This window comes from Hibiscus syriacus, unplaced genomic scaffold (assembly GCF_006381635.1).
Source record: "Hibiscus syriacus cultivar Baekdansim isolate YM2019G1 unplaced genomic scaffold, ASM638163v2 tig00110505_pilon, whole genome shotgun sequence".
NCBI lineage: Eukaryota > Viridiplantae > Streptophyta > Magnoliopsida > Malvales > Malvaceae > Hibiscus > Hibiscus syriacus.
This window is the reverse complement of record NW_024062765.1, coordinates 2787992-2932170: the sequence shown is the minus strand read 5'-3', so window position 1 is coordinate 2932170 and position 144179 is coordinate 2787992. Positions and strand designations below refer to the sequence as shown.

At 35.3% G+C, this 144179-nt stretch overlaps 2 protein-coding genes and 2 pseudogenes across 4 annotated transcripts; 1 reads left to right on the top strand and 3 right to left on the bottom strand.

Moving 5' to 3' along the window:
• Window positions 1–40942: 40942 nt before the first annotated feature.
• Window positions 40943–58764, bottom strand: LOC120129857 (tRNA nucleotidyltransferase cca2-like). 3 transcript variants are annotated; one of them, XM_039147260.1, is made up of 15 exons: window positions 58420–58714; window positions 57906–58036; window positions 56868–56985; window positions 53896–53948; window positions 53658–53707; window positions 53464–53562; window positions 52901–53010; window positions 46012–46139; window positions 43698–43764; window positions 43460–43534; window positions 43202–43264; window positions 42937–43081; window positions 41815–41982; window positions 41305–41402; window positions 40943–41218 (listed from the first exon to the last, which is right to left on the bottom strand). In XM_039147260.1, exons 1-15 carry the CDS (start codon window positions 58564–58566, stop codon window positions 41114–41116), a joined length of 1557 nt encoding a protein of 518 aa, XP_039003191.1. In that variant the 5' UTR covers window positions 58567–58714; the 3' UTR covers window positions 40943–41113. The 3 variants fall into 3 exon arrangements, with proteins under 3 accessions (XP_039003191.1, XP_039003190.1, XP_039003193.1); XM_039147259.1 differs by having other exon boundaries at window positions 40944–41218; window positions 43460–43543; window positions 58420–58764; XM_039147262.1 differs by lacking the exon at window positions 53464–53562 and having other exon boundaries at window positions 40947–41218; window positions 43460–43543.
• An 18787-nt stretch (window positions 58765–77551) lies between these two features.
• Window positions 77552–111732, top strand: LOC120129942 (SCY1-like protein 2). The gene is made up of 14 exons (XM_039147327.1): window positions 77552–78173; window positions 80459–80563; window positions 83823–83933; window positions 84621–84803; window positions 87165–87291; window positions 87584–87645; window positions 87769–87855; window positions 88152–88238; window positions 98019–98132; window positions 98917–99045; window positions 99884–99946; window positions 100711–100872; window positions 100981–101099; window positions 110753–111732. The coding sequence occupies exons 1-14, from the start codon at window positions 77682–77684 to the stop codon at window positions 111690–111692; spliced, it is 2781 nt and encodes a 926-aa protein (XP_039003258.1). The 5' UTR covers window positions 77552–77681; the 3' UTR covers window positions 111693–111732.
• On the bottom strand, window positions 94543–95483 carry LOC120129943 (annotated as a pseudogene).
• Window positions 111733–112822: 1090 nt separating the features above from the next.
• LOC120129877 lies at window positions 112823–115829 on the bottom strand (annotated as a pseudogene).
• Window positions 115830–144179: the final 28350 nt, after the last annotated feature.

Sequence of the window (144179 nt, the reverse complement as noted above, 5' to 3'; positions counted from 1 at the left end):
AAGTTGAATTTAGCTAGCCAAACAATGGCCAATTAAATTGAATTTACTAAATAAGGAGTTTCGGTGAATAAGGAATAAGGGAGTTAAAGAACACCTGTTATAGTCAATTTCACATGAGCACTCAGGAATTTCATTTTTAGACCGATATTTCTACACTGCCTTTGTTAGAGGAGTCTATGAAGCTTGAACAAATGGAAGATTTCATAGAACTAAATTAGAAGTGTTCAAAAAAGATTTAGCAATTGATTATGCTAGTTGCGACATTTTGTTTGCACCCAATTAAATGTCAAGCCAGAAATAAGGGGCATTTATAACGTTCCAAATACTAGAGACAATAAGAAGGACTTGATGGCTGAAACCTTAGAAAATAGGAAGCCAGCCTGAAACCAATCCATAATCTTGACACTTGTCAAAGAGCTATAAGTTTGAAGGATTAAGATAGTAATTAATTCTTTGATATCCAATGAACTTTTATTTTATGATTTGTCTCAATTGTGAAACCTAGAAATTGGCAAATATTTTTCAAAATTTTTTATTAAACATTTTTCAAAATTCTTATAATTGATCTTTTTCTTTGAAATAAAAGGAGAAGAAAACATTTCAAACATGACAAACTCTCTGGAATAGATCTTGGTAGTTGACATGTGTCTCTCAAACACAGAGCTCATGCTTAGAGTAAGTGCTGGAGTAAGAAATGATAAACATTGAGGCATTTTTAAGGCTCGTATCATCCAGGAATAGAAAATCTTTGAATCGAACAAACATTTATTTTCAATAAGACATAAAGGCATGAAGACTGAAAATGTTGAAGCAGAGACAGTAGAGCTTACTATATATGACTATTTTTTCAACCATCACAACATAAAGTTGTATCATGTTGATGATTTGTCGTGCAGTAATGTTGAAGCCACAAAAAAATTATGAATGCTTTTTGTACCAGTAGTCTCGAAATTGAGCCAATGTTAAGTTCATAAGGGGTTTCTAAATCCAATTGTGATATCTACACCAAGATGAAAAGCGGATAACAGGGAAGTTCTCTTTCCGCTAAATGGGTGACATAATTTTGAAAAATCAATGCAAAGCTTGAAGAGTTGAATTCAATGTTAGTAATAAGCAAACATCTTCAATTTTGATTTCGATTGCCTCTATGGCTCCAACTACCATCCTGGGTATGGATGTATCGTAGAGCTTGCAGGGATGTGGATGTCCCATCGATTATTGCAGTAGCTAAATGTAACACCCCTAACCCGTACCCGACCCAGATACGAATCCGAGGTGTCATATTGACTATTCAAAACTCTTAAAGCTTATAAAAATCATGAAAATTCAAGTTTTCATTAACATAAAGTTAATAGTTTACATAAGTACGACCAAAATATTACAAACTGATCAGAGCATATGTAAATTACACTTTTCTACATGCCAACCTTTTAATACAACAAAATACATACTGTGAATTTACTTCTAATCTGTATTCGAGTTGATGTATGTTGTTCTACTGATCCTAAGCTTGATCGTCTTGCTTTTCAATACCTACGTGTAAAACAATTACACGCTAAGTCTTAGACTTAGTGAGGCATAAAACTATAACAATGCATTTCCTATAAATATGAACATGTAATTATATTTATCATCTCATGATCCAATAATGTCATATATGATTCAATGTAAACAATAATAACATGTTAACATATACTCATGTAAATATTCTTTATATCTCATATAAACCCACGTACATTTCTGAGAACTTAAGGTATATGAGTACTTTGAGGTTGTGCACACATATGCTATCACCACAGCTCGTATAATAATCCAATGAGTGGCATATGAAATCTATGTCCCGAAGGACGTCATCTATGTCCCGAAAGACCTATCCATAGATCCCAAAGGACCTAGGTAACCCTCGACTCTTGACATGCCAACTATACCTATAGCTCTCATATCACATAACATGGGCACTATCCTTATGCTTCATATATTCAAGTATTCATATTATTTCTCTTATGATCACATATTTCTTCTCTTCTGTCACATATTACATGTATGTGTAACCATCAATCTCATGTCGTATAACATATGATATTTAAGTATATTCACATGAATCGAATAGCATGTATCAAATCATATAAACATATATAACTCACGCATGTATATATAGTGATCATAACATATGCATGTCCATAAATATTGTACCATGAAAACTAATATAGGAAATAGACTTATCACAAGTCTTATTTCCATTGAACTACACCTATAGTATGCACTCACCTTGGCCTCACTTGATATCAATTACTTCTGTGACTTGATTTCTCTTCTTGATCGATTCTAACTTTTCGGTCAATCCGAAACTTGTTTATGCTCGATGTCTACACAATCATACATATTATATACATATCAGTATTCCCATTATCATGATTCGATCCTTAATTTCTTAAGCTAGAAAAAAGGTTTAATTTCATTTTCCATTTGAAGTAGTATCGGTACCCCTGTAGGGTATCGATACTTCCCTAGTTGTGGTATCGATACCAAGCCTGGGTATCGATACTCAATTTGCATTATAGAATCCTTGTTTCAAGAGTGGTATCGATACTATCCTCATGGTATCAGTACCCATGGTATCGATACTACCTTCCAAATATCGATACCCCATGACAAATTCAGGCTTATGGTATCAATATTGTTTAATTAGTATCGATACCCCTATACAAAAACTCACTATTTTACTCTTGAAGTATCGGTACTGGATGAAGCAGTACCGATACTCAAAGCCCAAATTTCACTTTTAAACTCAAAAATTCACTCTTATCAGCTCAAACATTTCATGTCTTAATCCCTTTCATACTCTTAACTCAAGTACACATACTTAAACCAATTTATATTTATTTAACATATCCTTATCCTCAAAATCCCATCATCTATATGGAAATCAAGAATCATACCAAATTTTTAACATGTTCTAATTTCAATTCTATCACTTCATATCTCTCAATTCAACTATTGACAAGTCAAATTTAATTTCAAATTCCACTTATCAACTATTTTCTAAGATTTCATTTAAAGACTCTTTATTTTTAATCTCTCCTAACTCCTTCATCTTTTGATTTGAAGTTAACTTAAGCTTTCCTTAAGCTTAAATATCACCTAAGGATCATAAACCAAACTTAAATTCAATGAATAATCAGCTAACAAGAAAACTCACCTTTCCAATGGCTTTCACGTATGAAGAAGGAAGAAGAAAAAAACTTTCTAGATATTTCTTTCTCATTTTCTACGAATCTCCACGTGTATATATCTCTACCATATCCCATATTTAATTCTTTAATTCATAAAGTGACTATTTTGCCCTTCCATTCATCATTCTTTGTTATTTAGTCCTACACAAAATTTTCATATAAGTCCTTAAAAGTTTTAATTTATCTACTTTAGGGAGGTTACACTAACTCTAGACATCGGCTATTGATTTTTCGTCATAAAGTAGCAGCACATACACAGTCTCCAAAGCTTAGAATGATGGATTCTATTTTCAAACCAATGATGAAATCTTTATTGGATTTATACACAAGTTCAGACAGGGGAAGCCAAATTTGTCAGGGCCAAAAATTTGCTGGGGCAAGAAGAAATTGACACGAGTCAAGAATTGTAAGGATGCACGTTGGTGCAGACAGAAGAGTGAAGAAAACCAAATCAGGGATAGAAAGAAGAATGTTCATGCAACCATTCCCATCACAGATCAAGAAAACATGCATCAACATAAACTTATACGTCACAGGAATTTGCACCTTTGCATCATACATTCATCATCGCATGCAATAAAAAAGGCTTTTCCCCTCTCATAAAGATGTCTTTATAATTGCTTATGAGAAACTAATTTCATATTTCTCAAGATTGTTCATCTAAGAACATCAATCTAGCTTTTCTTAAGAATGTTTTTCCCTGAAATCCTTACTTCATTTTTAAAGGTCATTTTTCTCCTCTCACAAGGAAAAATTCAAAAAGTTGTTTTTATTAAAATAAAAATCAAATAAAATTACATGAAATAGACTTCATCTTGACATCCATAAAAACATCCAAGATAGTCATTCATAAATGCATTATTTTTACCTTTTAGGAAAGAAAGAATTGGTGACAAATAGATCTCCTCAACATGAGGGAGCAATGTCCCAGTCAAATTTAACATTGAACAAATCAGCCAGAGCGACCCCATCTCTTTATCACATAGGAGCAATATCGTTTCCAAAACCAAATTATCTTTAAACAATCAGACTTCCTCAACACGAAGGAATAATGTTATCTCTAAATACGGTTGGACGTCCTCAACACGAAGGAACAATGTCGTCCACCGACCATATCTCCTCAAAGTGAAGGAGCAGTGTCATCCTCAGACAATTAGACTTCCTCAACGTGAAGGAACCGTGTTGTCTCCAAATTATCCAAATATATCTTGACATCCTCAATACGAAGGAACAATGTTGTTCACTGACCAAATCTCCTCAATACGAAGGAGTAGTGTCATCCTCAGACAATCAGAGTTCCTCAACGCGAAGGAATCGTGTTATCATTAAATTATCCAGAATGATCTGACTTCCTCAACGGAAAGGAACAACGTCATCTTCAGAAAATAATTTACCTGAAAGCGACCAAAATTCATCAACATGGATGAGCAGTGTCGTCTTCAACACCAAATTATCTCAAAATTGACCCGACTTCCTCAATGAGACGAAACAACGTCATCTTCAGCAAACAATTTACCTGAAAGTATAAGAACTTTTCAACATGGATGAGCAGTGTTATCTTCAACACCAAATTATCTCCAAATTGACTCGACTTACTCAACGAGAAGAAACAATGTAATCTCAACAAACAATTTACCTGAAAGTAGCAAGAACTCTTCAACATGGATGAGCAGTGTCATCTTCAACATTAAATTATCTACAGACAATCAGATTTCCTCAACAAGAAGAAACAATGTTGTTTTTAGATGCAATTACTCAAATACGACTTAGTGTTCTTCAGAGGAATGAGTAAGACATCCCACAGCTCAACGTCTTTCAGAGGAAAGAGTGAGATCATCATTAGATTCAGCATCTTTTAGAAGAATGAGAGCAACATGGTCTTCAAATTTGACTTTAACAATTAGAGAAACATCCACTCAAATGGGCTAGCCATACTCATCACGAAGGAAAAATGCCATCAACAAACAACAATTATATCATTTAAGAATGTTTCTCTTGAAACAAAATGTTGATAATATCTCCCTTGAGATAAGAATCATTGTCAGTCTCTCTCGAGACAATATCGAATTTCAAAATGAAAGATAACATCGAATGAAAACGTGTTTTCTTTTTGGCTTTGCCCTATTCTTGTTAACACAAAGAATGGACAAAAAGGGGTAGTTGTTGACACCTATTTTCGTCCGAATTATTTTTATTTATTATTATTATTTATTTTTTTATTTTTATTTTTATTTTATTTTATTGTACATTTTTGTAGGCCCAAAATACAAACATCCCAAGCCCAATACATGTTATCCAACAAGCCTAAGGATGAAAGCCAAAACAAATTTAGGGTTTATCATATTTTGATGTAGCCTTTTAATCTTCAATGTCAGATCAAGGGGGAGATCAATAGCGCAGATTCACTAAAAGTAGGGTTTCACCCTAATACATCCTAACAGTCGCCGCTGCCACTAGCAAAGAATCGACCGTCCGACTTGTGCATGTGATGCATACGTATGACTCTTCAATTCCCCAATCGCGTGAGCCATCACGATGACTCCCAAGCCATCATCGTTAGCAATTCCAGTCAAATAGTGAAAAAATTAACCAAATCAAATCAGTCAAAAGCCAAGGAAATCAAAAACTCATTAAAAAAAGGGTTAAATCCTAAATATTCCAGATTTTATCTACCCAAGCTTAGGGAAATTATTCCCCTACATTAGAACTCATGATTCGCACTAAAGATGACCATAAATCGAGCCTGCAACATCCAAATTGGGGGGATTTTTTTTGGAAATAAAAAAATAGAGGCCATTTGAACAAGAAAAAAAATAAGTTTTCGAACAAAAAAACCATTCGAAAAAAGAAGAACAACAGAGGAAGGAGACTTCCCTTTTCTTGGCTGAAGTCGTGAGTTCCATTGAGCCAAAACCTTCAATTTTCTAAGGTAACCACCAAGAATATTTTTAGATTTAGGACAAAGGGTTATGTTGTAGGGGATTAGGGTTTGGTTTTTGAATATGGGGCTAAGAAAGGGTTCATTTGGGATAGATTTTCCCCTCGTTCAACATCAACCAGGGTGGTCGGAGATGTTTTTCACGGTGAGCTTGGAGAAAAAGCTCTCCCCTTTGGTTTTGTAAGAAACGACTAGGGGAAATAAAAATGAGAAAATGGGTTTTCAAAACTCTTAAGGTGGTTTATAACCATCCAGTGAAATGTCATCGTTTTTGGCGCTAAGGTTCCCTGCGATCGCGATTAAGTCGTCAAAGTCTCGCCATTTCTAACCTTTCGACACGTCGAATTTTCCTCGATTTCGGTCGATCTAGACATCGCCTCATCGCCGCGCCGTCAGCCTCGTAGTCATTGGGTGCACAAAACCCACCCAGTGCGACGTACCATTGTCATCTCCATCACCGTTCATCATCGGGGTAAGTTCCCAATTTAATTTCAGAAACTTTGGCATATTATTGCTGTGAATTGGGATTATTTTTTGGCTAAATTGAGTATGTGGGTGATCAGGGAAGAATCAGCCGACCACCCCGACCTCTGTCGCTGACAATACGAGTGGGGCTCGTCCCCAACTCTAGTTTCTTATATAATCGATCCAGCCGGTCTGAACCGGCCCGAACCAGCCAACCAATCGAACTGGGTCTGTTTGACCCGACCGAGTCAACTCGATTCAAGTCAATTCGTTTGAGTTAACTCGTCTGAGTCAACTCGTACGTGTAACATTCTCAATACCGGGTTAGTGACTAAATTGTAAAACTTTAGAATTAGGTGACTATAGTAGAATAATTGAATAATTTAAGGACTTATATGAGAAATGTGGTGCATGATTGAATTTTAAAGAAGAATGAAGGGAAGGACAAAATGGTCTTTTGATAAAGAAATAATTAAATGTGGTTGTGGTAGTATTAAAACCCACGTGGAAATGAAGAAGTGGAAAATTTCAGTTTCCAAAGTTCTCTTATTCTTCTTCTTTTTCCTTCTTCGTGCGTGTAAGCCCAAAGCAAAAGTGAGATTTCTTATTAGCTAATTATTAGTTGAAAATTAAGTTTGGTTTTGATCATTAGATGACACTTAAGCTTAAGGAAAGCTTAATTTGTTTTAAAATAACAAGATGGAGGATATATGAAGGATTAAATATGAGGGTTCTTAAATGAAATCTTGATATGAAATTATTAATTAGATTTCAAGGATAAATTTGACTTGTGATTAGTGGAATTAAGGAGTATGAAGTGTTAGAATTGGATTTAGAACATATTAAAAATTGAGTATGACTCTTGAATTCCATGTAAATGATAGGATTTTGAAGTTATAGATGTGATAAATGAGTATAAATGGGTTTAAGTATGGGTATGCGAGTTAAGTATGTGAAAGGGGATGAAATATGAAGCAATTGAGATAAAATGAAGTAATTTTTGGGCTTAAAAAGTGAATTCTGGGCAAGGGGTATCGGAACCCATTCATCAGGTACCAATACCTCAAAGAGTAAAATAACGAAGGCATTCAAAAGGTATCGATACGTGGGGAGGTATTATCGATACCATATGTACTGATACCATTAGGAGGTATCGATACCAGGGGAATTTCGAATGTAATTTCAGTATCGATACCCGTTGGGTATCAATACCTCAGTTGAGGGATGTATTGATACCCTCTATTGGGTATTGATACCTACTTTAGATAGAAAGTGAATTTCGATTTTCCTTTAGTCAAGAAATGAAAGATTAGAGTATGCCATTTAGAATATTGATATGTATCAATGTATAATTATGTAAATATTGAACGTAATTCTGTTCTGGATTAATCAAAGAATTAGAAAACGTTGAGAGAAAGATAAAGTGCTAGAATTGATTCAAATCAAGCAAGGCTAATGTGAATGTGATAACTCCGTAAAAAGGTCATATTTGGGACCTTTTCACTTAATTTATTGATTGTCTAATAGCCAATTTAGGATCATATAGATGCATTTAGGAGCATATAGTTGCATGTGGTGAAATTTTGTTTGTCGCGGCATTTAATTTTGTAATCAGTGTTGCATTATGGGGAAGGTGTTTTGTTTAATGATGTGCAGGATTTGGGATCAAGGAAAAGCAAAACGGAAATGCCATGACATAAGGAGACTACTGAGCAAAATAAGATTGTCGCGACATCTCGGACGACATTTCTGGCCAGAAAAAGTCAAAGAATATATTTTTAGTAAGAGCCATCTGTCATGGCATAAAAAGTGCTTTCTGTAATCAGCATTAAAGGAGGGGCCGGTTACCATCTTTGCACCAACTCTTGCATAAAATGAATAAACTTTAGGGTGCAAGGGTATTTTTAACACAAAACCCTAGGTTCATTCTCCCCTATAAATAGAAGAAGAAGCCTGACTTTTTGGGAGACTTGGAGAGATTTTTAAATAGCCACCAAGAGCCTAAAAATACGGAGAAAAAGTTCTCTCTTTTTTTCGTCAATCGTTTTTGCCGCGGCATTCGTCCGTTGACAGGTTATAGGGAGTGGCGAACTAGGCGTCCGAGAGGAGCTAGATCGCTAGGACTGTTCGTGGTGACCGAGGGAAGCTCCGGCAGTGCACGTCGAAGGCTTTTCCTCCTTCCCTTTGCTCTTTGCTTTCGTTATTTATTATTTGGGTTGTAAGGAACGGATTAACTTGCTTTATGCTTGCTTATTTTGAACCCCACCATGAACTAATCCTATTTGGTGGGAGTTTATTTTGGATATTTAAGTTTTGCTTTAATGAATGATTGTTTTCCTATGTTATAATCTGTTTTGCTTATGAATTTTAATGCCTTAAGGTTGTAGGAGCTATGAGAGTAGCCATTCCTTAGGTGATTACTTAGTGTTCGAGAGAATTCCTAAGTAGCATATCCTTAGTATTCGAGAGAAACTAGGGAGGAACCACATAAGCAAGGGATTCTAGATAGTAACTAGGCCTAATCCACCTTAGAGATAAGGCTAGGATTTCATTCGACTAAAAGGAGTTGTGCATGAGCGATAGGTTAGATGTTAATGTTGTCGCAAAAAGGTATTGCTGAGACATATCCTGTTATCTAGACCAATAGGATCCCTGCAGTAGCTAACGCCAATCGGTTTTGCCAAGGCATCTTCAATCTGTCGAGTCCCTTAACTAGATATAGCATAGGGCACCCTTAGTAAACTCTGTCGAGCAGTTAAGGCATAGAAGTAAAACCATTCTGAGAAGTGGACTTAGATTTTCCTAGGTAACTCCCATCACTCATTCCCATAGTAGCTTGTCGTATGAGGAGTCTAAAGTTCTTATAAGCAAATCTAGTATTTACAGTTTATTTTGCCTTTACATTTTTATTTGATTGCACTCACACAATCCATTTTCCACAACATATTCATCTGCTACCACATTGACATCGTTCCATTTCCATATCATCCATTCATTTTGCCACAGCATCATCATTTGTATATATACCATCTCTAACTTTACTTAGGTGACAGAGTAAAGTGCCGTGACAAACTTATTTGATTTCCCCCAATCCCTGTGGAGAACGATACTTACTCGTCACTTTATTACTTGTTCGATTGTGTATACTTGCACACATATCCGCACCATTTATAGTACTCACAAACAGCGGACAAGTATTTGGCGCCGTTGCCGGGGATTGGCAACTATAAGTAAATTATTTGTCAACATTACTATTTACTTGTTTATTAATTTATTTAATTTTTTAAATAGTTTTACTTTTTATTTTCCTTATATTTTTCAAGTTTTTTACGGTGTATGACCAGAAAACATTCAGACGAGCCATTAGAACCGGTTGAACCTGAGATCGAGAGGCTCTTTAGGAGGAGAAGACGTGATCAACGTGCAAATACATATCAAATCGAAAATCAAGGCATTGGTCATGAGGATGATCAGAATGTCGGGGCAATTCCAAATGCTGGGAATGCAGCCAGACCTCGTGCCATTCGTGATCACTTAAACCCGATCTTAGATTATTTAAATCCTGGAATTGTGGCACCAGAAATTCAGGCAGCCCACTTCGAGCTTAAACCTGTCATGTTCAATATGTTGAACTCCATAGGGCAATTTGGGGGAATGCCAAATGAAAATGCCAGGCAGCACATTCGTAACTTCTTGGAGGATTGTAATTCCTTTTGCCAACAAGGAGTGCACAAAGATGTCTTGAAATTAAAGCTATTTCTGTATTCTCTGCGTGACCGAGCAAGGTCTTGGTTGAGTGGCATTCCAGTGGGTTCAATGGAGTCTTGGAATTATCTGTGCAAAAAAAAATTGTTGCGGTATAATCCTCCGAACATGAACACCCAACTGAGGAACGACATTGCTTCTTTTCATCAGGCTGATGACGAATCAATGTATGAGTGCTGGGACAGATATAAAAGCTTGCTTCGTAAGTGTTCGAATCATGGTTTTCAAGATTGGACGCAAGTGGAGATGTTCTACAATGGAGTTAATGCACCCACGAGGATGATGCTAGATGCCTCGGGAAATGGAACGTTGCTTGACAAATCACCAGTAGAGGCATTTGACATTTTGGATCAGATTGCCTCCAACGATTATCAATTTCCAACCACAAGGCTTGGACTTGGGCGAAAATCACATGGAGCTTTTGAGCTAGATTCCAAATATATGGTGTCTGGCCAACTTGCTGCTATCACGAACATGTTGAAGAACTTGCAAAGGCCAAGTGAGGTGAGAGAAGTGAAGGCAGCCTATTCAGCATGTTTATTATGCCACGGCAATCACAATGAGAGTGACTGCCCGACCAATCAAGAATCCATCAACTTTGTGGGAAAATTCAACCGAGGCAACAACAACCCCTATTTCAACACATATAATCCTGGATGGCGTCAACATCCAAACTTTTCGTGGGGAAATCAATGAACCAACATTGCTCATCAACCAGCTCGGCAGTAGAATTTCAATGACTCCCAGGGATTTCAATCGAATATGCCATGGCATAATTCTCACAAACGAGGGCCATCTTCATCAAACACCAGTTCTTTGGAGGCCACAATGCAAGAGTTTATTGCAACAACGAAGAAAATGCTGCAAGATCATACGACCTCCATCAAAAATCAAGGAGCCCTGCTTCAGAGCCATAGTTCGCCATTAAGGGCGCTGGAGAGTCAGGTTGGTCAAATTGTCGCGGTATTACAAGAACGCAGACCAGGACATCTACCGAGTGACACTGAAGTCATAAAACCTCATGGAAAAGAACAGTGCAGTGTGCTAACTCTCCGAAGTGGTACACAAATTAATGTCGAAGATAAGTTTAAGGGAAGACCGAAGGATGATTCACCCCATGTAATCATTCAAGTTGAGCAAGAAGTGCTGGAAGAAGCACCAGAGGAAGAGGACAAGGCTGAGGATTTGTTAAGTAAAGAAACTGAGGGGGCAAATAAAAATGCCAAGGCAACTTCTGTTCGTACCCCGTCAGTACAGGAAGCCCGACCCCTACCTCTTTTTCCACAAAGACTGAAGAATCATAACGAAGATATCCAGTTTAAGAAGTTCGTTGACATTCTGAGTCAACTTCAAATCAATGTTCCTTTTTTGGAAGCCATGGAACAAATGCCCACTTATGCTAAATTTCTTAAGGAGATTGTTACTAAGAAAAGAAATGCTGAGCAGTACGAGACAATTGCCATGGAAAAAGAATTTTGCTCTTCCTTAAGCAAGCTGCCACCGAAGAGACATGATCCGGGCAGTTTTATCATCTCATGTTTGATAGGAGACAAATTTGTTGGGAATGCACTATGTGACCTTGGCTCGAGTGTAAACTTGATGCCTAAATCAATTTTCCTAAAGCTTGGGATAGGAAATGCGAGACCCACATCTGTCATTTTACAATTAGCGGATCGTTCACATGTGCGTCCTGAAGGGCGAATTGAAGATGTCATCGTGTGGGTTGACAAATTCATTTTTCCTGTCGATTTTCTAATTCTGGATTGTGAGGTTGACGCCACAGCACCCATCATCTTGGGGAGACACTTCCTAGCTACCGGTCGTATTCTCATCGATTGTGAGAGGGGCGAGCTGACCATATAAGTGGCCGATCAATATGTCACTGTGAATGTCTTCTGATCTATCAAGTACATGGATGATTCTGAAGAATGCCAGAGCATTTTAGAAGTAGATACAGTAATCACGAAAGAAGCAGATCAATTTTGCCAGGACAATTTCATTCAGCTGGAACCTGATGAGGGGCTAATCGAAGACTTAAAGGTTGGAGAACCTAATGATTTTTTATCCGAGGAACATAAGGCTAGCTTCCTCAAGGCTAACCTAGGTACGCGCTTTGAACCTCTTAATTTTAAAGAGTTTGTTCCTCCTAAGCCCTCATTACAGCATACTCCTACACTAGAACTTAAGAATTTTCCACGGCATCTTAAATATGCTTATCTGGGTACTAATGAAACTTTACCTGTGATTATTTCCTCTGCTCTTACTCCTAACCAATAATCTAGTTTGGTAAGTGTTTTGTCACAGCATAAGCGAGCGTTAAGATGGACGATGGCAGATCTGAAGGGAATAAGTCCAACAATCTGTATGCACAAAATCCTGCTGGAAGAATGTCACGGCAAATCCATAGAGCCACAAATCCAATCATGAAGCAAGTTGTGATGTAGGAGATTCTCAAATGGCTTAACGTTGGCGTAATATACCCTATTTTTGATAGTTCTTGGGTGAGTCCCGTTCAATGTGTGCCAAAGAAGGGAGGCATGACTGTGGTGACGAGTGAAGACAACGAGTTGATACCTACTCGTATGGTCACCGGGTGGCGGGTTTGTATGGACTACCATAAGCTCAACAAGGCCACCAAGAATGATCACTTCCCTTTGCCGTTCATCGATCAAATGCTGGATCGACTTGCTGGCAAGGCATTTTATTGTTTCTTGAACGGATACTCAGGGTATAATCAGATTACCATTGCACCGGAGGACCAAGAGAATACAACATTCACGTGTCCTTATGGCACGTATGTTTTTCTAAGAATGCCTTTTGGACTCTGTAATGCCCCGACAACTTTTCAGCGCTGCATGCAAGCCATATTTTCAGACATGGTTGAGGACTTTCTGGAAATTTTTATGGATGATTTTTCAATTTTTGGAGATGATTTTCAAAAATGCCTTGGCAATTTGACGAAGGTACTGAAGCGATGCGAGGAGGCCGATCTTGTGCTGAACTGGGAAAAATGGCACTTCATAGTGACCGAGGGCATTGTTCTTGGCCATAAAATTTCTGCAAATGGCATTGAGGTAGACAAAGAAAGATCGAGGTGATCGAGAAGTTACCCCCGCCAAATTCTATCAAGGGCATTCGGAGTTTCCTTGGACATGTTGGATTTTATCGGAGATTCATCAAGGACTTCTCCACAATATCCAAGCCCTTGTGCACCCTGCTGTAACAGCACCAGCCGTTTGTGTTCGATCAAAAATGCCATGGCGCATTCAAAGAGCTAAAGCAAATACTTACCTCTGCACCGATCGTGGTTCCCCCAGATTGGATGGCACCATTCGAATTGATGTGTGATGCAAGTGATTTTACCGTGGGAGCTGTACTTGGGCAACGTAGAGGTAAACTTTTTCATGTTATATATTATGCTAGCCGTATCTTGAATGAGGCACAATTGAACTATACTACCACTGAGAAAGAATTACTTGCCGTGGTATTTGTATTTGACAAGTTTAGGCCATATTTGATAGGGACCAAAGTCATTGTTCACAATGATCACTCAGCTATAAAATATTTAGTGAACGAGAAAGATGCCAAGCCTAGACATATTAGGTGGATATTACTATTGCAGGAATTTGACTTAGAGTTAATAGATGGGAAAGGTACTGAGAACCAGGTTGCAGATAATTTATCTAGGCTAGAGAACATTTCATAATGCCATGACATTTTCGATATTAAAGAAGAATTCCCTGATGAGAAAATTTTATATGCCACGACAATTCCGTGGTACGCTGACCTTGTCAATTTTCTTGTTAGTGGTGTTTTTCCTTATGAACTAAACAGCCAGAGCAAGAAGAAGTTTCTGCATGATGCCAAGTTCTATTTTTGGGACGAGCCATACCTGTTCAAGCAATGTGCTGATCAAATGATTCGAAGGTGTGTCCCCGAAGAGGAGCAATGCGATATCTTATATCATTGCCACATCGCAACCTGTGGAGGGCATTTTGGAGGTGCAATGACTGCTGCAAAGGTCCTCCAATTAGGCTTATATTGGCCATCACTATTTAAGGATGCCCACGCATTTTATAAAGCGTACAACAGATGCCAGCGCACTGGAAACATTTCCAGACGAAACAAAATGCCACTGCAAAATATTTTGGAGATAAAACTCTTTGATGTTTGGGGCATTGATTTCATGGGATCGTTCCCATCTTCTTTTGGAGACTTATACATTTAGCTTGTTGTGGATTACGTCTCAAAGTGGGTTGAAACGATTACCACACCGAGGAATGACTCTAAGACGGTGCTCAAGTTCCTTCACAAGAACATCTTTACTCGATTTGGAGTACCGAGAGCCATCATTAGTGACGAGGGCACCCACTTTGATAACAAGCTAATTGGCAAGGCATTACAGAAATACGGAGTGTGACATAAAATTGTTACGGCATATCACCCACAAACAAATGGGCAAGCTGAAGTATCCAACCGTGAAGTCACAAGGCATACCGGACGGCATTTAAAACACCTTTGGGAATGTCGCCCTTCAAGATGGTATATGGAAAAGCCTGTCACCTGCCAGTTGAGCTAGAACACAAGGCATATGGGCAATCAAGAAGCTAAACTTCGACACGCAACTTGCTGGGGGAAAACGACTGCTCGATCTGAATGAAATGGTGGAGTTTCGAGCACAAGCATATGAAAATGCCAAGCTCTACAAGGAAAAAACCAAGAAGTGGCATGACAAAATGCTTTTGCCTCGACATTTTTATGTGGGAAGGAAAGTGTTGTTGTTTAACTCTAGGCTCAAACTCTTCCCGGGAAAATTAATGTCACGTTGGTCGGGACCATTCGAAGTCCCCCATGTTTACCCGTACGGCGCTGTTGATATCAAGAACATGGACGATGGGTCTATCTTTAAAGTCAATGGACAGCGCCTAAAGGCTTACCAAGGCATCCCACCATTGCGTTACAAGACTGCACTTCTCTTGCATGAAGTTGATACTAGCCCAAAATCTTAAGGATGCCGTGACATTTTAGTTTTACTCCTGTGCATAAATAAATGGTTATTTTGTTACTGGTTTTATTCAATTTCCTTTTAATTTACTATTTTATTTTTCTTTGCAAGGTTAGGGTCCATCCAAATTTCAACCGTACCAGCATCAAATCATGAACAGTCCAGCTCCACACAATTTCAAAAGCTCACACGTCGTACGACCACGGCACCACCACAAGCGTAAAGTCAAGGTACCTTGCATTGCATTGCATGTCATAACATGTAGTTTAATTTTTAATAGTTTTTTTAAGCATTGAGGACAATGCTTCTCTCAAGTTTGGGGGAGGTAGAGTTCTTAAATCATTGCATGATAGTATTAGTAGAATGAATATGCCATGACATTAGTAAGTGATTGAATGGGTTTTCTGGAATAAATTAATGATGCCTGATGATGATGAACTCTTGATGGATAGGATTGAATGTACATGACTGTTGAGGATGATAGAACCAACTCTAGGACTTGCTTCTTTGAATACACGATTGTATATTTTTCATGCTTAAGGAACTTGAATTTTTTTTTATAAGAGAACTCTTGCATGTCTTGGCATAAACGATGAAAACCTCACTTTGTAAAAAAAAAAAAAAAAAAAGAAAAAATGAAGTTGTGAATAAATGCTTCGACATATCTGTAGAGGAACACTCCGCTATGCCATGGCATTTCCTGGAAACTACAAATAAATAAATGGCAGCTACGGTATATGAGTAAATGAAAGTAGTCACGGGATGACTCTACCTGACTAGCTCGGGGGTGGAAGGTATGCTCCTTTTCACTTAGAGTGTGGGATAGTAGGTGTGATGGGCTGACTCATCTCGTAGCAGTGTTAAAAAAAAGCAAAAATGAAAAGAAAACAATGTAGGAGTAAAAATTGTAAATGTCGTGGCAAAACAACAAAACTTGCGTAGAAAATTTTTAGGTTTGTTAAGCATGGACTGGATACAAATACGCATACACCCACACAAAAAATCTTGCCCTAGGGGATAGTACTTGATTTCTCAAACTAGTCTAACATGTTGAAGCCAAATGTTCTGATGGCTGAAATTCTATACCATATAACTATTCTGCTTCTGAACTTGACAGGGTATTTTTATTTTGCTTAATACTATCCATTGCTTTAGGCAAGCAAAAGCTTAAGTTTAGGGGTATGATAACTCCGTAAAAAGGTCATATTTGGGACCTTTTCACTTAAGTTATTGATTGTCTAAAAGCCCATTTAGGATCATATAGATGTATTTAGGATATAGTTGCATGTGGTGAAATTTTATTTGTCGCGACATTTTATTTTGTAATCAGTGTTGCATTATGGGGAAGGTGTTTTGTTTAATGATGTGCAGGATTTGGGAGCAAGGAAAAGCAAAAGTGAAATGCCATGAATAAGGAGACTACTGAGCAAAATGCGATTGTCGCGACATCTCGGACGACATTTCTGGGCAGAAAAAGTCAAAGAATATATTTTTAGTAAGAGCCCTTTGTCATGGCATAAAAAGTGCATTTTGCAATCAGCATTAAAGGAGGGGCCAGTTACCATCTTTGCACCAACTCTCGAATAAAAGAATGAACTTTAGGGTGCTAGGGTAATTTTAACACAAAACCCTAGGTTCATTCTCTCCTATAAATAGAAGAAGAAGCATGACTTTTTGGGAGACTTGGAGAGATTTTTAGACAGCCGCCAAGAGCCTAAAAATTTGGAGAAAAAGTTCTCTCTTTTTTCTGTCAATCGTTTTTGCCGTTGCATTCCTCCGTTGACAGGCTATAGGGAGTGGCGAACTAGGCATCCTAGAGGAGCTAGATCGCTAGGACTGTTCGTGGTGGCCGAGGGAAGCTCTGACAGTGCACGTCGAAGGCTTTTCTTTATTCCCTTTGCTCTTTGCTTTCGTTATTTATTATTTGGGTTGTAAGGAACGGATTAACTTGCTTTGTGCTTGCTTATTTCGAACCCCACCATGAACTAATCCTATTTGGTGGGAGTTTATTTTTGATATTTAAGATTTGCTTTAATGAATGATTGTTTTTCTATGTTATAATCTGTTTTGCTTATAAATTTTAATGCCTTAAGGTTGTAGGAGCTATGAGAGTAACAATTCCTTAGGTGATTACTTAGTGTTCGAGAGAATGCCTAAGTAGCATATCCTTAGTATTCGAGAGAAACTATGGAGGAACCACATAAACAAGGGGTTCTAGATAGTAACTAGGCCTAATCCACCTTAGAGATAAGGCTAGGATTTTATTCGACTAAAAGGAGTTGTGCATGAGCGATAGGTTAGATGTTAATGCTGCCGCAAAAAGGTATTGCCGAGACATATCCTGTTATCTGGACCAATAGGATCCCTGCAGTAGCTAACGCCAATCTGTTTTGCCAAGGCATCTTCAATCTGTCGAGTCCCTTAACTAGAGATAGCATAGGGCACCCTTAGTAAACTCTGTCGGGCAGTTAAGTCATAGAAGTAAAACCATTCTGAGAAGTGGACTTAGATTTTCCTAGGTAACTCCCATCACTCATTCCCATAGTAGCTTGTCGTGTAAGGAGTCTAAAGTTCTTATAAGCAAATCCAGTATTTACAGTTTATTTTGCCTTTACATTTTTATTTGATTGCACTACACACAATCCATTTTGCCACAACATATTCATCTGCTACCACATTGACATCGTTCCATTTCCTTATCATCCATTCATTTTGCCACAGCATCATCATTTGTATATATACCATCTCTAACTTTACTTAGGTGACAGAGGAAAGTGTCGTGACAAACTTATTTGATTTCTCCCAAACCCTATAGAGAACGATACTCACTCATCACTTTATTACTTGTTCGATTGTGTATACTTGCACATATATCCGCACCATTTATAGTACTCACAAACATCGGACAAGGTTTTGGCGCCGTTGTCAGGGATTGGCAACTGGAAGTTAAATTATTTTGTCATAGCATTATTATTTTACTTGTTTATTTATTTATTTATTTTTAAATAGTTTTACTTTTTATTTTCCTTATCTTTTTCAGGTTTTTTGTTGTGTATGACCAGAAGACATTTTGACGAGCCATTAGAACCGGTTGAACCTGAGATCGAGAGGCTCTTTAGGAGAAGAAGACGTGATCAACGTGCAAATATGTATCAAATCGGAAATCAAGGCATTGGTCATGAGGATGATCAGAATATCGGGCCAATTCCAAATCCTGGGAATGCAACCAGACCTCGTGCCATTCGTGATCACTTAAACCCGATCTTAGATTATTTAAATCTTGGAATTATAGATCCAGAAATTCAGGCAACCCACTTCGATCTTAAACCTGTCATGTTCAATATGTTGAACTCCATAGGGCAATTTGGGGGCATGCCAAATGAAGATGCCAGGCAGCACATTCGTAACTTCTTGGAGGTTTGTGATTCCTTTCCCCAATAAGGAGTGCACGAAGATGTCTTGAAATTAAAGCTATTTTCGTATTCTCTGCGTGACCGACCAAGGTCTTGGTTAAGTAGAGTTCCAGCGGGTTCAATGGAGTCTTGGACTGATCTATGAAAAAAAATATTTACTGTGGTATAATCCTCCGAACATGAACACCCAACTGAGGAACGACATTTCTTCTTTTCGTCAGGCTGATGACGAATCAATGTATGAGTGCTGGGACAGATATAAAATCTTGCTTCGTAAGTGTTCAATCATGGTTTTCAAGATTGGACGCAGGTGGTGATGTTCTATAATGGAGTTAATGCACCCACAAGGATGATCCTAGATGCCTCGGTAAATGGGACGTTACTTGACAAATCACCAGCAGAGGCATTTGACTTTCTGGATCGGATTGCCACTAACGATTATCAATTTCCATCCACAAGGCTTGGACTTGGGCGAAAAATACATGGAGCTTTCGAGCTAGATCCAAAGATACGGTGTCCGCCCAACTTGCTGCTATCACGAATATGTTAAAGAATTTACAAAGGCCAATTGAGGTGAGAGAAGTGAAGGCAGCCCATTCAGCATGTTTATTATGCCACGGCAATCACAAAGAGAGTAACTGCCCGACCAATAAAGAATCTATCAACTTTTTGGGCAACTTCAACCGAGGTAACAACAACCCCTATTTCAACACATATAATCCTGGATGGCGTCAACATCCAAACTTTTCGTGGGGAAATCAAGGAACCAGCACTGCTCATCAACTAGCTCGGTAGCAGAATTTCAATGACTCCCAGGGATTTCAATCGAATATGCCATGGCATAATTCTCACAAATGAGGGCCATCTTCATCAAACACCAGTTATTTTGAGGCCACAATGCAATAGTTTATTGCAACAACGAAGACAATGCTGCAAGATCATACGACCTCTATCAAAAATCAAGGAGCCCTGCTTCAGAGCCATAGTTCACCATTAAGGGCGCTGGAGAGTCAGGTTTGTCAAATTACCACGGCATTACAAGAACGCAGACCAGGACATCTACCGAGTGACACTGAAGTCACAAAACCTCATGGCAAAGAACAGTACAGTGTGCTAACTCTCCGAAGTGATACACAAATTAATGTCGAAGATAAGTTTAGGGGAAGACCAAAAGATGATTTACCCCTGTAATCGTGCAAGTTGAGCAAGAAGTGCTGGAAGAAGCACCAGAGGAAGAGGACAAGGCTGAGGATTTTTTAAGTAAAGAAACTGAGGGGGCAAATAAAAATGCCAAGGCAACTTCTGTTCGCACCCCGTCAGTACAGGAAGCCCGACCCCTACCTCCTTTTCAGCAAAGACTGAAGAATCATAACGAAGATATCCAGTTTAATAAGTTCATTGACATTCTGAGTCAACTTCAAATCAATATTCCTTTTTTGGAAGCCATGGAACAAATGCCCACTTATGCTAAATTTCTTAATGAGATTGTTACTAAGAAAATAAAGGCTGAGCATTACGAGACAATTGCCATGGAAAAAGAATTTTGCTCTTCCTTAAGCAAGTTGCCACCAAAGAGACATGATCCTGGGCAGTTTTATCATCCCATGTTCGATAGGAGACAAATTTATTGGGAAGGCACTATGTGACCTTGGCTCGAGTGTAAACTTGATGCCTAAATCAATTTTCGTAAAGCTTGGGATAGGAAATGCGAGACCTACATCTATCATTTTGTAATTAGCTGATCGTTCACATATGCGTCCTGAAGGGAGAATTGAAGATGTCATCGTGCAGGTTGACAAATTCATTTTTCCTTTTGATTTTCTAATTCTGGACTATGAGGTTGACGCCACAGCACCCATCATCTTGGGGAGACCCTTCCTAGCTACCGGTCGTATTCTCATCGACTGTGAGAGGGGCGAGCTGACCATACGAGTGGCCGATCAACATGTCACTGTGAATATCTTTCGATCTCTCAAGTACATGGATGATTCTGAAGAATGCCAGAGCATTTTAGAAGTAGATACAGTAATCACGAAAGAAGCAGATCAATTTTGCCAGGACAAATTCATTCAGCGGGAACCTGATGAGAGTTTAATCGAAGACTTAAAGGTTGGAGAACCTAATGATTTTTTATCCGAGGAACATAAGGCTAGCTTCCTCAAAGCTAACCCAGGTACGCGCTTTGAACCTCTTAATTTTGAAGAATTTGTTTCTCCCAAGCCCTCATTACAACATGCTCCTACCCTAGAACTTAAGAATTTGCCACGACATCTTAAATATGATTATCTAGGTAGTAATGAAACTTTACCTGTGATTATTTCCTCTGCCCTTACTCCTAACCAATAATCTAGTTTGGTAAGTGTTTTGTCACAACATAAGCGAGCGTTAGGATGGACGATGGCATATCTGAAGGGAATAAGTCCAACAATCTGTATGCACAAAATCCTACTGGAAGAATGTCACGGCAAATCCATAGAGCCACAGCGCAGACTAAATCCAATCATGAAGCAAGTTGTGATGAATGAGATTCTCAAATGGCTTAACATTGGCGTAATAACCTATTTCTGATAGTTCTTGGGTGAGTCCCGTTCAATGTGTGCCAAAGAAGGGAGGCATGACCGTGGTGACGAGTGAAGACAACGAGTTGATACCTACTCGCACGGTCACCGGGTGGCGGATTTGCATGGACTACTGCAAGTTCAACAAGGCCACCAAGAAGGATCACTTTCCTTTGCCGTTCATCGATCAAATGTTGGATCGACTTGCTGGCAAGGCATTTCATTATTTCTTGGATGGATACTCAGGGTATAATCAGATTGCCATTGCACCGGAGGACCAAGAGAAGATAATATTCACGTGTCCTTATGGAACGTATGCTTTTCGAAGAATGCCTTTTGGACTCTGTAATGCCCCGACAACTTTTCAGCGCTACATGCAAGCCATATTTTCAGACATGGTTGAGGACTTTCTGGAAATTTTTATGGATGATTTTTCAGTTTCTGGAGATGATTTTCAAAAATGCCTTGGCAATTTGACGAAGGTACTGAAGCAATATGAGGAGGCCGATCTCGTGCTGAACTGGGAAAAATGCCACTTCATGGTGACGAGGGCATTGTACTTGGCCATAAAATTTCTGCAAAGGGCATTGAGGTGGACAAAGCAAAGATCGAGGTGATCGAGAAGTTACCCCCACCAAATTCTGTCAAGGGCATTCGAAGTTTCGTTGGACATGTTGGACATGTTGGATTTTATCGGAGATTCATCAAGGATTTCTCCACAATATCCAAGCCCTTGTGCACCCTGCTGCAACAGAACCAGCCATTCGTGTTCGATCAGAAATGCCATGGCGCATTCAAAGAGCTGAAGCAAATACTTACCTCTGCACCGATCGTGGTTCCCCCAGATTGGATGGCACCATTCAAATTGATGTGTGATGCAAGTGATTTTACCGTGGGAGCTGTACTTGGGAACCGTAGAGGTAAACTTTTTCATGTTATATATTATGCTAGGCGTACCTTGAATAAGACACAATTGAACTATACTATCACTGAGAAAGAATTATTTGCTGTGGTATTTGCATTTGACAAGTTTAGGCCATATTTGATAGGGACCAAAGTCATTGTTCACACTGATCACTCAGCTATAAAATATTTAGTGAACAAGAAAGATGCCAATCCTAGACTTATTAGGTGGATATTACTATTTCAGGAATTTGACTTAGAGGTAATAGATAGGAAAGGTACTGAGAACCAGGTTGCAGATCATTTATCTAGGCTAGAGAACATTTCATAATGCCATGACATTTTCGATATTAAAGAAGAATTCCCTGATGAGAAAATTTTATATGCCATGGCAATTCCGTTGTACGCTGACCTTGTCAATTTTCTTGTTAGTGGTGTTTTTCCTTATGAACTAAACACCCAGGGCAAGAAGAAGTTTCTGCATGATGCCAAGTTCTATTTTTGGGACGAGCCGTACCTGTTCAAGCAATGTGCCAATCAAATGATTCGACGGTGTGTCCCCGAAGAGAAGCAATACAATATCTTATATCATTGCAACACCGCAACCTGTGGAGGGCATTTTGGAGGTGCAAGGACTGCTGCAAAGGTCCTCCAATCAGGCTTCTATTGCCCATCACTATTTAAAGATGCCCACGTATTTTATAAACGTGCGACAGATGCCAGCGCACTGGAAATATTTCCAAACAAAACGAAATGCCGCTGCAAAATATTTTAGAGATAAAACTCTTTGATGTTTGGGGCATTGATTTCATGGGACCGTTCCCATCTTCTTTTGGAGACTTATACATTTTGCTTACTGTGGATTACGTCTCAAAGTGGGTTGAAGCGATTGCCACAACGAGGAATGCTCTAAGACGGTGCTCAAGTTCCTTCACAAGAACATCTTTACTCGATCTGGAGTACCGAGAGCCATCATCAGTGACGAGGGCACCCACTTTGATTACAAGATAATTGCCAAGGCATTACAGAAATACGGAGTGTGACATAAAATTGCCATGGCATATCACCCACAAACAAATGGGCAAGCTGAAGTATCCAATCGTGAAGTCAAGCAGATTCTCGAGAAGGTGGTGAACCCTCGAAGGAAAGACTGGTCCCCAAAACTTGATGAAGCACTCTGGGCATACCGGAAGGCATTTAAAACACCTTTGGGAATGTCGCCCTTCAAGATGGTATATGTAAAATCCTATCACCTGCCAATTGAGCTAGAACACAAGGCTTACTGGGCAATCAAGAAGCTAAACTTCGACACGCAACTTGCTGGGGAAAAACGATTGCTCGATCTGAATGAAATAGAGGAGTTTCGAGCACAAGCATATGAAAATGCCAATCTCTACAAGGAAAAAAGCAAGAAGTGGCATGACAAAATGCTTTTGCCTCGACATTTTCATGTGGGCCAGAAAGTGTTGTTGTTTAACTCTAGGCTCAAACTCTTCCCGGGCAAATTAAAGTCACGTTGGTCGGGACTATTCGAAGTCCACCATGTTTACCTGTACGGCGCTATTGATATCAAGAACATGGACGATGGGTCTATCTTTAAAGTTAATGGACAGCGCCTGAAGGCTTACCAAGGCGTCCCACAATTGCGTTACAAGACTGCACTTCTCTTGCATGAAGTTGATACTGGCCCAACATCTTAAGGATGCCGTGACATTTTAGTTTTACTTCTGTGCATAAATAAATGGTTATTTTGTTACTTATTTTTATTTAGTTTCCTTTTAATTTACTATCTTATTTTTCTTTGCAAGGTTAGGGTCCATCCAAATTTCAACCGTACTAGCATCAAATCATGAACAGTCCAGCTCCACACAATTTCAAAAGCGCACACGTCGTATGACCGCGGCACCACCACAAGTGTAAAGTCAAGGTACCTTGCATTTTATTGCATGTCATAACATGTAGTTTAATTTTCAATAGTTTTTTTAAGTATTGAGGACAATGCTTCTCTCAAGTTTGGGGGAGGTAGGGTTCTTAAATCATTGCATGATAGTATTAGTAGAATGAATATGCCATGACATTAGTAAGTGGTTGAATGGGTTTTCTGGAATAAATTAATGATGCCCGATGATGATGAACTCTTGATGGATAGGATTGAATGTACATGATTGTTGAGGATGATAGAACCAACTCTAGGACTTGCTTCTTTGAAACCTTTGAATACACGATTGTATATTTTTCATGCTTAAGGAACTTGAATTTTTTTTATAAAAGAACTCTTGCATGTCTTGGCATAAACGATGAAAACCCCACTTTGTAAAAAAAAAAAAAAAAAGAAAAAATGAATTTGTGAATAAATGCTTCGACATATCTGTAGAGGGACACTCCGCTATGCCATGGCATTTCCTGGAAACTACAAATAAATAAATGGCAGCTATGGTATATGAGTGAATGAAAGTAGTCACGGGATGACTCTACCTAACTAGCTCAGGGGTGGAAGGTATGCTCCCTTTCACTTAGAGTGTGGGATGGTAGGTGTGATGGGCTGACTCCTCTCGTAGCAGTGTTAAAAAATGCAAAAAGGAAAAGAAAACAATATGGGAGTAAAAATTGTAAATGTCGTGGCAAAACAACAAAACTTGCGTAGAAAATTTTTAGGTTTGTTAAGCATGGACTGGATACAAACACGCACACACCCACACAAAGAATCTTGCCCTAGGGGACAGTACTTGATTTCTCAAACTAGTCTAACATGTTGAAGCCAAATGTTCTGAGGGATGAAATTCTATACCATATAACTATTCTGCTTCTGAACTTGCCAGGGTATTTTTATTTTGCTTAATAGTATCCATTGCTTGAGGACAAGCAATAGCTTAAGTTTGGGGGTGTGATAACTCCGTAAAAAGGTCATATTTGGGACCTTTTCACTTAAGTTATTGATTGTCTAAAAGCCCATTTAGGATCATATAGATACATTTAGGAGCATATAGTTGTATGTGGTGAAATTTTGTTTGTCGTGGCATTTTATTTTGTAATCAGTGTTGCATTATGGGGAAGGTGTTTTGTTTAATGATGTGCAGGATTTAGGAGAAAGGAAAAGCAAAAGGGAAATGTCATAACATAAGGAGACTACTGAGCAAAATGCGATTGCCGTGACATCTCGGACGGCATTTCTGGGCAGAAAAAGTCAAAGAATATATTTTTAGTAAGAGCCATCTGTCATGGCATAAAAAGTGCTTTATGCAATCAGCATTAAAGGAGTGGTCAGTTACCATCTTTGAACGAACTCTCGCATAAAAGGAATGAACTTTAGGGTGCAAGGGTAATTTTAACACAAAACCCAAGGTTCATTCTCCCCTATAAATAGAAGGAGAATCCTGACTTTTTGGGAGACTTAGAGAGATTTTTTAGACAGTTGCCAAGAGCCTAAAAATTCGGAGAAAAAGTTCTCTTTTTTTCGTCAATCGTTTTTCCCATGGCATTCCTCCGTTGACAGGCTATAGGGAGTGGCGAACTAGGCGTCCAAGAGGAGCTAGATCGCTAAGACTGTTCGTGGTGGCCGAGGGAAGCTCTGGCAGTGCACATCGAAGGCTTTTCCTCCTTCCCTTTTCTCTTTGCTTTCGTTATTTATTATTTGGGTTGTACGGAACGGATTAACTTGCTTTTTGCTTGCTTATTTCGAACCCCACCATGAACTAATCCTATTTGGTGGGAGTTTATTTTGGATATTTAAGATTTTCTTTAATGAATGATTGTTTTTCTATGTTATAATCTGTTTTGCTTATGAATTTTAATACCTTAAGGTTGTAGGAGCTATGAGAGTAGCCATTCTTTAGGTGATTACTTAGAGTTCGAGAGAATGCCTAAGTAGCATATCCTTAGTATTCAAGAGAAACTATGGAGGAACCACATAAGCAAGGGGTTCTAGATAGTAACTAGGCCTAATCCACCTTAGAGATAAGGCTAGGATTTCATTCGACTAAAAGAAGTTGTGCATGAGCGATAGGTTAGATGTTAATGTTGCCGCAAAAAGGTATTGCCGAGACATATCCTATTATCTGGACCAATAGGATTCCTGCAGTAGCTAACGCCAATTGGTTTTGCCAAGGCATCTTCAATCTGTCGGGTCCCTTAACTAGAGATAGCATTGGGCACCCTTAGTAAACTCTGTCGGGCAGTTAAGGATAGAAGTAAAACCATTCTGAGAGTGGATTAGATTTTCCTAGGTAACTCCCATCACTCATTCCCATAGTAGCTTGTCGTGTGAGGAGTCTAAAGTTCTTATAAGCAAATCCAGTATTTACAGTTTATTTTGCCTTTACATTTTTATTTGATTGCACTATACACAATCCATTTTGCCACAAAATATTCATCTGCTACCACATTGCCATCGTTCCATTTCCATATCATCCATTCATTTTGCCACACATCATTTGTATATACTCTCTAACTTTACTTAGGTGACAGAGTAAAGTGTCGTGACAAACTTATTAGATTTACCCCAATCCCTGTAGAGAACGATACTCACTCATCACTTTATTACTTGTTCGATTGTGTATACTTGCACACATATCTGCAACATTTATAGTACTCAGAAACAGCGGACATAATGCATACTAGATATAGTTTAATGGAAATAAAACTTGTGATAAGTCTATTTCCTATATTTGATTTCATGTTTTCATTTTTTATATACATGCATATGTTATGGTTATAATAAGTACTTGCATAATTCTTAAATGCTTTAACATGATATTATATGAGTGTATGCAATTATAAGAGAATCAATCCAGGTATGTAAAATAAGAAAACTGATTATATGTGTGTATATGAAGTGAATTATGTGTTTATATGAGAAGTTATAAAAGAGATATGAAAATGGAAAATGTACTCATATTTAAGCCCATGTTATATAATATGAGAGCTGTAGGTATAATTGGCATGTCAAGAGTCGAGGGATTATCAATGGTCCTTCGGGATTATCAATGGTCCTTCGGGACAAATTTTCAGTGCCCCTAGTGGGAATTTATTCGAGCTCTGGTGACAACATTTGTTCACAATCTCAGTGTACTCACGTACCTCCTGTTCTCAATAATGTACATGGGCATCCAAAGATAAATTTAATGAAAACTCTTATAAAAAGTTAAGTTTTATATGTGCATATCATAATTCTATATCTGACAGTTTAGTATACACATGTAAATTGTAATGTCATGATTGATTGATAGTAGTGCATGTTTCATATATTCATGGTTACATATTCTTTTATGCCTCACTAAGTCTGTGACTTAGCGTGTAAGTGGTTTACATGTAGGTACCAAGAATCAGGGAGATCAGAATTAGGAGTTACAAGGACAACATACCCTATTAGAAGATCATATCAGAAGTAATTGGCAAAGTATGTATTTTGTTGTATATAGTGTGTTGGAATGTAAACAATTGTGAATTACGAATGCTCTGATCGATTTTGTAATATTTTGGTCCAACTTGTGTAAATTAACAACTTTTCTTTTAATGAAAGTTTAAAATTTTCATGATTTTCTTTAAGAGTCAGTTTGAAAAGTTAATGTGACACCTCAGATTCGTATCCGGGTCAGGTACGGGTTAGGGGTGTTACAGTCTGAGTCAACCCATTGACTTTGACCTTTGACTTTGACTTTGACCATTAACCCAAAAAGTTAAAATTTTCGAAAAGACATATTTTATGTTTTTCGACGTCCTGAGTCCGACTCTGAAGTCTGTTTTGCCAAATTCGCACCCGATAAGTTGTTTTTCAGTGTTTTATCTTCGGATTCAAGTTGGTCTTTCGATTAAGTTCAGTTTCTGACGTAAATTCAGTTGCTATGTGTCCGAGCAATTATGAACGTTGAATTCAAGTTTGAGAGTGATTGAATGGAGTTTAAATGTTCGATCGGTGGGGCACAGAGATCATAGTAATACATTCCTCCCTTTGCATGCTTTATGGAACATGTTGGAATTGGTAAATACATGGCTGAATATGATTGGTCTTATATGTATAGTAAATTATTTCTAAACTCGATCCATATACGATAAAAAGTTGGTAACCAAATATGACTTGTATACTTGTATAAGAAATTGGAGGACTAATAGGAATTTAATTACAAGTTATGTGATTAAGTGGTAAAGCAATCAACCCCAGAATTTGTAAATTCTGATTTATCTCATTAAATGTTAAATGCCAAAGGTACTTGGATGAGAAATTATGAAAATGCTTCGGTTGGGTAAAATTAAAAAAATACCCTTGAGTTGTAAAAATGGTATGTATTGATCCTGATAGTGGAATTACCCTGAGAATATGTTTTCCGACCCGATAAAATTTATGACACACTTGTTAACTCCTAATTTATCTGGAAAATATATTTTAATCAATTTTAAACCTCAGAGAAAACACAAGGCCTATAAACATCGATTCTTGATTAAACCCTTGAAGCCTAAGTTATCAGAAGTAATACCACTGACATAATTGAATGAAATGACGATAATACCCTTAAAGTGTAAAAAAGAACTATAGATGACTATGATAAGGGAGACGACCTGAGAACTTATATTATGATCCACTTGAATCTTGAAATCACCGATTAAATTCATGATTTATTTGGAATGCCCCTGAAGTGTAATATGATTCGAAGCACATCCAAGCTCTGGAATAACTAAATACCCTCATGTCTGAAATGAATAAATCAACCTCAAATACAAAAAGACTATATTATATGACCAAGTTGAAATGAATGTAAGTACTGTATATATTCAAATTGCGAAAATGACCGAATTACTCTGAAAACTCCAAAGTGACTGCATAGACTTGACTACTAAATGACCTAAGTACCCCCAATGGCATAGGATTAAGTGAGTGACTTGGATAAGTCTGAAAACGCTGATGAACTTACATGATGTACCGTCCCTAAGGGTTATAAACCACAAATCAAGTACATCGACATTTCTTGATATCGTTGCAATACATAAGAGAAATAAATAGCATTGAAATTATATGTTTGTCTCCCTAAGATCCATTCAGCAAAGATTTTGAAGATGATCAGTTCGACAAAATTTGTCAGTATTAAAGTGCGAATACCCTTGAAGTGCAACAATTTGACCAGTTGACAGGTATCACAGTACTGAGAGTTGTTTAGTTCGAGTTAACTCGATATCCTGATAAATTGACATGAATCTTAAATACCATGAATCATCGTTATTTCCTTATTGGATTAAATTACTAATAATTCTCCAAGAACCAAATGTCTAAAATACCCCTGATTTACTTGAATAATGGGAATACTAATGTTATGTCTAAATCCTTCATAATTCTTATGTAAATGATTATGAATGTCTTCCTAATACTCAATTACCTACGAAAATTTTTTGAATATTGTATGATCTTGATAAATCACTTCCCAATTGAATGATGAATCAGTTAGCTATCAAACTTCCCCTATATATAGGGGTCTTGATTATAAAATCCTATTAAATTACAAAAGTTTCGTGGTTCTCTACCTGATAATTACCAAGTATGTTTGAATAGTAAATTTACCTTCTAGTATGTTCCATGTGTACTACAAGACTGTTTCATCTGCTTTGAAATAAGTTTCACTGAAAATTATAATTTACTGATTTACTGGTTAAAGGTTTATGGACTATGTTGGAATGTTATATGCTATTTGAATATTTGTTTTCACTAGAAATATGATTATGCCAAATATTGATGATGAAAATTACTATTTATTATGTGAACTGTTTTATTGAAACATTTTTCGGTAGACTGGAGAATGGAGGTTCAGCTCTGATCAAGCTGGTAAATCCTTATAGACCTAAGGTGACCCTTGGGTAGGCTTCGAGGCCCCAAGAACTTTCTTGGGTAGGCTCTATGATACGATTCAAACTAGCTCCAACTTTCTCCATGACTTGATCACACCATGAATGTTATTCAAAGTTGATTTTAAGGGAGTTCTTCCATACTTTATCATTTATTATCTTCTATATGCATCACTTAATGTTATAGCATGCCTATGCTCCTTAAACTATGCTTGAATAATCATATGCTATCATTCACTTGCATATTATATGATTTTCATGCATAACATAAATTTTCACATCTTTACTTAGCTTTATATTATGTTTTACATATGTTTAGATTCATTTATTATGTTTGCATATCATTTACATATCATGGTAGCATCTATTCATTCATTCAATCATTAACTCATGTCATGTTATTCTAGCTCATGTTAAGTTTACATTAGCTTACATATGTTATATCATTATGTACTTAGCTCATGATATGCATTCATAGCTCACAAGATCATATTCATGCACGACATCAAGGTAAATGGATCATACAAGCTCAATGCCTTTGATTTACCTTGTTTTCTTTGCACATGTAGGTACATCAATGGGAAACACATATTATGGTAGTTTGGTGGATTATTTGGCATCAATATGCAGCTCCCAATTAGCTCACAAAGGTTATATCATTTCATGGAGACTTATGGAAAGCTCAACTCAGCTGGAGGATCTAGCATGTAGTTGAACCTAGCTGGATGAGCCATTTAAAGTCAAGTTGCTATAAGTGATTCCAAGTGTAGCCGAACATAGCTAAAGGAGATGTTATGAAGCTTATGAATTCACAACTAACAAGCTTGCAACACATCAGCCCTTACTTGACTAGCTAACTCATTGTAAGCTTGCATAAAGTTAAGTCATGCCTAGTTGCTGCCTATTTTCATTCCATGGATGAAACAACACCACAAGCTTCCTATGACCCCATGTAAGTGCCTCATGACCAGCCACCCCATGTGCCATATGTGTGGATCAATTAGGCGCCATTGTGAATGGTTGCTTAATCATTCGGCCAAATCAATTTAACTCTTCAAAATGGCGCCAAGATGAACCATCAAGAATAAAATTCGGCCAAGGGGCATATTCATTCATTTTGGCTGAATAATTAAGTTCATTCATCTACATTTGCTTAATTAAATTATGTCTTTTAATTAAAATGAATGTACCTAGCCGAATAGCCACTTATCTCTTTGTTATTTCCTTTTCATTTCCTATAAATAGGCTAGGCTATATCCATTGTAAGAACACACCTTTCATTTAATATAAGTGAGATTATTCTATTTTCTCAAGTCCTTGTGACTTTTATCGACTTATCATGTAACACCCCCAACCCGTATCCGACCTGGATACTAATATGAGGTGTCACATTGACTTTTCAAAACGTTTACTTTTACAAAATCTCATAAAATTTAAAACTTTTATTGAAACAACAGTGCGATAGTTTACATAAGTACCATCAAAATGATTACAAAATTGATCGGAGCATATATGATTTAAACTATAATTACATGCCAACATAATTGTTACAACAAAATGACATATTATTTTAAATCACTTCTGACCTGATCGTCTAAACTTTAAAATATTGCCTTTGTAAACTTTAACTCTGGTCTTCCTGCTTCTTGGTACCTACGTGTGAAACACTCACACGCTAAGTCACAGACTTAGTGAGGCATAATATAACATCTAACAATGAATTCATGAAACATGCACTCCTATAACTCCATCATGACATTATAATTTGCATATATTTATTAAACTATAACATATATAATCATGAAATGCACAAATGAAACATATCTTCTTTGAGGTGTTTAATTCATTTTATATTTTGGATGTCCATGCACATTACTGAGAACATAAGGTACGTGAATACACTGAGGTTGTGCACATATGTTGTCACCACAGCTCGTATAAATTCCCACTAGGGGCACTTAAAACTTATCCCGAAGGACTACACATATATGTCCCTAAGGACCACATAAATGTCTCGAAAGACCACTCATTAAGGATCACATATATATTCCAAATGACTAAATATGTGTCCCGAAGAACCGCATATATGTTCCAAATGATTACATATATATTCCGAAGGACTACATAGAACCATCGACTCTTGGCATACCAATTATACCTACAACTCTCATATCACATAACATGGGCTTTAATGTTGATATGTTTCATATTTTCATATCTCTTGTATCATTTCTCATATAACCATCATTCATATTTCACATGTACACATATGATCACTTATCTTATCACATATGACTTGGATTTGTTCTCTTATGTTTGTATACATCACATATCATATCATATTTAAGAATGTATAAGTTATGTATGTACTCATTATAATCATAACATATACATGTACATGAATATGAAATTATGAAATCAAATATAGGAAATAGACTTATGACAATTCTTATTTCCATCAACAACATCTATACTAACTATAATATGCGCTCACCTTAGCCTCACTTGATTCGAATCGATCCTAGAACTTTATCTCTCTCTTGACCTTTTCTAATTCTTCGATTATTCCGGAACTTCCTTATGCACAATATCTACATAATCATAAATTTATATTTACATATCAGTATTCCAAATATCATGATTTGATCCTTAATTTTTAGACTAAAAGAAATGCATAATTTCGTTTTCTATTTGGAGTAGTATCAGTACCCCCTGTAGGGTATCGATACTTCCCTAGCTGTGGTATTGATACCAAGCCTGGGTATCGATACCCATTTTGCATTCTGTAATCTTTATTTCAAAAATGGTACCGATACTGATCTTATGGTATCGGTACCTTGGTATCGATACTACTTTCCTATGTATGGATACCCCATGAATGACTTTGTCAAATTCAAGCTTATGGTATCGATATTGTTCAATCAATATCGATACCCCTATACCAAATATCACTCTTTTACTCTTGAAGTATCGGTACTGGATGAAGCAGTACCGATACTCATAGTTGAGATTTCACTTTTTAAGCTCGAAAATTAACCCATATCAACTTAAATCCTTCATGTCTTATTCCCTTTTATACACTTAACTTAAGTACATATACTCAAACCAATTTATACTCATCTAGCACATCTTTATCTTCAAAATCTCCTCCTATATCTTGAATTTAAGAATCTTACCCAAATTTCCAACATGTTCTAATTTTAATTCTAACACTTCATACTTCTTAATTAAGTTGATGACAAGTCAATTATAGTCTCAAACTTAATTTACTAACTCTCTTCTAAGATTTCACTTATCCCCCTCTTATCTTTAATCCTTCCTAACTTCCTCATCTTTTGATTTTAAGATAACTTAAGCTTTCCTTAAGCTTAAGTATCATCTAAGGAATATAAACCAAGCTTAAATTCAAGGAGTAACCATTAAGCAAGAAACTCACCTTAGTAAAATTTGAGGTTCACGAATAAAGAAGAAGAAGAAGAAAACTCTGGATATTCTTTCCATTTTCTCAACTCTCCACGTGCATATATATTCACCACAAACCATTTTTAATTTATTTATTGGTCACATGACCCTTTTTCTCTTCCAATCATCCTTTTTTGTTATTTACTCCTACACAAAATTTTCTATATAAGTCCCTCAACTATTAAATTTATCTACTTTAGTCACTAAATTCTAAAGTTTTATAATTTGGTCACTAACATGGTGTTTAGGATGCTGCATATCAAGTAATTTAATTAATTGTGGCGACAACCCCTATTCCTTGATATACTTTTGGTTCCTATCTCCTTATAGATAATGGGTCCAAGTCATTTGTTACTACCCCTTAGAAAGATTTGTAAGGCTGGGCCTTTGCTTATTGTAGCACTGGTTCTTCCTTGGTTTTTCTAAGATATTATCCTCACCAAAAACATCATTTCTTTCATAAACCATACCATAGCCAAATCATCTTACTTCTGCTACCATCTTCATAACATAAATAACCCTCCATTTTACCATTACATCAACCACCAAGCCATCTATTTGAGTCATTCACTTATGCAGGTTGTTTTGCTTCCTTCCTAGATCCACAATCAATTTAAGATAGAAATATCTTACATCAAGTGGTATCAGAGCTTTGGTGGAAGAAGCAAAGTGCAACAACAACAAAATACAAAAGATAAGTGCAAGTGAAAGAATAAAAAAATCAGCAAAAAAATTGCAAGCACTCAAAGAAGAAAACAAAAAGAAGAAAAGAAAATAAATTCGCAAAGAAAAGTTGAAAGCACACAACAACAAGTCTCATCACCAAGCCTTTCAAGTAAGCATCTAAAATTGATTGTGGTGATAGAAGGGTTGTGAAGTAACTTTGTGTAAGTAACCCATTTATTCTTTTTTTTCTTATTTCTAAGCCACCCTTTACATTATATTTTGTTTTTCCATACCTACTAACCATTTGCAACCGACGCATAACAAGTAAGCATTACTTGGTATAGTTTTGAGTAAAGTTACTTAGAACTCGAGACAAAGAGATTGAAAGGAAAAAGGCTTGAGCGTGGGAGACTAGAAGAGGACTAGTAAAAGCCTTGAAGTCCTAGAGTACAAACACGAGGGAATTGAGTGACATTCAAGTTTTTCCTTGGAGTGAACTCGTGAAGCTTTGTGAGAGCATTATTTGGTAAGGTCCTATACACATTTTCTTTTCTTATTTTTCTAACATGTCTCTTTCATCCAACATATTTGTAGTTAAAAGGACTTTGAACATTCAAATTCAAAAAGATGAACAAAGAGAGAATATCTTCCATACAAAATGTCATGTGGGAGATAAAATCTATGTAATGATCATCAATGGAGGAAGTTGCACAAATGTAACAATCACTCAAATGATGGAAAAATTGGGCCTAAAGACTTCCAAACATCCTCATCCTTACAAACTACAGTGGCTCAATGATGTGGGGAAGCAAAGGTAACCAAACAAGTCATTGTTCCTTTCTCCATTGGAAGATACAAGGATGAAGTTATTTTTGATGTGGTGCCCATGAGTGCAAGCCACATTATATTAGGACGGCCTTGGCAATTTGACAAGAAGGCTACTCATGATGGATTTTCCAATGAGTATTCCTTCCAACATAAGGGAAGGAAAATCATATTGGCGCCTATGCTTCCAAATCAAGTCAACTTACTCTTAAGTCACGTATATAGGAATGGGAGAAAAATAAAGCCATAAAGAAAGTTGAAAGAGAAGTCTTGCAAGAGCAACAAGTATAACAAGTGGAAAATCATATTGATATGAGAAACATTGGAGTTGATGAGTGTAGAAAAGAAAGGGAGAATGGAGAGCATGATTTACCTAACAACTCTTTTCCTCCAATTATTTCTTTTTCTTTTTTTTTTTTTTGCATGAAAATCCAAGAGATATATCACTTGAAATTTAAGATTCAAGAAATATGTCTTTTGAAGAATCAATAGGCGTGACTTTTGGTGATCCACAAGACATGTCCTTTGAGGTTCCCACAATTATATCTCTAGAAGTTCAAAAAGACGTGTCAATTGAAGTACCAAGAGTTGAAATCATTGAGGCTCCAAGTACATTGCAACTTTGAAAAGAATTCGGCAACCAATGAAGATTTCCATCATTAAGAAACCAACGCCCATTAAACATCCACCCTGGTTTGCTAATTCTATTCATTTTGTTATTAGTTTTTCATTTTATAACTTTGATTTATTTTGTAGCATTTTGGTTAGTATAAGTGGTGTTTTCCAATCAATCTATGATGGTAAGATCATTTTTCATTTTGAGTTTAATTGGTGCATCAAATTCAACCACTACGATGGTGTGAAGCAAGCATTGTCCACCTTTTTAAAGGCCATCATCTGGAAGAGCACAAAGCTTAAAGTTATTAACTTTATCCACTTGCTTGAAAGAGATCAAAAGTCAAATTTCTTCACCAACCATCAAGATGATTCAAGGAGTAAGAGTGAAAAGATACAATGTTTTGAAAGGATACAACCTTTGGAGTACAAGACACAATTTTTGAATCAAAGGACATGTGATGGTTTCCAAACATTATGTCCTCCCACTAAAGGACGTAAAGTTACCAGATTTGAAACCAAGAGTTTGAACGTTTCGTATGAATCATCTATTGGAGGAAAGCATAAGGATTCAATCCTTTCTACATCAAGAAGGTCTTCAATGAGAAACTACCTCGATTTGAGGACAGATCGCCTAAAAAAAGGGGAGAATAATGCAATCCAAACTAGCTCAAACTTTCTCCATGACTTGATCACACCATGGATGTTATTCAAAGCTGATTCTAAGGGAGTTATTCCTTACTTTATCCTTTATTATCTTCTATATGCATCACTTAATGTTATAATCATGCTTTCGCTCCTTAAACTATGCTTGAATAATCATGTGTTATCATTCACTTGCATACTATATGATTTTCATGCATAAAAAATATTTCCACATCTTTACTTAGCTTTATATTATGTTTTACATATGTTTTTGATTCATTTATTATGTTTTCATATCATTTACATATCATGGTAGCATGTATTCATTCATTCATTAACTCAAGTCATGTTATTCTAGCTCATGTTATGTTTACTTTAGCTCACTAGCTTTAAATCCATGTTTTATTAGCTTATTTGCATTCATTTCAACACCTAAGTCTTATACATTAGCTTACATATTTTATATCATTATGTACTTAGCTCATGACATGCATTCATAGCTCATAAGATCATATTCATACACGACATCAAGGTAATTGGATCATACAAGCTCAATGCCTTTGATTCACCTTGTTTTCTTTGCACATGTAGGTACATCAATGGGTAACACATATTATGGTAGTTTGGTGGATTATTTGGAATCAATATGTAGCTCCCAATTAGCTCACAAAGGTTATATCAGCTCATGGAGACTTGTGGAAAGCTCAACTCAGCTAGAGGAGCTAGCATGTAGTTGAACCTAGCTGGATGAGCCATTTGAAGTCAAGTTAATATAAGTGATGCCAAGTGCAGCTGAACATAGCTAAAGGAGATGCTAGGAAGCTTATGAAGTCACGGCTAACAAGCTTGCAATATATCAGCCCTTACTTACCTAGCTAACTCATTGTAAGCTTGCATGAAGCTATGTCACGCCTAGTTGCTGCCTATTTTCATTCCATGGATGAGACAACACCACAAGCTTCCTATGACCCCATGTAAGTGCCTCATGACCAGCCACCCCATGTGCCATATGTGTGGATCAATTAGGCGCCATTGTGAATGGTTGCTTAATCATTCGGCCAAAGCAATTTAACTCTTCAAAATGGCGCCAAGATGAACCATCAAGAATAAAATTCGGCCAAGGGGCATATTCATTCATTTTGGCTGAATAATTAAGTTCATTCATCTACATTTGCTTAATTAAATTATGTCTTTTAATTAAAATGAATGTACCTAGCCGAATAGCCACTTATCTCTTGGCTAATTCCTTTTCATTTCCTATAAATATGCTAGGCTATATCCATTGTAAGAACACACCTTTCATTTAATATAAGTGAGATTATTCTCTTTTCTCAAATCCTTATGACTTTTATCGACTTATAAAGTAATTTAATTACTTGTGGCGTCAACCCCTATTCCTTGATACATGTGGTTCCTATCTCCTTATAGATAGTGGGTCCAAGTCCTTTATTACCACCCCTTAGAAAGATTTGTAAGTCTGGGTCTTTGCTCATTGTAGCATTGGTTCTTCCTTGGTTTTCTACGATACTATCCTCACCAAAAACATCATTTCTTTCATAAACCATACCATAGCCAAATCATCCTACTTCCGCTACCATCTTCATAACATAAATAACCCTCCATTTCACCATTACATCAGCTACCAAGCCATCTATTTGAGCAATTCACTTATGCAGGTTATTTTGCTTCCTTCCTAGATCCACAATCAATTTAAGGTAGAAATACCTTACATCACTCTAAGGCACCAAGATGCTCCCTTAGGTTGACTCCTTATATCCAATGGGTATAAGGTAAGCCCTATGGATTCAATTTTGGGGAACTGTATATGGTGTACGGGTGGAGGGCAGTTATATGGTTTATTTAATTGTCACATTCACGAGATTTTACTGGATCACGATCTAGTTATTACGGTTTACTGTTAAATCTGATTTCTACTGGATACTGTATGGGTAGGATTTTGGAATATGGAGGTTCAGCTCTGATCAAGTTGGTAAATCCTTACGGACGTAAGGTGACCCTTGGTTAGGCTCCGAGGCCCCGGGAAACTTTCTTGGGTAGACTCTCGAGCCCCAAGGCATTCCCTTAGGGTGGCTCCCTCAGCTGTGTGCTTAGGGTAAGTCCTTATGGATGCAGTTATGGGGAACTGCATTAAGGTGTTCGGTTGGAGGGTTTTATTATGGTTTTAAAAATATGTTTTAAACTGTTACTGTTTTAAAAAAGATTTGTACATTTCCACTGGTTTTATGGGAACACACTAGACATCATATTCTGATCTCTTGAACCTAGTTCTCTGAACGTTTCCTTTGAACTGTAAGCTTCATGTCGTTTACTACCTAAAATATCAGTGGAACCTCAGCTCATTACAAAAATCTGCAGACGGCTGAGTCAAAAAGGAAAATTTAAGATGTTCTTTTTTTATCTGCATGTCCTTTAGCATCACTTGGTAGTTCTATATTACTGAGCTTTCCAAAGCTCACTCAGTACTCACTATTTCAAGTTAAAATGATTGAACCAATGCAACTATCGACATCAGTAAACGAGTTCCACCGGCGTTACTTGCGGAGTACGGTGCATATGTTTAAGGGGCATGTAGGTGGTATTTTGTTTTTATATCCGAGTCTGAAACGTGTATGATTTTAACTCTGTCTGTAATATATGAATAGTTTTTCGAACTGGTATTTTAATTATAAATTGTTTTATGATTTTACACGTTTTAAAAGATTTTAAAATTTTTTGGATTTTTACTATGGGTCGCTCCAGTGACCCTAATGTGACAACCTGGATCGTATCAGATCACTTAAATCGGTCTGAGGGGGTTACAAATTTTCCCTAATAATTAATTCGGAATAAATTACTCAATGTTCAATAAAATGATCATACTTTAAATATTGATTCAAATTTACGATGTCCACCATTTACGACAATGTGTAAGCGACTAAATACCAATTTTTTGGGCGTTGTTGGGTGTTTATCATTCATCACGCGTAATCGATTCCAGAATCATTAAAAATAAAATCTTTGGTAACGCGGACAAATTTTTGTCTTTAAAATTATTTTTTAAATTATTTTAAAAGGCGTTTTTAAATTATTTTCGACCTATCACACAATTTATCCAAAAGGGCATCCCTTCTCGACTTATTCCTTATCTGAACCTCCAACACAATTTATTCACAATTTATATTGAAAAGCATTGGAAGGGAGGAAAGGGGAGTTGGCGGATGGTGAAGTGGAGAGAGATGATGATTTGGAGGTTCAGATTGGGAATAAGTCGAGAAGGGATGCCTTTTTGGATAAATTGTGTGATAGGAAAAGTGGGTTTTCAATTATAATTATTATATTTTAGGATAAATTGTGCAAAATTTAAAAAATTCATGACTACAACACCCCCAGTGACCGCGATGACATCTGTTATGTTTGTAACTGCGATAAACGTGATACAACCGAAAACATGATCATAAACGCTATTTAAACACCTGATTTCAATATGCATAACAGCAACTGCAAGCCGCTCAAATTGGTTAGCCAACTCATCTTTCCAAACAAACTTGGACTCGCTAAAATACGAAGTTTGTCGACTTATGGGTGATGATGAAGAGCCGACTGCAGACAATCACCAACCGCCGATTACTATGGCACTGCCACTGGCACTGGCAGGCTTAGTGTTTATTGGGTATTAATTTTATTTCCTTCAATCCTTCTTCTCCCACTGGGGGTTATAGCTACAAGTCTAAAACTAGAATCGGTGAATTTAGAAGTTAGAACTCTAAAACAATATGTATAATGTGATATTAGTAAAATTATTACTGTTATTTTGTAAAAGCATTAAAAATTAAAAGAAATCCGAAGGAAGTTGGTGAAGTCAATAAGGGAAAGTTGGGCAAGTCAACGAACAAAGAAGACAATCAACTACACGATGCCTACAACATTCATCAAACCACCTCCATTTTCGTATAATAGTTCTATGAACTGGGCATGACCATATTTTTTTAAATAGTCTAGAGTAATTATAAGATACTATTCGTTTAAAATAATTCTTAATCATTGACAAAACACGTACTCGTTCAAAGTATTTCTTCATTATTGATAATGCAAATACTGGTTCAAAATATTTAAACTCACAACTTCTAGGGAGAACAACGTTTTTTTTTTAAATAATCTAGAATAATTACAAGATAATATTTGTTCATCTTATAGACGCATTACTCGAATCCGAGACCTCTAAAGAGAACAATACTCTCCTTAACCATCGAGATAGCTAGATAGTTTTAGACATAGCCATACTTGAAACGCCATCTTACGATGTGAATTATTACATATTTGTTTCTCTATATACTTGTTTGCACCAATATATATATTACTAAAAAGGCCGGTTGAACTTGTTTGCACCAATATTAAATGTACAAAGACACCAACAACGATATGACCTGTTGATAAAGTGCCTTATTTCCAGAGAGCAAGGCTCAAGCTCTGATTCTCCCCCCCCCCCCCCCCCCTCCCCTTTAGAAAAGGCTCAAATTCTGAGAACATTAAAATAAATTACTTGGTTCTAATATAGAACTAACACTGGTAATTTAGGAAACAAAGATGAATTCGAATAACCTGGCTTAAAACTCCTAGAAACCTTGACAGAAGTATCATTTTAGAGTAAACTTTTCATATCGAACTATTCCTTTTTCTTTGTGGTATGTTGATTTATGTCCGGAAGACATACAAAACTTGAAGACAGATTCGATCGGACGGTAATTAAGGTCCCGAAATATCCAGAACAGTGCATGTAGCAAATGATCGGTCTGTTACTCCATCTTTATTCGCTTCGAATATGTTTCCTTCATCCAATCAAGGCATTCCTCTGCAGTCCCAGAAGGGTGTGCCAGCTGCCATGAGAGAGCCTTTTGTTGCTGCCAATGACAAGAACAGATTAGCATTTCAAGTTCTACATTATGTATGTATGTGTAATATATATAGGGTGCCGATTATGCAATACCCATTCCCTAACAAGTGGCCCTCCAACTTTAAGCTGCAAAACATTCATGATGTCCTTCCCATTAACCAATGGTTTTAAATCCCAGACTTTCTCAAGACCTGCATTCATGCAAAAGCTGAAAATCAGATGCTCGCAATCCAGCTTGAACATATTAATTGATCATTAGACATCAGAAAGCATAGAGGGAATGCTTGGACAATGAAATGAACTTATAAATGAAAAGAACATAAAACTCTCGTCTGGCTGTCCAGATGACGATGCAAAAATACTTTACAGTTTGAATTTGTAACCAAAATCTTAGTCAGCAACCAGACATTAGGTTCTGTAATAATTTAATGTCAAACAAAATCAGGGAAGTAAGAACTACGTGAGAGAAGGAAGAATAGAAGAAGCACCATTAATTTGTTCTGCTAGGGAATAATACGATACCTCTTAATTAACGAGATCAGGTATAAGAGTTGCTGCGAGGATTGAACAAAAAAACAAATAGGAAAGAGAGAATCTTGGTACCTAATTTAACAATGGCATTCTCGACTGACACAAAGATCCCTTTTCTCTTGTCCAGTTGAAAGTGATCGCCTATAATATCCTGACTGCAATCAATATCGGAGTGATACAGCAATGTAGACACCAACAAAGCAACCCGCCAAAAATCTTTAATTTCTCTGAGCAGAAACCCTGTATGTATAAGAATAATAAATTAACAAAATAAAACACTCTAATTGTTGAACTGTTTTACAGTGAAAAGAAAATCAAGTTGATAGACTAACACCCTGAAAGATGAGCGAAGTGTTCAATAGAAATAACTAATTATGAGAAAGCATAAATATCCTAAACAGCTAGAATCAAAGATGAATAATTATGCATTCAAACTGCTCACGATTCCAATTCTAAAATGCATGTCCGGAAGCATCTTTTTCAAGGAACACTCCAGCCTCCAGGCATGCTTTGGTCAGTTTCAAAAGAAAAGCCGTTATATTTTACACACAAGTAAGCCTGTTACGAATTGTGAAAAATAACAGCAAGCAATTGATTGCAAATCAGAAGGAAAAAGAAAATGAACACACAAATTTACGTGGAAAACCCTTGACAGGAAATACCATGGGCAAAGGAGAAAAACATTCACTATGATCGACAGCAATATTACGAGAGGATTTCAAAAAGCACACCCATTAACACTAGAAAACCCTATACATATATATAAGTATACAGACATTAAACCCTAAACAGTAAACATGCACCGTACTACAGGCCAACGGGATCAATGGTGGGCTACATGCTCGGGCATGTCGGCCTGAGAGCCCTCCGCATCCCAACACAAATCCCTATTTTTTTTCCTCTCAATTTTAATTCATCACCATGTGGATAGCACTGCTAACTTTTTTGTTAGTTTTGATATTTCATATTCTGAAAATTCTTCTACTATTTAAAAAAATATAATTATAGTAGAACATATAATATAATATATCAATTCTCACTAAACAGTTAAATAATGAAAAGTCAGCTTTCCGAAGAACTAACTTAAAATGAAATATTCTGGAAAATCTATCTTAGAAGAGAAACAATTGAAATATTCTGGCAAATCTGTCTTTGAAGAGAACGATTACACATGGAAAATCTTAAAATAGATACCTGTCAAAACCCGCAATTTTGAAGTAACAGGGACATCAACAAATTCCTTTCCCCAATCAACCTCAGTGATTTGGACATCCCCATTTGATAAAAGAGAAGGAATCAAAGATAAGAATTTCTCCAGTGATTTGTGGATGTTTATGACCTACAAAGCAAAGAAAATTATACTGTATGCTACAAGAAGGCTGCCAATTCAGCTTATAATGAATCAATCCTAACAAAAACAAAGAACATGAAAGGAAATCAGGAGAAAATGTAGACTCACTGTGTCAGCATCACTGGCTTTTCGCTTGAGAGAATCCCTGAAAATGTAATTGACTTCAGGAATCTGGGATTATCATAAACAAAAATATTTTAATAATATAACTAAGCAGGATGAAGAACATCTTATTCAACAAATACTTTTCAGCAAGTGCAGATGTCCAACATGTAGAAAATGTGATACCAAAAGGAATAAATAAATAACATTAAAAATGTCAATGCCTTCACACATAGAAGCTTATCAAAGGAACAGGATTGGTACCATTTTATCTTTACGATCCTTGTATGAGGTACCACGCAATGGAAGAAATAAAGCAGAGTACAAACAGAGCCTTCTCTGTTCAGCCTACAATTCACAATCCATAACACAGAAAATAACAACATAACACATAAACAGAAGAAAATAGAGAAAAAAAAAAATGAAGCTGCAGCCAAACGAGGATAATAGAAGCTACTTGAGAGAATGAAAGAAAAAAAACTTTTACACTTCAATTACTCACATCAAAGTTAGAGCATCCAATAAGTTGAATAAGTTGCCATGAAGCATCCAAATAAGCAGCAGAAAGCCTGTACAGTTGTGAAAGAAACAATACTTGAGTAGGAAACTCAGTATACTTTGGCATTCTTCTGAACCACTAAAAACAATATCTACAAACGCCAGCTTCCACCCCACCCCTTACCAACTACAGATAAAGCAAGCACCAGCCAAAGACCAAACTCATTGCCTGGACAAGGCACGTTCATGAAACAGTCTGTCACAACTCACATCACTTTTTTTCTCCAGATTTAGAGAAACACAACTTAATTTATTAAGTCTATCGGAGTTACCTTGAATCGTTTAGCTTGTTCCCCAACCACAAATATTTAGAGAAGTGCAACTTAATATCTTTTTTTTATATAGAAATGGGAGACCTCATTAAAAACCCCCTTCATAACCTATGAAATATAACTATTTCACAGGACATTGGAAGGAGAAAAAGTGTCAATTTTATTAAATATCAAAACCATAATACATTAGAGTTTACAACATCCACCTTACGACTACCACTAACAAACATACAAAGAAAACCCCACATAATCAAACTCTCGTTCCTACACCCTAAACCCCACTCAACCAATTCCCTCTTTAGCAAGTTTATCCGCCTCCCAATTAGACCCTCTTCTAATATGCCTAATAATCACATCCCTATCCCTAACTAAAGATACAATCTCCTGCAAAACAAGGCTCAACGAAGCAGGACAGCAACCCTGGTTTTTAATCCAATTAACCACTGAGATACAATCACATTCTAATATTAACCTCCCTTTATTGCACCAGTAGGAATCTATAAAAAACATCAACCCCCTTTTAACTGCCAACAAGTCAACTACTGCAGGAGGACCCTGACCAACAGCCTCAGAGAAGGACCCCAACAGTAAACCCCCTGAATCTTTAAGAACCCCGCCAATACCCCCTTTTAGCCAATCACCACTAACTGCACCATTAACATTCATTTTAAAGAATCCCATAGGAGGCGGAACCCAAATAGACCGAGGAGGCTGAACCCAAATAGACCGAGATAAACCAAATCTCTTATGGCTCCCACAATGGTCAGCAACATATGGATCTCCAACCAAACAATCAAAGGAAGAGGAAAAATGAGGGTGCTTAGCAGAGAACCAAGTCACCAATCTACACCGCGCAAGGAAGAAAAGACTAAGCTGATCCATAGACACCCTTAAAAAACTATCCGATTCCTATACTTCCATATAGACCACAACACGGTTCCCGAAATAAACTTCCATATTTCAGACTCCGGAACCAGCCCCCACCAAGCCTGGAAAAAAAACTGGAGGATCAAAAGGAAGAGGAAATTGAACATTCCAAAAACGCAGAAACCTGCACCATAAACCCCAGGACACACAACAGTTCAAAAACAAGTGAGAAACCGACTCTGGAAACAACCCGCATAAAGGACAACTAATGTCACTAATACCAGGAACCTTCCTCTTCAACAATTCACTGCCAATTTCTGATGCACAACCTGCTAAAGGAAGGATTCCACCCTAGGAGGGACAAGTCCATACCATACCATACTAACCCAAGCCGGACCAAGCCCCAACACATCGGACCAACACTTTAGGCAAGGCCTCACCGAATATGCACCATCACCACTCCCTTTCCACAGCAAACAATCAACTCTCCTTTGATCAATAATCACACTCTCCAATAACTTCATCAAATCAAGCCACACATCCAATTCCCAACCGGCTAGATTCCTCCTCAATTTGATCTCCCAAACCCAAGATGACGAGCAGAACGAACCAAAATCTGAAATTTTACTACATTTATTAACAAATAGGGCAAAAAGTCTAGGGAACCTATTCTTTAACGACAGCCCACCAATCCACACATCAAGCCAAAATAAAAGAGACTTCCCATCCCCAATTTTCAATTGCATCAACTTTCGGGCGCACTCACCCAAAGCATCCTCTTTCAGCTAGCTTTGAACTACATTTTTTCACAACCAGGATGCATGGCTTGGAAACTCCTTCAAGAGAATATCACTACTTTCCAAATTGTATTTACAACATACCATTCTTTTCCATCAGGAGTTCTTTTCACAAGAGAATTTCCACGCCAATTTGCCCAAAAGATAACTGGTATTATTCTCCAATTGATTATTAAAAGATAACTGGTAATATTCTATTTGACCATTAAACATGGACTTGTGAAGTTAAGATAGACTTGTGTCAATATAAAATAAATATAACATTAAGATAAAACTAAGCCTAGAATGAAGAATAAATAACATTACTAAACTGCAAACAAACCTATAGCATTCTTCTGCTACAGCAGGCTCAACCTTTGGAGGGAGACTGAAGACAACCCAAAATAATGTCAAATCACAAATATAGTCAATTGCTTTAACAGGTTGGTTTCCAGAGATCATGAGATCAATCTGCACAGAAGACAAGCAACATGGAAAAAGAAGTAGTAAGTTTAACATGGTACACAGAATAGTACAGAATATTGTAGGAATTATAGAAATGAGTTGTCAATCCCTTAAGTTAAGAGATTCTGTAATTATTTTTTGTTTTTCAATCTCTTATTTCAAGGGATTACATCTCCTAGGATTAGTTTCCTTTCTTAGAGTTTCCTAGTTTAAAGGCATAATTTGTATATAAATATGTAATATGTTCTACTGAATGTACACAAGAATAAAAATAACAGACTTGTCTGTTTTCTACAGTCCGTTTTCTACACAGTCTGTTTTCTACATGGTATCAGGTTAGAGCGATCAATCCGATTTCCGCTTCTCTTTAAATCAATTCCTATTCAACTCTATTTTTTTTCATGGCTAATCCGGATCCCTCATCATCCGAAATCACTTCCCAGTCCAGCTCCTCTCACTCTGATTTTCAGATTTCAAATTTCAAATTTTCAAAGCAACAGAGGAAAAATCGCTTTTGGTGTGAACATTGTAAGAAGTCAGGCCATATGATAGATCAATGTTGGAAGCTGCACAAAAAACCAGCCGATTGGCAGCCCATACGGTCCAGGTTTCAAAAGGAGCCTCATATTGCCTCTCAAGATGATTCCTCAAGCAATTTTAGCAAGAAACAGATAGAGGAACTGCAACAGATTTTGCACAGTATGACAGCCAAGCCTACAAATGTGACTTATACTACTACTGATGGAAATAATCCATATGCTTCCTCGGTACAATGGATAATAGACTCGGGTGCATCAGATCATATGACAGGAAATATTGATCTCTTGGAGGAATATAGTGAAAGCAGCTTACCAGCTTCTATCAAAATAGTAGATGGCTCTCACTACAGTCAAAGGGAGTGGTTCTGTTACATTAAACAAAAATCTACTACTTCATAATGTCCTCTATGTTCCTAGACTTGCATGCAATCTGTTGTCAGTCAGCAAATTAATTAAAGATTTTGGTTGTAATGTTGTGTTTGGTACTGGTGGTTGCATTTTTCAGGCACAGGGCTCGAAGAGGGTGATTGGCAATGCTAGGCTGGGCAAAGGATTGTACACCCTTGGAGGTAAAACATCTCATAATCATGCCTTATCCAGTGCTCTTAGGAAACCAATTTTATCTTCTGATCTCAATACCAATAAAATTATGTTATGGCACTCTAGATTAAGTTATCCTAATTTTTTCTATCTTTCCAAAATGTTACCGAACTTATTCATTAATAAAGATCCATCTTTGTTTTGCTGTGAAATTTGTCAAATGGCCAAACACACCAGAAAACCATATATTCCAGCCAAATTTGAACCAACAACAACTTTTTCCATCATCCATAGTGACATTTGGGGCCCTTCTCCTGTCAAAAGTATTTCTGGGTATAAGTGATTTGTGTCTTTTATAGATGATTACTCTAGGACAACATGGGTTTTCTTAATGAGAGAAAAATCTGAGGTTGAGTCTCTCTTTAAAGGTTTTTATCAAAAAGTTGAAACCCAATTTGACACAAAAATCAAAATTCTAAGGAGTGACAATGGGAGTGAGTATTTGAATAAAACCCTTGGGTATTTCTTTAAGGAAAAAGGCATTGTTCACCTTACTTCTTGTGTCAACACACCTCAACAAAACGGGGTAGCAGAAAGGAAAAATAGACATCTTCTAAAGGTTACTAGGTCTCTTATGTTTGCTGCTAATGCTCCTAAGTATCTTTGGGGGGAAGCTCTTCTTACAGCCACTTACCTCATCAATAGAATGCCAAGTAAGACCTTAGATTTCAAAATTCCTACTAAGGTTTTGTTTCAGCTGTATCCCCATTTTAAACATTTAAACTCAAGTCTTTCTCCTCGGGTGTTTGGGTGTACAGCCTTTGTTCATATCCACAACAGAGGGAAATTAGATCCTAGGTATATAAAATGTGTGTTCTTGGGCTATTCTTCGAGTCAGAAGGGTTACAAGTGTTACTCACCTTCCACAAAAAAGACCTATGTCTCCTTTGATGTTACATTTTTTGAAAACCAACCTTATTTTTCAGGAACAGAAATTCAGGGGGAGAGTTACAAGGAATTTCAGCCTGTTCAAACCGATATTTCTTTACAGCCTATTAGTTAGAAGGAATTTCAACTTGTTCAAACCGATATTTCTTTACAGCCTATCCTTTCCTTACCTATTACTGTCTCTCCAAAGCCGGCTAGCACTGTCCCAGTTCCTAGGGAGGGTGATGGGAATAACCTAAATAACTCTGATGAATTACCTTCCTTTTTTTTTTTGATAAGATTTGAAGGCTCATTAAAAACCTCCTTCTTGATTAATGGAGCTTGTATAGAAGCTTCTTAATCATCGGAAGGAGGAAAAGAGTGCCTTATAATTTCATTATAGGAAATAGAATTACAACCTTGGAACAACTATTCCAAAAAACCCTTACAAACAATACAAGAGCCAGAAAACCAAACTAAAGAAGCCAACAACATAAAAATCAACCTATACCAGCCTTTGCTAAACCATCAGCATCCATATTCGCTGTCCTTGCAACCCATCTAACAACCCCCCCGAAAGTTCTAAGACTATCAACAATATCTCTAACAATAAAACCATATACAGTTGGACATGAGTCAACATTATTTATCCAGTCTACTGCAACCCTGCAATCACTCTCAACGATCAGCCTATCTTTAACCCTCCCTTGAAAAGAGGCAAAGAAAGAAATACCCCTTTGAATAGCTTTAAGTTCCTTCAATGTTGGAGGTCCTGAACCAGCAGGCTCCTGAAAAGAACCTAGGATTGCACCAGATTGATCCCTCATAAGACCTCCAAGACTTGATTCCTTCCAATCACTGCTAGTGGCTGCATCCACATTTACCTTGACGAAACCCATAGGGGGAGGTAACCAAGGGATTATAGAAGACTTCAAGAAATTGTAGGACGAATAGGAATCTCCTATAGAAGGATTAGAAATTAAAGAGTCCTTAGTAATAGAAACATCCTTATTCTTTGCTAGAAACCAAGAGGCCAGCCTAACTCTTGTTAAGAAAAATAATTCAGACTGATCAAGCTTTCCCCTTTCAAAAACAATAAAATTTTTGATTTTCCAGATTGACCAAATAACAGCCCCAGGAATGAAAGTCCATATTGCAGAATTGGATTTCAACTCATCCCAAGCTAGAAGAAAACTTTTTGCTTCTGCAGGAAACACAGAACTAAACCTCCAAAAATTTAGAAATTTGTTCCACAAAGACCACGCAACCGAACAAGAAAAGAATAGATGCGATGAAGTTTCTTCAACCATTCTACAAAGAGGGCATAACTCATCCTCAATACCTTGAACACCTCTTTTAACCAATTCGGTTTTAACAGCAATTTTGTGAAGCACAATTTGCCACACTAATGTTTCAACTCTAGGGGGAACCAATCCACTCCAAACAATTTTATTCCAGAAATGAACATCTTCTGAACCTGATCCACACCTCTCAACACAAGAACCGACTGTATAAACACCGTCCCCACTACCTTTCCAAATCAAACCATCACTAGAATCAAGAGATAGAGAAAAAGAAGAAATGATGCTCACCAAATTACACCATTGTTCAAGCTCCCAATCATTTAAATTTCTTCGAACTTGAACATCCCAAATCCAGCCCGAAGAAAGAAATTCCCCAAACTCACAAAGTTTACCGTATTTATTAGTAGAAAGCGAAAAGAGTCTAGGAAACATAATCTAAAACGGAAAATCAGCAGCCCAGCTGTCTTGCCAAAATCGAACATGCTTACCATTTCCAACGTGAAAATTGCACAAACTACGAAACTTAGAACCAAAGGAGTCTTGTTTGTAATGGTTATTAACCACTGATCTCCATAACCAGGAAGATTGAGTAGAAATCTTGCTATCAAACAGTAATCTAGAAGAATCAATGTTGTATTTGCTACAAATAAAATTCCTCCAAACAGAACTTCTTCATTTGCAAACCTCCAAGACCATTTCCCTAGCAGTGCTATGTTCATACAAATCAGATTCCGAACTCCCAAACCTCCCTCATTCTTTGATCTGCAAACATCATCCCATTTAACCCAGTGTATCTTCTTATTACCATTTCCCCCTCCCCATAAAAAATTAGACATAATTGAATTTAGAGACTTAAGGATAGAAGCTGGAATATTGAACAAAGATAAAAAATACGTAGGCAGTGAGGAAAGAACCGATTTGATCAAAACCAATCTCCCTACTAATGATAGAGTAGCAGCCTTCCAACCTGCTAATTTAGAGTGAAAATTTTGCACCACTGGTTCCCAAATAACAGAGGAATTCTTAGTAGCACCTAGAGGGAGGCCTAGATAATTAGAGGGGAAGTTTCCCACTGTACAACCAATAGAATCTGCCCAAGTCTTAACCTCCTGTTGGGGAATATTAATCCCGAACAATCTGCTTTTCTTAAGGTTCAGTTGCAGCCCTGACATAACCTCAAATACTCTAAACACCCTCTTCACATTCATAATTTGAGTCTTCGAAGCTCCACAAAAAATAATTAAGTCATCCGCAAACTACAACCCTGAAACCATAACTCCCCAACCGAAACAACTCAGTGTTTACTCAAGAAGGAAAGATGTTGCTGAAGAAATCAGTCAGCCTAGCATTTGCCAAGAACCAGATTCGGATCCTGTTGCAGCTGAAACAGAAGGTAATGATGGTTACCAAGAGGCTACTACTGTTGATCTTAATGACTTTCCTATTGCTATTAGGAAGGGGGTAAGAAAATGCACTACTCATCCCATAAATAAGTATGTTGCATATGGGAAATTACAGTATAATTTCAGGGCCTTCACTGCCAGCATTAACACTGAAAATCCCAAGAAATGTGACAGAAGCATTTCAATCTCCTGAGTGGAAAAAGGCTGTGGAAGAAGAGATAAAAGCGTTGCAAAAGAATAAGACATGGAGTTTGACAGATTTGCCAAAAGGGAAGAGAGTTGTTGGATGCAGGTAGATATTCACAGTCAAATATCATTCGGATGGGAGTGTGGAAAGATACAAGGCAAGGCTGGTTGCTAAAGGTTTTTCTCAGTCCTATGGCATTGACTACCAGGAGATTTTTGCACCGGTTGCAAAATTGAATACCATCAGAATATTGTTATCAGCAGCTGTTAACATGGACTGGAAATTGCATCAACTGGACATAAAGAATGCTTTTCTGAATGGGAACCTTGAAGAAGAGGTATACATGGAGGTCCCCCGGATTAGAAGGAAAGGTCACTAAGAAAACTGTGTGCAAGTTCAATAAATCCTTATACGACTTAAAACAGTCTCCCAGGACTTGGTTTGATCGATTTGCTAAGGCTATGACACAGAATGGTTTCAAACAAAGCCAAGTGGATCACACATTATTAAGAAAAATTACACCTAGTAAGATAACCCTCCTAATTGTCTATGTAGATGATATGATTATAACTGGCAGTGATATAGAAGAAATAGAAAAGCTAAAGATGAATCTTGCAAAGGAGTTTGAAACCAAGGATTTAGGGAGTATGAGGTATTTCCTGGGTATGGAAGTTGCAAGGTCCGAGGAAGGGCTGGTCATAAACCAGCGTAAGTATGTTTTGGATCTTCTTGCAGAAACTGGGATGCTCGACTGCAAACCAGTTGAAACTCCAATGGAGCCAAGCTTGAAATTTTGCAAGGAAGGGATTGGAAATCCAGTAAACAAGGAAACCTACCAAAGGTTGTTGGGAAGTTAATATACCTTTCACTGACCAGGTCTGATATTGCATACTCAGTGAGCATTGTCAGCCAACATATGAGTGATCCTCGAGAAGAACATTTGGAAGTTGTTAACAGAATTTTAAGGTTCTTGAAATTTACCCCAGGAGCTGGACTTATATTTAGAAAAAATCAAGACAGAACAGTGAAGGTTTATCAGATGCAAGCTGGGGAGGTGAATTAACTGATAGAAGGTCAGTTAGTGGCTACTGCACCTACGTTTGGGGTAATTTGGTGACTTGGAGAAGTAAGAAACAAGCTATTGTCTCTCGAAGTAGTGCTGAGTCAAAGTTTAAAGCAATAGCTCTCGAAATATGTGAAGGAATATGGATTAAAAGACTGCTCACAGAACTGGACTTAGATGACAAGAAGAATTTTGAGATTTTTAGTGACAGTCAATCAGCTATGAGTATAGCAAAAAACCAGTGCAGCATGATAGAACGAAACACATTGAGATAGACAGACATTTTATTTACGAGAAGGTCAACAATGGAGTTGCAAAACTGCAGTACATTCCGACGAAGAAACAGCTGGCAGATATCTTCACTAAAGCCCTTCCACGAGTGACTTTTGATGAGATGTCATTCAAACTGGGTATATACAACATATATACACCAGTTTGAGGGGGAGTGTAGGAATTATAGAAATGAGTTGTCAATCCCTTAAGTTAAGAGATTCTGTAATTATTTTTTGTTTTTCAATCCCTTATTTCAAGGGATTACATCTCCTAGGATTAGTTTCCTTTCTTAGAGTTTCCTAGTTTATAGGCATAATTTGTATATAAATATATAATATGTTCTACTGAATGTACACAAGAATAAAAATAACAGACTTGTCTGTTTCTGTTTTCTACAGTTTGTTTCTGTTTTCTACAGTCTGTTTTCTACACAGTCTGTTTTCTACAAATATCCTGAATAAGTTACTATGAATATTCAAAAAATATAATTTTATGCGTAGAAGCAGCAATGCAAGACATGGAATAACATACTTCAGTTCCAATGCGCTCTCTGCTAATTTTTGCTGCAAGAGCTGCTTTGACATCATCACAAGCAGCAGCTTTCTTTAATTCTTCATCAAGTGTGAAATCGAACCTTGCACCTAATCAACAAAAAAAGTCATAATGCATCTCCTTTTGTGTTCATATATTCAGAGGTCAATCAACAAGAAAAGGGTAACCATGCAGAGATGATTGAACAAAGAAGTTGCTAGAAGCATAAGAAAGCTAGCCTGCTTTGCAAAAGAGAATGCAGTGTAGATTATGGATAAGATTTGTGTTACTGTTTGTAAATAGTTAGTTAGTTAGCTTTAATTTAAATTTTAAATAGACTTTTACTTAGGTTAGACTTCTTGTACAAGAGGTCCTTTAAAAGGATAGAACTCTCTTTTTGTAACTGAGTTAAGAAATAGAAAACAAACAATTCTATTTCTCTAAAACTTACACAATGCTAATAAACTTCATTAAAGGGGGGAAAGAACTGAAGATTGGAGGATATTCCCTCGCTGATAAACTATCAAAGAGTGAAGGATACTAGAGGAAAATTAAACAAGTACCAAAACGAATAGCTCGAAGAACACGTAAGGGATCATCCAAAAATGTAGCCATCGGAGGTAATGGAGTCACTATCCTTCCAAATATTAGATCCTCGAGTCCTGTATTTGTTTATATAAGAACAAAAATAAAACATAACAGCAACCTACAAATATGTCGAATCATCAAAAAAGTAAAATCAGTAAGAAGGCATTACCTCTTTTAGTGAAGTCTTCAACTAAGTTGGTGTTAATATTGTAGAACAAGCTGGTAAATGAAAAGAGAACTCCGTCAATTTTGTGTGCTTAACAAATAATATCAAGAAAAAGGCAAAAATGATATATTCACAGAAACATTATTATTTGTATTACTCATTTTCCAAAAGCTAATGATACCTATAGAAGTATAATGATCATTTCCTAGCTATAACACGTGATTAAAGAAAATAAACTTACCTATTAATGGTCAAATCCCTTCTAAAAGCGTCTTCCTCGGCAGTACCAAATTTCTAATTCAAGATTGAGTGAACAATAGAAAAAACTTATAAATATAACAGTTAGGTAACATAATATTCAATGGAGAGCATATCATGAACTAATTAAGAAACAGAAAAAAGTTTTGTTAGCAATGAAACCATCTTTTAACATTGAAAGCGTTGTGTTTATTTTTCAAACCTAGTGAGAGAAGCTCCCGCTTCTCTCTTGGTTCAAGGCGTCTTTTATTTTTCATCCATCATTTCATCTCATCTTTTTCCATCGCCGCTCGCCCACGTCTTTCATCATTGTCCACCGGCCGCCGTCTGCCGTCCGACATCCGCCGTCCGCCGCCACTTTCCGTCATCCGTTCGCCGCCATTTTTCATCAGGAAGATCGTCTCCTCACTCTGTTTTCTTTTTTGAGTTTGGATTTTCGAGAAAGTCTTTCTTTCGGCGCATATCTGATCGCCGTTATTTATCGTTTTTGCCGTCGACCGTCGTCAGTTCATCGTATGACCTTCGGGCTCATCTTTCACTTGCGATCTTTTCCTTTTCTGTCCTGGCGTTCAGTCTTGCTGCCATTCCCCGTGAGTCTGCCTTTGACCAGTTCGACTTATCAGAACAAGCCAAGGTTCTGCTAAGCGATTCCCCCGATCTAATCCACGTCTGAGAGTTTTGTTGAAGGCAGTATCTGATTTTCACGATCCCGTTTAAGTCTGAGGGTTTGGTAGAAGGAAGTTTACGTTGTTCCTCCTTTTCGAAGGCTCAGGACCTTCCTGTCCGACTCTCTTTATCCCTACCATCCTTCTCTTCTTCGCCGGCCAGTCAAACATTCTCCTTCGCCGGGCGCGCGACAGGGATTTTACGTTAAGTCACTGAGTTTTCCTCTAATGTCGGGTGAAGGAATCCTCCCGTGTAACCAGAAGAGACCTCCGGTCATAGCTCCTCCGTCCTCTGCAGCCTCGCCTTCTTCGCCTAATCATCATTCTCATCATGACAAGGTTCGTACCATCTTCATTTCGGGTCTGCCTACAGATGTCAAAGAGAGAGAGCTGCAAAACTTGCTGAGATGGCTTCCAGGTTTTGAAGCCTCGCAAGTGAGCTTCAAGGGAAAAGAGCCCAAGGGTTTCGCTCTATTCTCTACTACAAAATTTGCTGTTGCTGCCAAAGATACCCTTCAGGAGATGGTTTTTGATGCCAAGTTGAAGTCTCTTTTGCACATTGAGATGGAAAAGAAAAATCTGGTTGTTAAAAAAGGAATGGGTACTGATTCTGTTGCAGTGGACATTTATAGTTGTCATCATGTTCCTCCGGTTTTGCCTGTGCCAAATTCAGCTCCTGGAGCGTCTCCAAGTATTCATGTGCATGATAAATCTGGGTGTTATGTTGAAAAGTCTACCGCAGTTGCTGTCCAAGATGGATCCGGGGAGTCCACCACAAAGGATTGCATCAATGACAAGTCTGGATGCTTCACGTTATTTATTGATAATTTACCAGAGAAGATCCATTGGAAGAGGTTTGGATCTTTATTTTGCTCTCATGGCCGGGTACTTGATGCTTTTATTCCAAATAAAAGGAATTCAAAAGGAGTTCGTTTTGGTTTTATTCGCGTTCGCATCATTCGAAGAAGGAGAACGATCTCTAAAATGAATGGCTCTCGTATCGACGACAGCAAAATTGGTGTTTCTTTCGCTAAATTCAAACCTCGTCATTCATATTGGAGAAAGTCATCGACAAGTATTCTTCGCAAGTCTGGGATGGAAGATGTTTCGAGTAAGAATCATTATAAAGTTGAAGGTGTTATAGATGAAGAAAAACTCCAGGTGTTGAGCAATTGTCTAGTGGGGTGGTGCAAGGACTTTGTTAAAATTGGTCATCTCGCTAGACAAATGCAATCGAAGGGTCTCACTGGCTTCACATTAATGAGAGCTGCTGGTAATGCGATTTTAATGATTTTCGAAGACAATGCTTCATTGAGAAGTGTAAAGAACGACAAATAAAAGATTCTCGCAGAGTGGTTCTCCATAGTCGAAGCTTGGTCAGAGAGTTTGGTAATGGAGTGTCGTCGAGTATGGCTAGTTTGCGAGGGTGTTCCTTTTCACGCATGGAATTGGAATACTTTCAAGAACATTGCTGATAAGTGGGGTCTTTTATTGGCTATCGACAAAAGTTGTCAATCTCCATCATCCTTTGATCGGGCTAAAATTCAAGTCCTAACAAAGGCTGATGCGAGAATTGATTCGATGGTTGAATTGAAGGTTGGTGACAATTTCTTCAAGGTCATGGTGCATGAGATAGAACCTTCATTCAAACCAAACTCTTGGGCTCCTGAAGAATACAAGTCTCATTAGATCTCGTCTCTTCATTTGTGGTTTTATTTTAGTCTATATGGTTGTAGGTGTTGCTTTCATTTTGTATTATGTTTTGTCGCGTTGTTTTATTACTACTGTTGGTGGTGTAATTAGTAGTAAGGTGATTTGACTGTGGCTTTGGATGAGGTTAAGGTTTTTGTTGTAATGGTGTACATCACCATGAGAGGATATTCCGTGGTGTCGTTTGTATCGGGTATTATATTAATAAAATCTGAGGTACTCTTTTCTTCCTTCCTATGTTCGTTAACATACTTTTAGTATGTGAACGAATACGAAGGGAGTTTTTAATGAGACCTCCAACTTCTATCAAAAAAAACCATCTTTTAACATGTTCGTTGCCAGGACAAGTAAATAATACATTTCTCTACAAAAACAAATCATTTAATAAACTGAAAAGTTCCAGTATACTTCATTCTCAACACCCACAACTAAGGGCTAAGGCCATCTATCCTCCAAGTCGGAAACGGAATATATGTAGTATAATAACCTAAGGTCTATATAGGTGATATTTTTCCCTCCAAGTTGAAAAAAAAGGGGAAAAGAAGTTATAAAGAAATTAAATATCAAAATATTTGTTTACCATCGTAGGGATGCGGCTGTTCTCACTATAGTCTTCACACCTTAAGTTCACAAAATCAATCCATAAATCAAAAAGGCGCATCCTTGCGGTTTCTAAGTGCTTAGATTGCTCAGGATTACTGCAAAATGAAATTAAACTGTATAATGGCCAGACATAATACAAAAAATAAAAAAGAACAAACAAAATACTAGGAGCCAATATATAATCATATCAAGAAAAGCTAACAACTACAATGTATATCATATAGGCCATACACTATCTAGATGAAGTTTATAATATCCTAAAAATCGCAAATTGCTTCAAATTTAAATTTTATCTATCTAAAGTATCCACAGAAGCGAATTCAACTTTGATTTCTTTCCATATATAAGCAGAAGCTAGTTCAGGACTACATTTGCTACCCATGAGTAGGCCTGTAGGCTGTAAATAAACCGAACATTCAACAAACTGTTTGTGAATCGTTCAAGAGGAAGTTCATTTATGTTCATTTATTTATCAAATGAACGAACATGAACAAGAATTTCTCTTCATTTAATTAAATGAACAAACAAGAACAAAGGGCTCGTTCGTTCATTTATGTTCGTGAACGTTGGTAATCCGTTCGTTTATATTCATTAGTTTATGTTCGTTTGTTTAAATTTATTCACATATATCTTTCCTACTCAACAGCTCACTATCCCTTTCATTTCACGATAGATTGAAAAAAACTAAATCGTTTAAATTTATGTTCGTTTATGTTTGTTTATGTTCGTTTATCATTTTAACGAATGAACGCGAACAAGCTACATTCCTTAACGAAAGAACACGAACAAGAAATTTTGTTCGTTTAGTTGTTCATGTTCATGTTCATTTACAGGCCTGCCCATGAGGATAATTGCATTACCCTCGCAAAATTAAATTTTCAAACACTATCCAAATGAAGTTTGGAAACAAAAAGAAGCAATTTAAAAAAGTAAAAAAAAATAGCAAAATGATGTCTATCGGCTCAGCTAGTTAAAGGCAGCAAAAGATGACATTTTTATCGTACAATGAATGTACCTTGGAATGACAGCAAGACCCTGTGCCACTTCCCCTGTAGATGACAAGTATTCCTGAACCTTATCAACAAATTCACTACCCAACATGTTATCAAGTGCGATATCAATGTCATAACATTCTTTGCCGAGAAGCTGCAATGGAAATTAAACCGAACATGAGTCAAATTTATAGGAACGTCAGAAGCCATGTATGAAGCACTTATACAGACAGATGATACAACTTATGAGTTATGTGGTACAATAAGGATCCACTGAAACAGAATTCCCGAAAGACTATAATACAGAAAAATGGTACACAAGTTAGAATCTACCGCATTTTATATAGAAACATGAAATATAATTAATTGGCACCTAAACCATCCACCTCTCTTTCATTTGTTGGGATTTCGAACCATAAAATTCCATTCTCTCTCTTTCACTTGTTAAATTTTCTTTTGAGCACTGGATGATGCTCATATAATCCATAAGAAAGGAAACCGTAATTTATAAATTGTTCGAAATGCGAGTAGAATAACCTTATCACGGACCCAACCGCCAGCAACTCGAAGCTGAGTTTGGAGATTGAAGTAGCAGAGAGTGTTCAAAAGCCTATAAAAAATCTTCTTCTCCGTCTCTGTCAACTCAATTTGCTCCTTGACTTCGACGCAGGCGGCAGTTGCCATGGCTGCTCGACAGCGAAGGAACGGAGAAGGAAGAAAGGAAACAGTATTGGGTCTCCCAGTTAGGGATGGGGGAGCATTTGAGGAAGTTAAAACGCTGCGAAACGCGAGAGTAGTTTTGGCTATGGGTAGAGATGAGGAATGCAGCAGAGGGGGCGCCTTCGCCTTGAACTTTATGGCGTTGCTCAAAGAGAGCCGCATCGTATGCATAGCGTTTCCTTTTTTTTCCCCATTTATTTATTTAAAAATATTTTTGGATATTAGCCCAAACGATATTAAAATAGTATTTTTAAATTTATTAAATATAATGAAGAATTCACTTAATATCATCTAAAATTTACTTTTTATCAAATGAAAATGTCAGATTTCAGATCAATTTGATACTTTGACAATTTTTTAAGGGTAAAGTATAGTAATGGTCACTGAACATTTCTGAAGCTTATATTTAGGTCCCCTAACTTTTAAAACATGCAATACAGTCCCCAACATTTATTCCGTTTGCAATATGATCCCCAACTTAAATCACCGTTAGAAAATTAGGGTAAATTATATAACCGGTCATTGAACTTTTTAGGCACTTGAATTTAGGTCCCCAACTTTTAAAACTTGCAAAATAGTCCCCCAATAATTTTATTTTCTTATTAAATATAGATGTATAGAAAATATAAATGATTCAATTTATATTTAAATGTATTAATCATTTATATTTTTGATATATTTTATTTTTCTTGTATAAACTAGTATTTAAAATATGTTTATATTTTAATCAAAATATTTCAATATACGAATAAAAATATATTTATATAAATGTATATTTATATTTAGATGTATAAATAAAAAAATATATTCATATATTAATGTATGAATCATTTATATTTTTTGAATATTTTATTTTTAATAAGAAATTAAAATTATTAATTATATTAGAAATACTCAACTTAAGATTATATATATAATCATGAATTATAAATATGAAAAATATAATTATTAAATTTAGTTTAAAAATATATAAATCTTAAATTTATTCTTTTAAAATATTGTATCAACTAATATTTAAAAAATATATTAAATCTATCAAACAATTTATCAAATATAATATTTTTTATTGTAAAAAATATAATATTTTTCCATCATTTATTGCTTTCAAATTTTTTGCCGAAGTTCAAATCTCATTATTTCCATTTTCCATTATATTCTTTTTTTTCTGGCATTGGCCATACTATTAGTATATGTATTATTGTATATCTCTTAACACAAATGATGATGTTAGCTTAGTGGCTCCACCCTGTATCTTTCATTTGCGTGACTCAGGTTTGAGTTTGCCCAAGACCCAAATTTTACTTCTTTGTAACTTAATTTTCTTCTAATTAGGTGGTGACATGTGTCACCAATAACATATATCATGATCATGTGTTAACACATGTCAGATCCTGGTTAAATGATTAATTTATTAAATTTTATTTAATTTAGGACCAAGGTTGATAGCATATATAAATAATTAGGTGGTGACATATGTCACCAATGACACGTGTCATGATCATGTGCTAACACATGTCAGATCCTAATTAAATGATTAATTTATTAAATTCTATTTAATTTAGGACCAAATTGATTATATAAATAATAAAGACTGAATGTATAATAATGTCAATTCCTTTTAACTACCACTTCATCATTTGTATTAATTGGTAACGACTAGTGGCTTAGTTGAAATAGTTAAATAATTATGTTGTATGATTGATAAATTTAAAAGATCGATGACAAAAGTAAAAAGGGCTAGATAGTTAAGTTGTCAACCTAGTAGTTTACACTTTTATTTATACGTCAAAATAACATTTTATAAATTTAAAATTCGAATTATTTTCAACCTCTTCTATATCCTAACTACTTTTTTTAATTAAAACATTTCTTAAACAGATAAGAATTATACTATTATATTTATATAAAAAATACGTATCACATGAAATAAGATGAAATTAAATAATAATAAATCTGACATAATTGAATTTAATTGAATTATTTTGGAATTTAGGGTTTAGAATGAAATTGAATTACTTTAGAAATTGGGGTTTAGAATGAAATTGAGGACTACTTTGTAAGTTTTAAAAGTTGAGGGACCTAAATTCAAGTGTCTGAAAAGTTCAATAACCTTTTATATAATTTTACCCTAATTTCTAACGGTGGTTTAAGTTGAGGGACCATATTGCAAACGGAATAAATGTTGGGGGACTGTATTGCAAGTTTTAAAAGTTGGGGGACCTAAATGCAAGCTTCAGAAATGTTCAGTGACCATTACTATACTTTACCCTTTTTTTAAAAATATAGTGGAAAATATATTTTTAAAATTTTATTTTAAAATTTGAATATTGAGTTGCTATCAAAAACATATTTTTTTAAATAATTAAATGTACATTTTAGATATTATTTTGAAATTGTAAAATATTTAATGATATAAATGAGAAAAATATTTAAAAGTATATTTAGAAAATTAAAAATTTAGTATTTGAAAAAATAATTTAAATTAAAATTTACTTTTGAACCTGAAAAATTAATTGTTCTATATCATTTTTAATCCTGGAATATTTTAAATTTTAAAAATACAATTTAAAAAACGACGATTAAGAAGAATATGCATGCTCCTACACGTATTGGATTATTTGAGTTATTTTTAAAATTTTAATTATTAAATTATGAGATTTTTATATTGTTATGATTTGGGATCTCGTTGAAGTGAGATTATTGTTCATTCTATTCATAAAGTTCATTGTCTGCTAACGTGCAACTCCAATTTTTATTTTGAAGAACACGTAGCATGGACATGGAGACTTAAGAGAGGACTAAAAACTATGAACAATAAAAGTAATTTCGTTCCTATGCAAATCCAAATAAATTGACTTTATCACCATCAAATCCTAAATTCCCATAAATACCAACATGGATTGTCAACAGAAACTCTCAGAAATACAAAAAACACAAGCCCTGCAAATGCAAATTTTTAATATCATCAAATAACTTCAGTCCGGAAGCTGATATTACAAAGGAATCATACCAACTCCCAAGTTGTTTTTTATTGCAAGCAGCCATGCCATGAAGGCAAGGCAAGTCAAGCATCAAAAGCTCAGCCAGATGCAGTCTTTTTCTGCTGGAAAATGACAGCATAGACGGGAACAAACACACCGATGCTGAAGGCTGTCAAAACTCCAAGAGACATTTTCAGCTTCTGATGTTTCATCCTATCCAAGTTGTACATATGCTTAGCATGAAGGTAATACGGTTCATCATGCCCGTGACCTCCCCCCATCCTCTTTACTCCAGTTGAATGAAACCCTCTATTAGCAGCTGCCACAAACACAACCAAAAAAAATAGCTCTCTTGATTTTGAGTCTTACACATATTATTACCAATAAAATATAGATAACAGCACAAAGGCTGCAGTTCCTCTTCCTAAAAAATTTCAACATTTGAGGCTTATGGAAAGTGCCCAGAAGCAGATGAACCAAAACAAACACAACTTATACCCACAACCAATTTGCAATATTGTCAGCTAAACATAGGATTCATTCAAACTCAAATTACACTCCAGAATCAGGGGAATCGTTTTCCACTCTCAAGTGGAAGACATTCCACCCAGAAGTATTTGGCAGTTTATTTTGCATCACTGTCAAAGACAAAGAACTCGGGAGAGGTCAAACCACAACTAAGTTAGCAAATCTCAATTAGAAAAAACAATTAGCACTGAACAAAAATAGTAGATCCTACGGTTTTGAAGAATACAATTGTCAAGAGAAAATTCCTTATTCTCCTTTCAATTAGAAACAAGTAAGACAAAAGAAAGCCTAAAGGCCCTAAATTATTAGTGAAGAACAAGGCTAATCTGGTCATCCACTCGATCTTTTGTTCACTTCCTCATTTTTAACTTATATATATTCCATCAAAACTTGCATATACTTGTACAAATGTTCGTAAATATATATAGCATGCCTAAATTCTAATCAAGTAAATAAAGAGGATAAAAGAAAATAATTATAAACTAAAAGAGAATTATACTTCAAGACATGTATTAACAGATACATAAAATTATTTCAAAAGTTACCCCGAATAAAGGTACAAGGACATCCATAAAATTTCTTCTGATAAGCCTATACTGAAGGCTATAATACTATTGAGTATGAAAATAATATATGTATATATATTACTGTCTAAATATGAAACACTTTAACAAATTGAAAAGGGGAAAACATCAAAATGTCAGAGTCAAAGCAAACAACATGAAAGAGAGTGTTCTGCACTCATTTGCTGAGGAAGAAACATTGAGCGTCAAATTTTTTTTTGATAGGAATAGGAGGTCCCATTAAAAGCCTCCCTCATAGTTGATTCTTGATAAGTGGCAACTAATTGAGGGAGGAAAAGAGTACATCAATTTATTAATAGACCAGAATTACATAAGATACACATTACCTTCTAACCCTGAATAACATAAGATAGACATAACACTCTAACCCTCGATAATAAAACAGAACATTAATACAAATAGCGTTGGGAAACAATGACCCATCAGCCTAACCCATCCTCAGCTAGTTCATCTGACTCAACAGAAAGCCTGCAACACTCAACCGATCCCCTGCTTAGCTAACCTGTCGACCTCCATATTGCAACTCCTAGGAACCCATCTAAGAACGACGCCCTTAGCAGTAACAAGAACTCCAATTTCCTCCACCAAATTACTGAAAAAAGTAGGAGCAGGTTGCAGCTTTAAAATCCAATCCACTGCACATTTGCTATCACTTTCCAAAATAAGTCTACCTTTGTTAGCCCAATCGGACGAAAAGAAAAAGACCAATCCATTCTTAATAGCTTTCAGTTCAATCAATATAGGGAGACCAGGCCCTACTGCAGAAGAAAAATTAGCTAAAGAGCAACTGAAGGAGTCTCTCAAAACACCACCAATACCACCCTGCATCCCATCTCCAGTCACTGCCCCATCAACATTGAGTTTGAACATATCCGATGGTGGAGGAGTCCAGCCAATAACCTTCTTAGTACTCGTACTAGAGAGAAGTTTATCAGCCCGCGTAGGATCCCCTACTAGAAGGTCAGTCTGAATCCGAACCCCAGGGTATTTAGCTAAGAACCATTTCGCCAATCTAAATCTAGTGATAAAGAACATAATAGTAGAGTCACACTTGCCGTTTTAAAAAACAACCAGATTTCTTGCCTTCCAAATAGACCAGAAGATGACAGCTGAAATAAACCTCCAAATAAGAGAATTATGCCTTAGGTTCACCACGAGCACAAAATAGAAGAAGGGTCTTGAGGCAACACCGAAGAGATATTCCATAACCTTAGAAATTTGCTCCACAAATCCGAGGCAACAGTGCACGATAGGAACAGGTGTGCAATAGATTCATCATGAGAAAGACATAATGGACACAGAACATCGAAATTTGAATCCCTCTTCTCTTCAATTCCACTCTAACTGCTAATTTCTGATGACAGATCTGCCATAAAAAAGTTTGTACTCTAGGAGGAGCCAATCCATCCCAAACCTACTTCTTCCACTCAAAACTCCCTTCAGACCTACCATGTAACGACAATCTACAAGATTTGACCGATAACATGCCATCCCCCTTTCCTGACCATCCCATGAAATCATCCACAGATCGTGACAGCGAAATCTTGTCAATCAATGACATTAAAGCGATCCACTGGTCCAATTCCCAATCACACAAATTTCTTCTAAGTTGAATGTTGCAAACCCAGACATCATCTTCATACTCACCAAACTCAAAAACCATCCCCCATTTGTTCGTCGACAAAGCAAATATTTTGGGGAAATGGTTTTTAAATTGAGCGTCAAATTTAATTAGAGAGTGTTGAATAACAGCCAGTGGTCACCATAATCAGAACAAAGAGTTTGCCAGAATTTAAAAAAAATGTTGAACTTTCAAAGGTATAGTACGCATATACACAAGAGATGAAGGTTGGATAAATGCAAAATAAGAAAGCATCGCATACACTTGAAAGTTGAAAACAGAAAATGATGTTTTCTATCATATAAACAAAATTCCAGCATGTAAAAGTCACATAAACTACCACAAAGCCATTGAATAGCAAAAGTATCCATTTCAAATGTAAATACAGATTATGGCACTAAGGTAGCGGCTATGATTTAAACAGTAACATCAAACAAACAACACCAGGCACCTAAGCAACCCACAAAATTAGTTAGAAAAATAATCATGAATGCGTCAAGTCAACAATACTATTCATCACAATGTCATTCCCCATAAAAAAATACTCTCATTGTAATTAATACAAAAACAATATAGCAGTCGTAGAGGTTTTTCGAAACTAAACGTATAAGCAAAAGCAGATTAAGGCCTACTAGAAATCAACATCCTATGACCACATCGCAATTCAAAATGAATATCTAAACCTATTTAATAAATCCCTTAGGTTTTTCTGTTTAGAAATAAATGCTTATACAAAATTATGAGCAATTTACTAGAACTTTTACCCTCATAACATAACGTTCATTTAGTCGTTGAAATAGATAATGGGTATTCAAAAGTTAATCAATCTAACCAATACCCAATCCCTTAAAAGCATGTGTAGAACTTAATTGTCATGCGATTTTTAAATCCAATCAAGAACCCCGCAAACATAAATCGGCAACAAACGAATAAAAAAGGGGGGGATACAAATACCAATTAAACAGATATGTATTAACAGTTATGAACCCTCGATTTCAGCTAAAAAAGAATTCTCAACAGTTACATGATCATCTTACACTACTTTCCTGTATTTTCTCAGCTACCAAACAAAAGTTAAATACAAGAACAGAAAAATCCACCAGCGAGTCACTAACCAGACTTGTGGAGAAGTAATTGAGAGGACGAATTCAGAAGCTTAGAAGCCGATCTAATTCCACCGTTCAACGCCATGGCTTTTCTCTTTCCACCAAAAAAATAAAATAAAACCCAATCGACTGCTGTTTCCTGAAATCGCTGGCCTTTCACCCTATTCTACCATCAGAGCTGCTGACTGTTATAATCTATACTTCAAACGTGTGGGATTACACACGTGTGATTGGGGTTGAGTGGACTGGTCTTTAACTCGTGAAAGTAATTGCTATTGGTTTTTTTTTCCTCTGACAAACAAAGTATAATAATCTGAACTTTTAATAACGTAGAAATATAAGATTGTTGCAATCGTAAACATATAAATTTATTTGAGTAATTTTAAGAAAAATATCACTTAAATTAGTTAAACAATAAGAAGATAACAAATGAAAATGATGGAATATCATAATTTTATGCTTAATAAAAATTCTATTAATTAATTCTTATTTTAATTTTCTATTCCTACTTTCATTTCCCTTCCTTGTTAAAAATTCCAGTTATTACTAATTTATTTCATTTCTATTAATTTTAAATTAATTTATAACACCTTCTTTGAAGTTGGTATCCAAAAAGCTTTTATTTCTAAATTGATACTCAAACTTTAATTATCTATTCTGTTGTTTTTGTTAATAATTTTAACTTTTGAATAACACAGAAATAAGATTGTTTGATGATAAATACATAAATTTATTTGAATAATTTTAAGAAAAATCCCACTCAAATTAATTTAAAAAAAAAGAACAAATGAAAATGATGAAATACCATAATTTTATTCTTAATAAAAAAATTTATCATAAAATGAATGTCATAGTGAAGTTTTAAATAAAACCTAACAAATTAGTAAATCTATATGAGTCAAATAGAGAATTAGTAAGGTTATTTAGGAACAAAAATTATTTAGGTATCAATTTAGGATAATGTTTTTAGTTCAAGTACAAACTAGGGGAAAGTGCCTAGTTGAGATATCAAGTTGGGAATGTAACACCCCAACCCGTATCCGACCCGGATACGAATCCGAGGTGTCACATTGACCTTTTAAAACATGTACTTGTATAAAATAGTGAGTAATTTAAAACTTTTATAACATATAAATGACTAATTTACATAAAAGACATTTTCATTATTACAAAACCAATCAGAGCATGTATATTTCACTTATTTATTTACATATAACTATTTGAAACATTTATAAAATTGTTCATAGCTTAAACAATATATTCTTTTGAAAACATGCCAACTAGAACTTTATATACTAAAATACATATTATTCACCTCTTTTCTGATCTGACCTTTAGTAAGGAGAACTGACCTGTCTTGCTCCATATTGCTCTTTACTCTTCTCGAAACCTACGTGTAAATCACTTACACGCTAAGTCAAAGACTTAGTGAGGCATATAAACATATAAGGTAAACAGTAACTAATAATCATACATAAACAATTGCTACTATCATTTCATACCACTCATACTTTTACATGTAACAAATATATGCATACATATATGTCATTATCATTCATATCTCTTATCTCATATTCCTATGATCTCTTATGTCCATATCATATAACATATACCATAACCAATTGCACATATACATATCATGTCATGTAAACCATATATATATATAATATCATAAAACACGTACACCCAAGCAACTATATTATCATATTCATTTCTTTCTTATTTTATCACTATTTTTGATTCCTTTCATCATATGGTCTTATAAGTTACCATTTGTACAATCAATATCACACAAGAAATTCCACAAGGAAACAAACATATTATCATATCACTTTATTAATATTATCTATTTAATAGCCCATGATACACATGCGAGAACTAAAAATATACGAGTACATAGAGGTTGTGCACTAATGTTGTCACCACAGCTCATATAATTGCACCGAAGTGCCACATATAATTGCACCGGAGTGCCGCGTAGAATTGCACCGTAGTGCCATATAATAATGTCCATAAGGACCACATATCATTCCTTAAGAATCATATACATATGCCAAGGATGAAGTATGTGTCTCACCAGACTTCACACGTGTTCCAAAGAATACATATATGTCCCGAAGGACCACATAGACCCTTGAATCTTGGCATGCCAACTATACCCCTAGCTCTCATGACACATAACATGGGCATTATCTTTTATATCCTTTTACATATTCATGTAACCATATCATATATTCATATAAGCTCATGGTTTCATTCACATATACATGTAATCACGTAGTTCATGTCAATTCTCATATGAGTTCATATTCATATAAACATAGGATTCACCCTCATGTATCACATATACTTTCTCTTTCATATGGCTCATAACATTTCTCATGTGTTCATATGGCATGTAAATCATTGTCATCTTATAATGTTATCACATAAACATATCATCTTACAATACATACAAAAACACATCAATACCTATATTCACATATACCTATCATTTCATTATCCTTATTATTATTCTTATCATCACCATTAATCCCTTTTACTTACCATATTCATATCAATAACACATATACTCATGCACACATATAAATCATAACCAATACATACTTCTATGAATTCATGTTTTCACTATTGAAAATAGACTTATCGCAAGTCTTATTTTCCATTGAACCTCATATACTAAATAATGTGCACTCACCTGAGCCTTGTTTGCTTTGAATCAATCTTAATCCATAGATTGTTTCGGAACAAGCTTCATTCTATATCTACATCATAATAATACAGTGATACATATCAGTATACTAATTGATATCTTCTAAATTGTCACTTTTTAGGCTAAAAGAAAAGCCCATTTCATCTTTTAATGAAGGTATGAATCGATGCACTGCACAGTGCATCGATGCATTCCCTATCGGTGCAACGATGCACTACCTGTGCATCGGTGCATAAAATACATTTGATGTTTGTTTATTAATGGGATGCATTCGATGCATGCCTTATGCATCGATGCACTAATTGCATTAGATGTTTTTAGATTAAAAGAGTGCATCGATGCACTACCTGTGCATCGATACACCTTCAAACAATTTCTGGGTTTTAACCTTGATGCATCGGTGCACTATGAATATGCATCGATGCACTCTGCCCAGAATCCTATTTTTGAACCCGAAAATTCATTCTTTTTGGATTAAATCCTTCATATTTCAACCCCTTTCATATTCCTAACTTACATATACATAATTAAACTCATTAATATTCATTTATCTCATCTTTAACCTTAATATCCTCTCATCTTTAGGAATTTCAAGAATCATACCCTATTTTCCACATGTTTCAAATCCAATTCTAACACTTAATACTTCTTAATTAAGCTGATGACAAGTCAAATTTAGCTTCAAGTTCAACTTATCAACTCCATTTGGAAATTCACTCAAGAACTCCAAATCTTTAATCTTCCCTAACTCATTTATCTTTTGATTTTAAGATAACTTAAGCTTTCCTTAAGCTTAAGTATCACCTAAGAATCATAACCCAACTTTTAATTCAACAAATAACCAACTAATTAAGAAACTCACCTTTGAGCTGGAGCTTCACGCACAAAGAAGAAAGGAGGAGAAGAAAACTCTGGAAACTCATTTCCCTCATTTCCCACGTTTTTATATCCCCTAAAAGAGAAATAAAAATCTTCTCTTAGAAAAGACCATAATACCCTTATTACTTTCAAACTTTACTATTAAATCCAACCTCAAAATTCCCCAATTAAAATTCTAAACTTTTAACTTATTTCGAAATTGAACACAATGCTTTCAAAATTCACCTTTAGGTCACTAGCCTGATATTGAGGATGTTACAAATCTCCCTTCCTTTTTAAAAATTCGTCCTCGAATTTTCACTGCACATCCTGATTACCAATCTTTATTATTTCTTTATAACTTTACTAATTAACTTCACTTATACAGAACCTCATTCTTATCGTATCTTGCTTGTATTTTCTTCCATCAAAATTTTCTTTAAAACACATAAATATTTCTCTCCTTGCCTATATCATATCTATATGATCAAAATACACAACCACATCCAGATTCGTATCTCATTTGATTAACTTACTTTATGTTTCCTTCAAATCTGATAACTCTAACATCCATGTCATTACAGCTAATTAATAACAACTTTTCAATCTAGGGCGTAAGTCCTGATCAAATTAATCATAAACATCATTTCAGTTAAAATCAACCCAGTGTAATTCACTTATTGAACCCATACTCTCATTCATATACATTATTATGCATTGTCTCCTTTATTACCTTTCATTTCAATGATTAAAATACATAACCATATCTCAATCCACACCATACATAATTAGCTTACCCTGAAATCATCTTCTAATCCTTTAACTTTAATACACTACTATCTTATAACTCTGTTAGTCAACATCGGTTCTTCCAATCTAAAACGTAAACCTTCATCGAACCATTCATATACATTCTTTGCAGTCGTAATTATTTCAACAATAGTTTACTCAACTAATCAAATAAACATTCAATCTCATACACCATGTCACTTCCATTATTCAAGCTTAACATTCTAACTTCCTTTATTTATAAACTGATCATTGATGTACCCATACTTAAACTCTTCTTATCAATCCTTAGTTTTACTCAAACATTTGAATCCTCACTTCCTTAACTCTATCACATTTGTCGAAACGATTTTTTTCTAAAAGGTGAAAATGTGAGATTTTGAAAACCACATTAATTTATCTTGTTCAATCGATTTTTAAAAAAAAAACAAAAAACAAAACGATTTTTAAAAACTCTCGTTTCGAAAATTCTGGATTTTCTTTACGATCGAAAAAATACGGTTCAAAGAGTCGCCACCAATCTTTAATTAGGGTGTGATTGGGCACCCAAAAATATTTGTTATTTTAAATAAAAATTATTTTTATTAAAACAACAAGTTAAGTTCTGCGTTACCAAAATCCGAGTTCGGGAGTCGGTTACGTGCAGGGAAGGATTAGCACCCCCACAACGCCCTAAAACGATACCTAGTCGATTAATTAATGTCTTTGCATTGAACTTTACAAATTCGAACTTAATTTGATTTTTGATCCCATAAAACAACGATGTAAATTTAAAAACATTCAAAAGCACTCAAACAAATTAAATTAACATTACCGAGTCGTTTTAGAAAGATAAAGAGTGTTCGATTATTTACAAATGTCGAGACCAGATCTTAAAAGCTATAACAACCTTTTCTCGATAAATTTAAATAAACGAACATTTCCTTTTCTTTCGTTCCCAAATTTTAGGTGACGAATTAATTTTTTTATTTCACTTTTGGGATACATTTTTATTTAAAATGGTCAAAACGACCCTCTAATCAGTTAAGACAGACCACTCAAGACAATTTTAAATTAAAAGGGAATTACCCTTTAGTCCGATTATGTAATATGTCGAGTTATGCACATGAGGGTATCATACAAATTTACTAAAAAACATACTCGAACAAATGTTTGGACCTAAAAAATAATATATTTAGAAGAATACATGCACATGTGAATATATATATATATATATATATATATATACATATCTATTTTTTAAACATGCTAAGCGATTCTCAACATTTTAAAAATGACTAAACTTATGTACATTACAGGCATTATAATACGTAATAAATATCTACAATGCTTTTTCAAATAATAATTTAAAGAAAAAATGTTTATCACATTATGCGTAGTATATGCATGAAATATTGGTACAAAAGATTAAGTCCTATTTAATATTTAAATACATGCAGACATACGACTACACATATATCATATAATATCCTAGATAAAATAAACATTTCGAATATATGAATTACTATCCATGAATGAAACAAAAAACGTCACCAGTGGTTCATATCATACCCACACTTGCCTATAAATATTTTATATTATAAATGACGAAAACATGAAATAACTAAGGCATGCAACCAAATGCAAGATACTAAATAAATGAAATGAGTTTACTGTAGGACTAAAATTGAATTTTACCCTAAAATGTTAGTGACTAAAAACTAATTTACCCAAAACTATTAATATAAAACCTAGCTAAATAACTAAACCTAGACTAATCTGACTTCACACAAAACACACCCAGCCATTTCACGCTTCCCTCTTCACTCTTCCACGCACGGTGTTGCCTTGCCCAAACATCCATCGCCGCTATTCAAGCCTCTCCTCCCTCCTATGTCTTCGACTAGAACCCAAGAAATAGAACCTAGAACCTCTTATTTGTTTTCACTACACTCCCTCTCAAACTCATCTCTTCTCCTTCCCTACGATTGCATATCACATAAAACAGAACCTCCATGGCTGCCATCCACTGCGCAACTCTCTCCAAAACAAAAAAAACCATGACCGACGTTTGGCCATCACTCACCGACATAGTATCCTAAACCGACCACCTACGTTCTATGACATCCTAAACAAAACCTAACCGAAGCAAAACGGCCATCACAACCCTCCATCGCTCAAAGCCCCAACAACGGAAGGAAGTATATCGATGAAGAAGTAAGGTAAAAATTTCATTATAGCTTTCATTTCAATGAACAAATTTTGTTTCTAACATTTTCATAATACATATTTTTTAGATAATTCTTTCAAACAAATCTCCTAAATCGCCTCAAAGATGCTAAGTTAACAAGCTTCTGCCCTAAGGATGTAACCATGGCACTGGAAATGGCCCCAATTTCTAAGGTAAACATACTGCTATTCCTTTACGCTTTTGATTTGGGTTCGATTCGAAACACATACACACACAAGAACATTATGAAAGCAATGGAAAATGAAAATAAAATAAATACCCTTGTTGATTCCGTGTGTTGTCTGGGTTCGACGAAATGAGGGAACTCCTCTGTTTCCTTTGATTTTCAAATTCTTTTTGTACAACCGTTTGATCTTTGAATACAAGGGAAAAGAATGTTGTTTACACTCACTGTTTTTATTTGTTGTTTGTATGTAACACAAAACAACCAAAAATCCATACAATCTTTCGTGCCTTTCTCTAAAAAAAATTGTCTCTCTCGGCTCCAATCCCCCCCTGTTGTGTCCTCTCTGTGTTTTCTGATCGTTCCCCCCTCTGGTGGTTAATTCCCATTAAAACAAAACCCCATTTACAGTTTCTTTTTGCTCATGATCATGACCCCATGTTTTTGTAACTCCTAATAACTTCTTATTAACTCCACATAACCGGTTCTAGTTTCCAGGAAATCTTCATGTGATAGAAGCTGTTCTGCTGGATTTGGGCTTCTAAATGGTTTGGTTTTTTTCCGACTTAGCCCCGGATAAATAGAGCATCTACAACATTACTATAATCACAACATACAACTGTATCCAGATTCACTTCATATTTGGTTATCATAACCTACCATATCTTGAAATCTTGAAATTTCAATACATTCCGTCCCATAATCTTGTTAGCCAACGCTAACTCTTTCCATCTTAAATAAAAAAAACAGTATCTACCTCACTTGATACATTTAAAATACTTCTTATCCTTCACCTTATTTAATCTATAGCAAAGCACTTAATCCATTCCTCCACTTGTTTCAAAAATCACCAGATTTCAATACTCATCTAATCCATTTAAAATACTTTTTCTGCTTCGATTTACATAACTTCTGAAAGAGCTTTTAACCCAATTCACAAGGGTTGTCTTTAACCCTGACTTATCCTCAATTAACTCTTTATTTAATCTTTCAAGATCAAACCTACTGTTGGAGTTGTCGAACTCTCATCTGATTTGATTCTCTGACGGAGAATACAACTAATTCATGTCTGGTTTAAAGTTGAACCAGAATCTCTACCTTTCTTTGATGGTGCTAAAATTCTATGAAGCACTAATTCTCTTAATCATCTGAGATTTTTTTCCCAATCCTTTTATTCTTAGCTCTCTCTAGAGCTTTAACACGATCAACCATTTCTTGAAATGAGAACAATTTCAAAACCAGTAAAACTCTTTTAATTTAGGGCACAAGTCTTAAACAATCAATCACATGTATCCTTTTTATCCTTCTTAATCAGAATCAATTCAACAATAAATCTGCTTAACTTATCAAACTTACTTTCATACACATGTATGGGTAATTCCCTTGCTTCAAGCTCATATGTTCGAGCTTCATTTATCCGCCATACTCTAACTTGTCAAAGTAGTAACGAAACTACTCAATTTAATTTCTCCTCTTTGGAGAAATAAAAACCTTTTATCATATCATCTAACCATAGGTCTGTAACAACAGAACCTTCCTCAAATCCATCCTTGAACTCAGGTGCTCTTAACTTTTCAACTAATTCGATACATTCATTCTATGAGTTAAAAAAATATAAATTGAAAATTCATCAGAATATTCTTCAACATGGTGAAGACATTCCCTAAATTTATACAGGCACTTCCTGAGGTTTTTCGCTCTTCTCCCTACCTGGCCCGGGCAGGTGAATGCTATTACCTCTAGTCTATTACCTTGTGCTTCACTTTGGAAGCTCTCATGATCATACATCTAATATAACATAACATTTTAATTCTATTAGCAAGACAATACACTCCTTACACTATCAGATCAAAAATTATTCACTCTATGTTGGCATGTATACTTTTTAAAACACTTTTTACTTCGATTTATGCCTAGAATCGGCTAAACCGTAGCTCTGATACCATTAAATGTAACACCCCAACCCGTATCCGACCCGGATACGAATCCGAGGTGTCACATTGACCTTTTAAAACATGTACTTGTATAAAATAGTGAGTAATTTAAAACTTTTATAACATATAAATGACTAATTTACATAAAAAACATTTTCATTATTACAAAACCAATCAGAGAGTGTATATTTCACTTATTTATTTACATATAACTATTCGAAACATTTATAAAATTGTTCATAGCTTAAACAATATATTCTTTTGAAAACATGCCAACTAGAACTTTATATACTAAAATACATATTATTCACCTCTTTTCTGATCTGACCTTTAGTAAGGAGAAATGACCTGTCTTGCTCCACATTGCTCTTTACTCTTCTCAAAACCTACGTGTAAATCACTTACACGCTAAGTCAAAGACTTAGTGAGGCATATAAACATATAAGGTAAACAGTAACTAATAATCATACCTAAACAATTGCTATTATCATTTCATACCACTCATACTTTTACATGTAACAAATATATGCATACATATATGTCATTATCATTCATATATCTTATCTCATGTTCCTATGATCTCTTATGTCCATATATCATATAACATATACCATAACCAATTGCACATATACATATCATGTCATGTAAACCATATATATATACTATCATAAAACACGTACACCGAAGCAACTATATTATCATCTTCATTTCTTTCTTATTTTATCACTATCATTGATTCCTTTCATCATATGGTCTTATAAGTTACCATTTGTACAATCAATATCACACATGAAATTCCACAAGGAAACAAATATATTATCATATCACTTTATTAATATTATCTATTTAATAGCCCATGATACACATGTGAGAACTAAAGATATGCGAGTACATAGAGGTTGTGCACTAATGCTGTCACCATAGCTCATATAATTGCACCGAAGTACCACATATAATTACACCAGAGTGCCGCGTAGAATTGCACCGTAGTGCCATATAATAATGTCCATAAGGACCACATATCATTCCTTAAGAATCATATACATATGCCAAGGATGAAGTATGTGTCTCACCAGACTTCACACATGTTCCAAAGAATACATATATGTCCCGAATGACCACATAGACCCTCGACTCTTGGCATGCCAACTATACCCCTAGCTCTCATGACACATAACATGGCATTATCTTTTATATCTTTTTACATATTCATGTAACCATATCATATATTCATATAAGCTAATGGTTTCATTCACATATACATGTAATCACGTAGTTCATGTCAATTCTCATATGAGTTCATATTCATATAAACATAGGATTCACCCTCATGTATCACATATACTTTCTCTTTCATATGGCTCATAACATTTCTCATGTGTTCATATGACATGTAAATCATTGTCATCTTATCATGTTATCACATAAACATATCATCTTACAATACGTACAAAAACACATCAATACCTATATTCACATATACCTATCATTTCGTTATCCTTATTATTATTCTTATCATCACCATTAATCCCTTTTACTTACTATATTCATATCAATAACACATATACTCATGCACACATATAGATCATAACCAATACATACTTCTATGAATTCATGTTTTTCACTATTGTAAATAGACTTATCGCAAGTCTTATTTTCCATTGAACCTCATATACTAAATAATGTGCACTCACCTGAGCCTTGTTTACTTTGAATCAATCTTAATCCTTAGATTATTCCGGAACAAGCTTCATTCTATATCTACATCATAATAATACATTGATACATATCAATATACTAATTGATATCTTCTAATTGTCACTTTTTAGGCTAAAAGAAAAGCCCATTTCATCTTTTAATGAATGTATTAATCGATGCACTGCAAAGTGTATCGATGCATTCCCTATCGGTACATCGATGCACTACCTGTGCATCGGTGCACTACCTGTGCATCGGTGCATAAAATACATTCGATATTTGTTTATTACTAGGATGCATCGATGCATGCCTTATGCATCGATGCACTAATTGTATTTGATGTTTTTAGATTAAAAGAGTGTATCGATGCACTACCTGTGCATCGATACACCTTCAAACAATTTCTGGGTTTTAACCTTGATGCATCGGTGCACTATGATATGCATCGATGCACTCTGCCCAGAATCCTCTTTTTGAACCCGGAAATTCATTCTTTTTGGATTAAATCCTTCATATTTCAACCCCTTTCATATTCCTAACTTACATATACATACTTAAACTCGTTAATATTCATTTATCTCATCTTTAACCTTAATATCCTCTCCTCTTTAGGAATTTCAAGAATCATACCCTATTTTCCATATGTTTCAAATCCAATTCTAACACTTAATACTTCTTAATTAAGCTGATGACAAGTCAAATTTAGCTTCAAGTTTAACTTATCAACTCCATTCTGGAAATTCACTCAAGAACTCCAAATCTTTAATCTTCCCTAACTCATTTATCTTTTGATTTTAAGATAACTTAAGCTTTCCTTATGCTTAAGTATCACCTAAGAATCATAACCCAACTTTTAATTCAACAAATAACCAACTAATTAAGAAACTCACCTTTAAGCTGGAGCTTCACGCACAAAGAAGAAAGGAGGAGAAGAAAACTCTGGAAACTCATTTCCCTCATTTCCCACGTTTTTATATCCCCTAAAAGGAAATAAAAATCTTCTCTTAGAAAAGACCATAATACCCTTATTACTTTCAAACTTTACTATTAAATCCAACCTCAAAATTCTCCAATTAAAATTCTGAACTTTTAACTTATTTCGAAATTGAACACAATGCTTTCAAAATTTCACTAGCCTGATATTGAGGATGTTACAGGGAAAATGTATAAAGTTCAGATACCTAATTTATTTAAGTCATGTATTTTGTTTATCGGACTTAGAAATTAAATAGATAAAACTAATAATCATTCGTAATCATCAAAGATGGATCACAATTGAGTTGTGATGATGTTAATTTGTTGATGAGTTATTATTGATATATGTGTCCTTATATTAGTATTGGTGGCGTTATCCTTCACCGTTGGTAATGATGTTTACTTGTTCAAATTATTTTAGTTGATTTTTTAACCAATTTCTTATATGATTTTCTTTTCTTAGGTGGTTAATTTGTGCACATCATCACCGACACGACAAACAACTGCTATGTTTTCATCTTGTTAAGTCATTAATATTGTAAAAATTAGTAAAATTAAAAGTTTAGTGGTATTAATGAGTCAACATTCAAAATGTGATGGTATATGGAGTAGTTTTCCCAAACTTAATATTGATTAATTATTAATATTATTATTTGATTAACTATTATTGAATTGATTAAAATTGAATTTTCAGCAAATTCACGAGAGATGTATGGATTTATAAATATATCTCGTTAATTTATCTGTTTATTCTGGTAAGTACAACAAAATGGTGTCTCTAATCCAAAGAAAGAAAAAGACCCCCAGCCTTCTTCCTTCTCCTCCTTTATTATTTTGTACTTTATTAACGATTTCATTCATTCATATTCATTCTGCTCTAACTAACACAATCAAACATAATGTCGATCAACATGAAAACTCTAACCCAAGCTTTCGCGAAAACCGCTGCGGTCATCGAGAAAACCGTTCAAACTACCGTCCAGGAGGTTTCCGGACCCAAAGCTCTCCTGGACTACGAGCTCCTTCACCAGATTGGTTCCGCCGGCCCAGGCCTTGCCTGGAAGTTGTACTCAGCCAAGGCACGTGATGATGCGCGTTCCCACCAGTATCCCACCGTTTGCGTCTGGGTTCTTGACAAGAAGGTGATGGCGGAGGCGCGCACGCGCGCGGGGCTTTCCAAGATCGTCGAGGATTCATTCTTCGATCTGATACGTGCTGATGCGGCAAGGCTTGTGAGACTACGGCATCCGGGGGTGGTCCACGTGGTGCAGGCTTTGGACGAGAATAAGAATGCCATGGCGATGGTTACGGAGCCATTATCTGCGTCGGTGGCTAATGCGATTGGGAAGGTCGAGAATGTTTCCAAGGTTCCTAATGATCTCAAAGGGATAGTAAGTGCTCTACTGTCCTTTTCTTAATTGAATTTGAATTTGGTTCAGTTTCTTTTTGAATTACTCCAATGCTTTGTATCAATGTTGAATCTTAAAAGGTTATAGTTGAACCATTCCAAACATTTTAATGTGTATATGCAAACCACTTTGTGATCTACTAGATGATACTGTGAATATATATTCAGTGATGTAGTTCTCTAGGATCAATTTTCTGCGTGATGGTGGAACTTGGCGGGTTTATCCAATTTAGTAAATGTAAATGTTGAATTGAAATTTCCGTACAACCGACTAAATAGGTATTTTGCACTTTAGTCATGCCCAATATTGATTTGGGTTAGATAGTTTAGTTGTATGTTTCTTTTGTTTTATGTCAGCAGAGTTGTGGAAGTATTTGAGCTTTACGAAGAATAGTTACTAACATAAAGGAATAAGCATTTTGGACCAGGAATGGCAAGCATGGTCAGTTGCGAGTGCTGAGAGTAGGTTTGCTTGTTGGTCTAATAGTGTTTGATCTAAATGTATTACTTTGTTTATAGACAAAAGGTGGGCAGCAAGGAAACAGGTTACTGAAATTTTATGCCTTGTAAAATATCGTAGTTTAATTGAAATTGGGGGGGGGGGGTTCTGTCATCAAGAATTGGTTAGAAGATGTGTGCAGCGTTTGGTGGGCTGTAGGATATAAGAAGTAGATTGCATATAAATTTCAAATGAGGGGAAACCATGCTGAGAGATGCATTTACTGCCCTTACGTATAGGAGGTTTTCAAAAACAAAAATTTAAGTTGTCCAACAACTAAATCTACAAATTTTAAGAAAATTGTTAAATCGTAGTACTGACATTCCATGATCAGGTCTGTTTAGAAAAAAGAAAAAGAAAAAAAAATTCAAATACTTGTGGCTACTATAATCTTCGTTGAAGTATTAAATTAATGATAAGAGCAACTATCAATAAGAATTTTTTCCTTGGACCCTAACATCTTTATGTATGCAGAACCCATAAAATTTTGCCCCTTGTCCTTTAAGTAAAAAAGTAACGAAAAAGCTAATTATCTCATTTGGCTTAAAAAGATGAAACTCTTATTTAAACATGTTGTCGGCTTACTGCCACTATTTTTTTAATTATGATTTTGAAGTATTATAGAAACCGTTTCTGTAAAGCAGAAGGGGAAGAAAATGAATAATCAACTTGTCATATCCATAAACTATAAACTATGAAATAGTGAAATGTAGGTTTGGAAAAATTAGGAACAAAAGACTAAACAATAGCTTTTAGCAGTTTTTACCTAGATAAATATCATTTTGCAAGCTTCCTGCAATAATGATTAATTGCTTAGTCCTTGATAGAATTTATGTAAAGGAAGTTACTGATCGTATTCACAGATACACCTAGAGGGACAATGCCTTCTGTAACTAAGATGGAATATGCACTTGCAAAGTATAGACACAATGGTTCAAACTTGCATAAAGGTATATACGGGTCTAAAACTTAGAGCTTAGTCCATATGAAGATATTTGTTCATCACTTCAATTTTTTAATATCTTAATGGCTACATAATCTCCCCCCCCCAACATTGAATAGAAGGGGGGGATACAGTTTGAATTTCAGCTTGGTTTTAAACAATATTTAATTGGAGTTTGGCATCCAGATAGTTGACACATTTAACACTATGTTGGAAAGTTTGAGGTGGAAGAGAGTAGAGTGAATGGATGGAAAGATTACTAGAGCAGAGCAGAGCAGAGATGAGTAGTAAAAATGTTCATTTATATTTTCTCAGTGGACAAAGAAAAGGTTAAAATTGTAAGTTTATAATGCTTTAATCTGTTTTGGGGTTATTGTTGACTGACACTATCAAGGGTTTAAAGGAAACAGCAACCTGAAATGATTGATGTGAAATACTTTTGAATTCAAACGGCTTTGAGGAACTTAAGTGACATTTTCAAGTGTTAGTTTCACTGTAAACAATATCCTCTCCCTTTTAAGAAAAAGTTCCCAACTAGGGTAAGGGAAAAAATTGTACTTATTTCACTATGCCTCCTCCACTTCTTATCTACATGAACAAATTGCAATCACCTGGAGGTATTGCTAGTTTTAGAAAGCTGGTCCGTTTGTTTCTTTTAAACTATGGATATGCATGCTTCTTTTATTTGACTTGTCTTTATATAAGACTAAAAAGTTGTTTTCAAATATTTCAGTGGGAAGGCTGGATGTTTGAATCATCACCTTGTGATGTATTGACATCACATCTTTATGATTACAACAAACTTATAAGTGTTTTTTCTTCACAGGAAATGAGTTTGTTGGAGGTGAAGCATGGTTTGCTTCAAATCGCGGAATCCTTGGACTTTCTCCATAATAATGCACGTCTTATTCATCGAGCTATTTCACCTGAGGTTGCTTCTTTATCTTTTTTTCCCCAATTTGTACTAAATATAATCATCATAATGCTTTGAAATCTCCACTTTTCTGCATTAGTTTATTCCACATGCGAGAAAGAACCAGTGACAATTTATGGGTTGTCTTCTCTAGAGTGTTTTATCATTTTGATTTTTCAAAATTTTCGATTCAGTTATCAGTTTTATAAGGTTTGGGCCTACAATTTTTTGTTAATTTTCCCCCTTCTTTCTTGATTGCTTGATTATTCAAAACAAAATACTATGTTGCCGAAGGAGTGTTCATTTTAACAAGAACACTTTTTGAACTGAGTTTGAAAATCTCTAGAATCCAGGAGATCTTAAAAAGTCCATTCTCTGAAAACCTCATCCACACTCCCCAGCGTCACTCCCTTCACAACCCAACGGTCGGCCACCGCTTTGCTGCCGCTCCAGTCACCGTCAATCAGCTCCGACAGCCGCTCAATGGCATCGGAAAAGGAAGAAAAAGCCACCATTCGAAGCCTCTCTTCACCCCGGACATTGATCTGACGCTAGTTTTTTCAAAAACGAACTAGATCGGCGTAGATATAGAAGAACTTCGAATCTTCCGATTTCCGACGAACCTCTCCCCAACGAACCAACGAAGAAGAGAACGAACGACTACAAGACGGAGCCGATGAGCTCCCATCGGCGATCGTACAACTCATGAATGCAACATTGAAGAGGTACCAGATGAGGAAGAGTCTTCCCCCAAAAGTTCGAAGGATAGAAATACCAACCGGCCCAGATAAGCAACCTAGTCTTGTGTTCAAGATAACTAACAAGGTTCCTCATAAGAATCAGGTGCAAGGTGTCAGTATTTCGTCCGTCCCCCCTTCGGCGCTCCTCAACGTCTTCCGCCGTTCGTTGTCGTTTTCCTCCAGCATTTCTCTCCGCCGTCCGCAGCCACTGTCCGATCACCGTTCGAACCCAAAATTCACAGGGAGGTTCGTCTGTTCTCTGTGTTTCCGATTCTAGTCCTGTCTTTGTGAGAAAAACTTCATATATGTTCGTCCCCCTTTCGGCACTCCTCAACGTCTTCTGCCGTTCACCATCCTTATCACCCGACATTTCTCTCCACCGTCCGCCGCCACTATCTGACCAACGTTTGAACCCTAAATTCACAGGGAGCCTGCTGGTGGCATCCTTTTGGTCTTATCTAACGTGGGTGTGCTTCAATGGAGGTTGGTTGTTGCAATGATAAGTCTGGTGCAGTAGAAAAAGGTGGGAGAATCAGTTATAATAATTGGTGGAAGGAAGGCCTCCCAAAAATCAGTAATGGGTTCAGAATTGGATGCTATACGTTATACATTGAAAACTTACCAGAAAAGATCCATTGGAAGAGGTTTGGATCTTTATTTTGCAACCACGGTCAGGTCATTGATGCCTTCATTCCAACCAAAAGAAAGACAAAGGGGGTTCGTTTCGGGTTCATTCGCTTTGCAACAATTGAAGAAGCAAGGAAAGCGATCTCAAAGATGAATGGTTCTCACATTGACGATAACAAATTGGTGTATCTTTGGCTAAATACAACCCTCAACGGTCTTATTAGAGAAAGTCCTCGCCAGTTGTCTACCGAAAGTTTGGGATGGAAGTTGTTACGAGGAATAATCTCTATGCAGTAGAAGGTGTTGTTGACGAAGCTAAACTTCAAGTATTGGGAAATTGTCTAATGGGGTGGTGCAAGAACTTTATCAAAATCAGCAATCTTGCTAGCCAAATGCAAGATAGAGGCCTCGATGGTTTCTCGTTAATGAGGTTGGGAATGTAGTTCTAATGATATTTGAAGACTCTGCTACGTTGAGAAATGTGAAGAATGAAAAATCAGAGACTCTTGCAGAGTGGCTTTCCAAAGTTGCTGCTTGGTCGGAGAGTATGGTGTTGGAGTGCCATCTAGTGTGGTTAGTTTGCGAAGGGATTCCTTTTCACGCTTGGAATTGGGGTACTTTCAAGAACATTGCAGCTAGGTGGGGCAATTTATTAGCAATAGACGAAAACTCTCAATTTCCTTCGTCTTTTGATCGGAAAAAAAATCAAATCCTCACAAAGGCTCAAGTGAGAATTGATGAGTCGTTGGATTTAAAGGTCGGTGCTAATTTCTTTAAAATCCTTATGCATGAAATTGAGCCTTCCTTCAAACCAAAGTCTTGGGTCCCTGAGGAAGGCGATGATTCATTAGATCTTGTTTGTTCTCTTGGGGTTTCATCGGACAATTCTCAGTCAGGGACATTGGTGTTCTCCTCAGGTTTAAAATGCTCCGACGAAAATGTTGCAATTGAAGCTGCCAGTCACTCCGGAAGAGTGCCAAAGGTGTTGAGAATTCGAGTAACAAATTTGTTGAGGATGATCTAATTAAAAGCCGGTCTGTCGGTGTTGGGTTTGGATTGTCTCCATCCCCTTGTTCAGATTCAGAGTTTCATTCAACAGAGGCTTTAGATCATTCAAACTTAAATATCGTGGAGCATCTTGGTGATAAATTAGTTGACCCTTCTGATGGAGTCAGCCCCCGGGCCTTGAAAGATGTTTTTATGATGGGTCTTTTTCCTTCTAATGGTCTATCCGGTGACGCAATACAATTACAGGAAGATTCCTCAGCAGTGCCACCTTTCCCTGGGAAATTAAGAAGAAATCGTATGGTGAAGTAATGCAAGCAAAAGAAAGGAGTTTTGAATTAAGTTGCAAGGACAGTTTGATTGGTAGGAAGTGTGGTTTTGTTCCATTGATGATTTCTTTAGGAGCTGAATTTTTTTTAGTGGCTTTGGTTCGTAATGGTGCTTTCAGTGGAGTTCTCTTCAAGGCGGTTGATTTGCTTTTATGGTTGCAAGTGTTGTTTTTCTGTTCTATTATGTCCTTAGGTGTTGGGTTGGTTTTTCTTTTGTTGGAGGTGTAACCTAGGAATAGGGTGATTGTCTCTGGGGCTTTTATGGTTGCAAGTGTTGTTTTTTCTGTTCTATTATGTCCTTATGTGGTTCTGGTTTTTTGTTCTATCCCCGTATGAGGGTATTCCGTGTTTTCATATGTACTGGGTGTTTTATTTAATGAAATATGAGGTACTCTTTTCTTCCTTCCAATGTTCGTTAACATACTTGTTAGTATGTGGACGAATACGAAGGGAGTTTTTGATGAGACCTCCAACTTTTATCAAAAAAAAAAAAATACTATGTTGCCTTTTGAGATTACATGGTAGATAATAGTGGGTGTTACAGGTATGCTTGACGAATGAGTTTGTACTTTGCAGAATGTCTTAATTACTTCAAGTGGAGCTTGGAAGCTTGGTGGGTTTGGTTTTGCTATCTCAACAGATCGGGCCTCTAGTGATTCGGTTACTGTGAATGTCTTCCATTATTTTGTAAGTTGAACTTTTGATGTCTTAACAATTTAGCTAAAAATTGTAAGGGTAGTAGAGTTTGAGATGAATGCTAGGTTTGAGCCATTCTTTTTATTGCACTCAAAGAAAATATTAATTTGATTCATTGACCAACTAAAATCAACACCTTTGCTCTAGCCATGTTGCTGTGACTTCATTTTTCGTGAAACAACTATGTTCAACACATTTTCAACTGATGTGGGCACGGTGGTCGGACTGTTCACCTATAGGGAAAAGCATGAAAAATTGGAATGTCAGTCAAATATGCATATATGATACATTGAGTATAAGTAACATGTTAGTTCACTAATGTACTTATTGTCATGCCATCTTTCATTAGGTTGGCCTCTTAGCAACGTAGATATGTATGATTTGTATATTTTGTGTTATAATATGATACATGATAGCTGCAGTATGTTGTTGTACATGAGAATCTTATTTATTATTGTTGAGGATTTTGGGATTTCATTTTAACTCCCATTTTTAATGCTCATTGGCTTTGCTTTCTTTTGACTTGTTGGTTATGCGGTGTTTGGTCTTTGTAAATACAAGTGTTCCCTTATGATATTTTGTCACTTCATTCATCATGATGGATGGATTTACATGTGCATATGTGCAATTATGATCTAAATTTAGCTTTCATATTCTAATTTGATATGGCCTGTGCAGGAATATGATACTGAAGATTCTGTCATGCCTCTTCAGCCATCATTGAATTATATTGCGCCTGAACTGGTTCGAAGTAAATCATCTTCAATTGGATGGTCCTCTGACATTTTCAGTTTTGGATGCCTGGCCTACCGTTTAGTTGCTCGAAAGCCTTTGTTTGACTGTAACAACAATGTCAAGATGGTACTTATCAAAATTTTATCCTTTTTTGATTGCCTATTTTGTTCTGTGAAGTCTGAACAAGAAAAACTACTTTCATATAATGTTTATATCATGGCTTGAGGGTTTGCTCTCATTTTTTGCTGCCAGTTTATAAAATAGAAAACAAAATTCATTTACATCAACTTAAATCAGGATTACAATTTACAAAAGGAAGTAAGGAAAGATATGTACTAGAACCTCCATTCCCCTTTATCTCACTTTAGTCAAAATATAAGCAAAGAGATTAGCACTTCTCCTAACATGGTAGAGAGAACTCATAACTACTAAATTCCTAACATAAAACCTAAAATGTCTAAAATTACATCACCCCGTTTCCAAAGTTTATATCTGTCTGGAAATTTCCTTTGCAGACGGCAATGTATCACTTTCAAAACATAAATATATAAATCCATATTTTCTCGTAATATATTTTAGTAAACAACACAAAACCACAGAAGACCCTCTGAATCTCATGTGACTGCTACCACTTTGCATTTCTGTCTTCAGAGAACTATAAGCTGCATTAACATTGACTTTGATTGAACCTAAATGAGGAGGCAACCGTTGATACTTTTTTGTACCATTCCCTTTGTTTCTTGCACTCCCTGCATTGCTTGGAACTCCTCCAATCTGTTGCTAATCCAACGGTCACTGGTAACTGGCATAATGAAAACTACAATTTCAATTAAGCCACACTTGCCAACTTATAATCGTAGACAGCTCTAGCTCAACTAAGCTGCTTGCATGAGACAAGAAAAGTTCCAAAAATCTGTAAATGACAACAGTGAATCATCAAATGATTCTGCCCACCAAGACACCCCTCTCTATACTTTCTAAATACATATTAAAAAAAAAGGTTGCAGAGGTTCACATGGATTGCCACAAAGACTCCAACATAATCTAAGTAACATACTATGGAGAGCCTTAGTTGTAGGTAAATTTTTTTGGAGCAAGTGCATTGTATTTTTTTTTAAACTTTAGGCATTACCTGTGCTAGTTAAATAACTCCCATTTAGGCATTGCATGTGCTACTTGTTACATTTTAATGTTGATTCTGATAGTTCGAGTATCTGGTTATCATCTTCTCTATCTTCAATAATCTTGATTATGTAAATAGGAACCGATATGATATGTAAGTTGCACTATGAGGTAATCTGAGGTTGTGTTTGGAAACTTAAATTTCAAAAGTAGTATGCATTATATAATGAAACACGTCTAACTGCAATATTCATTATTATTTTTCAATATCATTATCACGGATTTGTTAGGTGTTTGTTTAGTAGAGGTGAACTTGGAAATTGGAATACATATAGATATTGTGAGTTTGAAGTTCATGTTTTTATACCTTTCAAATATATAGTTATTTTGAATTTTAACTAATTTACACATAATATATGCATTTTGTTCTTACAATTTTATAAATAACGAAATCAAAATCCAAAATTTCAAACTCATATTACTAAACATAGTGTCAACGTTCTATTATTTTAGTGGACATCAATATTTACATTTCAGGATTGAGTTATTAGTCCGGACCGACTGGTTAAGCAGTTATGTTTTTTTTTACCTTTCCTCTGGATCCTTTGATTTTTGAAATTTGCTGGACTGAGAAACTTAGCACAAAACCTGTTCAAAGTTCAAATTGGCTTAAGGTTTCAATTACATGAAATCTCTTTTAATTCAGAAAGGATGTGTTGAGAACCCTGAACCCAGTGCTTTATAAATTAGCCGTGCAGAGATGCTAACCACATGGATATTGATTATATGACATTAATTCTTTGAAGTGGTACCTTTCGTCTTGTTTGTGCTAAAAGTATTTTGAAGTCCTCTTATCGAGCCTATGGACTTAATCAAGGTTTTCCCTCCATTCCTGCATTTATATGTTCTATTTAGCAACCTTCAGATTTATAACTATATGAATCCAGAAGACAAGAGATTGTTCTTCGACTCTTGGCCAAGTTAATTGTTTAGGCTTGGCATTTTCTCTCTCCATTTTCTACACTAATTGAGTGTATTTATGATACTTTCTCCGATATTATCGAAATTATTTTGGCAACTAGCAAGGCAACATGTATGGCTTTGTGGTGATGTTGGCAATGTTTCAGATATGCATATGGCAAAATGAAAAAGCCTTTTTCTGAAAATTTCCTACTGGTATCCATTTGTTGTTCCCTCGTGCAAATTAGAGAATTATGTGTCAAAGACTGTTTTAAAGACTTAGGAAGTCACCAGGTTCAAATAGACATGTTGAAGGTATAACGTATTGTATAGTATACTTTTGTTATGCTTTATTTGCTCTCATTTCTCTTTCTAATGGTTGATTGTGGTGTTTCTTTCCTGCAGTATATGAACACTTTGACATACTTATCCAGTGAAGCTTTCTCTTCTATACCACCAGAACTAATCCATGACTTACAAAGGATGCTCTCTGCAAATGAGTCTACTAGGCCATCAGCAGTGGATTTTACTCGTAATACACCTTTTCATTTTTCTTTTCTGTCTTCAAAAGTAGAAAGAAGAAAAATATTTTAGAATAGTAGAGTCTGTTTCCCATATGCAAGTTTATTTAGAATTAAACAATATTAAGGGGATGTTAAAGTTGCAATCATATCTCTACTATGAGTTGTACCTCATATTCAGAGATCACGCTGTTGCAGTGAAAAGCAATTAATCATGCATTAAGTCTCTGTTTATTGCAAAATTTGAACCTCCTGTCTAAAATCAACTAATTTATTAATTTTGAATTTTGTGTTATGTCTTAGGCTCTCCATTTTTTCGGAATGATACTAAGTTGCGTGCTCTTCGCTTCCTTGATCACATGCTTGTATGTATTTGAATTTGCTTGTCTATGACATGCTCATTAACTACAGTTATCTAGAAGTAACTTGCTTGAAATAAAGTGCTTTAGAAATGCTAAAAATTCCTGGGTGACAATTTTATTTTGCAGGGAAGAGATAACATGCAGAAGTCTGAATTTCTAAAAGCTTTATCTGATATGTGGAAAGATTTTGATTCCCGTGTGTTGCAATATAAGGTTTGAGATTTTATTTTGCCTCTCATAGTGTCGCTTCCCTAATTTTGCCTAGTATTTAGTATGAGTTTGAATTTTAAGTATGTCAGTTTAGTTAGTTAGGACATTTCTTTAAGGATATCTAGGAAGATGAAGATATAAACAGACTTGTTTTGGATTTCTTGAAGTGATTATCACTTGTGCATTCCTCCTCCCAGCCCACAGGGTGAGCTCAATGAGGAAATATTAGTAGTTCATGATGTTATCAATTCCATTTGTCTGAAAAAAGCAAGTCAAGTGAATAAGGTTTCTAAATGCAGGTACTTCCACCTCTTTGTGCAGAACTCAGGAATCTGGTTATGCAGCCAATGATTGTGCCCATGGTTCTCAAGATTGCAGAGTCTCAGGTACTTGTTTTGCTCATAATAAGAATTTGGAGTATTAACAGAATGCAATTTTCTTATTTGTAATTGGAAATAAAAAAATCATTGGTGCTTGTGTTGGCTTTGAAGTCTCTCCATGCTAACCTTTCTGGATTAGCTGTTAACAAGGGATGCCTTTTGATATTTTCTCTGTTAATAGTTCTTTGATAGCTTTTTACTTTCCTCATTGTTTGTGCCTCCTACTAAATACTATCATGAGAAACAAAATACTGTTACTAAATAAGATAAATATTTTATGAACTGTCTAATCATTGACATTAATAACAATGAATTAAAATATCAAATAATAACTATGATATATGCATAAATGCGACTCACCTCTCGACTTGCATAAAAAAAAGATGAGTGAGAGTCAAAAACGTAGAGAGAGAAAGAGAGGAATGTCAGTCTTCCTCCGACGAGAGTTGGACTGTTTTCGTAGACAATCTTAGCAAGAGAGTCTCTAGAAGATCGTTAAGGGATCTTTTTCTATTCCAGGGCCATGTGGTGAGAGTTTTCATTCCAAATGAGACGAAAAAAGCAAAGTATAAATCTTCCACATTCGCTTTCGTGCAGTTTGGTAATGAAGCAGGTATGAGAAAGGCAATCGAGAATATAAACGGGTCGTGGATAGATGGGAGGAAAGTATTTGTTGGAGTTGCAAAATATCAGAAAGATCGATCAAGGATAGTAGGAACATCTCGGTCACTAACTGATGCTTTAAAGCTGATTACAGAAGAAAAAGCTAAACCAAAGGAGAGAGCTGAGCTTCCAAGAAGTATAAGGGATGATAGATTATATAAGGATGCCTTGTTGACGAGCATTAAGCAAAGGAGGGATTTGGATAATAGAGAGAATATAAATGATAGTTCAGAAAGGGGGGAGGGAAGAAGAATATTTGGGAGATGCATATTCCCACTGTTAGCACAAGCTGGGTGAAACGGTTACTAACGGGTATAGTCAAACAATCATTCGAATTGGAGTTGGTTCAAAGTGCTTTGGCTAATGAAAGTTTTGAAGTCAAGATTGCTAGTTGGGGATACGTTTGGAACTCTTGTGTTGTCACGTTCAAATCAGATGAGGAGATGAAGGAGGCTTGGACGAATAGGAGTGAGGTGTTATGGTTCTGGTTTGACCGGTTGGCACCTCTGCTGAATGAAGTTGGAGTGCCAATGGCTTTCTGTTTGGTGGAGTTTTATGGTGTTCATTTGTTATGTTGGCAAGAGGCTTTTCTGGAAAAGTTAGCTCGGAGGCGGGGGACAGTAAAAGGCATTCAAGAATCGACAAAAAACAAGGAAGATCTCATGACGGTGAAAATTTTGATCAGGGTGGCAAGCCCGTTTGACATCCCAGAAGTGATCACCTTAGGGTCGTATGGAAGATCTTTCAAGGTGAGAATTAAACTAGGTTCGACATCTAGTTTTTCGATTTTTTTCCAAGCATATCGTCGGAGAAAGATTCTGATGGAAGAGACACTACCATAGAGTCGTCGGAGGAGGAAACTGACAGTCTAAACTCAACTGACAAGGTAGGTTCTGTTTGGTTGGTCGAGGATGCACATAAAAAAGTTGACACGTGGATTGATCAGGGAGTTTCTTCCGGTTTTGTTGAAGTTGGTAGAGGAAATCAGTTTCCAAGAAGAAGCAGGGATGTGAAAGGCATTAAAGAATGGGTGTCAGATTTGCACAGTTTTGGTAGTAGCAAAATGAGAGACTATGCTGGGCTAGGCATTAGAAATTTGGATAGTTCAAATTTTAGCATACAGGTCCAATCAGTGGGGAGTAGTGAGCTCGTTTCTCCTATAAAGAAGATAATTCCTGTAGGTCCAGCAGTAAAATAAATGGGCTCGGGTTTGAAAGTTAAAAACAGTGTTTGACTTCTTCTAGCAGTTTAGGGGAAGCAGGTAAAGGGGGAAAAACCACTGTGAATTAACAGTAGAGGTTGGTTCAGAGAATCCAGCATTTAATGCAACAAATGTGGGGTCTGTTGAAGGTTTTAATGTGACAAGCATAAGTGGTGGTTTGCAAAAATTGTCATCAAGTTCATTTTCTATGAAGAGCGCTTCAGATGGAAGGAGGATGATCGAAAGTTATAAGAGAGTTTATAGAAGGTCAAGGGAGAGGAATATATGGCTTCTAAACGTGCAGGGTTTTAGTACTGTAACAGAGGGGGATTTAAGCAAACAGAAGGAAAAAACTATAATTTCAAGATCAACTCAATCTGACATTCCAGAGGTTGTTAATTTTACAAAAGGGGACAGTGATGGATCGAGGAATAGTAGATTCAGCATGAGATTTAAAAGGTCTATGATCATGGATGCTTTAGATCAGTTTCTACTATATCCTCCTCAACTTTTCCATTATTGTTGGAGGAAGCTCTCACTACTTGGGAAATAAGCAAGATGTTGGGTATATCATTCAAGGAAGGAAAGAAAGCTTTTCTGGATAAATTTATGAATTTGAAGAAGGCTTGATTAGGGATAGGTGAGTAGGCGGATAATTTGGGGGAGAGTTTGGTATTAGTTAATTTTTATGATGCAAAAGTTAGTAATATTGTCCTGGAATGTCAGGGGTTTGGGAAAAAAAGAAAGGCATCGAGCTGTTCAAAAAATAGTTTCTGAGAATAAACCATCTTTTCTTTTTCTGCAAGAAACAAAAGTGGAGATAATTCCAAGTTCTTTATTGAGAAGAAGTGGTTTGAATAATCTTAAAGGGTTTGTTGAATCGCCAGCAGAAGGTTCCTCATGTGGTATTTTAAGTTGTTGGGATGATAGTGTTTTTGAGTTAGAAGATCAGCATATACATAGGAGATTTATTGCCATTTGTGGGAAACTCAAAACGAATCAATTTAGGTGTGGTTTTATTAATGTATATGGTTCTTCTGTAGAGGAATAGAAAGCTGGTTTTTCTGAGGATATGAGTTTGTTTCTAAATGGGTTCAGTATACCTTTATGTTTATGAGGGAACTTTAATGCTTATTTGACAGATGATGAGAAGGAAGTTAGAGCACAAAACATAAATTCTATGGAGATTTTTAGGCATTTCATTCAACAAACTGGCCTGATTGATATACCATTAATCGGGGGAAGTTTTAATTAGGGCAATAGTCCGGAAGATCCTACTGTTGTCAGATTGGACAGGTTTTTGGTAAACATTAATTTTTCATCTGCCTTTTCGGATATCACTCAATCTTTAGTGAAGAAGTATATTTCTGATCATAATGCAATTATACTTGAGAGTGGGGGAGTTAATTGGGGTAAGAAACCTTTCAGGCTGTTCAATTATTTAATGAATGAGGATGTGTTTGATGAGCAGGTTGTAGAGTCTATCAAAGAGTGTAAGAAAGTTCACAAAAGAGTTGGAATTCTGAGTATTATTAGAAGCACAAAATCTGCTATTAAAAAATGGTCTGGTAGGAGAGATCAGTTTTCAGGTGCATGAATTATTGCCTTAGAAGAGAAGATTCATCAATTATAAAAGGATTTTCAGCAACAACAATTTTCGAGGGGTAGAGACAGTGTAGCAGAATTGCGTTATTTGAGAAATGAACTGTGGAGATTATACAGGATTGAGGAGCAAACATGGTTTCAAAATTCAAGAGAGAAATGGGTAAAAGATGGAGATCGAAATCCTAAATTTTTTCATACTTGTGCTACCATTAGGAGGAGGATGAATTCTTTGAACGCTCTAAATGTTAAGGGTGAAATAATTTATGATCCGTTTCTTTTCAAGGCAAGTGTCCGAGATCATTTTTTTGAAGCTTTTAATTATCGTTCAACTTTGGAAGTGGATGATATTAAGCTGAATTTTTCAAGAATCTCTTTAGTGAAGAGCCTTATTATAGAAAATGAGTTTACGGAAGAAGAAATTTGGGAGGTTTTAAATTCGTGTGATAGCAATAAAGCTCCAAGGTCTGATGGGTTGAATATTGGGTTCTTTAAAAGGTTTTGGCTTTCTTTGAAGGATGATATTCTAAAATTTTTTCATAATTTTTTCTTGGGAAAAGATTGGGAGCATGGTATTATTCACTCTTTCATAACTCTCATCTCGAAGAGTTCTAACATTGGTGGTTTAGATGACTTCAGACCTATCAGTTTAGTAGGAGGGATGTATAAGATCCTTTCGAAGTGTCTTTCGAGAAGGTTGAGAAGTTGCATCAATGATGTTATCAGTGCTTCGCAATTTGCTTTCATTCCTGGTCGACAAATCTTGGATTGCTCTTTTATTACTAAAGAAGGAATTGACTTTTAGAGGAAGAAAGGATTAAAGGCTTGCGTGTTCAAGGTGAATTTCAGGAAGACTTATGATACGGTGGATTGGGATATTCTCTTTAAAGTGATGGTAAAAATGGGTTTCAGAATTAAATGGTGCAGTTGGATTAGAAAATGTGTTACATCCGCCTCAGTGTCAGTTTTGGTTAATTGTGTGCCAACTGAGGAATTTCCAATGGCTAGAGGCCTTAGAAAGGGTTGCTTCCTTTCTCCACTATTGTTTAACCTTATAGGAGAGCTTCTTAACCTATTGCTTCTTAAGGCGATTTCTTCGGGTGTGTTCTGTGGTATGGTTTTAGGTAAAGATGAGGGTTCCTTTATTTTATTTCATTTGCAATTTGCAGATCTCATTATCTTTTGTAATGCATCGAAGACTCAAATTTTAAATGTAAAGAGAGTTTTACGAGTTTTTGAAGTTATGTCTGGTCTTCAATTGAACCTCAGCAAAAGCAAACTATTTGGTGTTAACATTAGTGAGGAAGAGGTTAAGGAGTGAGCGGGTAACATTGGTTGTTTCCCTTCGGATTATCTTGGGTTGCCGCTTGGTGCTAACAGGAATTCTTTAGCTTTGTGGGATCCGATTGTTCATAAATTTTTCAAAAAGCTGGCTGGTTGGAAGGCAAAAACCCTTTCTTTCGCAGGGAGATTGGTTTTATTGAAGTCAGTTTTGTGCTCGTTACCTACATATTTTTTGTCTTTATTTAAGATGCCTTCTTCGGTGGATTTAAAACTCAATTCAATAATGGCCAATTATGGGGAGGAGGGGTAGAGTTGAAAAAGATTCATTGAGTTAACTGGTCGATAGTGTGTAAAGCAAAAAGTTTAGGTGTTCTGGGTGTGTTGAACCTTAATTTCATGAATAGAGCTTTACTAGGGAAATGGTCTTGGACGTTTGCTAATAATAGGGAGTCCTTGTGGAAGAAGGTGATTTGTAGAAAATATAAGGGTAAACTACGCCAATGGTCACTGATGTTTGGCTAAGTTTTCGTTTTCACCACTAATGTTTCAAAAGTTACAAATAGGACACTAACGTTATCGTTTGTGACAAATTGGTCACTCGCCGTTAATAGCCATTAAGAGACGTAACGAAAATCACACGTGGACCGTTAGCTGCTTACATGGATGTTTGACCGCCACTTTGACCGGTGTTTTACCAAATATTTAATGAAAATTTAATTAATAAAATTAAATGGAAACCCAAAACCACCATTAGCTCTCCTCCATTATATTCAGTTAACCCAAAGTAGAGGGGAGGGGAAATGGCTTCAGGATTCTTCGGTGGTGGTTGGGATTTTTACGGTGGATTAACCGGCAGATCTGTGGGTAGCATTGGCTACATGAACAACAACAAAGCGACTACATCGTACCGGATACAGGTCCCCGGAATGTTCATGGATCCGACATCTTAGATCGTTTCAAACGTAAAAACTCCTTAACAATAATCCTGCCCACCTTTATCTCCGTTCAGCTAAGCCCAAAACTTATCAGTATACTTCTCCAATTTCTCTCGTCTCCCATCGATTTGGCAACCAACTTGTCGTCGCCGGATGTCTTAGGTAATTTCTCGTCTCATTCTTTCATATTGCAGTGATACGGGTTGTTGCTTTTACAACAACTGAGGCCGTAGCAAATTCCGCTCGGTATCAACTACGACGACTCCATAATTCAGGCCCTTAATCCCAGTTTACCAGGCAACCCGTATATGAATCTGATTTCGATGTGGGTCGCACAACCGCGAAACCTAAAGAAGAAAATGATGAACCAACCAACTTGAGGAGCTAGAGAAACAACTGTTAGTCGATGAAAACGATGAAGGAGACGCTATTTCGGTTATTACCAATACCAACAGCGAGTGGTCTGAAACTATACAGAACTTGATTGGTTCCGAAAACCAAATCAATCTAATTTCCCCGTCGCCTACTTTTTCAACCACTTCATCGTCTTCCTCCACGTCATCGATTGCTTATCCAGCTTCGACTAGTTTAAAGCAGACAATAATCTAGTTTTTTCATCAGGTACCTAAATAACATTCCATAATGAAACAGATAAAGATGCAACCATTAACAAAACACCATCGAGAATCCAACGATCTGGTGCTGAGTAGAACACAAAGAGTTTGGGTACATGGTTAACCCAATAATGGTTGTCGTAGAAGAAAAAGGATTTTCGTATAAATGGGCCTTTATACAGTTTTACTACGTTGGCTCCAATGATTGAAACCAAGGTGCCAATCACTTTGGCTTGGCTATCGCTGCTACTCTAATCGGGCTTTGTCATCTTATATGATAATCATGCATGTGTTGTTATTATCACAAGTTTTTCCTTCTTTTTTCTGAACTGAAATAGATTACAAGAAGAAGAGTATGGCTTTGGGAAGATGAAGAACTTGAGAAGGATGGAACGCAAGAAGGAAATAGACGGGATTAGGAGACCAGTTGCACATACAACGATGGGTGAGTTTAGCTTAATCCAACCAATGCAAGGTTCTCTGATATAGCTATCCTACACAAATCAAACACCAGACAAAAAGAAGAAATAAGTCGATCGTTTTTTATTTCAAGGAAGTTGAAACAAGGTGAAGAGAGAAGAGAAATGACCTTGTTAAACCCAGTAAAAAATATACGCACGAGGAGTGGGAAGGTGAAGATCGTCTGGTCTGGTCTGCAGTAACAAACAAACAAAAGATAAAGAAATTGAAGAGAGAGTGGTACACAAAGAATGGGAAAAGATAAGAGGAAGTTGCAGCCTTGCAAGCACCTTTCCTTGTGAAGAAGAAAGGAAAAAGGAGTAGCAAGAGAAAGCCAACATTATTGGTGTAAACTACAAAGACAAAAGGGCTCATTCCTCCTGTTATGGTTGTTTTGGCCAGAATAGTGAGTGCTATGGTGCAAGCTTCCATTATCCCTATTACCGTAAAAGGTGCCATTTCACCGACTATTTCTCTCATCATTACGACCATCTTCCCCGTCGTTTGGCCGATGAATGGAAAAGAAGAGCAACGACAAGAAAGACTTCGACGCCACAGACCTTTCTTTGGCAGCGTGTAAATGTGGGGGTTTTATAAAAGATAGAGAGAGAGTTTTGTTTTGTGGGTAAGGAGAATATCCTTTCAAAGAGGGTGAATCAACTGTAGAGCAACCAAGCTGTAATAAATTTCAGTCGGTCAACCATCCAGGTAAGCAGCTAACGGTTCACGTGTGATTTCCGTGACGTCTCTTAACGGCTATTAAAGACGAGTGACCAATTTGTCACAAACGATAACGTTAGTGACCGATTTGTAACTTTTGAAACATTAGTGTTGAAAACGAAAACTTACCCAAACATCAGTGACCATTGGCGTAGTTTACCCAAAATATAATCTAGACTCTAGTTTGTTATGTTTCAAGAGTAAACTTCCTGCAAATGCTTCATGGCTTTGGAAATCGGTGGTCAACAATCATTTTAAAGAAGATCAGTTTGGTGCTAAGTTTCGAAGCTTGTTTAAAGCTCAAGTGGGTAATGGAGAGAATATTCGTTTTTGTTTGATAGCTGGGCATTAGAGTCTCCTTTTAAAGTTGTTTTCTCGAGATTATTTGCTCTTTCTTTGAATCAGAATGGGAAGTAAATTGAATTTGGTGAATTTCGAACAACAGGGTGGTCTTGGCATGTTCAGTTGAGAAGAAATTTGTGTGATTGAGAACTGGATCAATTTGCAGACTTATTGGCTTTCATTCATAATATTAGTCTGTCCCAAGTGTCGAGAGATGGTCTGATCTGGAAAGGAAATGGGAAAGGTATTTATTCTGTCAACTCTTGTGTCAAGTTATGCTACTATGTTTCGGAAGTTGAGACTTTTTGGATGAAAAACATTTGGAGGGGATTGGTGCCTCCAAGAGTGGAGACTTTTATGTGGTAGGTTGTGCATCAAAGATTGGCAGTAAAGTCTGAATTACAAAAGTGAGGGGATTCGGGGATTGTAGACTATGCTTGTCCTTTTTGTAAAAGGGAGATCGAATCTCCCTCTCATTTATTCTTCACCTGCTCTGTGGTGTGGTCCCTACGGAATAAGTTCCCGAATTTTTGGGAAGTTAGTTCGGTTCTTCATGATAATGCTCAAAGTTTTATATTAGCTTGGGATGATTTGGTGTCTTATTCTTCTATTTGGTCCTTTATTCCGCGAGTGGTTCTTTGGACTATTTGGAAATTCAGAAATGCCATTGTGTTTGAAGGGGGATTGTTAGATCAGATTGATCTATTTTTTATGACAAGATTTAGGCTAGCTTCTTGGTTCTTAGCTAAGTTCAGAGATGTATCTATTTCTAAGGACTCTTTCATTAGTGATCCCTCTATTGCGGATTTTTCTCTTTTTCAAGGAATTCGATTCTAAATATTGTGTCTTGGTTTCCTTCTCCAAAGGGCTTTCTAAAACTGAATGTGGATGCAGCTGTGTGTGGTGATTGGAGAAAAAGTGGTATAGGTGGTTTATTAAGAGATGAGGATGGTACTGTGATCGGTTTTTTCCAAGAGGCTACTGGACCAAGTCCTCCTTTTGATGGAGCTTAAAGCCATTAAGAAGGGTTTAATTTTCTTTAACTCTCTATGTCATCGGTTCAAGAATCCTTTGATCGTTGAGACTGATAGTAAACTAGCAATGGAATGGGTTAAGAATCTAGATAGATGTCCTTTTGTTTACGTTGATTTTGTGAAGGACATTACTGCTACGTAAAGAGATATGGAGGGTGTTATTAGATGGGTTGTTAGAACAACTAATATAGAGGCTGATGGTTTAGCTAAGGCTGGTATTGGTTAGTTTCATTGTTTTGTGTAGGGTGTTTGTTTGAGTGTTTCGGGTTGTTCTTTGTAAGGGGGTTTGGTTGTTTTTTAATCATTATGTATCTGAATGTTTTTAATGAATCTTGAGGCACTATTTTCCTCCTTCTGCTGATTAAGGAGCACCTCTTGGTGATCCTTTAATCATGAAGGGGGTTTTTAACTAGGCTTCCACTTCTTATCAAAACATTCATAATAAGCATATTGAGTTTTTGGTTTATGATCTATGTTGTAATAGAAAAAACATGTTGTGCTCAGTTTTGGACCATATCCCCGGTGGGGTAAAAAGAAGATCTCTAAGAATAGTTTCTTACTGTGAAAAACTAACAGATACAAATGGTTAACAAGTGCAAGCTATTTGGACACCATATCTCTCTACCAAACAAACAGACCAAAATTCTGTATAATAACATATGGCTACGGCTTGCATATGGCTTTAGTTGGATTCTAAATGAAATGATAAAAGGGCAATTTCTTTTTATTGTAGCAAAAAAAAAATTGAAATAGACTTCTACAGTTATTTGGATTATACTTTGAGCTGCTTGTAAGAAATTCAACACTCCATTTATTGCATACCAAATGTAATCTTACGCCAATATATAATGTTTAAAACCATGCCAACTTTTCGCTTTGAAAGTTGTTGCATTTGTTTGGCCAATGAACTGATGGCTTGAATTGTATTGTAGGATAAAACCGATTTCGAGTTAGTTACATTCCCGGCTCTTGTCCCTGTCCTGAACACTGCTGCAGGAGAGACCTTGTTGTTGCTGGTGAAGCATTCAGATCTTATTATTAACAAGGTAAGTAAAGTAGTTTGCTTCTTTAAAGAAGGCTCCCTCAAGAGTTCCATTTTTTTTCTGTATCTTTTATTATAATCAGAAAAGGAGCTGTCTAGGTTTGTTTGTGAATATGAACAAGTTGCTATCTAGTAAAATGTTACATGATATGGATGGAAGTGATGAAGTAAATCTATGTAGTTTGGAGCAATATTAATATTCTATTTTTATGATCATTTTCTGGTTTACATTTCTTTTTTTTTTGATAGGAATTAGGCCCCATTAAAAACCTCCTTAGTTATTGTGTTTAGAAACACAATAATCATTGGAAGGGGGAAAAGGGTGCCCATAATTTATTACCAAACATAAGAGTTACAACCGAAACGAAACGAAACACACAATACAAAGACCTTCATTACAACAACCCAGTAACCCAAACCCACAAAACCATAACCTCAACACTCATTAACCTATTCCAGATTTAGCTAAACAGTCAGCTTCCCCATTAGAACATCTGCGAATATGCCTAGTCAGAACACTAAACTGCATAACAGTTTTCTGGATTTCTCTGATCAAATCAACGTAGAGAACCGGGCATTGATCCGGGTTGTTGATCCATGTCAGTGATATATTTGAGCTGGGTGATGAGGCTTTATTTATGATATGATATTCTTAAGAAGACTAAAATAAATTGCTAAAAAGGATACTTTATGAAACGGCAATGCCATGTTTCCCATTATCTTCCGAGGCATGTTTTCATCATGGGTCGTACTCAATCATTTAATTACAGTTACTTCAATTACTGTAGACAACTCCAGAGCACATAGTGTCCCATGTACTGCCCATGGTTGTTCGAGCTTATGATGATAGTGATCCTCGTCTCCAAGAAGAAGCTTTGAGAAAATCTCTATTACTTGCCCAGCAGCTTGATACGCAGGTGATTGTCATGCCTTGTTTTTTTCTTCTGATGGAGTGTTATTTTCAGAAGTTTACTTTCTCATCCTTTTTTGCATGCAATAATAATTATCATAAATTGAATGTACATCTTTTAGAAGAGGGAAATATATTGCTGGATTTTTCTTTACTTGGATGCTATTTAGGCTATTGTTATTGGATATTAGAAAAAGGAGCAATGAACATGTGTACCTGTTGATTGTTGAATGATGTAAATTATCCTTAGACTGTATATTCTAAGAGGAATAGTATGGACGTCACACATAGATCTCACCTTCCCTTAGGTTTTAAAGAATATAAAGTAATTATTATTGCAGAAGGATCACACCTTTTTTTTCATTTGCTGCATTTAATATGGAGATTTGAAATGAATCAGTTGTGATGTTGAAACAATGGATGAAGAGAAATAAAGCTTACCACTTTTCAGCATTTTTCTTGAACGATTTTTACTTTTTTTTTATTAATTGCATGCAATCAACTTGCTCTATCTATTCATTGTTCTGTGGTTAGTATCTTTAATAGAAGTTATCTATTCTTCCAGGTTCCTCATCTTCTCGAGCAACAAAATTTTGAATTATTGTTGACCTGTGTCACAAAATAGAGAGAATTTGTTAAAAAAACATTCTTAGTACGTTTGGCACATTTTTGTAGGTTAACTTTTTGTTCTTAGACTCTTTTAGTGCTGGATCTTTATGTTTACTTTTGATGATTCTCTTTGTTTAAAAAGCGTGGACCCTGATCAAGTGTGCAAATAATGTTATTCCTCCATAGTATAGTTTCCATTCCTATTTTATAGTAATAATGTTCTTTATGTTGTTCAGCTTGTGAAAGCTGCCATTCTGCCTCGCGTTCATGGCTTGGCTCTTAAAACAACAGTTGCTGCGGTATGTATGCATATCTTTGGTAATTATCTAAATACTAATTTGTATAGTCATAGTTTATTAGATGTAATTATATGAACAAACGCTGCCATGTTATGTAGGTCAAATTCTATGTAATAATAGTATTCAATTATTTTCGTTGTCAATGTTGATCTGTTATCCAAATCCAACCTCCATACATAATACAACTTATATCATCTTCATAACCTGGTTTTAAGAGAAAATAAGGCCTCTGAGAAAGTACATCCTATTTCCTAAATTCATGGCTAAAATAGACATTCTTCCCAAACTTGGAAGGTTGTTCATCAATTTTTCATTTAAGTTATTGAAAAGTATTGTTGTATGTGGTCATTTGGTTTTCTTCAAATGACATAGTTTAAAGATGCTTTAGCTTAACTTTATGAATTATCCCCACTAGTTTCCTGGAAAGCCTCCTCTTCTTATAAAAAAAAAAAAAGTTTCCTGGAAAAGGACTCGTGCCTCTTGATGAATAAGAATTCCGGTCATCCATGAAATTTAGTGTATTTGGAAGAAGAAAAGTGTGCTATTGAAGTGTGTCTTCATTGTTGCATTTAGGAAGGCATCTAAATTATAACATCATTCTTGTCATTCAATATTATTCAAACTGCTCATTGGAATTGAATCTCAAAGTGTGTGGAGTTGGTTTTTTCTTAAAATTGTTTTTGTAGATTCAAAATTAGTTTTAAAAGTGCCTTTTGATAGAACATAGCTACTTCATTTCTGAATCTCTTGGTTTCTTTGAGCAGGTCAGAGTCAATGCTTTGCTTTGCTTAGCGGATTTTGTTCACACTCTTAATAAACATGCTGTGCTGGATGTACTACAAACCATTCAGCGTTGTACTGCTGTTGATCGTTCTGCTCCCACTCTAATGTGTACCCTAGCCATTTCAAACGCGATTTTCAAGCAGGTAATGACGGACTCTATTTTTGGTTGCTCAAGTTGTTTTTCATTTGCATGTTGGGAAGTTCCGGTGCCTTACAGTTTGGTATCTGTATTTTCCATTCATCATGTGCAGTATGGAGTTGAATTCACTGCAGAGCATGTCCTCCCTATACTCACACCTCTTCTCACCTCCCAACAGTTGAATATTCAGCAGTTTTCCAAATATATGCATTTTGTTAAGGATATTCTCAGGTATCATCGTTATTTTTTTTTATAGGAATAGGAGGTCTCATTAAAAACCTCCCTCTCAGTTGGCTCTTTTGGAAGAGGCAACTTGCGGAAGGAGGAAAATAGTACCTCATCTTATTAATAAACCTTAATTACATAAGATTACAGCTTACATAATAAACTTCCCGAAATAAAATACAAACCAAAACAACCATAAAGCTCTAAACATCAACCTATCCCCTCCTTAGCTAACTTGTATGCCTCCCAATTGTTGCTCCTAGGAATCCATCTAACAATAATACCCCTAGCAGAAACTAAGGCCCCAATTTCCCCAATTAAAGTACTAAAAAACGTAGGGGCAGAAAATGACATCAAAATCCAATCAACTGCTGCTTTACAATCACTCTCTAGGATTAGTCTTCCCTTCAATGCCCATTCAGAAGAAAGGAATAAATCAATTCCTTGTTTAATAGCTTTCAGCTCAGCTAACATAGGAGGACCAGGTCCCACCGCAATAGAAAATGTATTTAAAGTAGAACAATTTGAATCTTTCAAGACTCCTCCAATTCCAACCTGCAGCCCATCACCTCTAATCGCTCCATCAACATTGAATTTAAAGAAATCAAAAGAAGGCGGAGACCAGTAGAGAAACTTCTTTTTATAGGATTTAATAGGTAATCTGTCTGCAAGCGAGGGATCCCCTACTAGTAAGTCAACCTGAATATTAGCATGAGGGAATTTCGCTAAAAACCATTTAGCCAACCTAAAACTGGAAATGAAGAACAGAAGAGGGGACAAACTACAACCTTGTCTCAACCCCTTGCCCATCTGAAATTCTTGTGTAAGAGATCCATTAACTAGAACCGATATTGAAGCAGAAGAAATACAATAATCAATCCAAGAAATCCATTTGTCCCCAAAACCCATTACCTTCAATAATCTCAAAATAATTAGCCATTCCACTGAATCATAGACTCTATGAAAGTCAACTTTGAAAACAACTCATTTCCTTCCTTTTTTCCTCCAATAATCTATAGATTCATTGGCCATAAAATCACAATCAAGCAGCTGCCTACCTGGAATAAAGGAGAACTGCGATGGGCTGATCAAATATTTAATAACAGAAACCAGTCTTCTCGATAAGATTTTGGAGATAATTTTGTACAGGCTGCCAACTAGACTTATTGGTTTGTAATCTTCAATACCTTTAGGATTTAGTTTCTTAGGGACCAATGTAATAAAAGCATGATTGACCCCATGCTCCCAACTTCTCCCTTTGTTAAAGTCATCCACAAACTTCATAAGATGGTCCTTCAATATAGGCCAGATTTTTTTAAAAAAACTCATCGTGAAACCGTTTGGACCCGGGGTTTTGGAACTGTCCGAATGAAACACTGCTTCCCAAACTTCATGTTCTGAAAATTTAACCTCAAGACCATTCTTTTGCTTTGATAATTTCACAAAATTAATATTAATATCCTCTACCTCTAGCGTAGCTTTTGTACTGTAATTCTCCTTAAAATACTCAAAGATAGTTTTTCAGCTTATCCGGATCAGAAATTTCTTCATCAGCCACTTTCAAAGCCGAAATTGAATTCATTATGTTTCTATTAATTGTTGTTAAATGGAAAAACTTCGTATTCCTATCCCCTTCCTTGATCCACTTCAGTCTCGATCTTTGTAACCAAATACTCTTTTCTCTCCTATGCAGCTTCCACAATTCTTTCCTTGACAGAATCAACAAATCCCTTTCTTGAATGGAAATCCCTCCTGCTTGTAACTTCAATTCCAGACCATTTATCTTGCCTTCTAGTTGAGAAATATCTTCAGAAATCCCCTTATGACTCGTATTTGGCCTATTCCCGATCTTCTGTTTTGTTCCTCGAAGTAAAGTAAATAGTCCCCATCGACCATTAGCCTTCTTCCCATTAGACAATGAATTTTCAACCAACTCAACCAACTCATCTTCCTCTAACAAGTAGTTGAATAATAAAAAAGGCTTAGGTCCCCAATTGTTGTATTGTTCTACTAACACTACGGGATTATGGTCCGAAAGAGATTTGGGTAACATTTTATGGATCACATTAGGAAATTGATTAAGGAACCACTAATAATAAACCGTTCAAGCCTTACCCAAGTAGGAGAGTATCTATTGTTGCCCCAAGAATATCTTCCTCCAACTAACGATAAATCCATAAGATTAAAATGTTGAACAAAGGATCTAAACAAATCCATGGAATGCCAATTTTGTGAAACTCCACATTTCTCCTCTGTATCCAAATAAGCATTAAAATCCCCCCTATGCAAACTGACAGATTTAAACTCTGCACAAAACACATCAGGTCCCTAAAGAATTCCTCTTTATCCGCCTCTACTGCCAGACCGTATACATTTATTAAAACACAATCAAAGTTATACAGCTTGAACTTCCCTGATAATGCTATGAATTTGTTCTGATCATGTTCTGCACTGACTTCAAAAAAATTCTCATTCCACAAACTTATCAATCCACCTGTAGAACCCTCGGCTGGATGGAAGATACGACCTTTCAATAGATTACCCCCTAACCTCCTCTATAAACCACTATTCCCTGTAAAAATAGGATGAACGGCTTCTCTCTATTAACAAGTCTGGCCACTGCTCTAATTTTTTCTCTTCTCCCAAGACCTCTAATATTCCATGTGATTACTTTTAACTTTGACATTTGAATTGAAAATCATAAACTCCAAACCAAACCAATAGAAACCATCAGGATCTCCTTGAAGACCCCTTCATCTTCATCTTAAAAATCGCCTCCTCTAATAATTGATGCCCCCCTTTAAAGGTAATCCCCAACAATTCACAGACCTCCCTTGTAGCAGCAGCTTCATTCCTAGTTTTAACAGAAGATTGTGAAGACTGTGATAACTCCCTGACTTGTTCCAATGAATCCCTGGCCATACTTCTAACAACCCTTCTATAAACTCTATCAAAAAAGCTGATAGACACTTCAATATCCGAGCATACACTTCCTGAGCGACGTGGAGCAATTCTCAACTTTCTCTGATTAATAAGACTTTTAGACCGAGGAATACACTGATCCTGCTGATTTGTAGGAACTAGATGAATCTCCTTTGCTTTAAACTGATCTACCCTCTTAGGACCTGAAGTATTTCCCTCATGATTCTCGTTATTCCTATTCCTTACACTCGAACTTGAGAAGCTTTCCTCATTGAAGTTACACAGATTGTCCTCCATGACCTTCTTTATCTTCTTTAAACCTTCCGATTGATCAACTGGAAATTTACTCCTCTCTACATCCTTATGAATCTGCAAACTGGAAACGCAATCCCCATCCAGACTTTTCATGCCAATAGACTTCTCTTTACTCATTACAGCACCCTGTTCGCTTAGAACCACTTCCTTCTCCCCCTGTGAATTATTTTTCACCACCCTATCCTCCCCCCTTATCAGCAGCAAGAAAATGATTTGCAGAAATGACATTGAGCTGTAAGATAAACTTATCCTAACCCATTTTAAATTATATGCAGGCCCTCTAGGAAATAATTTCTTAATTGATGATAAAGCAACCTCATTGTCCTCAGATTGAACTAAGTCCACCGGGTCAATTGTATCTCTCAATCCCAAGCTCACGTGATTATCTTTCTGGCTTGTCCTATTTTCCAAGAAACCTGACAGCCCATAATCTGAATTATCTACTGTTGACTTACTCGATTGGACATGTCCCCCACTGACTCTATTCACTCTACTGTTTTACCCATAATTCAGCCAAGAAATGACTTTAAGCCTAGCATCCTCTGTGAACTCATCCCTATCTGCAGCCAGGGTAAGACATCTGCCATCTCCCTCCTCAGACAAGACATAACCACTGTTCCTTTTTTTTGAAAATTTTTCATCTTCTTCCTCCCCGCTTCTTCTGGTTTATTCAAAACAGACCCCAGTGAGATCATAACTTTGAACGATCTTCCATACGAGCCTATCATCATCGTTTCAAGAACATCATAAGGACTTTCCACCCTGAGTAGAACTTTCGCCGACGAGAGGTTCGATCTGCTCTCTGAATCTTCATTAAAACATAGAAACTGACCCCACTTCCCAGTAAGTTTTCTTAAGAATGCCTCATTCCAACACAGTAGAGGCAATCCAAATAGCTCTATCTGGCAGAGGGCCGACGGAACTCCATCCTTGTTCAGAACTGGGGCCAACCAGTCTAAGCATAAGAACAGTTCTTCCTTTTTATTCATCCATACCTGTGAGAACTCCTCCACCGAATTGAAAGTAATGATGCATGCATTCCATGCGTAACCCCATATAACAACATGAACTTCCATACCATCTATCTCCAAAGCTTCCTTCAACGAATCATAGTCGAAAGAAGATTTCATTATCCCTGTTAATGAACATTTAACCCATTTCGTATTATCTGATGGAATATGCATCTCCCAAACATTCCTCACACTAGGTGCATTCTGCTTGTTACCCGCCAAGTTTGCCCCTGACACTGGATCTCTTCTCAAATTAAATTCAGAGTTCACCACATCCTTATACGATTTGCCATCTCTCATGCTTCTCAACGACTCAGCTTTCCTCACAGTTCTTGAAGTATCCCTTTCCCCTGACTTGATCTCCAACATCCTCTTCCCCTCCGCAGCTTCCCTCCTCTTAACCTTTTGATACTTAACAATCCCTACTGAGACTCTCCTCCCATCAATTCACTTCCCATTCACGAACTGGATTGCCTTATTTATACTTTACTCACTAGCAAATTGGACAAATGCAAAAGTAGAAGACTTATAATTTGGTTTTTCTAAAAAACAGGGGATGAAAATCCTCAGAATCTGACCATAAGGACTAAAATAATTCCTTAACACCCCTCATGAAACACTCTTACTAAGATTATCAATGAACACTATCCATTCCTCATCAACAACATTGGATTTTTTTGAAAATACTCTCGCTCTCTCTCTACCTATCGCGCTCATTCTCTCTCTGTTAACAAAAGTAAATATATATTTGCTGCAAAAAATTATTAAACTTTCATTGTGAAGGATATCAAACCTTAACCTATTTTAATCTTTCCATTGACCAGCAAAATGTTAATCTTTGTGCATTTCATGCAATATAGCTTGTCTGAGTTTATCATCGTTATTTTTGAGATTGTTGAATTCCCTCGGATCTTATTTCTGCACCTGTTTAATTTCATAACGAAAAATTTATTATCATTTTCCTTGCTGAGAAGTATTAATTAGTAGTACCTGTAGGTTATGCAATAGACAAGTTAGTATTTTAATATAACACTAACTCTTAGAAAGTTAGATAGATAAGGATAACTACTAAGTAGTTTACTTCTAATAGAAAACTTATTCCTAACTTTTCCTATAAAAAGATGTATTTTAACCATTCACAATATATAATAAAAAGAGTTCATTTTCTTCTCCACTATGTTGTTTATTTTTTATCAACATGGTATCAGCTAGATGATCGATCCTTCACCTAAATCTAGCCGATTTTTCTTCTTCTTTTTTACCCTAAATCTAGCCGTCGATCATGAATTCCACTTCTTCATCGGAGGTCACTTCGGAATTCCTCATTAATTCACCCCATTCTGATGTTTCTTCAGCCTCTATCACCTGTCACCGATTGAATGGTGAAAATTATATCCCTCACTCTCAAACTACTACTCGGCCAAAGAAGGGGAGACCTTGGTGTGACTATTGTAAGAAGGTTGGCCATCTGCGGGATTCCTGTTGGAAATTACATGGCAAGCCTACTGATGAGAAGTCTTCAAAACAGCATCAACAACGTGATACTCAAGAAAACTGTGTAGTGAATACTGATTTACAAGGAAGTTCGTTTACTAAAAAACAAATGGAAGAGTTGCAGCAGTTTTGTAGTCAGTTAAACACTCATTCCCAATCAGTACCTGCAGGTAGAATTCCTTCTGCTACTTTGGCTAATACATCCACCACTCCTATTTGGGTTGTGGATTCTGGTGCAAGTGATCATATGACAGATGATCTTCTGCTCTTTCACACTTTTCATTCCGACTCGTCTATCTCTCATATTCGAACAGCTGATGGTTCTCTATCCGGTGTTGCCGATCATGGGTCTATTCGAATAAATCAGGACATTTTGTTGTCTCATGTTCTTTATGTTCCCAATCTCACTTGTAATCTTATCTCCATTAGCAAGTTGTCTGCCGATTTATGTTGTATCATGAAATTTAACTATGATTTTTGTGAATTTCAGGATTCTAGCCAGGGGAAAGTGATTGCAGTGCTAGGCTTTGTGGGGGTCTTTGCCTACTTCCAGCAACTTTATTTTCCCACCCATCTACTTCCTACCATGTTATACAACAATTTCCTTTACTTGAACCTTCAACTGATGTTATGTTATTGCATTTTCGTTTAGGACATCCCAGTTTCTTTTATCTTGCAAAATTGTTTCCACATTTGTTTGTCAATAAGAGTCCAAAATCTTTTTCTTGTGATATTTGTTCACTTGCTAAACAAACTAGGAGTTTTTATCTACCTTCTCCATATAAACCGTCCAAACCATTTATCATGATCCATAGTGATATTTGAGGACCATCTCGGGTCGCATCTTTACATGGGTTTCGGTGGTTTATTTCATTTATTGATGATCACACTCTTACTACCTGGACCTTTCTCATGAAAACCAAATCTGAAGCTTGTGAAATAAAAACCAAATCTGAAGCTTGTGAAATATTTAAACGGTTCCATAAGATGGTTGAAACCCAATTTCAGTGTTCAATCCAAATGTTTCATTATGACAATGGTAGTGAGTATTTTGCCAATGTTTTGGGTTCTTTCTTTCAGGAAACCGGGATTATTCATCTTACTTCGTGTGTCAATTCTCCTCAACAAAATGGGATTGCTGAGCGAAAAAACAGGCATCTTCTTGAGGTTACTCGGTCTCTACTTTTTTCCACAAATGTTCATAACTATTTTTGGGGGAAGCCCTTTTAACTACCACTTATTTGATTAACCGTCTCCCTAGTAAATCGTTACAATTTAAGTGTCCGAGAGATGTTTTTCTTCAGTTTTTTCCCAATTTTAAACCGATGACTTCATTGTTACCCCTTAGAGTTTTTGGTTGTACTGTGTTCGGTCATAACAATGTTCTTTTCAGGTCCAAATTAGATCCTCGAGCATTTCGGTGTGTGTTTCTGGGTTATTCATAGACTCAAAAGGACTTTCGGTGTTATTATCCTCGTACAAAGAAATTCTTTATTACTATGGACGTTACTTTCTTTGAAAAAACACATTTTTTCCTTAAAACTGCTATTCAAGGGGAGTCATATAATGAATATCAGTTTATTGACTCACAATAATTGTCACTTGATTTGCAGCCAGCTCTTTTTGATCAACCAGCACCGTCAAACCAGTTAAACCAGTCGAATAAGCCTACAAAATCGCTACAGCCAGACCAAACAACACTACCGAACCCAGAAAACGTATCCTTGCCAAACCAGTCCATTGAAACACATTTACCTCGGCATGATCAACATATCACTTCGCCTCAAATACCTCAATCTGAGTTGCAGATTTACAAGAGACGACAAAAACCAATTTCTAAATCAATCCCTGAACCTAATCCCGAGTCTCTCACACAGCATGGACACTGTCATGAACCGGAAACGAACGAGAATCCTTTGGAGAATGAAGAAGGTAATCAGAGTTCTTCCACTAAATTAAATGCTTTAATTGATGATAATGACTTGCCGATTGCTCAAAGGAAAGGAGTAAGAAAATGCAGAAATTATCCAATTGAGAGACTTGTTGCATATGGAAAGCTAACGCCTTGTTTTAAGAACTTTACAGCAAGTGTAGATAGCATTACTGTTCCAGAAACGGTGGAAGAAGCATTGAAAGATCCCAAGTGGAAAAAGGCAGTAGAAGAGGAATTAAAAGCACTGGAAAACAACAATACTTGGATTATAGTTGATCTTCCGAAAGATAAAAAACCAGTCGGCTGCAAATGGGTATTCACGGTAAAATACAAAGCTGATGGTAGCATTGAAAGATATAAGGCGAGATTAGTGGCGAAAGGATTTACTCAATCTTTTGGAGTTGATTATCATGAAACGTTTGCTCTGGTAGCAAAACTAAACACTATGAGAGTGTTACTGTCATTAGCAGTTAATGAGAATTGGGTGCTTCATCAGTTAGACATAGAAAACGCATTTCTAAACGAAAACTTGGAGGAGGAAATATATATGCGAATTCCACCGGGTGTGAAGAGTAATACAGGAAAAGCATGTAGATTGCTAAAGTCCTTGTATGGACTTAAGCAATCTCCAAGAGCATGGTTTGACAGATTTACAAAGGTGATTATTCAGGATGGTTACAAGCAATGTCAATCAGATCACACTTTATTCGTCAAAACATCTTCAAACAACAAAAAGACAATTTTGATTGTCTATGTGGATGATATCATTCTAACAGGTGATGATTGTATGGAGATAGAAAGATTAAAAAAGCTACTGGCGAAGGAGTTCGAAACCAAAGACTTGGGAACTTTATCGTATTTTTTAGGCATGGAGGTTGCAATGTCAAAAGAAGAAATAGTAATCAACCAAAGGAAATATATCCTTGATCTACTATCAGAAACTGGAATGAAGGGATGTAAGCCGGCTGAAACACCTATGGAAGCAAATCTGAAGCTAAGGAGAGAAGAATTGTGAAGTCCTGTGAACAAAGAACAATATCAAATGCTAGTAGGTAAACTAATTTATTTATCACTTACTAGACTTGATATTGCGTTCCCTGTCAGTATAGTGAGTCAATATATGAATGATCCAAGAGAAGAACATTTAGAGGCTGTGAATAGAATTCTAAGATACTTGAAAATGACACCAGGACATGGATTAATTTTTAGAAAGAGTGATGATAGAACAGTAAGAATTTTTTCGGATTCAAGCTGGGCAGGTGAATTAACGGATAGAAGATCTACAACTGGTTATTGTTCATTTGTTTGGGGAAATCTGGTTACTCGGAGAAGTAAAAAACAGGCGGTGGTGTCTCGAAGTAGTGCAGAAGCAGAATTTAGAGCAATGGCACTTGGAATTTGCGAATGAATTTGGCTTCAAAGAATGTTAACTGAGCTGGGGTTATGTGCCAACAAATGGTTTGAACTTCAAAGTGAAAGTAAATCTGTAATAAGTATTGCAAAGAATCCAGTTCATCATGACCGAACGAAGCATGTGGAGATTGACAGACATTTCATCTCTGAAAAGGTGAATGGTGGAACGGTGAAGCTCAATTATGTTTCAACGAAGAATCAGTTAGCATATATTCTTACCAAAGCACTTCCAAGAATTACCTTTGATGAGATTATATCCAAGTTGGGTCTTTTCAACATTTACTCTCCAACTTGAGGGGGAGTGTGGGTTATGCAATAGATAAGTTAGTATTTTAATATAACACTAACTCTTAGAAAGTTAGATAGATAAGGATAACTTCTAAGTAGTTTACTTCTAATAGAAAACTTACTCCCAACTTTTCCTATAAAAAGATGTATTTTCACTATTCACAATATATAATAAAAAGAGTTTCTTTTCTTCTCCACTATGTTGTTTACTCTTTATCAACAGTACCATTATTTTTTACCACTTCGTATGAAGATGTTATAATTCAAATTTTGTTTTAACTCAGTAAGATAGAAGACAAACGGGGGGTTACTTTAAATGATTCGGGAATCCCAAAGGTAAAACATGCTACTACTGCCAATGGGCTTCAGTCTGAAGCCTTGAGCAAAACAAGTGGAACTGTGGCTTCAGCTAAAAGCAGCCCAGCATGGGATGAAGACTGGGGCCCTACAGCCAGAGGAACTGCCAGTGTCAGTGCCTGTGTCAGTGCCAGTTCTCAGCAGGCTTCAAAAAGCAACTCATCCATTGATTCCATCTTGGGTGATAAATCAATTCAATCATCACCTAAACAATCAGAGCCTTCCGTAATATCTAGTGCATCTAGCCAGCAAATGCCTGTTTCTTGCCCTGCGGTGGACATTGAGTGGCCTCCTCTTGCAACTTCAGGTATTACTTCAGAGTCCGGAAATGGTGAGAAGCAATTAAATGCTGCAACATCATTGGCATCAAATTTTGACAATTTAGATCCTTTTGCAAACTGGCCTCCACGGCCTACTGCCTCAAATGAAATGGGGAGCTTCAACAATAGTACCATGGGATCAGACACGACCAATTATGGATCCGGTTCTATCAATAGTACCCAATTCAATATTAACGACCCTGAGGACAAAAGCAACAGTTGGGCCTTTAGCAACCAAAACTCTGGGGAGCTACTAAGACCTAATCTCGGAGCTTCAACTTCCAATGCAAGCATCTTGATCAGTGGGGGTCTCCAGAACTCTATTGGGTTCATGAAACAGAATCAGGGGAATTCGGCTCCGATGAGCTCTTCATACAATAATCAGAAATCATTAGATCTGGGGTCTATATTTAGTACTAGCAAAAACGAGCAGGCTGCACCAAAACTTGCACCACCACCCTCAACTTCTGTGGGTAGAGGAAGAGGGATGGGGAGGGCAAGGGCCAAACCAAAATCTGAACAGCCACCTCTCTTGGATTTACTTTGATAATTGGGATTTGCTTCTACTAGACTGAGTTCTTTTTCTTTCTTTCTTTCTTTTTTGTTGTTATTTTCCCCCTTTTTTAAAATGTGGATTTGATTTTGATAGAGTTCTCATCCCCTGTTGTATAGAGCTTTGCCAGATCTCAAAGTAAATTTATACCTGTGGATGATGCCATTGTTCGCCACGTCATAGCATTGATATCGGCTTTGCTTGTAGCTTTATTATTGTAATTGGGACTACATGTAAGAGGCGTGCTACCTCGATTAGTGCGGCTTTCTTCAACACTGTATTGTAATTGTTTGTGGCCTCGATTATTGTAAGGAGAAATAAAAACATACTGTTGGGACGTGAATACATATATACATGCATACATACATGGTTATTATGATTGTAATTCCCTTTTAATTTTGACGACATTGATAACATTATGTTAATTACTTGATTGACCCTTGTATGTTATACCATGGTTGGTTTGTTTTTTTTATCAAAAGAACTTTCATTAAATGCCTTGATTTTTGGTTCTTCAATTTTCCTTGTCTCGTGTAAATAATCTTGAATTTTCCTTCTGCCTTATAAAATGCTTTTTCTTTTTGTTAATATTTTTCCATCAAATATTACATTATCTTTGCCCCTTGGTTCCTTTAAATACAATTTAAATGCGTATTTTCGTTCATATTTGTTCCAATGGTCATAGAAGCTAATTTATATAATCAGAATTTTAAGATCCTCACGATAACCACCTAAAGGGAAAAAATAATAGAAAAACAACCCTGCTGAAGCAAAACAATATTATCAGATAAAGCCCTCCTGATTCAAGAGTTAATATTGCATATTTATTACAAAAAATAATAAGAGCTCAGTCAATGAGACAATATAAATGGTGATACTCTGATATAATTTTTTTTCTTCTCAAAATACCCAACATTATTCAACAACATGAATTTGTCATGTACCATTTCCAGACGAAGAGCTCATATTTTCATACTTCTGTTTTATTTTCTTACTCTAAATGTTGAATGATGAACATGCACGTTTCAGCAACTCAAAGAAACTATGGAAAATTCCCAAAATGAATGAAAGAACCGTACACAACAGAGGAAAGATAGGTAAAGAAATGGAGCTTTAGTTTAAAAAAAATCTTCAGATAATCTTTTGACTTGTACAAGTTTGGGTCTTATTTAGAATCCCAATTAGCAAGATTTAACAACCATCTTTTACCTTTTCTTAACTTAAACCATGCGTGAGCTAAATTCTGATATATACAAGGTTATACCGGCACCCGCTTGCCCCGGTATCGGTCGAACAACTGCACTAAGAAGAAATAAGACAAAAGTTAGTTCAATAATTTTGTCAAATAACAGCCTATAAGTGTTAGTTAACACATTAGTCATATAAACTGTCATTCAAGTATATGACCTGAAACTTTAGCAAGCCAATCAATGGATGCGCATTAAAGATAAACTTTTATGATTTTAACAAGATTTGTACACGAAAGATACAAATTATCCATCAATCACTTAAACGACCAAGTTGTGAATATAAATGTACTTTCTTGCATACAATGTAAAAGACTGATAATCACGTTCTGTGGATCCATGTGCTCCCATATTGAATGCAAAATAAAATGATTACATATCTATCTTCCTTCTGCTAGTCATAAATATTACTATGAACTTAGGTTTAGATAATTTCTGGGATTTCTTTCATACTCTCAGATTACTAAAGGGCACTGCTGGTCTTTCAAATTTTAGGCCGTTCTAGGATGCTTTTGAACGTTCAAACTGATTTAATAGAGTAAACAACCAACCAAGAACTAACAAAATAATAGATTACAAGCATGCATGTCCAGCAGAAGTTTACAAGTTAAAAAGAAATTTGACTTGACTTTGAAACTAAACATACCGATCTAATATATGGTTGCTGAAAAACCAACCAAGAAAAGGTATCCTCTGCAAAAACACTGCCAATGTCGGCCAAAAACCACTGCAAAAGAAAATGGGGATGCTGAATGAGAAGCTCGAAATTAGCTGAAGCAATAAGTTTTATTGAAGCAAGGTAATGAAAATTTCATTTAGACCTGAAGAGAACAATAAATCCATATGCCTCCAATACCATGCCAATGATAGGCCATCCAATGACAAGAAAAAAGAAGCCAACACCAAAAGAAATTGTTCCCTGCATCCAATAGAAACAAATCATAATGAAAAGAAGAGTATTGGCTGGACGACTCCACCAACGGGTGCGTTTAAATTTAATGTGGACGGGGCAGTCAATGGAGATGGTATGCAAGGTGGAATTGGGGGTATTTTGAGAGATTCTAACAGCTGTCCCTTAGCCTCTTTCTCTACTGCAGTAGGGCCTGGTCTTTCTACTTTGACAGAATTGAAAGCTATTAAGGAAGGAATTGATTTGTTCTATTCGTCTGATTGGGCTAATAAGGGAAGGCTAATTATAGAGAGTGATTGCAAAAATGCAGTGGAATGGATTTTAAAACTGCATTCTGTCCCGGTCTTTTTCAGTGATCTGGTGGAGGAAATTGGGTCTGCAATTTATGATAAGGGCTGTGTACTTAAATGGATTCCTAGGAGCTGTAATTTGGATGCTGACATGCTAGCTAAGCAGGGAATTGGTTGAGTGTAGAAGGCCTTTTGTTGTTTGTTTTCTGTCTGTTCTTTGGGTAGTATAGGCTCTTATTTTGTATTAATTTCGCCGGTTTGACAATCAGGACTCACCATCAGTTGATGGGGATCTAGCTTAGGAGGTCAAGTCTAAGTTTGTGTTGCTGTTTTTCGTTGTTTAAGGGCTCTGTTTGGTTTTTTTTGCTTTTGATAGGGGTGCAGTCCTGGTTGTATCTTATGTAATTAAGTTGATGAATGAAACTTTAAGGCCTTCTTTTCCTCCTTCCAATGATTAAGGAGCTTTCTTTCAAGCTCCATTAATTAAGAAGGAGGTTTTTAATGAGGCCTTCAATTCTTATCAAAAAAAATAATGAAAAGAAGAGATGAATGAATAATTGTGCGTGCATATGTGTGAAACAAAGAGAGAGGGAGAGAATAAATCAAACCTTAAAATTTTGACGCTTCATGAAAAACTGCATGGTAGACTTCAGACCAATAGTTAAGGTCACTCCTGATATGAAAAGGATCTGATTAACAGAAAAAAACATAAGGCGGTGTAAGTCAAGCATGATTCACAGGAAGAAATATAAAAATAGTTATGCAAAGAGGACAAAAAATAATAGAAGTTAGCTTACATTTCCCATGGAAAGCAATCCCTTGTCGAAAAAGAAGATAATTCCGAGAAATGAAAAAAATATGCCAAATCCAGTTAATCCTAGCCCAATTTCTGTATTACATAATTCTAGAATTAATATTGTATGAAAGTTAACTGCATGAAAATAAGCACAAAAGTTGCCACCAAGGCTTTTTCCTCAATAGACTGATTACAAACTCTAGGTCACATGTCTCCAATTGCCATGTCATTGTGAATCAAATGCTAGAGTACCAAGGCACTCCTCCTACTTGCACCCAAGCCTCTTTCAATCTCAACAATCCATGTAATTAAATGTATAATTTTACCACCAAATATCTGTAGTTTAAAACTAAAACTGTAGCTCACACTGGACATCATCAAACAAATTTAAAAGTTCGAAAATACTTGGAACTTCAAGTCATTGGCAAATTGACAGGATGCAAATTAAAACGAGCATTCAAAGATTCCTAGCTTAGAAGCGGCCATAAAAACGATAAAAATCCATAGCGTGAATAGAATAAGCAAGTTTACAGATTTGTATTTCACTAATATTTTACGAATTGCACATTGAACCGCAAGAGAAGAGGCATTAAACTAAAAGATTCGCAGATGCGTTAACTGAATGAAAAGAAGCAAAGAAAGCATACACAAAATGGAGCTCACTCTTTCGATCGTTCATTTCAAAGGAAGCCATTGCGTTGATGATTGGGATTCCTGAAACCTAAAAGAGTAAAAGAAAGAGAAAAAAAATTGACTGAATCAACGTGAGAGTGCAAAAGGTAAAAGAGAATCTAACAATTGATACAAATCTATAAGAGTAGAGTTGGAAAAAAGGGGTTCCGTTTCGTTTACCAAATCAAGCAGGGCAAAAGAGCGAGAAGTATGAAATTGAAATCAGAGATAACGAAATAGATTCCTTGGAATTGTCGCGAAATGTAAAGATGTTTGTATAGATAATAAGGTTAAACTGCAAATTTCATAACTCAACTTTTATTTCATTCCTATTTAGTCATTAAATTTATCACTGACATTTTAAATTATTTTTATTTTGGTCACTTCATTAATAATTAGTTAACGACATTTTTACACGAAAAAAACGACAGCAAAGCCAAAAAAATAATATAAAAAATGTCATTTTAGATTCTTATAAAATTAATTTCTTCACACTTTTTTATTACTTTTTTGATTAATGTTCGTCAAGATCGACCATCACGTTAGTTATTTATGATCATCATTGAAAGATATCGATGAATAACATAATTTATCACCAACTCGATTCGTCATCCTAAACATGAATCAAGTGTTTGCTTAACTAAAAAAAACCCTCAAACTCCACGAATCTAAAATTAAACACTTCAATTTCTTATTATTTAATTTCTGTCATCTTTCATTTGATGGAACTTGGACATATATATGTTTTTCTTGGCCTTAAGAGGAGCATCTCCACAGTTGGAATCTCCAAATAGAGACATCGATCATTAAAGATCCACTAAAGTCGAAGGTGATATTTTTCTTTTTCTCTTTCAATTTCTTCTTTATGCATAATGAATAATGAATAATGATATTGTATAGGTTGAGTCAAATCTGAAGGAGATGGTCATCAAATCAATTAGAATAGTAAACAAGGTTGATGGTAGAAAAGATGGTGGATGAGATGAATGATAAAAGATAAAAAAAAATGGATTTTGACAATGTGAAATTTGGCGTAGAAAAGAAAAATAAGGAATGGTTGGTATACGTTTGAGCAAATAAGATGCGAGTCTCAAAGAGGACGAAGATGATTTTTATATAATATTGTGATTCAAGTTAAATGAATGTTGAATTTTGAGTTGATACATGTAATCTAAAAGTTAATTAGAAAAAGATAACAATTGAGTGATTAAAAAAATTAATATCTAAAATTAAATGATAAAATTGAGAGTTTTTAAAGTTTAATAATTAAAATAGAAGTACAAAAAAATGGAGTGATAAAATTTAATAATATACTTAAACAAAATATGTAAATAAGCCTTTTTTATATATAGAATAAGTACTTGATATCTTAAGCACACGTTGTTCGCCCAATCAAATCAATCCAAATAATTAAATAGTAATGTTATAATCTCATGACTCATGAGGATGTTAATGTTTATATAAGATGACTTCTCCATCAAGTTTGTATCATTTAACAACTTAACTTTTATCATATTAATTTTATTAATTAAAAATATTTGTCCATATTGTATTATCATTGTTCTTTCTCATGTTAGAAATATATAAATATATATATATATATATATATATTGCATGTAAATGGAGTAGGGAAATATTTTGATTATCTTTAATTCGTTCAATAATTACAATAAAAATTATTGATTAATTTGATCAAATTCTGAAAATTTAAGAGAAATTTGTACTTTTTTTTAAATGTTCACATAATTATAAGATTTTTCTATTTTAATTAACATCGATATTTTACGACAAGCATCTATACTTGCGATGAGTATTGAAATTTAATATAAACTAATTTTTTCGCATCTAATTTTTACATGACAAGTCTCGATATTTTTATTAAATTTCGATATTTATCGTGATCTCTATTTTTTACCCATTATTTAAACATAAATATCAATATTTTTCCAAAGTATTAAAACTTTTCAATTTTTAACCGTATATTAGTCAATCGTTTTTAGGTTCTTATGTTCATTTTAAAAAAATTGATAGTCAAATTATCAATAAATTTTAATTTAATCTGTGTAATTTTTTTAAATCAAATAAGTATTTTATACTAGAGTCAATTTTAAGAAAAAAATCAAATGATTTAAGAGTTTAAACTGAAATTTTCTATTAAATTCAATCGGACGGTAGGTGGCTATATAATATATATACAATAAAACATCTATAAATTAATAATATTGAGATTATGTAATTTTATTAATTTAAAGAGGTATTAATTAATCGATAAATTAATAAAATATTAATTTAAAGAGATTTTTTTATTCAATTAACCTACATTATTCTTTTTGAATAAAACCTATACATTTTTTTGATGAAATAAAAAAACCTATACATTTTATTGACTAATTGAATGGTGTTCATATACAATTTGACTAATTAAGTATAATACATACCCCTAATCAAATAAAGTTCATTGTAATATGTAGTAATAGTTAAAACTTAATGCAAGTTCATGTATGTGTCAAAAAATATTTGCCACAGTGGATTGATGAAAATTTTCATTTGAAAGTTAGTCAATGTACAATATCGAACACACTCAAGCGATCATCAGAATACCTTTAGGTTAACTTAAAAAAAGGATGGGATACCAAGCGACACAAACCTGTAAATAATCTAAAAGTGAGAAGGTTGTTTATGAGTGGTTTCTCCAATACCAAGAACGTGTAAACATGTCCAGAGAGTTAATTTAGAGAATGTAAGAAAGACGATGAAACTTCTATACCCTCAACAACGACCTGAAACAACGTCCTGAGTCACATAAATTTTCTTAAGGTTGACTTGAAAAGTTCAAGCTAAGACATGGTATCAAGTTGTTTTGTCGCTCTGGAGAAAGTGGTTCTGTTGACATAAAAGACATAAAGAACAAATTATTGACTATAAGAAAAAAAATAATCCAGTATCCTTTGAAGTATGTTTTTAATATGAATGAAAGTGGTTTTTAAAGTTCAAGCCTGATCATTCTCTTACAACGAAACAACTTGAAGGAGGAAAATAAAGCAAAAAAAAAAACTTACATTTGTTTTTTTTGCAATGAGGATGGTTCTGAAAAATTTCTTTATGAGTTATTGGAAAGTACGCAAAGTCGTATCACTTCAAAAATATCAACATGAACAGCTTGAACTGTCAATATTGTTCCAACATAAGAGCATGGATCACTAGTTTGCTTTTTGATGAATATGTTCGTTAGTAGAAAAAAAATTGGTGGTAGATAATTATTCGGTCAATCCAAAAATTATTGAAGGGCTACATAAAGTTGAGTTGTATTTTTTACCACCCAACTTGACATAAAAAATCCAACCATGTGATGCAGGGGTAATAAGAACTTTCAAGATGCACTTCCGTAGGAGATTTTACTGTAAGTTATTAGAGGGCTATGAGTTGTGAGAATCTTATCCAGAAAAGATTAATGTTTTAGATGTCATCAATCTTGCAGTCTCAGCTTGGATGATAAATGTTTAATAAAAGACAATAGCAAAATTGTTTTCTACACTGTAAAATTAGTTCGCAGGATGAAGTAACCTCAAGGAATTTAAATGAAGGAACTATTAAAGAAGGTATTCATGAACTTGATAAGATGATTTATGACCTTGGGTACCACAACAAAATGTATGTCAATCACCTATTGGATTACAAGGGTGAAAATGATACATGTTCAGAGGTCCAAAATTTAAAAGAAATTGTAGCTAGTGTTATTGGAGATCCAATTGAGGATAAAATTGAAGATCATACAATACTTTTGTAACTAATTATGCGTAAGGAAACACTCATACCAGTAACAACTCTTTATAATTTTTTGTTGCAATATGAGAACACAACACCGAAACTTTTGGATGCAGTAAGGAAAGTTAAAGATGAAATATAATTAGATTTAAATTTTAAGAAGAAACAAACAACAATATAATCATATTTTACTAGGCAGTCCTAGTTATATTTATAATTTTATAGAATTATTAATCTATAATATTGAAGGGACTATGAATTTGTATAAGAGTATTTCAAAAAAAAATTAAGTTATTAATTTATCGAAATTATTAATTTAGACATAGGTCCAAGTTGGGATGAAAAAAATTATTATTTTAGAGATTTTATGTAAAATGGTTTTCGAAATTTCCCTTAAAATATTCCAACCCCTTATCAACTCTCTTCTGACATCCCCACCGCCAAACAAGCCTTTCCCCCCTCCTTCTCCGGTTCACAGACCCAATTCTCATCTTACCTTCAAGTTTATGACAGATTAAGAGATTAAATAAGGTAGTTTTTGAAATCCTAAACTTGAAGATTGATTTCTACTTAAGTCATGGAAATTTCGGTTATGTTGTCTCTGGCTCTCTGCATCTGCATCACTCTACCACATTTAGTTTTTTTGTTTTTCGATCTACTGCTTGTTATTATGTCTCTTCTATACTCATTTTCTGTTTACTTTGTTGAGAAGGAGAATTTGTTTAGAAGCAAGTATTATTTTATTTTGTTGAGCTTATTTATTTTATTTTGTTCTTTTATTTTATTATTTCTGCTGAATGCAACAAGTATTATTTTATTTCAATACTTTATAGGGATTTTGGACATCACAACACAAACACAGTGTTGTGGTACCTCTGCTTAAAGCAACTGTTGAAACCTATCTTAGTTCCTTGATAATGAACAACCAGCTGCAACAAATCATTCATATTCCACCCAACCACTTGTTTCTCCCAGCTGCCAATCGACTGATGAGTTCATCAATTCTTATTTTCTTATTTTTTTCTTTTTTCCTTTTCTGATTCTTTAACTGACATGCATTATACAGAAAAAGTTTATACTTCCTTAATTGAACCGTTACATGCCAATACTATTATAAGGTAAGGTAGTAATATTACCACTTCTATTATTATTGTTGTTATGATGATGGTGGTGAATTTTATTAGTAATACTAATAGTACTTTTCTTCAATGGGATCAAAGGGAATGGAATGATAGGCAGCTTAATCAGATTGCATGACTTTAAATATTCATCATTTGAAGATGATTCATGTTGCATGTTATGAGTACTAATAAATTATATGCAAATGATGTGCAAGTAACACAATCACAATAAGTAAAATAATGATAAGTGAGCATCATCCTCTGGGATTGGTTGAAATTATGAGTTTGACCACATCACTACACTAATTTATCGAAGTATAAATATAATATATACATTGATGATGCTTCGGCAATGGAGATGTGAGGGTGAATAAAATGATGGTAAGGGAATGTAATTGTGTCGTGGAAAGAGAACAATTTATAATGAGAAATAATGAAAATGCCAAGGCAATGTAAAATGGTAAAAATAGCGAATAAATGGAATAGCTTAATAATCCTCACAGGAAAACTACTTTGGGAATGAATAGTGGGGAGTCACTTAAGGAGTTGAAAACTTATATTTCTAGTTGATCTAGTCTTCTAATGCCTTTACTTGTTTGAAAGAGTTTGTTAAAAGTGTTCTTGCTATCTCTAGTCTAAGAATCTAACAGAATAGAATGCCACGACATCTTCTCTCAGTCTCAACTATGGCAACCTACACTATTGAAGACGCACTACCCCTCTTAGGCATTGAAATCCTAGCTTAGTCTCTCTCAAGTATTAAGGGATTAGACTATAGTGATTAACTATATCCTATTGCTTATGTTAATCATACTTAAGTTTCTCTCAAATACTTAAGAATTAGTTACTAGATTTCTCTCGAGAATCTAGTTTTCATCTAAGAAATGTACACTCTCATGCCTCCTACTATTTTAGAAGATGAAGCACACATAAAAAAACAAGTAAAAACAAAAGATAAACATTCATCAACCATTAAAATAAAGTTTCAAGCATCAATCGAATGAACCCCACCAAATATAACTTAGTTCATGATGGTGTTTGAACAAACCATGGAGTATACTCAGTCGTTCATTCGACCTTACAACCCAAATAAAGTTTGAATCTTTAAAAATGGAGTAAAGGTTGGAGAAGAAAACACTAGGTGTGTACGATCGACACTTTCTTCAAGCCACTACGAACGACCATAGCGTGAGCTCTTCTCGGATGCTAGCCACTCTCTCGAGCTTTACCAATGGAGGATCACCAATAAAAATGGAGAAAGAAGAAAATAAGAGCTGATGTGCGTTAATAGAGGTAGAGAAAATGGAGAAGATGATTTTCCCATGATTGTCTCATTCTCTTGTAGTTGTCCTTATAAATAAAATATCTAAGTGTATTATTGGGAAATTCTGCACTCTAAATACCCATCATACCCTCAAATTCATTCCCTGTGCGTGAAGTTTATCTCCATAGGTGGCAGTAGACCTTATTCAGACGGTTACCAATGATAGACATGTGATTAGACAACTGTCCTCTTGTGAAAATATCTCTTTGTCTTTTTCTGCGCCAGAAATGCCAAGGCATTGTAGTCTTCTTCAACAACATGTGATGCCACGACATTCTTCTCAACTTGCCCTATGCTCCTTGTTTCCTGTACATCACTAACCAACCACACCTTTCCCGTCATATAACACCTTAACAAAGTAAAAATAACACAACTACCACAAATACAACTACATGAATCTAAAATGACCTATATGAACCCTTAGACAAACAATAACTTAAGTGAAAAAGGCCTTAAAAGTAGCCTTTTTACGGAGTTATCAATTCACAGAAAGAAAGTACAAGGGGGTTAATATCTATTCCTACACAATTGTAGATTGAAATTTTCTTATCTCTTTTGTTTCCAATACTACAAGCCTTTATTCAAATGTCATAATGAATCATATCATGTGTATTCATTTTTTTGAGTTAAATTTATCTTGAGTATATGTTTGTGACAATTGCCTTATATGATAGGGAAACTAGAATCGTTTGTAATATTATGTCTGACTTCTGAAAATGAAACACAATCCAATATTATGCCAACGAATGTGGAAGTTGTTGTCAATTCCTACAACTTGACTCATTTTATTACCAAAGTGATTTTTTTCATTTGTTTTTCATATTGTACAATTGTTTTGTCTAACACCCATTTTATTTTCTACTAGCGGGCCATCTAATACAAAAACAGAGGAGTATTAAAGTTTATTCATAACAAAAAATTATAGCCATGGCTTATTTCCAGGGACGGAGCCAGAATTAAATATTGGCAGGGCCGAAATATTAGTCTATTTAAGAAAAATATAAAGACTTATTAGGTATTTAAACTCAAAATTTAGCATGAACCAAGCGACCTTAGTGATTAAAGGATTGTTGTTATCCTTGAGGTCCCGAGTTTAAGCACGTATGTAGGGGTATGAGTGTTCATTGTCAAATAGTTGAAAGTCTTTATATATATATTACCTTGTATTCACCCTAAATTAAAAAAAAAAAACTAAAAACTAAAAAACCAACATATAATTTGTCTAATATTTAAACTTATAATGACTTAAATTGTAATTAGACCAAAAATTTGAGAACACATACTTATCATTCTTTAGGTCGACTCCCTATTTGATTAATATTTAATAAATTTTTATATTTTAAATTTAATATTTATTTTTACATGAACTAAAATACTATTAAACCAAAATTATATCGAATATATAAATTTTAACAGGAGCCGAGGCCCATTGGGCCCTAAGGGAGCCATGTCCCTGCTTATTGCTCTTCCTTTATATGTAACAGAGGCAAGGATAATTATTAATGTTTTGTTGTAGCTAGAATTAGGTATCACTAACTAGTCCTAAATTTCTTGTCGAAACAAAAATAAGTAATACTAGGAGAATTAAATTAATGGAAAAGTATTATCTAAGCAAGAACTATTATAAAGTATGTGATGCAGAAAAGTGTAGTCGAGGAAAGGAAAAATTGTAAAAAGTAAACTAATCAAAATATTAAAGCGAATAAAATTGTTGATTTTAATAAATTTAGAGAAACCTCACACAAACAGACTTCTTTATGGAGCACTTAGGTTGATTTTGCTAAGATGAAGAATTATCCTATGTATACAATGATTTGGTGAGCTATACTTAAATTGCCCAACATGATTACTAGAGTATTCAAGAACGGTTGCTACAACAATACTACTCAACGTGAATTACAACCCTTGGTTTATCAAATTGTTGTTGCGACAATACCCCTAAGCGTGAACTGTATTCATTGCCTATCCTACTCGAGTAACTACCCCTTTTAGTCTAATAAAACCCTATTTTTATCTCTAAGGCAAATTAAAACCTTACTATCCCAGATCAATTTCATTGTTCACATAGATATTCCCTAACTCTCTCAAATTTAGGCATCTACTCCTAGAAGAATAACAATCTCTCAAAAGCTCTTACAAAATCTAGGAATGTTTTGTATAGGCACCAGGCAATCTCTCGAAGCTCTTACAGTGTCAAGGAAAATATTAAAACAATGAACAAAACAATATTAAGCATAAACAAACTTCTTCATTCAAAAACATAAAATAACTCAAAACCATAACCAACACCAAGTAAAATAGTTCATGTTGTGGAAAATATCATCCAAGAAATTAAACTTTAAGTACAAGCCCTTTTACGAGAATCGAAAGTTAAGAACAAAGGAAGAAACACTCCCAAACAGAGCTCTGCCATGACATTCTGACCACCACCATGCATGCTCCAGCAGTATCCTCTCTCGAGGACCTAGCCGTTGCTTCGATGAAGTCCGGCTATGGAGGGCACCAAGGTGGATCGAGTGGGGGAACGATGGGAGACAAGGTATTGTAACTGCTTACTCCACGCCTAAGGTAAATCCTTTCCTTGCTTCTACTTTTCCTAGGTGGCTATAATGGGGTATTTATAATAGGAATTCCTAGGATTTTATGTCCTTAAATATTCCCTAAATACCCTTGATGACTTGCCCATGATATAAATAGAAATGCGACTGGAGGTGGTCAATTTCTTGAAGGGCGTGATTGCACATGAGGGTGAAGTTAGACAAGTCACGTTTGCAATTGTTGAGCCAAGTTAGATCTGCAAGATAAATCTGTTCCTCATTGTCGTCTTCTTATGTTCCTCTTGCCTTGGGAAATAGTTGTTGTCTCAGCAAATAATTTATTTCTTTGTTATTTCATGCATCAATACAACCAACAAAGAATCTTCCTCTTCATTAGTATTAGTTAAGCCAAATAAATCTTGCCTAGGCAAAACTTACCCACCACATACAAATATGACCTAAATGTAACTAATATGCTATTACAATGTCTTTAAGGCACACAATAACTTAAGTAAAAGAAAAAAAAAACATAGTCTTTTTACGGAGTTATCACACCCCCAAACTTAAGCTATTGATTATCCTCAAGCAATGGATAATAAGAAGTAGAAAAATAAATTATCATGGACAAATAAACAAGTTAGGACATTCATGTGGTTTAAATTTCAGCCCTCAGTAAGAAGTTTTGTAACATCCCAAAGATCGGGTTAGTGACTAAAATGATATTTTTGGAATTTGGTGATCAATTTAAGAAAAATTAAAAAGTGCAAGGATTTAAAGTGTAATATTCTTATAGTGGATTAAATGGTAATTTTGGAAGAATTGAAAGGGTATTTTAGTTGATTTATTGAGGAAGTATCTGGAAAGCTTTCTTCTTCTTCTTTCTTCTTCTCGTTGGTTTATTTCATAAAGGTGAGTTTAATTTCAGCTTCTTAATTCTTGAAGTTATAAGTTGGTTTTGATTATTTGGGTGTTATATAAGCTTAAAGAAAGCTTATATAAGCTTAAATCATCAAATAGAGATAATTAGAAAGGAAATTTTATTAAGGGTTAAGAAATGAATTCTTGATAGAAAGTGGTTTTTGAAATTCTAATTATGAATTTGACTTGTCATAAGAAGGATTAAGAGGTTTAAAGCATTATAATTGAATTTAGAACATGTTGCAAAGTTGGTGTAATTCTTGAATTACATATGAAGGATATGATTTTGAGGATAAAGAAGCGATTACTGAGTAGAAATGAGTTTAAGTATGAGTAGGTAAGTTAAGGATAGGTGAAGGAATGAAATATGAAGTGTTGGGCTGAAAATAAAGTAATTTCGTGCTTAAAATGTGAATTCTGGGCTGGTGTGTATCGGTACACATTTAGCAGATACCGATACATCAAGGGTAAAATTCATGAAATATTCAAAGGGTATCGATACCTTCAGGAGTATATCGATACCCCCTTAAAATGAAAACATCGAATGTAATTTTTGTATCGATACATAGGTAGTGTATCGATACACACGTTAAGGAATGTACCGTTACACTATAGAATGTACCGATACCTTTGAATATGAAAAGTTGGAATTGAAGTTTTAATTAGTTATATTGATATAAATCATATTAAGTAGTTAGAATATCTTCATTCATTAAGTCGTGTATTTGTGTAGACATTGATCGAAAGCCAATTGTGGATAGACTGTCAGAGTAAGATTCACAAGAAGGAACAAGAGTTTGAGATTGGCAAGAAACAAGGTGAGTATATGATATGAAGTGTAGTTATGTTAGGGAATTATGACTTGCGAGGAGTCTAATTCTGATAATATATTATATAAGTAACTAGGTATAAGCATGTAGTGATATGATGTCTAGATATATAGGGGTCTATGCATATGTCTAGATATAAATGCATTGCTATGTTTTTTTATATATGTGAATCCATGTATGTATTTTAATTATATGATTATGTGTAAAAAATGATATAAGCTATATGAATACAAGAAATATGAACATGAGACATGATATGAAAAGAGTATAAGTATATGTGATAAGATATGTGTAAGTGAACCATATGGTTATATGAAAATGTGAAATGATATAATTAAAATGCCCATGTTATGTGTTATGAGAGCTAGGGGTATAGTTGGCATGCCAAGAGTCGAGAGTTCTACGTGGTCCTTCGGGACATATATGTAATTATTATGGAATGGCAATAAGACCAGCGCTGCTGTATGGATCAGAATGTTGGGCAATCAAGAAGGATCAGTATCAGGTAAGGAGGATGAGGCCGCAGAAATGAGAATGCTTCGATGGGCATGTGGTAGGACTCTGTGGAACATGATACCAAACTCTGCTATTAGGATGTCCTTGGGGATGGTACCTGTATCCGAAAAATTGAGGGAGGGAAGACTATGATGGTTTGGACATGTCCTTAGGCGATAACCGTCGGATGCGGTCAGGAGGGTAGAGTCGATTATAGTCGACGGTTCCAAAAGGAGAGGACGACCAAGGCAGAAGTGGAAAGACTACTTGAGATCTGATTTGAAGGATTTAGACCTTACCGAGGACATGACCTCTGATAGGAAAGTATGGAGACTTAAGACCAGGGTAGCCGAGTAGTGCGAGTGAAAGATATAGGGTGTAACATCTATGTCTTCCTTTTAATACTTTGTAATAATTTCCATGACTTCTACTTTATATACGTTTCTGTCATTAGAATTTATGAAGGCTTAGAACTAGGGTAGCAGAGTAGTGTTGTCTTAGTTTAGGTTTTAACCCATTTGACTTTATTCCTTCTCGTAGCTTGCTATCATTGACTTCTGCGTATCATTCTCTTCAGGTTTCCTCTTTTTAAATTTAGTTAGGTCTTACGTTTCTGTCTATATGCTGAGATTTTTACGCAATGATTTATTTGCAGGGATTACTTCCCATTACAGACGCGCATATGAATACTGCTCAACTATGTATTTATTTATTTATTTATTTATTTATACATGCATTTTGTATTTTATCTTTATTTTTAATTTTCTGATTGTCGGAGGTCTTCCACGGAAGCTGCTTTCAAACCTAGCATTGGGGGCAGCCTACTACCCTACCTCTCCCTTAACCCATTGCATATGTGAATAGGGTTTTGTTGTTGTTGTTGTTGTATATATGTGGTACTTCGGTAAAATTATTTGGTATATTGTATTATGTATATGGTTCTTAAGGAGTGGTCCTCCGGGGCATAGTGGTCATTCGGATAAATTTACAGTGCCCCTAGTGGGATACATATGGTGACAGTATAGTGCACAACCTCAATATATATACCTTATGTTCTCAGAAGTATACATGGGCTTTAAAGTGATAATATAAATACCCTTGTTTGATATTACATGTATTTTAGTGTGAAATGAGCTATGTGGGATATAATGTGTATAAAAAGGATAAATATATGTTTACATGATAAAAGGGATTATGACAATAGTATAATAAATGATTAGTATATTAATGATGATGGATGTATATATGTGAGCATTGTATATACATGTAAGCATTGTATTGCCTGATAAGTACATGCATTTGATAAGTAGTTATAGTTCCATTTTTTATTGACATGTCTCACTAAGTCTATGACTTAGCGTGTGAGTGTTTCACACGTAGGATCCAAGAAGTGCTAAGAGAAGATAGACAGTGGAGACATCATAACGTTAGCGAAGATCGAATCAGAAATTGTACAGTAGGTTTCTCTTTTTGTGTTATAAAGTGTTGGCATGTATTTCCGGAATTGAATTTGAATAAGCTCTGAATGGTTTTGTAACCTTTTAAATTGACATATGTAAATTATTTAGTATGCTTGTAATTACTTAAATTCTATTTATTTTATATAAGAAAACGATTTAAAAAGGTGATGTGACATCTCAGACTCGTATTCGGGTCGAATACGGGTTGGGGGTGTTATATTTAATGGTATCAGAGCTAAGGTTTAGTTAATTCTAGGCTTAAACCAGTTTTAAAAGTATTTTAAAAATGTACACATGCCAACAAAAAGTGAAAGTTTCTGATTTGATAAAATTGAGAGTATGTTGTCTTCTAATAGAGTTATATGGTTATGTCTTAGATGTCTGGTCGTTAGAGTTCTCGAAATGAGAAGTGGTAGACCTGGAGGTAGTAGTAATTCACCTTCCCTGGCCAGGTAGAGTGAAGAGTGAACACCTTCAAAAGTACCAGTACGAGATCAAGGGTTGCTCTTCGGGATGCTAAATGCTATTTTATCGTGTTTTCATCCCCCTGTTCCCATAACTCCTCGAATGAATATAACAAAGGAATTGAAGAGTTTAAGAGAACCCGAGTTCAAAGCTGAAGCTGAGGAAGATCCTTTTGCCGAGAATCTTTGGTTGAACGATGTTAAGATTATGTTAGAGGGACTTCACTGCTGCGAGGTGGAGAAATTAGGTGAAATGGTTTCCCTGTTGCAAGGTCAACCTAGAATTTGGTGGACAAATGTCACCATGAGATTGAAAAGTGATCAAGTGACATGGTTATTCTTTTTTGGAATAATTCAAGTGTAAATATATTGGTGACCAGTTTATTAGACAGATGAAACAAAAGTTTCTGAATTTGAAACAAGGGGATTACACAGTGTACGAATATGAATGTGAGTTTAATAAGTTAAGTCGTTTTGCTGTTGAGCTTATTCCGGCTGAAAAGGATACGTATGATTGGTTCCTAGAAGGATTATGCCTTAGGTTAAAAGAGTTGTTGCTAGCTCTGAATTTATCATCGTTTCAAGAAGTGTTCAATCGAGCTAAAGCTTCAGAAAGAGCTCAGAATGAGAGATTCAAAGAGCGGAAGTGTAATATCCTCAATACCGGGTTAGTGACTAAATTGTAAAATTTAAGAATTTGATTATTAAAGTGGAAAAGTTGAATAGTTCAATGACTTATTTAAAAATAATTTCTGAAGGGTTATTAGTAATTATTTAAAGAATGAGAGGGCAAAATGGTCATTCGACTTTAAAAAATGATGATATATATGTATGAGGGGATAAGATGAAGGAGATATTTTCTACACTTCTCTTATTCTCTTCTTTTTTCTTCCTCCTCCACGCGAGAGCTCAAACAAAAGGTAAGATTTCTTCGTTGTTGATTATTAGCTAAAATTTAAGTTGAGTTTTGATCCTTAGATGATAATTAAGCTTAAGGGAAGCTTAATTTGTCTTAAAATCAAAAGATGAAGAAGTTAGGAAAGATTAAAGAAAATGGGGTTTTAAGTGAAATTTTGAATATGAAGGTTTAAATGAATTTGGAGAATGAATTTGACTTGTCATCCATAAGAATAAGAAGTTAGAAGTGTTAGAATTAAGTTTGGATAACATGGAAAATTTGGTATGATTTTTAACTTTAAGAATTTGGATGAAATATGGGAGATTATAAAGTGTTGGAATGATAGGAATTGGTTAAAGTTGTTATAGATGAGTTTAGTAGCATAATAAGGATTTTATATATGATAATTTGGGTGAAATATTGATGAATTTCGGGTAAAAATAGCCTATTTTGGACAGGTGCATCGATACACTATGAGTATGTATCGATGTACTAAGATAAATTTTTAAGGTGCATCGATGCATGGAAATTTCAAAGCTATTTTGGGTACCGATGCACCAATAGTGCATCGATACACCCCTTAAGAAAAATGGAATTTTGGTTCATTAAATTAGCCTAAGTTATTAATATCAAGTTATAAGGTTTAGGCTTTTGATAATTGTCTTGAAAATCATGTTTATGTAGATATAGAGCCTAAACAAGTTCTGGAATAATCAAAGAATTAGGATCGAATCAAAGCAAGGCTAAGGTGAGTGCAATTTAAATTGTACTTATGTTATTGATCAAAATTGGATTGCGATGAGCCAGTGATGGATTTACTATGGTAAGAAGTAACTTCTAAAATGTTATGTGATTATTATGTGTGTATTAGTACATAAAAATGGATGTATGTTCTTATATGTTACATGATTTACTGTACGTGAAAATGCACTTGTGATATATGTGATATTGATATAAGTAATTATAGGAATATGTAATATAAGTGTTATATAAAATGTGACCATGTGATATGTGAACATAAGTGACTAATTGACATGAGCTATGTGACTATATGAAAGCAATAACATATGACATGAAATACATGATATGAAATAAAAGAGTTATGAGATATACAGTTACACATACATGTGGTATGTGACAGAAGAGAAAGAACAAGTGATATGAAATGAATAAATGAAAATGCCCATGTTATATACGAGAGCTATAGGTATAGTTGGCATGCCAGAGTCGAGGGTATACGCGGTCCTTCGGACATAGTGGTCTTTCTGGTCGGGACAAATATTCAGTGCCCCTAGTAAATTTATGAGCTGTGGTGTCATTATATGTGCACAACCTCAATATACTCGAATACCTTAAGTTCTCAGTGTACATGGGCCTATAAAAGATATCAAAGTATTTATAAGATTTATATGTGATATTGTGTGTATTCCTAAGTGAAATGTATTTGTTATATGAGATTGAAATTGTTTATGCATTCATGTGATTTAGAGTGATATTATATGCCGATATGGTATAAAAAGAAATTAATGATGATAAAATGAGAAATGATAAGCATGTTAATGATTTTGTTACATGATATGTGCATGTATGTATATGTTACAGAGAAGAAAATATGCTTTGGTATGATAAGGAAGTATCAAATGTTCATGCATTATAGAAGTTACAGTTAGCATATAATTATGTTTTATATGTCTCACTAAGTCTATGACTTAGAGTGATTGTTTCACACGTAGGTTCCGAGAAGAGGAAGAATGATAAAAGCTAAGCAAGACAGTCAGTTCTCCTTCCAAAGATCATATCAGAAAAGAATTAAATAATATGTATTTTGTAATAAAGATAGTGGTTGGCATGTAAATAAAGGTTTGAATACGATATGTTTTAATCGGTTTTGTGAAAATCATATGACAGATTTTTGTAATGTTTTAAATGTGTTTATGTAAATGGAAAAATGTATTATAATGAACGGTTAAATTTTTACGAGTTTTATGAACGTTTTACAAAAGTTACTGTAGCAGTGCATCGATACACAATTGATATTCGAAAGTTTTACTGCTCATGGCACTGTTCATGGAACTGTTCACGGTACTGTTCATACCGTATAGTAATGTTCATAAATATATTTTTTTTCAAATTTTTATAATGAAGCATAATTTAATAGTATTTATTATTTCTTAATATAGTTCAAAAGTTCAGTTATTTTATAAGGAAATTATTTTAGAAAGTTAATGTGACATCTCGAACTCATACGGGGTCGGGTACGGGTTGGGGGTTATATTTAATGTATCAGAGCTATGGTTTAGCCGATTCTAGCTAAAACGAAGTAAAAAATGTTTAAAAAGTATACATGGCAACACAAAGTGAAAATTTTCTGATATGATAGTGTAAGGAGTATGTTGTCTTGATAATAAAGTTAGTGTTATATATTAGATGTATGATCATGAGAGCTTCCAAAGTGAAGCACAAGGCGATAGACCTGAAGGTAATAGCATTCACCTGCCCTGGCCAGGTAAGGAGAAGAGCGAACACCTCAAGGAGTGCCTGTATAAGATTAAAGAATTTGTCAGGATATTGAATGATATTTGATGTGTTTTCCATTTTCTACTTCTTTAATTCATAGAAATATATTGAAATAGTTAAAAGAGTTAATAGCACCCGAGCTCAAGAGTGAAATTGAGGAATGTTATGTTGTTACAGACCTTTAGTTAAATGATATGAAGATAATGTTAGAAGGTTTTCATTTCTCTAAAATAGAGAATATTAAATTGAGTAGTTTTGTTATTAAATGGGTAAACTAGAGCTTGGTGAACGAATGTCACCTTGAGAGTGACAAGTGACTAAGTGACATGGTCCTTGTTACTAAAAGAATTTAAGCATAAGTATATAAGAGACCAATTTGTCAGGTAAATAAAGCAAGAATACTTGAATTTGAAATAGATGAATCGCATTGGGTATGAATATGAGTGCGAGTTCAATAAGTTAAGTCATTTTGCGACTGAGTTAGTTCGACAGAGAAGGATTCATGTGAATTGGTTTGTGGAGGGCTTGCTCTCAGATTAAAAGAAATGTTGATTGTTTTTGAATTTGTTCTCGTTTTAAGAAATGGCTAATCGCGCTAAAGCTATAGAAAGAGAGAGCTCGAAATAAAAGGATTGGAGAACCAAAAAAAAATCTTAGATGATTAAGAGATTTAGTGTTTCATAGAGTTAAGCACCATCAAAGAAAGGTAGAGATTATGGTTTTCAACTTTAAACATGAATTAGTTGTATTCTCCGCCAGAGAATCAAATCAAAGTCCGACAGACTTAAGAAGTAGGATTGATCTTGAAAGATTAAACAAGGAGTTAATTGATAATAAGTCAAGGTTAAAGATAACTTTTGTGAATTGGGTTAAAAGCTCTGTTAGAAGTTATGAGTATTGAAATCTGCAATTATTGAACAAGTGGAATAAAACAAAAGTATAAGAAATAAAAAGGTTTTGTGCAAGTAAATGACTATCAAAGTCATGAAAATATGATAAGGAGTGATAGTTAAGGATAAATATGTGATATAAAAGAGCATGAGAATAAGAAGGACATGATATTGTTTAGTTATGTATAAGAAAAGGTAGAACCAAAAAATTGTATTATGCATGAGTGAGAATGAAGGTTTGATAAGTGAAGGAAATAGAGGATGAATTATTTTGACTGGAAAGAATATATATATGGATATTTGATGAAGGTTTACGTTTTGATTAAAAGAAATAAGTTGAATAACAAAGTAGTGTGATAGTGAGTGCATTAAAGTTAAAAGGATAAAAAAGGATAAGTATAAATGATATGAAAGGAATGTAAAAACATAGGGAAAAAAAGAAATGAAAGAATTAAAGTAATGAAGTGAAGTTTATGATAGCACGAAAGATTTATTGAAGAGATGATATGTGAAAAGGAATAGTAGACTGTAAATAGTATTGTATAAGTAAGAGTGTGGATATGATAAGGGGTTTTCATTATAGATGGAAAGAGTTAGCGATGGCTAACAAAATTATAGGATGGAAATGTATTAGAATTATAAAATATTGTTAGGTTATGATAACCAAATATGAAGTGGATCCTGATACAGTTGTATATATTGATTATGTAATGTGATGTGGTGAAGGAGATAAAGATTTATATGTTTAAGAGAAGATAAAGAGTAATAGAAGAATTTAAGAATGAGTATATCGGTGATCAATTTATAAGACAAAGAAAGTTATAAAGTTTGATTTTGAAATAGAGGAATAGTAATGTGAGTGAGTAAGAGTCTAAGTTTAAAAAGTTGAGTAAGATATCGTTGAGGAAAATTTCTATGGAAAAGAAAGTATATGATTGGGTTGATAAGGGTTGTATCCTAGATTGAAAAGCTAAGAATTGTGTTCAGAAAATTGAATGTACAATCAAATAATATTAGGATCTCCACTATTCTAAAGTGGAATTTATATGAAGTAAATTAGTTGCTATGTGGTTGAGCTAAAGTATAGTAAACAAATGCTATTATGGGAATAATGGAAGATTCATTGATATAAATATTGTTCCAGAAGAGTTTCAGAAATAGGTACATCAGTGATTATTTTATAAGATGGAAGATGTTGAAATGTTGAGTGTGAACAAAGAAAATTACATGGTGTATGAGAATAAATTTGGATTTGATAAGTTAAGTAAGATATTGTTGGGATAATTTCAATTGAAAGGGATATATATGATTGGATGATTAGGGCTTGTGCCTATATTGAACAATTATTATTTACTAACCGTAATAATAAAGGTGATAAAATTGTAAGATTTGGAAAAAGGTATAAGTTTAAGTTAATCAAGTATGATGTGAATCTAGATTTGGTTGAGTATTCTGATCATATATATATGATGTGGGCAAAGGAATAAGTATTTGCATAAGATTAAGGAAGAAATTATGAGTACAAGAGATGGTAAAGGAAGAGGTTCTGTATAAATGAAGGGAACTATCAAAGTTACGAAGTTGCGATGAAGATCGATAATCAGGGATAAGTATAAGTGAGATGAAAAGAGTATGCAAACACTGGTGAAATATATGATTTAGTTATGGATAAGGGGATTTTGACTATAGAAATATGGAGTTTAAAGGATCAGATATGATAAAGGTTATATAGAAATGTAGATGATAAGTACGATGGAGAAGTAAAAAAAATATGCAAGGTAATGTGAAAGATTGTTTGATTCTGTAAAGTTTATGTTTAATCACAATTGAAGAAGATGAAAAGTTATATTTCTTGGTCAAGTAAACGTAGTCAGAGAAATGAAGAATGTTTTATATGTATTAAAGAAGTTTTAGAGGCAGCCAAATAAGAATGAAATAAAAGTTTGGTTATTGTTGCGAAGCAATTAAAAAAATTATGAGGACTTTGATTGATTTATGATATTAAGTGATAAAATCGAAGGAGAGAAAAGATAGAAATGGATAAGGTTATTGGTTACTGTTTATATGATAAGCGAAAAGTAGATGAATGAAAGAAAAACAATTAGTTGAAGAGCTAAAGGAAGGAAAGAGTAAGTGAAGGAGACAACATAAGAATATTAGAAGATATATTCTTGTCAATGTGTGCAATGAAAATTTGAGGACGAATTTTCTTAAAAGGAGGGGAGATTTGTAACATCCTCAATACCAGGTTATTAACTAAATTGTAAAATTTCAGATTTTGGTGATTAAAGTGGAAAAATTGAATAGTTCAATGACTTATTTAAAAATAATTTCTGAAGGGTTATTAGTAATTATTAAAAGAATGAGAGGCAAAATGGTCATTTGACTTTGAAAAAAAATGATGATATATATGTATGAGGGGATAAGATGAAGGAAATATTTTCTTCACTTCTCTTCTTTCTTCTTCCTCCTCCATGTGAGAGCTCAAGCAAAAGGTAAGATTTCTTCGTTGTTGATTATTAGCTGAAATTTAAGTTGGGTTTTGATCCTTAGATGATAATTAAGCTTAAGGGAAGCTTAATTTGTCTTAAAATAAAAAGATGAAGAAGTTATGAAAGATTAAAGAAAATGAGTTTTTAGGTGAAATTTTGAATAAGAAGGTTTAAATGAATTTGGAGGATGAATTTAACATGTCATCCATGAGAATAAGAAGTTAGAAGTGTTAGAATTAAGTTTGGATAACATGGAAAATTTGGTATGATTTTTAACTTTAAGAATTTGGATGAAATATGGGAGATTATAAAGTGTTGGAATGATAGGAATTGGTTAAAGTTGTTATAGATGAGTTTAGTAGCATAATAAGGATTTTATACATGAAATTTTGGGTGAAATATTGATGAATTTCGGATAAAAATAGCCTATTTTGGACAGGTGCATCGATACACTATGAGTATGTATCGATGCACTAAGAAATTTGAAGGTGCATCGATGCATTAAGGGTGCATCGATGCATGAAAATTTCGAAGCTATTTGGGTACCGATGCACCCATAGTGCATCGATACACCCCTTAAGAAAAATGGAATTTTGGTTCATTAAATTAGCCTAAGTTATTAATATCAAGTTATAAGGTTTAGGCTTCTGATAATTTTCTTGAAAATCATGTTTATGTATATAGAGCCTAAACAAGTTCCGGAACAATCAAAGAATTAGGATCGAATCAAAGCAAGGCTAAGGTGAGTGCAATTTAAATTGTACTTATGTTATTGATCAAACATTGGCTTGCGATGAGCCAGTGACATAGTTACTATGGTAAGAAGTAACTTCTAAAATGTTATGTGTTATTATGTGTGTATTAGTACATAGAAATGATGTATGTCTTACGTGATTTACATGCTTACGTGAAAATGCACTTGTGATATATGTGATATTGATATAAGTAATTATGGAATATGTAATATAAGTGTTATATAAAATGTGACCATGTGATATGAAGTGATATGTGAAATAAGACTAATTGACATGAGCTATGTGACTATATGAAAGCAAGAACATATGACATGAAATACATGATATGAATAAAAGAGTTATGAGATATACACAGTTACACATACATTGGTATGTAAAGAAGAAATAACAAGTGATATGAAATGTATAAATGAAAATGCCCATGTTATATGATACGAGAGCTATAGGTATAGTTGGCATGCCAAGAGTCAGGGTCTACGCGTCCTTCGGGACATATACAGTGGTCCTTCGGGATATAGTGGTCCTTCGGACAAATATTACACAGTTACACATACATGTGGTATGTGAAATAACCTAGAAATTATAAATGAAAATGCCCATGTTAATGATACGAGAGCTATAGGTATAGTTGGCATGCCAAGAGTCGAGGGTCTACGGTCCTTCGGACATATACAGTGGTCCTTCGGGATATAGTGGTCCTTGACAATATTGTGTGTAGGAATTTATGAGCTGTGGCATATGTGCACAATCTCAATGTAGAATACTTTAAGTTCTTAGTAATGTACATGGGCCTAAAAGATATCAAAAGTATTTATAAGATTTATATGTGATTGTGTGTATTCCTAAATGAAATGTATTTGTTATATGATATTGACATTGTTTATGCATTCATGTGATTTAGAGTGTATATTATATGCTGATATTGTATAAAAAGAAATTAATAATGATAAAATGATAAATGATAAGCATGTTAATGATTTTATGTTACATGATATGTGCATGTATGTATATGTTACAGAGAAGAAAATATATGCTTTGGTATGATAAGGTAGTATCAAATGTTCATGCATTATAGAAGTTACAGTTAGAATATAATTATGTTTTATATGTCTCACTAAGTCTATGACTTACGTGTGATTGTTTCACACGTAGGTTCCGAGAAAGGAAGATGATAAAAGCTAAGCAAGACAGGTCAGTTCTCCTTTCCAAAGATCAAATCAGAAAAGAATTAAATAATATGTATTTTGTAATAAGGATAGTGGTTGGCATGTAAATAAAGGTTTGAATACGATATGTTTTAATCGGTTTTGTTCATACTGTATAGTACTATTTATTGATACACAATTGATATTCGAAAGTTTTCACTGCTCATGGTATTGTTCACGGAACTGTTCATACCATATAGTACTATTCATAAATATATATTTTTTTTTCAAATTTTTATAATGAAGCATAATTTAATTGTATTATTGTATTTTCTTAATATAGTTCAAAAGTTCAGTTATTTCATAATGAAATTATTTTAAAAAGTCAATGTGACATCTTGAACTTGTATCCAGGCCGGGTACGTGTTGGGGTGTTACAGAAAGGTTCAAAAGTCTAAGAGAATTGGTAGTTCGTTAAGTTCATCGCCATCAAAGAAAAATAGAGATTTGGATTCTTCAACTCAGGATATCTTTGAATCAGCTACTTCTACGGCTAAGAGATCAAATATAAGTCAATCTAGGCAATGTTCATATTGTGGAAAGAATCATACCGGAGTCTGCAAAGTAATTTCAGGAGCCTTTTTTAAATGTGGTGATGTGGGACATTTTATCCGAGACTGTCTTTTTCTGATTGATGAGACTATACAGAGAGAGGAATCTATTATGGTATCTCAGAGAAATAGAGGTAGAGGTTGTGGAAGAAATCTGTATGAGTCATTCACTCAACAGGATATGTATCCAACTGCACAAGTTTTTAATTTGGAAGCAAATGAAGATTTTGAGGATCCAGAGATTATGGAAGGTAAATTTCAATAATGTGTTAAATAGTTATATTTGAAGAGATTTGAGATTGATATAGTTATATGCTATTGACAATTAGAAGAAGAAGTGAAAAATAATAATTTGAAGATGATAAGTAATGAATTGTTAGATATAAATAGGATATGGTTTCCAAGTGAATAGATTATGTTGAGTTTGTATATAGTATGGGTAGAGGAGATATGTATTGAGTCTCGAAGAAGGACTGTATATGAGTATAAGGTTAAGAGTAAGTATAAACCAAGATTTGTTGAGTATAAAAAGGGATGGTTTCATTCTATTATGAAGTGAAAATTCGAGGAAAAATTTCCTTAAAGGGAGAGATTTGTAACATCCCAAAGATCGGGTTAGTGACTAAAATGAAATTTTTTGAAATTTGGTGATCAATTTAAGAAAAATTAAAAAAGTGCAAGGATTTAAAGTGTAATATTATGATAGTGGATTAAATGGTACTTTTGGAAGAATTGAAAGGGTATTATGGTCTTTTTAGTTAAAATATATTTATCTCTTATTTAAAGAGATAAGCTTGTGGGTGAGGAAGTATCTGGAAAGCTTTCTTCTTCTCGTTGGTTTATTTCATAAAGGTGAGTTTAATTTCAACTTCTTAATTATTAAAGTTATAAGTTGGTTTTGATCACTTGGGTGTTATATAAGCTTAAAGAAAGCTTAAATCATCATGTAAAGAGAAATAGAAAGAAATTTTATTAAGGGTTAAGAAATGAATTCTTGATATAAAGTGGTTTTTTAAAATTCTAATTATGAATTTGACTTGTCATAAGAAGGATTAAAAGGTTTAAAGCATTAGAATTGAATTTAGAACATGTTGCAAAGTTGGTGTAATTCTTGAATTACATATGAAGGATAGAATTTTGAGGATAAAGAAGTGATTACTAAGTAGAAATGAGTTTAAGTATGAGTAAGTAAGTTAAGGATAGGTGAAGGAATGAAATATGAAGTGTTGGGCTGAAAATGAAGTGATTTCGTGCTTAAAATGTGAATTTTGGGCTGGTGTGTATCGGTAGACATTTAGCAGGTACCGATACATCAAGGGTAAAATTCATAAAATATTCAAAGGGTATCGATACCCCCTTAAAATGAAAACATTGAATGTAATTTATTTATCGATACATATGTAGTGTATCAATACACACATTAAGGAATGTACCGATACACTATAGAGTGTACCGATACCTCTGAAGTTAAAAAGATGGAATTGAAGTTTTAATTAGTTATATTGATATAATCGTATTAAGTAGTTAGAATCTATTCATTCATTAAGTCGTGTATTTGTGACATTGATCGAAAGCCAATTGCGGATAGACTATCAGAGTAAGATTCACAAAAAGGAACAAGAGTTTGAGATTGACAAGAAACAAGGTGAGTACATGATATGAAGTGTACTTATGTTAGGGAATTATGACTTGCGAGGAGTCTAATTCTGATAATAGATTATATAAGTAACTAGGTATAAGCATGTAGTGATATGATGTCTAGATATATAGGGGTCCATGCATATGTCTAGATATAAGTGCATTGTTATGTTTTATGATATATATGAATCCATGTATGTACGTTAATTATGTGATTATGTGTAAAAATGATATAAGTTATATGAATACAAGAATGTGTACATGAGACATGATATGAAAATAGTATAAGTATATGTGATAAGATATGTGTAAGTGAACCATGTGGTCATATTAAAATGTGAAATGACATAATTAAAATGCCCATGTTATGTGTTATGAGAGCTAGGGGTATAGTTGGCATGCCAAGAGTCGAGGGTTCTATGTGGTCCTTCGGGACATATATGTAATTTTGTGGAACATATATGTGGTTCTTTAGTACATTTATTTGATCCATTGTATTATATATGGTTCTTAAGGAGTGGTCCTTTGGGATATAGTGATCATTCGAGACAAATTTACAGTGCCCCTAGTGGGATTTATACGAGCTGTGGTGACAACATAGTGCACAACCTCATTTTACTCATATACCTTATGTTCTAAGAAGAATACATGGGCTTTAAAGTGATAATATAAATACCCTTGTTTGATATTACGTGTATTTTAGTGTGAAATGAGCTATGTGGGATATGATGTGTATAGAAAGGATAAATATATGTTTACATGATAAAAGGGATTATGACAATAGTATAATAAATGGTTAGTATATTAATGATTATGGATATATATATGTGAGCATTGTATATATATATATAAGCATTGTATTGCCTGATAAGTACATGCATTTGATAATTAGTTATAGTTCCATTATTTATTGACATGTCTCACTAAGTCTATGACTTAGCGTGTGAGTGTTTCACACGTAGGATCCAAGAAGTGCTAAGAGAAGATAGACAGTGGAGACAACATAACATCAACGAAGATCGAATCAAAATTATACAGTGGGTTTCTCTTTTGTGTTATATAGTATTGGCATGTATTTTCGGAATTGAATTTGTGTAAGCTCTGAATGGTTTTGTAAACCTTTTAAATTGACATATGTAAATTATTTAGTATACTTGCAATTACTTAAATTCTATTTATTTTATATAAGAAAATGATTTGAAAAGTTGATGTGACATCTCAGACTGTTATTCGGGTCGAATATGGGTTGGGGGTGTTTCAAGTTTAGCCTCAACTTGGTAGACTGTGCGGGAAGTCAAGTTCCTTTCCCAAGTCAAGCTTCTTTCTAAGTGTGTATGCGTGATTGTATAGCAGTCTATGCCTTAATGTGATTAGAAAATTCCTAAGTAAGAACTTTTGTTTTGCCAAGGTATCAATTTATTTATCGAGCCTAGTTTCACTCCTATTTATTCAACATGCATCTTTAGCCTTTTTTTAAGCATAAACAAGGGGACTCAACCCATCACAACTACCATTCCACACTCTAGGTTAAAGGTAACATACCTTCTACCCCCAAGTTAGTCTGCCTGAGTCTTCGCGTGACTGCTTTCATTCACTCATATGTTGAGGCAACCATTTATTAAAGGAGTTTTTCTAGGTTATGCCATCACAGAGAGAAGTGTCCCTCTAGAGTTCTGCCAAGGTAATTATTTACTATTCAACACAATTCAAAACAACAAGGAGTTCAATTTAGCTTTTTAAACAAATCATGCCATGACGAACAAAAGTTATTTCGTAAGATTTTTCTAAACACTTTACGCAGTGAAGGCATCCAATCGTGTTTTTAAATAATCATAAAAAATCAAGTCTTAGGGTTGGATCTAGCCTTTAACAGTCGTGTAAAATAGTTCTGGCTAGGCAATAAAATTTGCTTTCATAATCGAGCATCATCAATTTTTTCCAACACTTATCTTAATAAAATTTATGCCATGACAACCAATATTTCAACCAATTATTCTTACAAAACTACAACTAAATACGAAGTACAACACCTCCCCCAAACTTGAGGGATACACTATCCTCAATGCATGATTACGAATACAAATGTAAATGAAAATTACTCTAAAATGCTAATGCAAATGCAATGGAAAGAATGAGTACCTCAATGTGGTGGTAAGGTTTGACTGGACACGTGAGTTCTGCGTCTCTTGAGAGGAGGGGCCTTTCAGATCTAGTATCTCTTGAAAGAAGCAAAGAGGGAGATGACTTAGTAACACGACCAACTATTCGCTTAATGTGTTGCCTCGTGCTAGGGACACTAGCTGGTGATGGTCTTTCCTCAGTGTGGGTGGGCTCTGCAGGGGTATCTTGAGACTGATATTCTTCAGGGTCATGAACTGGTGTAGTATGAACTGTTCAAATATTTGTTCGGATGTGGGCTGGTCAGGGACCGGAATGAAATCAGAATCATCAAAAAATTATGGCAGGATTTCCTAGGTGTTCTCGAACGAAGAGGAGGAGGAGCTGAGATATTCATCTGTCTCGCCGTGGCCTTCTACATGTATAGGGAAGACATGTGTGGCAAGAGGAGGACATCCACAGGGTGTCTCGGGTGGAACGTTTTACACCGAGGCATGAAATGTACTGTCGCCTGAAGATGTTATGTGTTTCAAGATTTCATTTGGAAAAAGTGGTAGGTCCTCATTGGTAATCGGGAGCAGCTCCTTGAAGAAAGCAATTTAGTTGTGCATCCCTTTCCTTGACATAGCTGAAGAAAGTATGTATGTGACTTTTCAGACGCTCCAATCGCTCTCGCATCTCCCTAGTAAAAGTGATTACGGCTGCCATTCTTGTTGCGGCAACTGATTTTGCTCCTCACTCCAGTCCCTCGTATGGAGCATTGTCATCGAAGCTCGTAAGTTCGGGCACTTTCTTTTTGGTGATGCCTTTCTTTGACTTGATAAAATCCTTGAAAGACTCCTCAGGGACTTTTTTCTTCATGCACATAGCAGTTATCAAGTTCAGAAAAAAGAAGGTTACCTCAGTTCCTCTTCGCACAGTCATGAATTTGCTCAAAAATTATCTCCCCAACATCAATCGCTTGAAGGGTTCTATACTCTGTCCATTACCTCTGGATCGAAGGGTTCTTCACCTGTCTCTGGGAAGACAAAACCTTCATCTAAATAGACTTACCATATTTGTAGGGTTTTATACTTCGCCTCAGCCTCAACAGTTTGGAAACGCTCAAATCTTAAAGTCGAAGCAGAGGAGGTAGATGTAGCTGGATTTTTCTTGGATCTAACCATGGTGTTTGCCGTGACAGGGATTATCATGGTATTAAAAGATGCAGAAGAAAAGGGAAGGAAGGTTTAATAAAAATGGTTGAAAGAAAAAAAAACAAGGAAACGATGAGGAGAAAGGAAAGACGGGTGGTTTTGAAGAAAAATAGTGGGTTATGGGTAGTTTATTGGGATTAAAATGGTAAAAATGGAAAGAAAAGAAGATATGGGGTTAATTATGAGTTATTTGATTTAAGTTAAAGAATGAATAAAATAAAGGGAATATATATTTCTCTTTAAAAGTGCCGCCAAAACCAAATGAATTAGGGTTTCTCTTTCTCCCATGCATAAGCTTCAACCTTGCACTGCCACATGTACCCTAAATACGAAAAAGAAACAAAAATAACTAATAAAATTAAAAATAAACAACTCATGCAGAATAAAATAATATATCTTATTTATGTACAGAATGCAAGTTTTGGTTGCCTAGGCAACCAAATTTGTTCAGGAAAGAAAGGCAAACTCTTGGGCATCGTGAGTTAATGATGCCAGATTATTGCGCATGACGGGAGTTCCATTGTATGCCTTCAATCGTTGACCATTCACCTTAAAGGTGGTCCCATCGTCTAAGTTCTTGATTTCTATTGCTCCATTGCTATGAACTTGGTGTATGATGAACGGTCCTGACCATCTATATTTCAACTTGCCTGAGAATAGTTTGAGTCTTGAATTGTAGAGCAACAGTTGTTGCCAGAAAAAAATTGCCTTGGCAAATTTTTTTTGTATTGCCATATTTTTTTCTTTGTAAAGGAGGGGATATGCTTGAGCTCTAAATTCATCCATTTCATTCAGCTCCAAAAACCTTCTTTCTCCAGCGAGTTACACGTCCATATTAAGTTTCTTTATGACCCAAAATGCTTTGTGTTCCAATTTCACAGGCAAATGGCATGCCTTGCCATGTACTAGCTTGAATGGTGACATGCCAAGTGGCATTTTGAATGTTGTACGGTAGGCCCATAGTGCCTCGTCAAGTTTTGGTGACCAATCCTTGTATTTGGGGTTGACCAATTTCTCAAGAATCTGATTGATCTCGCGATTAGAAACATCAAACTGCCCATTAATCTATGGATGATATGTCGTAGCAATCTTGTGATGCACTCCGTATCTCTACAGTGCGTCGGTAATGAATTTGTTATCGAAGTGAGCACCTTCATCGTTGATAATTGCTCGTGGTACTCCAAAACGCGTGAATATATTCATGTGTAAAATTTTCAACATAGTTTTGAAATCATTACGAGGTGTGGCCATGGCTTCAACCCATTTGGAAACATAGTCGACCACTAAAAGTATGTATAGATCACCAAAAGATAAGGGGAAATGTCCCATAAAATCGATCCCTCATAGATCAAAGAGCTCTACTTCCAAAATGTTTTGCCATGGCATCTCATT

Excerpts from the sequence above, each read along its gene's own strand:
- LOC120129857 (XM_039147259.1), bottom strand. The coding sequence starts at position 58,764 with ATGCGGCTCTCTTTGAGCAACGCCATAAAGTTCAAGGCGAAGGCGCCC. Across the intron at positions 58,037-58,419 it reads GCGGTTGGGTCCGTGATAAG|CTTCTCGGCAAAGAATGTTA; the intron begins GTTATTCTACTC and ends TTTCCATTGCAG. Across the intron at positions 53,708-53,895 it reads AGGGATTTGACCATTAATAG|CTTGTTCTACAATATTAACA; the intron begins GTAAGTTTATTT and ends TTCATTTACCAG.
- LOC120129942 (XM_039147327.1), top strand. The coding sequence starts at position 77,682 with ATGTCGATCAACATGAAAACTCTAACCCAAGCTTTCGCGAAAACCGCT. Across the intron at positions 80,564-83,822 it reads ATCGAGCTATTTCACCTGAG|AATGTCTTAATTACTTCAAG; the intron begins GTTGCTTCTTTA and ends TGTACTTTGCAG. Across the intron at positions 101,100-110,752 it reads TTTGTTAAGGATATTCTCAG|TAAGATAGAAGACAAACGGG; the intron begins GTATCATCGTTA and ends GTTTTAACTCAG.